Source organism: Zingiber officinale, chromosome 10B, assembly GCF_018446385.1.
Source record: "Zingiber officinale cultivar Zhangliang chromosome 10B, Zo_v1.1, whole genome shotgun sequence".
Taxonomy (NCBI): domain Eukaryota; kingdom Viridiplantae; phylum Streptophyta; class Magnoliopsida; order Zingiberales; family Zingiberaceae; genus Zingiber; species Zingiber officinale.
The window spans coordinates 77,925,114-78,069,292 of record NC_056005.1 but is presented as its reverse complement, the minus strand read 5'-3'; the positions used below and the strand labels follow the sequence as shown (position 1 = coordinate 78,069,292).

At 40.2% G+C, this 144,179-nt stretch overlaps 4 protein-coding genes, 2 non-coding genes and 2 pseudogenes across 7 annotated transcripts; 4 read left to right on the top strand and 4 right to left on the bottom strand.

Moving 5' to 3' along the window:
- Positions 1-23,583: 23,583 nt before the first annotated feature.
- On the top strand, positions 23,584-27,554 carry LOC122029623 (FT-interacting protein 7-like). Of its 2 annotated transcripts, none has more exons than XM_042588693.1 (2): positions 23,584-23,875; positions 24,948-27,554. In XM_042588693.1, exon 2 carries the CDS (start codon positions 24,951-24,953, stop codon positions 27,282-27,284), a length of 2,334 nt encoding a protein of 777 aa, XP_042444627.1. In that variant the 5' UTR covers positions 23,584-23,875; positions 24,948-24,950; the 3' UTR covers positions 27,285-27,554. The 2 variants fall into 2 exon arrangements, with proteins under 2 accessions (XP_042444627.1, XP_042444626.1); XM_042588692.1 differs by having other exon boundaries at positions 24,943-27,554.
- A 41,332-nt stretch (positions 27,555-68,886) lies between these two features.
- LOC122029204 lies at positions 68,887-71,598 on the top strand (annotated as a pseudogene).
- LOC122029203 lies at positions 71,570-73,348 on the top strand. Its single transcript, XM_042588143.1, has 6 exons — positions 71,570-71,670; positions 71,741-71,869; positions 72,076-72,191; positions 72,539-72,605; positions 73,059-73,235; positions 73,343-73,348. Exons 1-6 carry the CDS (start codon positions 71,602-71,604, stop codon positions 73,346-73,348), a joined length of 564 nt encoding a protein of 187 aa, XP_042444077.1. The 5' UTR covers positions 71,570-71,601.
- Positions 73,349-85,952: 12,604 nt separating this feature from the next.
- Positions 85,953-94,950, top strand: LOC122030210 (annotated as a pseudogene).
- A 327-nt stretch (positions 94,951-95,277) lies between these two features.
- On the bottom strand, positions 95,278-98,022 carry LOC122030211 (60S ribosomal protein L31-like). The gene is made up of 2 exons (XM_042589385.1): positions 97,883-98,022; positions 95,278-96,148 (listed from the first exon to the last, which is right to left on the bottom strand). Exons 1-2 carry the CDS (start codon positions 97,966-97,968, stop codon positions 95,869-95,871), a joined length of 366 nt encoding a protein of 121 aa, XP_042445319.1. The 5' UTR covers positions 97,969-98,022; the 3' UTR covers positions 95,278-95,868.
- Positions 98,023-100,013: 1,991 nt separating this feature from the next.
- On the bottom strand, positions 100,014-108,247 carry LOC122029202 (glycerophosphodiester phosphodiesterase GDPDL4-like). The gene is made up of 5 exons (XM_042588142.1): positions 108,161-108,247; positions 107,187-107,265; positions 101,296-101,435; positions 100,651-101,131; positions 100,014-100,297 (listed from the first exon to the last, which is right to left on the bottom strand). Exons 1-5 carry the CDS (start codon positions 108,245-108,247, stop codon positions 100,014-100,016), a joined length of 1,071 nt encoding a protein of 356 aa, XP_042444076.1.
- On the bottom strand, positions 106,605-106,676 carry TRNAP-CGG. Its single transcript has one exon. It is a non-coding gene; the product is annotated as a tRNA-Pro (tRNA).
- A 1,484-nt stretch (positions 108,248-109,731) lies between the features above and the next one.
- On the bottom strand, positions 109,732-109,803 carry TRNAP-CGG. The gene has a single exon. It is a non-coding gene; the product is annotated as a tRNA-Pro (tRNA).
- Between the last annotated feature and the right edge of the window lie 34,376 nt (positions 109,804-144,179).

Below are 144,179 nucleotides of genomic sequence, written 5' to 3'. Positions count from 1 at the left end.
GTCTTAGTCAAATCTAACTGGATCACTAACTTAACTTGACTAACCAAGTGAAAGTTGTTGCCCTCTAGGTAAACAGCTAGTAGCTAATAGTTAGACATGTACCTGAGGAAATAAGTATTCGGTTTCAATTTTTTTTTTCATGCTTGGACTTTAGGATTTTATAACTAACCTGTTCTTTAAAAAAAATTGAATTATTTTTTATAATTCTAAGTGAATGTGGTCTTAGTTGAAGGTGATACTATTTAAAGTATTTTTCAAATTTAACTAAGTAAAATTAATTTTTTTATCAACTAAGTCTTTCACTATTTTTAAACTAACAAAATGAGCTAAGTTTTATCAAATATTTTTTGATCGCTCTTTCTAAATTAAAATCTTCTAACACAAAATATTTTCACATTTTCCCTTAGCTTCCAATCTTAATCTCTAAAATGCCTTTTTAGAAAAAGGTTTTCTTTCTCAAAATATTAGATTATGTGGTTATAAGAAAATTTGTACTTAATTTTTTATGTCACTTAGCTAAAAGTTTTTACAGGAAAGTCTATTCAAAAAAGCTAAGTGTTTATCAAAGTATTTTAGAATAAAAGCTTTTTTAGGTTTTCATAATATTTCTAAAACTAAGTTTTTGAATGCTAAGTTCTCTTTAAAATTATCTAAAAAGCTAAACTTTCAAAAGCAACAACTTTCTCAGCTAAACCTATAATTAATTTCTCAATTTTTCTTTACCTTCTTTTTGCTATTTTTGATATATGGCAAAGGGGGAGAGTAGAAAATTCAAAGAAGAAGTAGAAAATTCAAAGAAGAAGATTCAAAAAAGTAGGAGAAAAAAAAATCGAAAATTCGATTATTAAGGGGGGGTTTTTCACTTAAGCTTCTATTAAGGGGGAGATTTGCACTAAATTTATGGTTGTTATTTGATCATTTAGTTATGCTTGCACTGTTACTAAAAGACTTTATAGCATTTCCTTATTATGTTTTTTTACTTAACTTTGAATTTCAGTTGTCATAATCAAAAAGGCGGAGATTGTTGGTGCGGAAAGCACCCGACGATCGAACCCAAGTTTTGATAATGGCAAAGGATTCAAAGTTAAGGTTAATTGTTATCTGATATGTGTGAATGAGTTTACATAAAAGTCCTAACTACGATTAGGCAAGTGGAAAACTCTAGGGGGTGGTAACCCTAGCTCTTAGGGGGTGGTAACCTTAGGTACTAGGAGTGGTAACCCTAGGTGGTGGAAAACCCTAAGGGGCGGTAACCTTAGGTCCTAGGGGGTGGTAACCCGAGGTGATGGAAAACCCTAAGGGGCGGTAACCTTAGGTCCTAAGGGATGGTAATCCTAGGTGGCGGAAAACCCCTAGGGGGTGGTAACCATAGGTCCTAGGGGGTGGTAACCCTAGGTAGGAAGTCCAGTCAGTCTAGAAGACCGGACTGGTAGTAGGTATGCTCTCCTGAGTGGAGTAGGTGAGGATGCGTTCCCCGCGAAGGGAACAGTAGGCGTCGATTCGACCTAGGGTTTCCGGTAGGAAATCCGAAGTCAGAATCGGACAGTCCATTGACTATCAAACATTTATATTTATGGTATTATTATGTGCTAACTTTGTTTTGCAGGATATATTGTTGTATTGTAGACTAACATATCTTGCAGAGACAAAATAACAAGGTTTACCTCGGATGAACAGTACCCGAGGCGCCCTCCATGGAGCTTAGAGGCGCCTCGGGTGCAAGGCAAAAGCTGCGCAGGAAGCCAGGCTGGAGGCACCCTCATGGAGGCTTGAGGCGCCTCGGACGGCATTGAAGGCTCCCTCCAAGGGATTGGAGGTGCCCTCAAGTGGATAGGGGAAGACTTCTTCTGAGTTGATCCACGCTGCGGATCCGGAGGTGATGGAGGCACCCTCAAGGGGCTTGGAGGCGCCTTCAACAGACCTTATATGAAGATCTCGACCAGCAGCTCTAACAATCACTTGAAAAGCCATCTTTCTTCAGTGCGCTGCTAACAAGACGTTCCAGCTAAGCTACGACAAGTTCCCGACGACCTGGAGTTGCAATTTTACGATTTCTTGTTGTCGGTATAAGTTTCCAGTGCACTTAATTGTAATAATTTCTTGTAATCCTATTTACGCGATTATAGTTGTTGCCCAAAGTAAACGCTCAACAAGCGTAAGCCTTGGAGTAGGAGTCACCCTAGGCTCCGAACCAAGTAAAAACTTGTGTCTTTCTGTGTTATGTTCTTTATTATTCCGCTATTTTATTCGATAGTTTTCCGATACGAAAAGTGAAAGTCACAAGCGCTATTCACCACCCCCCCTTCCAGCGCGTCTCGATCCAACAGTGCCCCTGACACAGTATCTTAACGGGCCGAGCATATCTCTAAAGTGACAGTGGAACCTTCCGCCATACGATATTCTGGCAGCCCACGTCCGGTGTCGACGGCACCAATTCCCAAAAGGATGTTGAGGGATACCAACGTACTGCACCACCAGGCCGAGCGGGTTGGCCGCTCGGTCGTCTATTCGCCGCTCTGGTGCCCTGGTCGGCCAGAACCTTGACACTCCTTGTCTACTTGAACGAAGTTTCACCCTACCACTATCGAGTCCTACTATCAGGCCGAGCGGGGTAGCCGCTCGACCGAAGTTGAATTTTGTCGATGTCAGCCTTTGCTGTCTGGCCGAGCGGGGTAGCCGCTCGGCTCGGCTTCTGCGTGTTGTTCTCCCTTGAACATTGGTTGTTGGATGCTCCCCGTGTCGAAGTTGACGGTGGGTTGGAGCCCTCTCTCCGGTCAGGGCATGCTTCGCCCACCAGCCGATGCCATCTGAACGTTGACCGCCTTGACTTTGACTTCCTTTGACCTTCACCGTGGCAACGGCGTGGGGCCCTTCATCATCACCGCATCAGATTATATCTTTGTTATTCAGATTAAAATACTTTATTACCTACTTGTAATTTAGATTACATTAATATCTTTGTTATTCAGATTAAAATACTTTATTACCTACTTGTAATTTAGATTACATTATATTATAGTTTTAAAATTGTACCAAATAAAATAATCAATCTTGTAATGTAATCTTGATTACATTACAAGGCTGATTACTCCTCATCAAACATAGCCTTAATTTGAAGTGTTTATGAGGTTCCTAATTAAGGTCATCAATGAGTTTTGATAAAAACTCATTAATGGACCTATAATGTCTTAAATTTCAAAAGTTTGGTATAGTCTAACCTAGGAAAGTCCTAAAAACCTTTGTGTTGGTGAGAGAGTATGACACACCTAGGTCCTCTAATGAACTTGTGTCAAATTGTCTCAAGGTTATAAAATTTCAAAAACTCATAGTTCTCAATTTAGGCTATGGAATCTAACGTCGAGGATATGATTACACTCAGAAAGATGCAATGAGTATAATAAATTTGGTTTGGTTTTGTGTGAGGTGCCTAAGGTCATCAATGAGTTTTGACCAAAAATTCATTAATAAACCAACAATGTTTAGAAGTTCAAAAGCTTGACATAGTTTGAAATTGAGGAGTCTTAGGAGCTCTCTAGTGATGTTGGTAAGTGAGTATCACAAACTCATACCTTTAATAACCTTATACCAAATTGTATGATCTTGGTAAGTGAGTATCACAAACTCATACCTTTAATAACCTTATACCAAATTGTCTCAAGGCTATGAAGATTTTAAAAATCTATAGCTTTGAATCTAGATTGTGAAATTCAGACTAATGACATAGTTACACTCAAGAGCTTTCAAGAATGTAATGATCTTAGTTTAAAATGATTATAAAATTCTTAAGACAGTCCTCTCAAAAATATTTCAAACTAAACTCATTACACTTCTTATAGTTTCCTGAGTCCCCTCGGGGTGGTATGATGGTTGAGGTATGGGTTGTTGGCACATGAGATCTTAGGGTCAAAACTTAGCATGTCTGAGCATGTCCTCCCCCATACCTTGGCCACTTGTATTAATGGCTAGTAGTCTCCCATGATTTACCTCCTCCTTGTTGGCCTAGGGATAAATTGACAGAAGTGCTAGGGTAAGCGAATCACCTTTTGCCACACTTAAGTATAGTCATACCATCATATATAGATTAAGATATTAAGATTGAAATATTAAGTTATAACAGTCATTGTTGATAAAGGAGAGATTTGTTGATAAAGGAGGGATATATATATATATATATATATATATATATATATATATATATATATATATATATATATATATATATATATATATATATATATATATATATATATATATTCTCTAATAATATGGTCCCGGGAGATATCTGGGCCAGATATTCAGCCGACCCGATGTACATATAAAAGCATAGTACTAAGTATGGTAGGACGTTCAACCTTTAGGACTATCCTAATATGTGTAATAATAGAGACTTGATTATGAAGTAATGGAAAACCAAGCCCCCTAGGTTCAAACAGTTTTTATGATCGGCCGACCATATGCAGAAATACTTATTTATGAAAAATGATGAACTGAGCCCCGAAAGACCCGATCGATACTTTCAGCCAATCATCCTTGTATTGAGAGATTTGTCCTTAAAGTGGTATCTAAGCTCTAGAAATCTGGTCGAGTTTCTTTTGAGATTTACCTCATATGATTGCTCAGGAAGATAAAGATATTGAGCCTTGTAATTCTAATCAGCTGTATATCCAACCTTCCATGTACAAAAGGACGAGGGAGTGAACAGTGAAAATCCATATGTTTAACCGATTGTATGTTAGATTGATAGATCACTGAGACCCAGATGAATGTATTCCCTAATATCCTTATGGCAGACCCGCCCTTTATTAAACCCGAGCGGCACGGGAGCAATCATTTATATGCTAAGTATCTTAGCATAAAAGTGACACACTAGGTCTCTCAGGTACATCCGACTGTAGAATTAGTCATCCTTGTATTGGGACCTTTAGTGCTGGGTGAGGAGCCGGACTTTATTAACAATGACCCTTCGATTGTTTTTTTTTTTTTTTTTTTTTTTTTTTAAAGACTGTGATCCATTTTGACTTCGAATGGCCTATTGCCCTGATTTTAACTGCTGAGTCTGTTTGTAATTATCCATATCAATATACTCGAAGAACAGCTGGATCCCACGAAAATTTAAGATTGAGGAAGATAATTGAACGTACTGCGAGTCTGTGGTAACGCATGGACTCTCAGGTTCTGCTTGTCCCTCCACGGAGCCACCACCGACACTACCTCATCATCCATGTGATTACGATGAACTTACAAACATTCATTTTCCTAATAAATCACACTGACAGATAAAAAAGACAAATATTCTATAAGCAAATGACATTATAAAATGACAATTTTAAAAGATTAAGCCGTATCATATCATGTTTGAGAGTGTACCTTGTTATGCAGAGTTGATATTCAGGAAGTTACAGACACATATATCCGACGTTGGAAACCTAATCGAATCTGACACTTATTCTTCGTCCAGTATAAAGGGACAATTTTAGAAGATTAATGTGGACTAATCACAAATCAATGGATTTTATAAGCAAGCAACATTCTTCGTCCAGTATAAATGGACAACAACATTATAAAGTAATAATTTTAATTAATGCATAATTTGGTCAATTTAAGTCGTGTGAGATCCGATTAGATCGTTCAAACTCAACATTACAAATTCACTTATTCAACCTATTTAGGTTTACTTAACTCATACCACATGCTTACCTGACCCACTTATTTTATTTTTCAAATTGTTTTACTTTAAAAAGATAACAAAAAATGCATGTTTATAATTTTTAAAAATAATTTAAAATTTTAAAAGTGAAAACTGATTTACCCCATTGATATGGCGTGCAATAGGGGACCCTAATAATATGACAAGATCAATAGTCAGGAGACGTGAAGGTCAAAATTCAAGAAGAGGTGGTAATCTAGACCAGAAAGTTCTTCAAGGGTCGCGTCAAAGATCCACAAAAGCGGTTCTCAATACTAACTCCTGGCTGGCTTCTCCGTCGGTCAAATCCTCAGGGCCTAGTCACCCCATCCACTCCTAGGCACCGTCCTAGTCAAAATTTCCAACCGGCTTCTCAACCGGTCTGGTCTTTAGGGCTTAGTCCCCTCATCCACTCCTGGACATCGTCCCAATCAAAATTCCTGGCCGGCTTCTCAGCCGGTCAGGTCTTCAAGGCTTAATCCCCTTATCCACTCCTGAGCACAGTCTCAATCAACTCTCGACTGGCTTGTCAGCCGGTCATGTCTCCAGGGTGCAATCCCCTCACCTTGCTCCTGGGTGTGGCTCTAATCAGTACCCGGCTGATCTCTCAGTCGGTCAAGTTCTCAAGGATGTGCTTTGCTCCCATATGACGCTCCCTACACTCGCAGGCGGCTCCAACGCTGGTCTGACCATAGGTCGGCGACAATTTTGTTAGAGAATTACAACCGTTCGTCATAGAATAACGGCTATGCATCATGTAATATTTTGATGCCCTACCACCTCTGCCACACAGAACCTTCCTCTATCCAATGGGAGTTCTTCATACTTCATCCACCACCGAGCATAATCTGACACCCAACATTCTCTGATCCCTCATCATTGCAGAGGTTATGAAAGGGAGTATAAAAAGAGAAGTCCTCCCCATTGGCCAAGCACGTGCACACATATGCATCTACTTCATTCCTACAATTCATTGGGCTCTCGGTCTTACTTGACTGTCAGAGAGCCTTCGCCAGAGACCTCTTCCCTAATTTTGGACACCAACGCTCCTATGTGATTGGTCTGTGGTGTGCACAGGTCCTCCCACCGTCAATGTTATTGCCTCATCATCGGCACCTCCCATTTGTCTTAGCTTCTTGATAGGATCAAATTTGACGTCGTCTCTGGAAATTTCTTCTCAACCTGTTCCAGAACATGACAATGGAGGAACTGTAGATCCCTTATGACCGACAAGAGGGGGTGAATTTCCCTGCACAATTAAATAACAAATACCTTTCTTAAACAATCGAGCTTTAAACGATTACACACTTAAAGAAATATTTTACAATTAAAAGGAGTATGAGACAAATAGTTTACTTGGTTGGCAATCAGAGGATTGCTACTACAAGGCAAATAGGCTCACTATGAAGATCTCCTTCTCGAACAAAATGTCGGAGGTGGAGAAGCCTCATATACGAAAATTAAGCTTGGAAGTGAAAAATAAAAAGAGATTCGAAGTACAGAGTGTGTTGTTCGGAATAGAGAAAATCATAACTCTATTTATAGACCACTAGCCGAAACTGACCGTTTGCTGATGTGGCACGGTCTGGGCGCTCAAACCCTCTTCGGGCACTCCCAGTGTGAAAAATCTCATCTTCTCACAAACAGCTACGCAATGGACACGGGATAAAATTTTATCCCTCTCTGAGCACCCGAACCTGCTACAGGTGCCCGGACCCTTGCTGATCTTGATCCACAACGTCAAGGAGTCGAGGCGCCCCAGCTCGCACCTAAGTGGTTCGGACACCCGGAGTAGCTCTTGGCGCTTGGACTCTAGGCGCTTGAAATAGCTCTAGGCCTCCGGATAAGAGTCAACTTCTAGTTGACTTTTTATTCAAGCTTCCGCCCCCGGCTCCATTGGCTTGGGTGATTTCGATCATCCGAAATTAGGCTCACCCGAACCCATCTTCCGACCTTCTCAAGTAATCTTCCACTCCGGCTTCTCGTCTCTTAGAAACGTTACGCGCTTCCTTCTCATCCGCCAATGTACCCTTCCGCAACACCTCGTCCCTCAGACGCACCAAGCCCTTCGACTCCTTCCCGTGTCATCCTTCTCGCAGTTGCGTCTCTAGCTCAACTTCTTATGCTCCTAAGTTCCTGCACACTTAGACACAAGGATCAAAATATAACATGACCTAACTTGACTTGGTTGATCATATTAAAACTACTATGGGGTACTTACAATCTCTTTCTTTTTTATATAAACAATCCAAGTTAAGTTAGGATAAAACAAAGACAAATAACAATAAAATATCAACTACATAATTTGAAATTAATAACATTTAATACAAAATAAAAAAAATGTACCCTCCCCCTAGACTTAATCTCTAATTCTCCCCCTTTGATCACATTAAAAATATGAAAAATCTTAGAAAATAATGTTGATATAAACCTGAAGTACTCTCTAAGGAAAAATAGATTGACTATCATTCAAAAAAAAAATGATGAAGTTTAAACTTTGAAAATATAAATTTTTACAATTTATAAAGTAGTTTTGAAAAAATAATTTAAAAATTATTTTATTTGTTAAAAAAATCTAAAAAAATTTAAAATAGTTAAATAAACATATTCAAGGTAGTGATAAAATTTTCAGAAAAAATAAAATTAATTTAATAAGTAATAAATCTTTTTCTAAAAAAAATGTATCTTCTTTAAAAAATGCTTAAAAATAATTTCTAAGCTCTAAAAATCTTGAAATATTTTCTAACAATATAATAGAGTAAGTATTTTTTTCAGAAAAATAAATTTCCAAAAATTGGATATTATAATTTTTAATATTAAAAATTATTATTTTTATAAAAAAAATCATAGAAAATTCGATAATGGTCTAAAAATTTTGAAAATATTTTTGTGGATATAAAACATGATAGATTTTCACAAAAAAAATAAAGGTTATAAAAAATAACTCTACTAAATATTTTTAAATTAAAAAATATAATTTTTGCTAAAAAAATTCATAAATAATAATTCAATAGTTAAACAATTTTAAAAATTTTTCTACAGATAAGTGATGAAATTCTCTTTCTTAAAAAAATTAAGATCAACTTAATTTCAAGCAAAAATTATACAAAATAATTTATTTAGACAATTTTAAGCAAAAAAATATTAAACAAATTTAAAAATAAGACATGCATAAAAATTTAATCTGAGCATGATTTTGAAACCCAATATAGGTTCCTTCCTACTAAATTAATCAAAAAATTTCTAGGAATATATTTTCATGATAATTTTCTAATTTGACCCTTATGATATTTAAAATGTCAATTTAGTCCTTACAAATTTTTAAAATTTGAAATAGCAATATTCAAATGTGTAGAATTCTTTAAATTTTATATTTGTTCTTTTAAAAGGGTTGTCAAACATCAAAAAGGGAGAAATTTTTAGGGCAATCGGTATGACACTAGGTCTTGATATTTGAGCAAATGTTTAATTTAGGTTTATTGTTGTATTTAATATACGCTTATGAGTATGCAGGATGTAAGTACAACAAGGAAAGTCCAAGTGAGATCTTGTAAAATGCAAAGTCCAAGGGGGAATCTTAGTGGTGTAAGTAAAAGTATGTAGTATTGGCAATGTAAATTCAAGTGTGACTTAGCAAGGTTGAAGTCTCGGAGCAAGGAACTCTTGGCAATGAAAGACTCGACAATAAAGGATAAGGCCAAAGGAAGCTCTTGAAGATGAGGCATGAAGGATGGGGAAGCATCCAAGGGGCGCAAGGCTGATAGAGGAGGCTAGAAGGCAAGGTTGAGATTGTGCGGGCCAGGACGAGTGTATGAGAGATTGTACTTAGGGTAAAATCCTAGGTTTAGGGTTTTACCAGTTGACTTACAACTGGACCAGTCGACTGTGGTAAGACACAGAATGTTTTCTGTGCTCGACTGTTGGTGCAACATCCCTCAGGTCAAGGTTGACCTGGGTGACCAAGCTGAGTCTTGGTTTGAGTTTAGATGTTTGACAATAAGAAATTGATTGAAGAAGAGTCAAGTAGGTCAAGGTTGACCGGATACTTGACAGGGAAGTCCTGGTGAGTGAAGTCAGGCAGAAGGAAAACCCTAGTGAGTGAAGCTAGGTGAAAGTCCTGGTAAGTGAAGCCAGGCAGAAGGAAAATCCTAGTGAGTGAAACTAGGTGAAAGTCCTGGTGAGTGAAACCAGGTGAAAATCCTAGTGAGTGAAGCTAGGTGAAAGTCCTGGTGAGTGAAACCAGGTGAAAACCCTAGTGAGTGAAGCTAGGTGAAAGTCCTGGTGAGTGAAGCCAGGTAGAAGGAAAACCCTAGTGAGTGAAGCTAGGTGAAAGTCCTGGTGAGTGAAGCCAGGTGAAAGCCCTAGTGAGTGAAGCTAGGCAGATGGAAAACCCTAGTGAGTGAAGCTAGGTGAAAGTCCTGGTGAGTGAAGCCAGGCAAGGGAAAATCCAGATGGATCAAGGATGATCGGACATCTGGTGTTGGGAAGTCCAAGTAGGTCAAGGGAGTGACCAGATACTTGGCATGAATAGAAAAGTCTAAGTGGGTCAAAGGAATTGACCAGACACTTGGTGGGAAGTCCTAGCAGGTCAAAGGAGTGACCAGATGCTAGGCATGATGTACCAACAGGTCAAGGTTGACCGGATGTTGGTTTGAGAGGCTTGGAACTTGGTTTTGGGCAAAAACCAAGTGTTGGATCGATCAGTGGATCGATCCAGGAGCTGGATCGATCAGTGGATCGATCCAGGAGCTGGATCGATCAGTGGATCGATCCAGGCTTCTCCTAAGCGAACAGAGAGCCTCTGGATCGATCCGTGGATCGATCCAGATGTTCCAATCGATCAGTGGATCGATTGGGACGCGGCTGCTTCGCGCGATAAGCGCTGGATCGATCCGTGGATCGAGCGAGCACAGAGGCGCTCTGGATCGATCCGTGGATCGATCCAAAGCCTCCCCGATCGATTGGGAACATTCGAATCGATCGGGATCCGACCGTTGGCGTCGATAAAGGTCGCAGGCGTTCATTTCCTTCGGCATCTCTTCACGGTTTCATCTCAGATCTTCGCCAGCTCCTCCACAGCACTCTCAAAGCTCGTGATCGCCAGTTCTTGAAGGTTCTTGGAAGCTCTCCGAGTCAAGAGGCGGATCAAAGGCAAGAAGAGAAGCTAGGGTTAGGGTTTTCTGCATTCATTGTAAGCTTTGTGCTTGTATTTTGTTTCCCTTTCCTTCTTCTTGTACCGAGAGTCTTGTAGGGCTTCTCCGCCCTCAGTAGTTACCAAAAAGGAGTGTTTCATAGTGGAGGGTGCGTGCGTGGTGTGGATCCTTGGATTAGTCACCTCCTTTGGAAGTGGATACCAAGTAAAATCCTAGTGTTAGCGTGGGTGTATTTGTTTCTGTATTTTCCGCTGCATATTCTTGAAGAAACAATCAACGCCAAGAAACGCCGAGCAACGCCAAGCACCGAGCGAACGCGACGAGCTATTCACCCCCCCCCCCTCTAGCTACTTTTGGTCCTAACAAGTGGTATCAGAGCAAGGCCGCTCTTCACCAGAATCATCGCCGGAAGGGTCAAGCATAACAAGAAAAGCTAGAGGGGTGAAAAAGTTGGAGCAAATTCTTCAAGTTCAAGATTTTATCAAGCTCAACTTCAAGATGCAATTCCAAGATGGACTTGGATTTGACACAAGGGTGGCTCCACCATATTCATCTACAAGTTTCGATTCTTGGAAATCAAGAATCGAAAATTTTCTTATGATGGAGATAGAGCAATGGTTTGCCCTCATGGAAGGTTTTGAAGCTCCCACAAATTCCAAGGGCAAAGTACTCAAAAGGAGCAAGTGGAGCAAAGACCAAATCCAAAGATGTGAGGTCAATGACAAAGTGACCAAGCTTTTGGTCAATTTATTGCCAAGCAACATCTTGGAACAAATTGGAGAGTTTGAAGATGCCAAGGAGCTTTGGAGCAAATTGGCAAGAATTCATGAGATCCCCTCCACTGTACCAAATCAAGGAGAATCCAAAGAGGAGGACTCCGAGGTTGAGAGATGCTCAACCTCCGAAGAAGAAGTTCAAGAAGAAGCTTCATCTTCAAGGGAATGCAACGAAGGGAACAAGGAGGGAGCATACTCCTTGTTTCATATTCAAGATGATGAAGCCTCCACCTCTAGGATTGAGGGGGAGCAATCCTTGGTGACACCGGATCAAGAAGAAGGAGAAGCTTCTACATCCGGGTCAAGAGATGAAGAGATTGAAGAAGCTTCTACCTCCATGAGTCAAGAAAAATCAAATGGAGGAGAATCAAGATCGGATCAAGAGGAAGCTTCTATCTCCGGATCCAAAGGAAAAGATGCCACCCCTACAAGCAAAGGTATAAATATTTCAATTAAAAATAAAAATCATATTATATGCTTTGAGTGTAGGGAACATGGGCACTACAAGAGCAAGTGCCCTAAATTGGCCAAGAAGAAGGGCCAAGTGGCACAAAAGGGCAAGGCGAAGCCCAAGGAGACCATCCCCGGAACAAAGAAGAGCAAGGAGCACATTGTGTGCTTCTCTTGCAATCAAAAAGGGCATTACCGAAGTCAATGCCCCAAGGGGAAGAAGATGGTCAAGGCTCAAGGAGGCATTCGTCAAGGGGGAGCCTCCAAGGTAAAGAAGAAGGTAACATTTATTGAGCCTACCCCTTTACATTATGGTAAAAAGCATGATAGTTCTAACTTTTATCATTTTAATGCAATTTACCATAAGAATAGAAAGCATGAGGGCTTTAAGGAAAAACATGTGGCCCTACATGCCAAAACTACCCAACCTAAGGTTAGGAAGGTAGATAGACACTTGGGCAATAACTCTAAAGATTTTAGATACAAGCCCAAGAACAAATATGCTCATGAATCAAATGAAAAATCTAAAACTGAGGACTTAGTGTTAGAAAATCAAGTCTTGAGATCAAGGCTTGATAAAATGGAAAAGACCCTAAAAAGGATGGAAAATATCCTATTAGGGCAAAATGAGCATAACCTAGGGTTAGGGGTACAAAAGCCATCCAATGGCCATAGAGGTTTGGGATACAAACCAAAGGCTAAGAAGGATGTGCCCTCTTACCATAGAATTCCATATAATTATGGAACAAACCCTAGGTCTAGTGGTCAAGCCAAAAATACTAGGGAAGTCATCCCTAAGAGTATTTTTGCAATAAATGTGACTAAAACTTCTAAGAAGTCTAAGAAAGTCACAAACAAGGTCACAAGGGAGGTTATCCCTAGAGTTGACCTAGAAAATGTGACCAAGGCTTCTAAGAAGCCCAACAAGGTCACTAGGAAGGTATCTAGGGAAGTTATCCCTAGTGAGTACCTAGAGCATCCAAGGAGCACCAATAGGTGTTGGGTTCCTAGGAGCATCTTCTCTACCCCATAGATGGGTTAGAGAGTGTCAACTCCGATTAGAAGGGTAGTTAACCCAACTTTGAGGAAATTGACACTCAAGGAGCATTTTCAAGGTTTTAGTTAACCTTTGAAAATGAAATGGAATTATTGATTACTCCTTGAAAGAGTAAAATGTGTCTAATGGTGAAAAATTGATTTTATCTTAAAATGGCACAAATTGGGAAAACTTTGAGAAATACCAAGTTGGGATTTTGGTATTCTCTTGGAAATTTAAGGCAATCCGGGCCTTGATTTATGTAATCACTCTTGAGGAAAAATAGAATATGCCAACATTTGAGGACATGTTTATTTTCAATTGGCATACATTAAATCAAGGAAATTAGAAATGCCAATTTAGGCTTTGGCATTCTCTTGTAGCACTTTAGGGCAATCTAGGTTTAAGGTGTAAGTTTAGCTAAGACTTTAAGGATACTTAGATAGTTAATCTAGGTATATTTTATTTATGCTAAATCTTGCCATGATTGTTTGCCCATCATATGCCATGACATCATGTCTAGTTTTGCATTCATGTTTTATTATGAAAAATCCAAAAATACCATGTCATGACATTCATACATCATGTAGTAATAGGATATTTTCTTTTGAAAATTATTTTCTTTTGATGTATGCCATAACATAATCATGCATTAAGTTTAATTCCTTGTAATTAAGGACGAATGACATTTAACAACAATTATTGACAAGTGACATCCTAGGTGGATGTCTAATATCTCTAGAATGCCTAGATAGATATGTATGATCCCTAGATTAGGGCAAAAACCAAAATCTACATCTCACAAAGACCATAAGGTGACTTGTATGTGATTAGTGCACATTAGATACAAGTGAGATGTTAGGAAGATGAACAAAACTCAAGATGTTGATTTAGTGCATTCTTTTGAGTTTTAGGTTCATCAAAACACATAGTTATGTGTTTTCCCATCATTCGGAAAGCTAATGTACAAGTAATGTGCATTATGCCCAAGGAACATGATGGGATATTGGTTTTGAAAATATTTTTAAAATGTTTTTGGAAAACCTTGGTGAAGGCTATCTTTTGATAGTAATCACCATTGAATAGTTAGACACAAACTTGAAGAAAAACACTAAAGTTTTTGTAAGTTTTCAAGTTTATGTCAATCTTTGAAAATATGATGTATTTTCATAGAAAGCTATTTTTCCATGATTAAGTATGCCCTAAATAATGTCTACACGAAATTTCATGATTTTTGGATTTTTGTAGAATTTTCTAGGGGTTTCTGAAGTTGACTGAAATGGAATTTCAGCAACTATTAGAGCTCCGATCGATCCATGGATCGATTGGAGTGCCCGAATCGATCCGTGGATCGATTCAGAAGGCAAGTCTCCCGCGAGCAGAAGCTCGCTGGATCGATCAGCCGATCGATCCAGGTAGTCTGAATCGATCAGTGGATCGATTCAGAAAGGTTCAATCGATTGGAACCCAACTCCAATCGATCCAAGTTGCTGATTTTGGCTGGGAAGGCTTGATTTCAGCATCTTTGAACCTCCTTGAGTCTAGGTAACCATTCCAAACCCCTAAAATACATTTGTATACATACAAAGGGTGTTTTCATGTGAAAACAAGGATGGATTGGTTAAGGAAGGTTTCATTGAAGTTTAGGTTGAGGTTTGTTTCAAATTTTGAGTATTTGAACCTCAAAACTTCTAAATTTGGGTTTCCTAAAGGTTTAGGGATTCCAAGTCATTGTTGGTGCAATGACAGAAGTCATCACCATGTCTTTAGGGGGAGGAACTCTTTAAAGACATGAAAAATTACTTTTCATGAACCTTGGAAGGTGGTTAACCTTCTGTAAAGAAAATGCTCATGTATGAGCTTTTGAACTTGAAATGGGGAGTGGATATCCTCATTATTTCAAGTGGGAACTCAAGTGGTTAGATAATGCTCAAGGTTGGGTATTTGTCTACATTGAGGGAGAAGTTAAGGATAAATGAAGGGTATGGGACCTTCATTATCGTGTTGATCACAACGAGTGATGTTGTGAACAACGATGAGCAACTCTTCAGGGGGAGAGTTTTCAACAAATGGATTTGTTGATGTGTACCCAAAATTGGGGCATGGGTTGATGTGTGCCTAAAGATGGGTTGATGTGTGCCAATAGGGGGAGAATGAAAGGACCTATGAATGGGTGTAAGTTAGGCTTTCATTACCTAGAGGGAGTGTGCCCTCGTAGGGGGAGAATGAAGAGCTTAATTTATACGTTCATTACCTAGTGGCATGAAGATTGAGGCTATAGGATTAGCCTAACTTACATGTGGTATTGTAAGTGTTATTGTGGTATTGTCAAACATCAAAAAGGGAGAGATTGTTGGTGCAACATCCCTCAGGTCAAGGTTGACCTGGGTGACCAAGCTGAGTCTTGGTTTGAGTTTAGATGTTTGACAATAAGAAATTGATTGAAGAAGAGTCAAGTAGGTCAAGGTTGACCGGATACTTGACAGGGAAGTCCTGGTGAGTGAAGCCAGGCAGAAGGAAAACCCTAGTGAGTGAAGCTAGGTGAAAGTCCTGGTAAGTGAAGCCAGGCAGAAGGAAAATCCTAGTGAGTGAAACTAGGTGAAAGTCCTGGTGAGTGAAACCAGGTGAAAATCCTAGTGAGTGAAGCTAGGTGAAAGTCCTGGTGAGTGAAACCAGGTGAAAACCCTAGTGAGTGAAGCTAGGTGAAAGTCCTGGTGAGTGAAGCCAGGCAGAAGGAAAACCCTAGTGAGTGAAGCTAGGTGAAAGTCCTGGTGAGTGAAGCCAGGTGAAAGCCCTAGTGAGTGAAGCTAGGCAGATGGAAAACCCTAGTGAGTGAAGCTAGGTGAAAGTCCTGGTGAGTGAAGCCAGGCAAGGGAAAATCCAGATGGATCAAGGATGATCGGACATCTGGTGTTGGGAAGTCCAAGTAGGTCAAGGGAGTGACCAGATACTTGGCATGAATAGAAAAGTCTAAGTGGGTCAAAGGAATTGACCAGACACTTGGTGGGAAGTCCTAGCAGGTCAAAGGAGTGACCAGATGCTAGGCATGATGTACCAACAGGTCAAGGTTGACCGGATGTTGGTTTGAGAGGCTTGGAACTTGGTTTTGGGCAAAAACCAAGTGTTGGATCGATCAGTGGATCGATCCAGGAGCTGGATCGATCAGTGGATCGATCCAAGCTTCTCCTAAGCGAACAGAGAGCATCTGGATCGATCCGTGGATCTATCCAGATGTTCCAATCGATCAGTGGATCGATTGGGACGTGGCTGCTTCGCGCGATAAGCGCTGGATCGATCCGTGGATCGATCCAGAGCACAGAGGCGCTCTGGATCGATCCGTGGATCGATCCAAAGCCTCCCCGATCGATTGGGAACATTCGAATCGATCGGGATCCGACCGTTGGCGTCGATAAAGGCCGCAGGCGTTCATTTCCTTCGGCATCTCTTCACGGTTTCATCTCAGATCTTCGCCAGCTCCTCCACAGCACTCTCAAAGCTCGTGATCGCCAGTTCTTGAAGGTTCTTGGAAGCTCTCCGAGTCAAGAGGCGGATCAAAGGCAAGAAGAGAAGCTAGGGTTAGGGTTTTCTGCATTCATTGTAAGCTTTGTGCTTGTATTTTGTTTCCCTTTCCTTCTTCTTGTACCGAGAGTCTTGTAGGGCTTCTCCGCCCTCGGTAGTTACCGAAAAGGAGTGTTTCATAGTGGAGGGTGCGTGCGTGGTGTGGATCCTTGGATTAGTCACCTCCTTTGGAGGTGGATACCAAGTAAAATCCTAGTGTTAGCGTGGGTGTATTTGTTTCTGTATTTTCCGCTGCATATTCTTGAAGAAACAATCAACGCCAAGCAACGCCAAGCACCGAGCGAACGCGATGAGCTATTCCCCCCCCCCCCCCCCCTCCAAAGGAAGCTCTTGAAGATGAGGCATGAAGGATGGGGAAGCATCCAAGGGACGCAAGGCTGATAGAGGAGGCTAGAAGGCAAGGTTGAGATTGTGCGGGCCAAGACGAGTGTATGAGAGATTGTACTTAGGGTAAAATCCTAGGTTTAGGGTTTTACCAGTTGACTTACAACTGGACCAGTCGACTGTGGTAAGACACAAAATGTTTTCTGTGCTCGACAACTATGAAAACTAGTCTACCGATATTGTAGCCAGCTGACTGACACTTATCTAGCTAACTTGTATTGTAGCCAATCGACTGGTACACTATAACGTCAACTAGTACACTATAGTAGTCGAGTGGTAAAGAGTCATTGACAGAATCATGGATTCTATGGAGTGTCGTTGGTCAACACCAGTCGACTAGTGCAAGGACCAATCGACTGGTAATGATAAAATCAGCTTGTTGATTTTTCCAAGCTCTATATAATGAAGCTTGGGGTGGCAATTCTTGGTGACGAAATTAGAGGTGGTTAACCCTTAATTAGAGTCTCCCAAGCTCTCAAGTGCAATCCAAGTGTGATCAGGTTTATGACGAGGTTTCTCCACCAAGAAAGAGGATTGCGCTAGCCTGAGTTTGTTAGAAAATTATCCACCGACAGATAGAGATCATCCACCTTACGGACAACCGTGGAGTAGGGGCATTATCTCCGAACTACATTAAATGAAACGTGTTATCAGATTTTGTTCTTCTTGTTTATTGTCTTCTACGGTTAGCTTTTGTTTTATACTTGTTATTTTGTATTTCCATTGCGCTAATAAGTGTAGGAAGTGAATGTAGAGGGTGACCGTCTATTCCCCCCCCCCCCCCCCCACCCCACTCTAGCTAGTGTCAAAGGTCCCAATAGTTTTCTCCTTCAAAGTGATCTCAACCTAGCATTTAGACTCGATCGCTTGCAGAAGGCTTTCTAGCCTTTTGTTACTTAGTCGGTCAAGATCTGCAGCTCGTAGTGCTTCTTTCAGAGTATGCTCCTTTGCATCAGCCAATTTTTATAGGGTTTCCACCTCCCATTGTAAACGTCGCACGGATCACATTGGTAGAATGAGATTCCAGATCAGCTATACAATCTTTCAGGATTTTGTTCTGGCAATACATATCTAGCATTAGCTGGCTTTGGTGTAGCCTAAAAGCAAAGAACTAGTAAAGGAAAGTGTTAGAAGCATGTTAAAACAACCAACTAAAATAAGAAAACAAAGGGTTTACTATAGAGGCAGCCTGGGCATACACATCTACCTGATCAGGAATGGATAGTGCGTCTGTGTGTTCCATCAAGTCCATCCAAGTGTTTGCCATTAGCTCTTGCAACACTCTAATCTCGATAAGGGGTCAGTAGATGCACCTTGTCGAGAAGGCACATCAACAAAGGAGATGAATCGACGATGAGCAGCAATACCAGAAGCTGATGCTCTAGCAATAGACCAGGTAGAACTAGATTACGTAGAAGGGGGAGTGGAGGGGTTGGGCGGTGGGGAAGAGGACACCTTCGGAATGGGCCCTGTTGTCTCCATTGGGGCTTTCCCTCGAATAGTAGGAGACGACATGGATGCCCTCTCTATCTCTGTTTGTCAAGTTGAACGAACGTTAGCCAAAGCCATTGGGACTAGGGAGGCAAGCAAGGGCCCTCGCCTAGGCAAATTGGAAACTGGATCAGCTTCAACAGGCGAGGGGGGTCTCTTATGTCGGAAGATCAGCAGGGCACTCCCATCAGGTGACTCGGGGATGGCTAGAGGTGAAGGGCGATCGGACTGAGAAGCTAACAAAGCTCGTGGAACATAATGATGGACGGGTGGATCTTGGGGATCTGCCGAGGTGGGAGGCGAGCCTCTCCGCTCTGCTAGAATAGCTCTCTCCCTTCAATTTATTTCTATTTTATTCAACCGAAGAGGCCCAGATATTGAAGCCCGAGAGAGCACATCCGTTATAAGAAAAGGGGAACAAAAGGGAGGTGTTAATGAGAGAGACATAGGGGAAGGGACATAACAAGAACAAAGTCACTTACCTAGGGAGAGTGGCATTTCCATTGGAAGAGAACTCAGACCGAACGTGACCAAGATTCCCTCTTGAAGTGGCTCAGAAATATCAAACTTCAAGTCTCTTAATCGGGCCTCAATCTCGATAAACACTGAATCCATCCAGAAGTCCCCTAGTCTGGGCACGGGGGAGAGGTATGATAAACATCTGATAGGCCAATCTACTAAAGAGGGAAAAGGAGCAAAAAAGTACTTATTCTTCGAGTCCCTTCCCTGTAGAGACATCCGACTAAAGAGGGTCACCTTAGGGTAGGCTTGAAAGCAAAAGATACCATCAGTGTGATGTTGAGGAACAAAAAAGCAGTGGAACAAGCATGGAGTCAAGGGAATTTCATATAAGAAGAAGAGAATGATGACATCACATAGAATACAGATAGAGTTAAGGACAAAATATGACTAACTCTGACAATAGCAGCCCAACTTCTTGAAGTTGCATGAGGGCTCCTTCGGTGCCATAGCAAAGCATTTGGTTTATAGCCTCGCCTACTTGGGATCCAAAATCATCGGAGGCCAAGTAAGCTTCCTTCTGGGCAACAAAGCGGTCATCTTCCCCTTCCCGATAAGTCGCTAGCTCGCTCTGGGACTTAAGTAATTTGGCCTTTCCCTAGTCAATTTCAACTTAGAGGAAGGAGCATCAGACTTCATCACCTCCAGCTTAGCCCATAAAGACTCAAGGGCCACCCTTTGGGAGTCCAGTTGTCATTGGAGGTTGGTCTCCCGGGAGGTACCAGTGGCTAGGGCAGCATCCTTAGCAGACAAAGTGCCCAGGAGAGAAGTGTCTATAGCGTCCAACTCCCTTAGCTTGACTGAATGATCCTGGGATTCAAGAGTTTTTGTGTCCATATCAGCCACTACTTGTAGCCTCCTTGCTTTTTCTGAATGAAGCTTATCTTCGCTTGTCTTCACGGTGGTTCCTAGACACCATGCTTTCTTGGCCTTGGCATGGGCCAGTGCCTTAGCCTCCTATATCCTTTTCTCAAGTTCGCTTAACAAGGCAGTGTGCATTAAGGACCCCAAGGAAGAGATTAGGTCATAAATCGGATCAACAATCGGGGGAAGCTCCAACCCACCAACTTGAGCCTGTAGGACTTCATTCTCTTGTTACAACTTTGCAACAGCTTGGGATACACCCATCTTGATTACACAAGCCTGTCAACAAATATAATTAGCAAGCACCCTATAAGTGAAAGTAAAGCTACCAAATCTTACCGCAAACAGTTGTTGAGAAAACCTGTCCGCCAAATCTAGCATAGGGAAGTCTAGCACCTTGTCTGCTGCATCCCTCCAAGCCTTTGATAAAAGGCCCTTTAGTCGCACCTGCCCACAAACCGGTGGGGGATCGGGGACTAGGGGAGGTAGCAATACTTGAAGGGAAGGCACGTTGAAAGCAGAAAAAAAAACAAAAAATGATTTTTAGCAGGATGAGACGAAGGGGAGGAAGACTCTGCGCATGGCATGGTTGGGGGAAGGCTTGAGGGGCGTAAAAGAGGTGGGTAGGACGCTCGCTCGGGAAGTCACTCTATGGAACTAGCCTGAGGAACCAAGAAGCGAAATAGCATGGCCCGGCGAGGCAGAAGTACTAGCGGTAGCAGAAGTAGATACTTGAGCGAGATGGCGGGTTGAAGAGGACCGCTTAAGTGATGATTGAACGACCAGAGTGACACGACGCCTTTTGCATTGAAGCCACAATGACTTCTTGGGGGCCACGAAAGGAGCCTCCCCTGGAGGAGCAAGAGGCTCGGCAATTTCCTTATCTGCATGGGCAACCACCTCACTACCGCTTGGAGGACAAGGCACTTCTCCTGAAAGACTGACCGGTTTCTCCCCTCGGTCAGCCAAAATGGCCTGCCCCCGCTGACGAATTATATCTTTTTTCAACTTCGAGGAGGAGAGGGCGTGAACTCTGAACATGACGTCCTCTACAAGGAAAGAGAAAATATCAGCTAGTGGGGAGATAAAAGTTTAGCTATTTGAGCTTACCAAAGGGAGCCAATAGGAAGGTGTGGATGGGACTCAGCCCAAATACATAAAGAAGGCTTTCACGAAGCAAGATGGGCAAGATGAAGTGCACGTCTATTAACTTCTGCGAGGCAACAACACAGGTGGCCTTATGATGATGGTCTCCTAACTCAGAAGAAGAAGGGTAATCCGATCGCCACTCAGTTGGCCAAATTACAGGCCCAGGTACTCGAATAAAGAAAAAGTAAGATTTTAGCCCTTATTGGAAGAAGACATGTTCTTAAAGAACGTGGACTTGGGTCGAGACTGAACCATGAAAACACCAGGCTATGATTTTTTAAGGTAGTAGAAGTGATGAAAGAGATGAGGAGATAAAGGGATATCATATAGCGGCAGATGATCACCATTCTGCACATAACATGAAAGGCATTAGGCATAAACTAAGAAAGGGGAACATGAAAATACCGGCTTAGGTCAGAAAAAAATGAGGGAATGGGAAACTAAAGGCTAGCATGAAGCTGATCCTTAAAGAAAGTGACGAAGCCGGGGAGGGCGATAAGGATAATTTTGAGGGCCAGGAACCTAGAGACAGTAGGTTTCAAGGATCTCTAAGTTTGACTTGGCTGATGCAAGGTCACTGCTATTAAAATCAAAATAAAAGGTGGCATACCAGGGGCAAGAGTCTCCTGCGCCATCTTCGAGAAGTAAATAAAAAGGGAGAGGTGAGAATGAGCACTTACAAAGTAGGTAACAAACTTGGAAGTGCACATAGTCGAAAGAGCCAAGGAGAGAAGAAGACAAAGCAACGACGGGTTGTTCTCCATCATGCTTAGGGTTTTAAACTAGGAATGTGAGAACGCTCCGGAACATTAATCGTCTGATCAAAATGACCCTACTCAAGACAATTATTAGATCAAAGATAATGAATCAACATTAAAGCTCGTGCAAAAAAGCATACGCTAGCCATCATATCATAATAAAGTTGGTAAGACACGTAACACTCACCTATGAAGCGACATTTATGATGAAAGAGATGGGTCAGTCACTATCTAGACACACTATCACCGTAGCCCTACTTTACATTTAAAACAACAAACGAATATCGCTCCAAAAAAAGGTGTCAGGAGAAATGGCTTGGGGTAGAAGAAATGAGAGTAGAACTTAGGTCTAGTCAGTCGGTGATTGCCTCATTCGATTAGATTTGAAGGAGATCCTTGTGGTGTGACGTTCAATAGGGAGTCTCAATAATATGGCAAGGTTAATAGTCAGGGGACGTGGAGGTCAAAAGTCAAGAAGAGGTGGCAACCTAGACTAAAAAGTTCTTCAAGGGTCGCGTCAAAGATCCACAAAAGTGTTTCCCGATACCAACTCCCAACCGGCTTCTCCGCTGGTCAGGTCCTCAGGGCCTAGTCCCCCCATCCACCGTCCTAGTCAAAATTCCTGGCCGGCTTCTTAGCTGGTTGGGTCTTCAGGGCTTAGTCCTCTCATCCACTCCTGGGCACCATCCTAGTCACAATTCACTACCGGCTTCTCAGTTGGTCGGGTCTTTAGGGCTTAGTTCCCTTATTCACTCCTGACCACCATCCTAATCAACTCCTGGTTGGCTTGTCAGTCGATCATGTCTCCAGGGCACAACCCCCTTAGTTTGCTCGTGGGTGTGGCCCTAATCATTGCCCGACCGGTCGCTCGGGCGGTTAAGTTCTTGGGGTTATCCTTTGCTCCCATATGATGCTCCCTACACTGCCGAGCGGCCCCAACTCCGATCTGACCATAGGCCGATAGTAATATTGTCAGAGAATCGTAATCATTTGTCAGAAAATTACAGTTATACGTCAGAAAATATTCTGATGCTCTGTCACTTGCACCACACGGAATCTTCTTCTACCCAATGGGAGTTCTTCGTACTTCATTCACCACCTAGAATAATCTGACACCCGACATTCTCTGATCTCTTATCATTACGAAGATTATGAAAGATATTATTAAAAGGGAGCCCCTTCCCGTTAGCCAAATATACATACACATACGCATCTACTTCATTCCAACAATTTGGTGGACTCTCAGTTTGACTTGAACGTCAGAGAATCTTCGTAAGGGACCTCTTCCCTAGTTTTAGGCGCTAACGCTCCGATGTAATTGGTATGTGATGTGCGCAAGCTCTCTCGCTATCAACATTATCATCTTGTCATCCACACCCTATCTGACTCGGCTTCCAAAAAAGTTACTCATCATCCCAAGTTACTCTAAACCCTGGCAAATCTGTATTTTGTAAAAAATAATCGTTATTTGTTTTAAAAATAAAATAAAAGGATGAACTTAATCTCGTAACATGGTTGGGTTTTTGGATCCATTCACGACGCCAGCGTGGGGTCATCACGTGACAAGCAACCTCCCGACCAGGGTCACTCCACACCACGTTCGCCTTCCATGTTTTGTTTTTAAATTCCCACTTGTAATAATTTCCTACTGTTTTTGGAAAAAAAATTAATTAAAAAATGTTATTTTTCTCCCAATACGACACATTCACCTCGCTTCTTATTCCTTTTTAATACTACAGCTTGCAACCACAGCAGCAGCGGCCGCTTTCCTTCGCTGCGTGCTCTTCTTTTGCGTGCTGTCTTTTTCTCGCTCGCTCGTTCGCTGTCGCTCTCTGCCTCGTTCCCCCCGTCAACCTCGCTTCAGATCTCTCCTTTGTTCCCATCCGCTGAGAGAGATCAGACACCGGAAGTGCTGCTGTATGCAAGCGGGAGGGCAGAGGCGCAGAGCCATTCCATCTCCGTCACCTGCGCCTTCCTTGGAGGTCCATCGACCTCCCATTCTCCCTTGATCGCCATTGTGTTCGTCTGAGGTATCCCCTATCGCTTCAAGGCTGAACCTTTTCGGTTTTCTTGTTCATTTCTAGTTTTTTTTTTTTTTCAATTTTTTACCGCTCCGTTAAGCGTGTAGAATTACTTTGTGCCATCTTTTTTTTTTTTGGGGTTTTGTGTTCTCATTTTTCGCAGTTTGTGCGATAAAGCTTTCCTTTCTTTCTTTTTTGTTTTTAGGGTAAAAAAAAAAACTTGCGATTTAGGGCTTTTGTATTTCATACATGAGTTCGATGCGGATGGGGTGGTAAATCATCCGAGTTTGGAAGATGAAGTTGGTTTTGTTTATCTCAACGTCAGGCTAACCCTACACGAGTTCAGCCTGATATCTTCACCTATAATTTAGTCTCAATGCAGTAATCTTCTCTCAGCTCGGAAGTTAGAACATTAGTTGTTTTTCAACCCTACCCTTTTACCTTGAGATACATGTCAGTTTTACTAGAAAGCACACACTTTACCTTTCAAAGGCGTAAGATCTAGGCTTTGAGCTCAACAATCTTTGGGTTTTAACGTGGAATAGTTACATTTCTTCTGATCATCCTCATGCCTGTTCTTCTGTAAAAAGAATTTTTGAAGTATTTATTTCATTGATATATCTAAAAAATTACAGATGTGGTTGGTTTTTAGCTCTGTTTACATGAGAAGAGGTGAAAGAGGATTAGAATGTAACAGGATAAGAATGGAAGATAGTAAGGATGGAAGAGGGTCAATAATTTCATTCTCTTGTTTTTTTTCCTTTTTTGTAAAGATGTAAATTATGATAAAGCTTTCTTTGTTGTTTTACTTCAAGAGATATCAGGATTGAAGATTTGAATTTATTTAAGATATATCCACTCTCCATTAGTTCATAATTTGTCCAAAGTTAAGGGCACAATGTTCTCTTGCATGGAAGCCCAGAGTTGGGCACAAGCAAATCTCATGCGGAAACATCTCTTTTCCCACCCTTCCATTTCCATTTCCATCCTTTTGCATGTTCACTAAAGTAATATTGAAAGTTCTCCATCCTTATTGATTAATCCTGTGATATTAACTCTTCTCCTTTTGCCACTAGCCCAGAAGATGCAGAGGCCTTTCCCTCTACCTCAGGAGGACTTCACCTTGAAGGAGACTGCTCCTCGCCTTGGAGGAGGCGGACTTGGCGGTGGTGACAAGCTCACCAACACTTATGACCTTGTTGAACAAATGCAGTACCTCTATGTGCGTGTTGTGAAAGCCAAGGATCTGCCGGCTAAGGATGTCACTGGGAGCTGTGATCCCTATGTGGAGGTAAAGCTCGGTAATTACAAAGGCACAACTCGGTATTTTGAGAAGAAGAGTAACCCTGAATGGAACCAAGTGTTTGCCTTTTCAAAAGAGCGGATCCAAGCTTCTGTGGTTGAGGTTTTTGTTAAGGACAAGGACTTAGTAAAGGATGATTTCATCGGAATGGTTTTGTTTGATCTTAATGAGGTTCCAAAAAGAGTTCCACCGGATAGCCCATTGGCACCACAGTGGTATCGTTTGGCAGACCGCAAAGGTGAGAAGGTAAAGGGAGAATTGATGCTGGCTGTTTGGATGGGTACACAAGCAGATGAAGCATTCCCAGAAGCTTGGCACTCTGATGCTGCAACCGTTCCTGGTGATGGCCTTGCCAGTATTAGGTCAAAGGTCTACCTATCTCCTAAGCTTTGGTATTTGAGAGTTAATGTCATTGAGGCTCAAGATTTGTTGCTCAATCCAAAACCAGGCTTCCCTGATGTCTTTGTTAAAGTTAACCTTGGTGGTCAAATTCTTAGGACTAGGATTTCATCAAGCAGGTCTGCCAATCCTCTGTGGAATGAAGATTTGATGCTTGTTGCTGCAGAACCTTTTGAGGAACATTTGATCTTAAGTGTGGAAGAACGAACTGGACCAAACAAGGATGAGGTGCTAGGGAAGGTTGTTATTTCTCTACAGAATGTTGAGAGGAGATTGGACTGTCGGGTTGTTAGTTCAAGGTGGTACCACCTAGAGAAGCATCTGGTAGCTGATGGCGAGCAGAAGAAGGAAGTGAAATTTGCTAGTCGCATTCATCTAAGGTTAAGTCTGGATGGAGGGTACCATGTATTGGATGAATCCACACACTATAGCAGTGATCTTAGGCCTACTGCAAAACAGTTGTGGAAACCAAGCATTGGTATTCTAGAGCTTGGCATACTAACTGCTCAGGCATTATTGCCAATGAAGACTAAGGATGGGCGTGGCACCACTGATGCTTATTGTGTGGCTAAGTATGGGCATAAATGGGTTCGGACAAGAACAATCATTGACAGTTCCAACCCCAAATGGAATGAGCAATACACCTGGGAAATTTTCGACCCTTGTACTGTTATCACCATTGGTGTATTTGATAACTGCCACTTGCAGGGTGGAGAGAAGGCTAATGGTGTTACTGATAACAGAATTGGCAAAGTTCGGATTCGACTTTCTACACTAGAGACTGATAAAGTTTACACTCACTCATATCCTCTCTTGGTTTTGCATACATCCGGGGTTAAGAAGATGGGGGAAGTTCAGTTGGCTGTTCGATTCTCCTCTTCCTCTTTGCTTAATATGCTACATACTTATTCCAGGCCATTACTGCCGAAGATGCATTACCTTCATCCTTTGACTCCTAGCCAACTTGACTACCTGAGGCATCAATCCACGCAGATAGTCTCAATGAGGTTGAGCCGGGCAGAGCCACCACTAAGAAAGGAGGTGGTAGAATACATGTTGGATGTGGGTTACCATATGTGGAGCATGAGAAGGAGCAAAGCTAATTTCTTTAGAATCATGGGCGTCTTCAGTGGTTTGATTGCTACAGGAAAATGGTTCAGCCAAATTTGCCTTTGGAAGAACCCTATCACAACTGTACTCATCCATGTTCTCTTTGTCATACTGGTTCTCTACCCTGAATTGATACTTCCAACAATGTTCCTCTACTTGTTCTTGATTGGAGTATGGTACTATCGATGGCGGCCAAGGAAGCCTCCTCACATGGATACTCGGCTCTCTCATGCAGACACTGCAAATCCAGATGAGCTGGATGAGGAATTTGACAGATTTCCTTCAACAAGACCTCCAGAAATCATAAGGGTGAGGTACGATCGATTAAGGAGTGTTGCTGGAAAGGTGCAAACTGTGGTTGGAGACCTCGCCACACAGGGAGAGAGGTTTCAATCACTATTAAGCTGGAGAGATCCTAGAGCAACTGCTCTATTTTTGATCTTTTGCCTTGCATCTGCCATAGTGCTCTATGTAACGCCATTCCAAGTCGTCGCCCTCCTAACTGGATTTTATGTGCTGAGGCACCCTAGGTTCAGGCATAAACTACCATCAGTCCCACTCAACTTCTTCAGGAGGTTGCCGGCTAGGACAGATAGCATGCTTTGAGAAATCAATGCTAGTTTGTGTTGTGATTTAGGGTGCTCCTGAGCTAGTGCATTAGCAAATCTATCAAGATTTGAAGTCTTTTCTTTTTAGCATATCAGTGTTGTGGTCAATCATGAACTTGTTTGTGATGCCCCTGAACATTATCTGTCCTTCATTTTGTGCATTTTCAATTACTCCGTCGTATCTAGCTGTCGCATGAACTGGTCATGGTCGAGTGTATTTAGTTCCTCAAATCAAGTATCATTCTAGTCATTTGGAAGCTTTTCTAAAGTTGCTGATGACAACTTGAGTTGATTGAAGCAGTTGTGTTTCTCATATGAATCTTACTGGAGAAAGTGTTTGCCTTTCTTTTCAGTAAGGTGTATTTAGTCATTGTTTACAATCTATGGAGTGATGCAAATATTTAATCCAATGTTCGCCACAATGTTGTGGTATAAGTAAGCGATTAGCTAAGAAGAAAATGTGTGTTTATAGAGAATAGTTTCGCAAGGGAAAACAGAGATTGAGAGTCTTTTATGGAAGAAATCTAAAAGCCAGTAGACTTTATCAAATAGTTCTTTTCAATTAACTAACTAGATAACTCCTTAGGTTTGTTAATCCACCATTGCACTAGAATGAGAAAGAGAGAAACTAGTTATTCAAGATTAAATTGGCTGTTGCTTCAAATATGAAAATTTAAGAGCATGGGCTCAGAAGCACCATGTCTTTTGAAATGGTCGTCCAAAATTTTTTTGTTTTTTTTAAGATTATCTTGATTTGAACTTGACTTGTGCTCAATTCATCTAGATGTCATGGAGTCCTGATTTAAGTTTATTTGATTGTTTAAAAATCGTTAACAAATTTATTCCAAACTTGTTTGTTTGAAGATCTTATTTATTTATTTATTTATTTATAGTTTTATTTATAAGCTCGATAAAGTTTTGTTGATGGATATAATTTATAAATTTTCTTCATCAATATTATTTATGTACAATTGATAATAATATTCATAAAAATGATCGTCTATTCGAGTTTCTCCTTTATCACAACAAGAGCATCCAATAATAAACCTGGTTCTATGCTTCCTCCTTTATGGAGTTTCTTCTCTTAGCTTTTGTGCTTCTGTGATAATGTTCATCTATTCTTCCTCCCTTATCCTGTTTCTTTCATCTATTCTTCCTCCCTTATCCTGTTTCTTATCTTAGCTTTTGTGCTTCTATTAGCCATATACCCATTTGTGCTAGATAACTAAAAGTGATTTAGCCATTGTATCCTAACAAACGATGGTCCATTCAAACCTTAGGGCATCTCTGATTTCTACAGAGATTTATGAAAAAAAAAAAAATTGGATGAGGTTTTTATTTCAAGAGCATGAAATTTCAAAGCTATTTTTTTTTCTCAAATTGAGAATGTGGGACGGGGCCATAAAAAATATATTAAATAAATATTATATATAACTTTATTAATTTTTTCGGAACGGTCTAGGAAAGGACTTTCGACGATTCTTAAGGGTCAACTTTTAATTTTAATGGTCTAAGATGATTACAATTTACGGTTCGGAATGGTCGATTCACGATTCATGAACGGTTCGTCACAGTTCAAGATTATTATATTATTTTTTTTAAAATTATAAATTTATAAAATTATGAGTAAATTAAAGAAAAATTCCTAAATATAACTTCAACTTTGCATGAGTCCTCATCTTAAAAAAAACTTTTTTTCCACTCTCTGTATTTAAAGTTTTGCTTACTTCAACTTCCTCATACAAATATTGTTATCTGATTGTCTTTCATATTTTTTAGATACAAAAAGTTCAAAAATGAGTATAATTCCTATTAAATTCAGCACTTAAATTAGAATTGAGTATATTGTCCATCAAATTGACCATGATTTTTTTCCAGTTTAATATAATTTTTTCTAAATTCAACACAATTTTAAGATAATATATTATATTTTTTTATAAACTTGGTCCCAAAATTTTGATACAGGTTTATAAAAAAAATTATAAACCCAACCTATGTAGTACGGGAGGAGTTTATATTGAAAGATTTATAGTATAAATTGCATGCTATAAATCTCCCACTGCATATGCTCTTAGTATTAATGAATTAATTTTTAACATATATAGAAATAAAAATAATAATAATAATCCGTTGGGTGATTAATTAGTGTCGGGTTAGTTAAGATTCCCGTCCGAATACTTATTGATCAAGTTACAAGATCGGGCTAGATCTAGATCCAGATCCAAATCTGGACCTGGACCCCGGACCCGGGTCGGGTTTACATAGAAGAAGATTTATTGTTCGATATATATTTTTGTTAGGATTAGGGAAGGAACCTCTATTTATAGATATTATACTCTGATAGCGGCTCGAGATCCACTCAAAACATTTTCATATGTTTTTATGATTTTTTATAGGATTAGACTATTCATAATTAGTTGAAAAAATATGCATCGCTTTCATGCTGTCAAAAAATTATAGTGCGATGGTAAATACCTTGAATAATCAGAATTCGATATATTTGCCATTGAACCATCATATTAAATGGACGGCGACGTAATTTTTTACCTTAGTGTTCAAAGCGCGCATGCAAAAGAAAGGATTTCATTCAATAATATTTACGTTATTTTAATAGTACTTTTTAATATAAATCAATTTATTTATTTTAATTTTTCTAACTTAGAACTATTCTATGTTTCACCGACACTGTTTTTTTTTTTTTTAAAAAAAAATCCAATATCTTAATTTCACGGATTAATCAACCAGATAAGACTGTCGTCCTTCTATTTCACCTATCATGTAAATTACCACACTTAGACATGTTTATCCTTATTGAAATTTAAATTTTCTTCCTTGTAGTTATTTATTTTCTTAAATATTTTACCACACAACCCTAGAAAAAAAAGGAGAAATATTGTGTTCGTGTTGTATGTATGGATGGATTCATATACAAAATATTTATATATAAATGTATATTACTTAGATATTTAATTTAAATTAAATTAAATTAAACAAAATTAATCAAAATTAAATAAACTATTTTTTTTAATTAATCGGACGATATGATGTTTTTCAATAAAAACAGAAGAAACTGAACCCATAATTAATTGGGTAAAAATAAAATTAATCATAATTTTTTAATAATGATAAAATCATAAAAGATTTAACCGAAATTGAAATCAATTTTGTTTATACTTGGAGATTTACCGGTTTGATTTTTTGTTTTATTTTATCACAAATTTAGCATTTTTTCTTTCAGTAAATTATTTTAAATTCTCATGCAAACTTAAACATGTATATGCAGTCCCCATATCAATATAAATTTATTTCTAATACCAAATTAGTTTATTTGTTTAAGTTCCCTAACCCTAGCAAAATTATCATATTGCCCTCATTTGTATTTAAAACGCACAACTGCTCCTCTCTCTCTCAACGTCTGACGTATCATTTGGTGACTCCAAACCTTGGCAACACACTCCTCCTCCATGACTCCAAACCATCAACAACGTACTCTCCAACTTCGTCCCTAAATCATCTCTATTGACGTTGAAGGCAAAAATCAAAGAGGCGGTAGAACCCGACTAAACCATCTTAAACCCTTGAATCATGGGTAAGTAAAATTTGTGTATCCTAGATTTCGACTCATTTGTTATTCCTCTCTGAAAAATCAAAGGTTTAGTTCATGGGTGTTTTAGTTCATGAGTGTTTTCGATTGTGTGAGGTTAAGGTTCAATAAAATTAGATTTAGGTGTCTGCATTGCAATTTTATGAATGAGTTTATATTGCATCTTCTTCAATTCAATGAATATAAAATATGTGCAAATTTTGTAGTGATTATCAATAAACTAAGTAATATACTCAATTTAAGCACTTTGATGCCCAAAATCTGTAGGGTTATACTTTAGGATATGAATGGGTAAATTATTATAATTATTAGTGTTGTCCATTCTGCTGGCTCGAATAAAATTAGTTTTGATGTATGAATTGCATTTTATGAGTGTGTTTGTGTTTTATCTTCTCCAATTGAAGAATTGAAAGATATATGTTAGTTTTGGGTATTGATTATCAACAAACTAAATACTATACTCAATTTAAGTGCTTTGATGTCCAAAATATTTAGGATTTGTACTTTAGGATATGAATGGATAAATAGTTCAAATTTTTGACGTTGTCCAATTTGCTAGCTAGAATAAAATTAGTTTTGATATTCGAATTAAAATTTTATGACTGTGTTTGTGTTTTATCTTCTTCAATTAAAGAATTGAAGATATATGTTACTTTTGTGTATTGATTAGCAAAAAATCGAATAATATACTTAATTTAAGCACTTTGATGCCCATATTTTTCATGACTTGTACTTTATGGTATGAATTATAAATTGTTCTTGTTGTTTGAGTGTGATTGATTTTGTTAGTTTGAATAAAAATGGGTTCTTGATTGTTCTAATTGCAACCTATTTTATGAATATATTTGTGTTTTATCTTCTTCAATTGAATGATTGAATGAGATATATTGTTATTGTGTAGTAATTATCAATAAACTGAATAATATACTTAATTTAAGTGCTTTGATGCTCATATTTTCCATGGATTATAGTTGATGGTATGAATTGTTAAGTAATTTATTTTTATGCAGAATGGGAAAGAAAACCATAGCTATAAAATTAAGGGAGATTAAGGGGAAATCTGTGAAGAAGAGTAAGAGCTAAAGTAGCAGACAATCATGTTTGCATTGTTCACCAACATATTTCAAAACTTTGTTGGATAAAGTATTACCCTATTTGTATAATAAGAAAAAAGAGAGGATCAAAAGCACTCCACTTAGCCCATGGCTCGAGATTCCTGAGATGCCAATTAGTAGCACTGGAATAGATTTAGTATTAAATAGATTCTAGCAGTTTTCACGTTCTTTCTTGTTTGGTGACAACATTGTAGTTCCATTCACATCAACTGAGTTTTACATCATCCTTGGTTTGACCCATGTGGGGCAACCTATTGATTTGGATGCCAACATGGAGTCCAAATTTGTGGCTCGGTTATTTAGAGGAAAAATCGACAACATAAATAGGACTACAATTCATGATAAAATACTTGTATTAGTTGAATCAGAGAAGGATTCTAAAGTGGATGATTTTGTTAGGATGTTTATTTGTTTTCTATTTAACTATGTTATTTTTCCTGTTGATAACTATTCCACTCCTCGATTTATTATTTCCTACATTGATAACTGATAAGCCTAAAAATTAGAGTGTGTCACGAATGGACTTATCAAATTAACAAATGTATATTCACTGAACCCCTTAACTACACAATAATGTTGTAATAACGAGCCCAAGATCGAACCTCGAGGAACAAACGGTAGGATGTAATATAGGATTGTCAGTTATTCCTATTTTTGAGGTTTTTAATATAAAAATGGGGGGGGGGGGGTTTAAGCTTTGAATCTAAATCTAACAATTGACAAGTAAGTAAATAAGAAACTGATCTAATGCATAAATGAAACCTAACTAGGTGTCAACAATTAAACCATAACGCATTGTCACTCTACGTTGTGATTAAATCATTAACACACTCAATCTAAAAATGAAATAATGAGACACAATTGAATCTAATCTTAAGCATAAAAATAAGCAGCAAGACATCAGAAAAAATCTAATCTAAAGCACCAATTAAAACCCTAATTTAAAACCTATCCACTTAACAATTAACAAAGCACAAATTAAACACGAATTAAACTTAAACAAGGGAATGAAATGCTAGATTACATGCTAAAACATAATAAACATTAAAAGAAATCTGTTCTAAGCTATAAAACAGTAGCAAAATGAAATAAAATGGTAAACCAATCCATCCTCACAATCAATCTACACAATCTTCATGCTCTTGCCGTCACACAAGAGGCCGGAGTTCAGAACACCCAACTCCGGATGTCAGTGGATAATCTCTACAGCATATCAGTTTCAGGATTACTCAGCAACACCGATGGACCGCCCTCGACACGCTGGAAACAACCCAGAACCCCATAAATAACCAAAAATCTGGAAATCTGTAATCCAGAATCTCTGGATCTGGTATGAAGTTGCGGATGATGGTTTGCTGTCGAATGGAGCTCAGGAACACCGGAGGACCGCTTCCAAATGTCGCTGATGGGAATCAGAGTCGTCGATTGGAGGAACGCCTCCCAATCTGTGTTGGAACAGAGAAATGCCGAAAGAAGAATTTCGCTGGAGGAAACACCAAACGACAGTTCTAGTTGAACGGGATGAAGCTGCCGAGAATCTCTCTACCGAGGTTGAAGCTCGAGAGGTTGATCGGAGAAAGGAAAGGGGTCAGAATTTGGAAGGAAAACGCCACGGGACGAAGCTGCGCGGAGGAGTCGACGAAGAGAAAACACTGTAGCTTCTCTGTTTTGAATCAGATCCAGATCTGAACGGATGGCTGAAATTGATTTGGAGCTTGATCAACGGTGGAAGTCACTTAAAATCCGATCCGAAGGTGCTGATCTTGATCTAGGGTTTGGATCTACTCTCCCTTAGGTCGGATGGACCAGATCTGAACCATCCAGTGAAGATCTTCACTGGATGGTGTTGGTGCAACCTTAGGTCAAGGTTGACCTAGGTGACCCGACTCGAGTTGACCTGACTCGAGGTATATTTTGATGTTTGACAAGAATGGAGAAGTTATATTTTGATGTTTGACAAGAATAGGAACTTGGGGGATTGTGGGTGCAACCTTTGGTCAAGGTTGACCTGGTTGACCCGACTTGAGTTGACCTGATACGGGAAAAGTCCAAGTATGGAGACTTGGTTCGGAAAAGTCCAAGCAGGGAGCTTGGCACGGGAAAAGTCCAAGCAGGGAGCTTGGCATGGGAAAAGTCCAAGTATGGAGACTTGGCACGAAAAAGTCCAAGCAGGGAGCTTGGCACGGGGAAAAGTCCAAGTATGGAAGCTTGGCATGGGAGGTCGGAGAGGGCTCGGTAGCTCGTTCTCCGGACTAGGTCAGAGAGGGCTCGGTAGCTCGTTCTCTGGACCGGACGAAGTCAGAGAGGGCTTGGTAGCTCGTTCTCCGGACTAGGTCAGAGAGGGCTCGGTAGCTCATTCTCTGGACCGGACGTGGAAGTCGGAGAGGGCTCGATAGCTCGTTCTCTGGACTAGATGGAGTCGGAGAGGGCTCGGTTGCTCGTTCTCCGGACTAGGTCAGAGAGGGCTCGGTAGCTCGTTCTCTAGACTAGGAAGACGTTAGGGTTTAGGGCTGGGAGCTCTAAAACCAACAGAGGCATTGGATCGGTCTGTTGACCGATCCAGTGATTCTTTGGCTGTCTGGATCGGTCTGTCGACCGATCCAGTGATACCTTAGTTATCTGATCGGTCTCGTGACCGATCAGTAACCACACAGTAGCTCTCTGTGGGTTATCTGATCGGTCTGGTGACCGATCAGTTAGAAGCGATGGGATTCAGAAAATAATAGGGGGATCAGTCTGTGGACCGATCCATCTATAGGCTGATCGGTCCATAGACCGATCAGGGATCGCAACCAACTCTCTGTGAGAGTTGGGATCGGTCTGGGGACCGATCAGCGTAGGGTCTGATCGGTCCCCTGACCGATCAGGGTGGAGCCTGATCGGTCCAGGCCTAGCCGTTGAGTCACAACGGCTAGATTTCTGTGTCTTCTTTGTCTTCTTCGCAGGTTCATATAAATCACGAGGTCGAGGGCCTCTGCAACAAGATCTCAAGAATACAAATAAGAGAGACTTCTTCTTCCTGCGATCTGAGCTTTGTTGAGCTCTCCACTGCTGAAGCTTCGTGTGAGCTTCCCTCGGCTGGACTCCAACTGATCAGTTGCTGCTGTGGTTGGCATCCGTGAAGTTGCTGCTTCATCAATAGTCGACGAGAAGGCAAGCAAACTAGTGTTTTTACATTCATACTGTTCTTGGCTTCTTGCTGTATTTCGTGTACTCTGATCTTGCTGTTGCAAGAGATTGTGGCGAGGTTTCTCCACCCAGAAGGAGTTTTTATTAGCCAGTTTTCCGGGGTCTCATCCACCGACGGATTGATAGGATTCGTCCACCTTACGGACATGTCGAGGAGTAGGAGTATCATCTCCGAACCTCGTTATATCGTCGCGTTTGAGGTTTGATATTCTCCTATTTCGTTTCTATCTTTTATTTCCGCTGCGCTAACTAAAATTGTAGGAAGAAACGTGAATTTGGGGTCGGCTATTCACACCCCCCCCTCTTTAGCCGCGTCCGAAGGTCCTAACAGGTAGCTCGTTCTCCGGACTAGGTTAGAGAGGGTTCGGTAGCTCGTTCTCTAGATCAGGAAGGCTTTAGGGTTTAAGGCTGGGAAATTGGATCGGTCTGCTGACCGATCCAGTGATACTATGGGTATCTGGATCGGTCTGCTGACCGATCCAGTGATGCACTGATTCTCACTGTGGGTCATGTGATCGGTCTGGTGACCGATTAGTAACCAAACAGATTGGGAGAAGGAATAGGAGGGATCGGTCTGTGGATCGATCCACCTATGGCCTGATCGGTCCACAGGCCGATCAGGGTTCTGCAACCAACTCTCTGTGAGAGTTGGGATCGGTCTGGGGACCGATCAACCTAGGGCCTGATCGGTCCCCTAACCGATCAGATCCGTCCTGGATCGATCAGGGTGGTGCCTGATCGGTCTAGGTCTAGCCGTTGAGTCACAACGGTTAGATTTCTGTGTCTGTGTCTTCTTCTTCGCAGGTTCATATAAATCAAGAGGTGGAGGGCCTCTATAGGTAGGTTGACTTCTTCTTGCTCCTGCGATCTGAGCTTTGTTGAGCTCTCCACTGCTGAAGCTTCGTGTGAGCTTCCCTCGGTTGGACTCCAACTGATCAGTTGCTGCTGTTGTTGGCATCTGTGAAGTGGTTGCTTCATCACCAGTCGACGAGAAGGCAAGCAAACCAGTGTTTTTACATTCATATTGTTCTTGGCTTCTTGCTGTATTTCTTGTACTATGATCTTGCAGTTGCAAGAGAAATTGTGGCGAGGTTTCTCCACCCAGAAGGAGTTTTTATTAGTCGATTTTTCGGGGTCTCATCCACCGACGGATTGATAGGATTCGTCCACCTTACAGACACGCTGAGGAGTAGGAGTATCATCTCCGAACCTCGTTATATCGTCGCGTTTGAGGTTTGATATTCTCCTGTTTCGTTTCTATCTTTTATTTCCGCTGCGCTAACTAAAATTGTAAGAAGAAACGTGAATTTGGGGTCGGCTATTCACACCCCCCCTCTCTAGTCGCGATCCGAAGATCCTAACAAGTGGTATCAGAGCGAGGTTGCTCTTCGTCGGATTAACACCCGGGGGAGCACAAGCTAAAGAATGGATCGAGTTGGAGAAGACGTCACGATTCCACCCTTCTATGATCGCGACGACTTCGCGTATTGGAAGGTAAGAATGAAGTATTTTCTTATGACTAACCTAGTAAATTGGAATTGTGTACAAGTAGGTTTTATTCCTCTGGTGGATAAAGAAGGAGAACCTCTCGAGAAGAAGAAGTGGACGAAGGAACAAATCCACCAATCCATAATCAACGACGAGGTAATGAAAATCTTTGAATTTTCATTACCTAATGATATCTTGTGTAAGATAGGTGGATACAACAATGCCAAGGAGTTGTGGAACAACTTGGCTAAGTTCCATGAGGAGAGCTCCAATTCAAGTCATGAAGAGGAGTCAAGTGAGCCAAGTAGCTCACATCATGGAGGTATGGAATTAGAAGTTGAGGGCTACTCAACATCTAAGGAAGAAGAGGAGGAGAGTTCTTCTTCAAGACTAGAGCAAGAAGAAGAAGCCTCTACCTCCGGAAGGGATGAAGGAGAGAGCTTATATCCATCCTCAACCCTAGGTAACTCAAGCAACTTAATTTTAAGTAAATTACATATAATGTGCTTTGAGTGTAGGGAATATGGGCATTACAAAAGTAAATGTCCAAAGAGGATTAGGAAGACTCCACCGGCACCAAAAGTCAAGGAAGCCGGAGTCCCGATACGCAAGGGCAAGGAGCACGTGGTGTGCTTCCAATGCAAGCAAAGGGGACATTATAGGAGTCAATGTCCAAGGGGTAGGCAACCTCACAAGGACAAGAGACCAAGCACATCTATGGGGGGAGCTAAGGCAAACCCTAAGGTATCCTTTAAGGCGCATTCTTGCAATTCTAATAAGACACATGCTAGTAGTTTTATTGCAATTGTCAATAATGATAAGCATGATAACCATAGAAACCGATACATGTGCTTAGGTGCCAAACATGTTAGTCTAGATAAGGACAATGCTAGAAATGCCAACCCTAGAGTTAACTCATCTAAGGTTAGGGAAAACCTAGATAGGAATCCCAAAACAACTAGACATATGCCTAGGAATACCTCAAAGAAAAATGAAAAATTAAAGCTTGAGGTATTAAAGAAGGAAAATCAAGTCTTGAGGTCAAGACTTGACACTTTAGAAAAGGCTCTTAAGAATTTGGAGAAGTCAACTCTAGGGTCTAAGGGTCAAAAATCAAAGTCCAAGGACATGAGAGGTTTGGGTCACAAACCTAAGTCTCAAGTGGTCAAGCCCACTTATCATAATGTTCCATTCGATTATGGAACAAGACCTAAGGCTAAGAAGACCATCACCAAGGTCACAAGGGGAGTCACCCCTAGAGTTGATCTTGATGAGTCACAAATGACCAAGGCTTTAAAGCCTAGGAGGGTCATTAGGAGGGTTGCTAGGGAAGTCATCCCTAGTGAATATTTAGTGAACCCAATGAGCTCAAATAGGTATTGGGTTCCTAGGAGCGTGATTCCTTCACGCTAGATGGTTTAGGGTGTGCCAACCTTAATTGGATAGGTAGTTAACCTACTCATGGCAAAAGGTGGTGTTTTAGGAATTTTCAAGGTGTAATCAAGCCCTGAAAATGAAATTAAAAATTATTCCAAAGGTGATTAGGATGTGCCAACCACATTTGAGGAGTTTTCTATGGTCAATCTAATTGGCACATAGTGATCTAAAAATATTTAGTATATGATTTTAGGTCTATTACACTTAAGAATATAGAATTTATGGTAAAATGATCAAAATTATCAAAAATGACAACTAAGGCTAGAATTAGGTATTTTCTATACCTTTATATGTTATTTGCCATACATTGTTTGTCATATGTCATGTCATGACATCATATTTATTTTATTATCATTTGAAATGTCATGATAATGCTTAGGTTAGTTATATGTCATGCCTTATTTAAGTTTCATACTTGATGACATAACATCATGACATTGGCACATGTTTCCACTTATGATATTATTTTATGCCATGTCATCATCTCTTGCATTTATGATCAATTAATTTGATTTAAGGATAGAAACACAATTTGATATGGAGATCAAATTGTTGTTTAGAAAATGCATGAGAACTTAGCTTAAGATGACCTAAACCCATATCTCACATCAAAATTGACTTGGATGTGTTTGATACACTTTAGATGTGTGTGAGATATTATGATTATGAGTTAGGATCAAGGTGCATAGTTCTTGTACCTAGATGAGCCTAATTTGAATTTGAGGATCATAGGGAAAACTTGTGTACAAGGTATGTACATTTAGCCCTAAGATTGTGGTCCTAAATTGAATGGTTTAAGATCATTTCAAAATTGATTTGAAAAACCTTGATGAAGCTTTTCTAGTGATAGCATTCATCATTGAGCAAGTTGATACAAAGATGGATTAACCTTGAGATATTTCAAAGTCTTTCGAACTTTGTATCAAGATTAAAAAATAGGGAGTTATTTTCATAGAAAACTATTTTTCCATGATAATATATGTTATGAGGAATGTATCCTCAAAATTTTACAATTTTTGGAATTTTCTGTAATTTTTTAGGGGTTTCTGAATTTCGGGAGAAAAATTAGAAATTCTTATCAGAGAATTATCGACCGATCAGAGAAGATTCTGATCGGTCTGTTGACTGATCAGAGCGTGCCAAAATACTGGTTTTCGACTGTTGTCTGAAATTTCAGCTATGGAAGTTGGTGCTTTAGATTTCTAAAGGGTTGAAACTCTCCAAGACATTGTTGGTGCAATGATCAAGGAGGAGTTGACCTTTAGGGGGAGTTTTACCTAATGGTCAAGGGGGAGTTGACTTTTAGGGGGAATTTTTGCTCGTCAAGTTTTTTTAAATAAGTGATTATCACTAAGTTGATTGTTGATTTTAGTATCAAGGGGGAAATTAAGGATTTCAATGAAAGGTATGGGACTTTCATTAGGAAGAAACTCTTGACCTTGATTCACTCCTTTTGATGTGTGTCAAAAAGGGGGAGAATGTCCAGAGAATGTTCAAGGAAGAACATTGGAGTTTGGGGAGAATGTTCAGAGAATGTTCAAGAAAGAACATTGGAGAACTATTGGAAAACCTAAGTTAGGTTATCGGGTTAACCTAACTTGATTATGGTTTTTGTCAAACATCAAAAAGGGGGAGATTGTTGGTGCAACCTTAGGTCAAGGTTGACGTGGGTGACCCGACTCGAGTTGACCTGACTCGAGGTATATTTTGATGTTTGACAAGAATGGAGAAGTTATATTTTGATGTTTGACAAGAATAGGAACTTGGGGGATTGTGGGTGCAACCTTTGGTCAAGGTTGACCTGGTTGACCCGACTTGAGTTGACCTGATTCGGGAAAAGTCCAAGTATGGAGACTTGGCACGGAAAGGTCCAAGCAGGGAGCTTGGCACAGGAAAAGTCCAAGTATGGAGACTTAGCACGGAAAAGTCCAAGCAGGGAGCTTGGCACGGGAAAAGTCCAAGCAGGGAGCTGGGCACGGGGAAAAGTCCAAGTATGGAAGCTTGGCATGGGAGGTCGGAGAGGGCTCGGTAGCTCGTTCTCTGGGCTGGATGGAGTCAGAGAGGGCTCGGTAGCTCGTTCTCCGGACTAGGTCAGAGAGGGCTCGGTAGCTCATTCTCTAGACTGGATGGAGTCGGAGAGGGCTCGGTAGCTCGTTCTCTGGACTAGGTCAGAGAGGGCTCGGTAGCTCGTTCTCTGGACTGGACGTGAAAGTCGGAGAGGGCTCGGTAGCTCGTTCTCCGGACTAGGTTAGAGAGGGCTCGGTAGCTCGTTCTCTAGATCAGGAAGGCTTTAGGGTTTAAGATTGGGAAATTGGATCGGTCTACTGACCGATCCAGTGATACTATGGGTATCTGGATCGGTCTGCTGACCGATCCAGTGATGCACTGATTCTCACTGTGGGTCATCTGATCGGTCTGGTGACCGATCAGTAACCAAACAGATTGGGAGAAGGAATAGGAGGGATCGGTCTGTGGACCGATCCACCTATGGCCTGATCTGTCCACAGACCGATCAGGGCTCTACAACCAACTCTCTGTGAGAGTTGGGATCGGTCTGGGGACCGATCAGCCTAGGGCCTGATCGGTCCCCTGACCGATCAGATCCGTCCTGGATTGATCAGGGTGGAGCCTGATCGGTCTAGGTCTAGCCGTTGAGTCACAACGGCTAGATTTCTGTGTCTGTGTCTTCTTCTTCGCAGGTTCATATAAATCAAGAGGTGGAGGGCCTCTATAGGTAGGTTGACTTCTTCTTGCTCCTGCGATCTGAGCTTTGTTGAGCTCTCCACTGCTGAAGCTTCGTGTGAGCTTCCCTCGGCTGGACTCCAACTGATCAGTTGCTGCTGTTGTTGGCATCCGTGAAGTGGTTGCTTCATCACCAATCGACGAGAAGGCAAGCAAACCAGTGTTTTTACATTCATATTGTTCTTGGCTTCTTGCTGTATTTCTTGTACTCTGATCTTGCTGTTGCAAGAGAAATTATGACGAGGTTTCTCCACCCAGAAGGAGTTTTTATTAGCCGGTTTTCCGGGGTCTCATCCACCGAAGGATTGATAGGATTCGTCCACCTTACGGACACGCCGAGGAGTAGGAGTATCATCTCCGAACCTCGTTATATCGTCGCGTTTGAGGTTTGATATTCTCCTGTTTCGTTTCTATCTTTTATTTCCGCTGCGCTAACTAAAATTGTAGGAAGAAACGTGAATTTGGGGTCGGCTATTCACACCCCCCCTCTCTCTAGCCGCGATCCGAAGATCCTACCAGATGGTTCAGATCTATCCAATCTTTGATGAACGGTCCATAATGCTCCGCAGCTTGATCGTCTCGTTTATACTCCGATTCAAGCACAAATTCGGTTCAAATAAATCCAAATCCAAGATCCTTTGACGCCTACAAAATAAGAATCAAATATTAGCATCAAATAACACGAAAATAAAATAATTTATAATTAAGTCCAAAATCGATAAATGCATAAAATGTGATGTAACCATAATTTAAACCTATGAAATCAATATCAAACCATGCATGTATGAATCAAAATAATACAGTAAAATCATGGTTATCAAATCCCCCACACTTAATCTTGAACGCCCCGTGCAAGTCAAGAAAATCTAAATATCATTTCCACAAAAAATTCCCTAGTAATACCTAGAAGATAGTAAAAGGGATTTAACTAAGACCATCTAAAGATCATAAACAATCATGAATACAATCCAAACAATAATCAGTAGGTATAGTAGTTTCAATCTAATTGAAAAATTAAGCAAGTTGCAATCTCACAAGGGATTTACCTATTCTAGCTCTCACACTCAAAACATGCATATAAGTGAAGCTCACTCAATGTCACTCACAACATTTCACTACCATAAGCTAACTTATTTTCTAATTCTCCACCACTATAAACATAGCATACATGAATCAAAATGATTTATCATCAAGAATTGAAATGGAATCAAAAAGAACAATGAAAGTGAATGAAATAGGCAAAAGAAAAGAATTCAATGAAAAATTGAGAAAATAAGAGTATTGGAAGAATATACTTGATGAGTTGACCATTTTGATGTAAAAAGAGATGAATACCATTTGTTTTTATCAATTCAAAGTATCAAGCTAACCTCTCCTTCAATTTGATGACAAATAAAAAATCTTGATACTCTATCTCCACATTTGATACACTCTCGATTTGCCCATTTTTTTTTCTTCACTATTTTTTTCCATTTCAATTTCAGCATTTTGAAAGCTCAAACAATCTCAACTCAACTTATTAAGAAGAGCTTCCTCCCCCACACTTAAAATCTTGGCCGTCTCGGGCAATGAAACACCTAATAATATCAAACAAAACAATCACATTTGCAAGGTTCAGCTAAAATATGTAAATGGACTCTGATTTCTGCAATCTGCCGCTACAGATTCTAACATCACAAAATTTCAACTCCATGAAGTACCAATTCAAACTCTATGCACTAGTAACAGCAGAGTAGAACCTGCTGTTATGTTAATGGCAGAATTTCAGCTCAAATATTAGCAACTCAGAAATATAGCTTGATCCGGTGGTAAGGACGGGGGATCACTCGTTGGCGGGAGGTCAACGACACGTGGAAGTCAATGGTCAAGAGGGCCAAGCCAGAGGTCGTGCCGAGCGACCAGAGGTCCTGTCGAGCGGAGTGACGGGGCTGACCAAGCATCCGGCCGACCGGACATCTGGCCAAGGGTCTCCCGGACCGGACGAAAGACAGTCCGACCAGGGGTCGGGTTTCCGATGCTCAAGGTAAAAAGGTCTATGGGCCGAGCGGACAGGGCGCTCGGCCGAGACGCAGGGCAATAAGGCGCAATCATAGCCGAGCACATGAACAGGGCTTCCCGGAGGCCATTGAGCACCGAGCGGCTGGTCCGCTCGGCCCGGGAACAGATAAGAACGCTAGAAGACAAAAAGGACAACTGGTAGCTTCGTCCTCGAGACACCTACCGCCGACAAACAGCATGGTCGGCGGCCGGATCGGACAAAATATCGTACGGTGGAAGCTTCCACCGTCACATATGGGATATGCTTGGACGATTGCGGAATGACGTCAGGCGTACTTTTTTTACACAACCCTATTGAGGTATGTTTAGGGAAGCGTGCACGCATCGAGAAGCGTGCCCGCGCCTCCCCAGGGTCCTACATAAGGACCCCCATACTTCGACAGAGGTATGCAATCTTTATCACTGTAGCCACAGTAACATTACTCTACTTCTTCGTTGGCTGACTTGAGCGTCGGAGGGTCATCGCCGGGAAACCCCTCCCGGTTCTGCTTCTTTGCAGGTTCGTTGGAGGTCTACTTCAACACCAAAGGACAGCGGAGAGTGCCACGTCCCCAGCGTCCGTCGACTCAACGCTCGAACAGGATCAAATTGGCGCCATCTGTGGGAGCGCACCTGAATCCGAGCCTAGAAGATGGAAGAAGCTGGACGTCAACTCCTGGTAACGCTCTCTCCTGAGGAGCTCGAAGCACTCATTCAAGCGCGAGCCGCAAAGATGGTTGAGCAACAGTAGAAGGCTCAAGCAGAAAGGATAACGCAGCAGGCCGCATCCGTCTCTGGAGGCTGAGCGGCAATGGAGGACCGACCGGAACAATATTCTACGTGGGCTCAGAACAAGGGGCAGACCGGCACACCAGGAGACGCGCCGGCCGCCCCTATTCCATTCCATCGAGCACTATTCCAGACGCCGTCAGAATTGGCCCTAGCCAACCAGGGATCGTCCGACGAGGCGCCTATCCGTGACGATAGGAAGGGCAAGGCGCCCTGGATGGATTCATCCCCCGAGCGGATCAATCGGCAGTTCTCCGACGCCATCCTGAGAGACCACTACCAAAGCATTATGCGCCTTCGGCGATCGGGGAATACAACGGGACCACCGATCCGGATGACCATCTGGGTAAGTTCAACAACACCGCCACTTTACATCGATATACAAATGGGGTGAAGTGCCGAGTGTTCCTCACCACCCTTTCTGGGTCGGCACAACGGTGGTTCCGGAGGCTGTCGGACGGATCAATAACAAGCTTCAAGGAGTTCCGTACGACTTTTCTCCACCACTTCGCGAGTAGCAGACGCTATCAGAAAACCAGCGTCAGCCTATTCGCCATTAAACAAGGACCGAGGGAGTCGCTCCGGGCCTACATCCAACACTTTAACCAGGTGGCCATGGACATCCCGACGGCCACCTCGGAAACTATGATGAAATCATTTATACAGGGGCTTGCGGACGGGGATTTCTTCCGTGCGCTCGTCAGAAAGCCGCCTCGCAGCTACGACCATATGTTGAACAAGGCCAATGAGTACATCAACGTGGAGGAAGCTCAGATGGTGAGGAAAAAGGAAGCACCAGCCGAGCCACCAGTCCCCACCGAGCGGAAGCCGCCTTCCAATTATCAACCGCCAAGAGGACCCCGCGCAGAGATGGCTCGTCCCCATCAGCAAGCAAGGCCGCACGCCGTTCAACAAGTAGCGGTCGATCGACCTAAGCCAAAAGGGAAGGTGTGGACTCCCATGTTCAGCTCGCTCCACCAATCCGCCACACACAACACCTGGGATTGTCGGAGTCTCCCTCCGATCGCTCATCCCGCTCCCAGGAGTTATCATCGCCGATCCCCATCGCCTGATAGGCGACATCGGCACCAAGAGGCCGGGCGGCGGGCAGCCAGAGAATCACCCGAGCGGCATCTTCACCAGCCGCATAGAGCTAATCCCCGGGCGTCGCATGAATGACCTAAGCCGTCCGCTCGGAAGGAAGAGAACAGAGGAAATGCCTCGAGGGGCAAAATCAACATCATCGCCGGAGGGCCGACCGGAGGAGATTCCAATAAGGCACGGAAGGCGCATGCAAGGCAGCTCACGATCCATGTAGTTGGCTGTAGTCAGGAGGGGCGAACGGGCCCGAGATCAGCTTTGGGCATAGGGACCTCGAAGGAGTCGAAGTCCCGCATGATGACGCCCTCATTATTCGAGCGGTAATAGCTAACTACACTATTCACCACATTTTTATTGATACAGGCAGCTCGGTCAACATCATCTTCCGGAAGGCATTTGACCAATTGCAAATCGACCGAGCTGAGTTGCTACCGATGACAACCCCCCTCTATGGATTCACCGGTAACGAAGTTTTGCCGGTCGGACAAGTCCGGCTGGCTATCTCGCTGGGGGAGGAGCCACTCAGAAGAACGCGGACCGCCAACTTCATCGTGGTCGACACTCCCTCCGCGTACAATGTTATCTTGGGGCGACCGGCTCTCAACGAGTTCCGAGCGGTCGTCTCCACCTTCTGCCAGAAGATCAAGTTCCCAGTGGAAGATCAAGTTGGGGAGGTCCGAGGAGATCAGTTTGCAGCCCGGCGATGCTACATAGAGATGGTCCAAGCCGAAGCTAAATCCGCTCGGAAAGTGCCACGAGTCGAGGTAAACGATATAACCGAAAAGTCACCTTCTCTAGTTTATGAAGAAAAGGAGGAGGTACAGATCCACCCTGCCTGACCGGAGGCCACGACTTTTATAGCAGCCGACCTGGAAGCAAGTCAGAAAGAGAAGCTAATCGGATGCCTCCAGAAAAATTACGACGTTTTCGCTTGGTCGACCCATGAGCTGCCAGGAGTCTCGCCGAGCATAGCGCAACACGAGCTTCACGTCCGACTGGATGCTCGGCCGGTAAAGCAAAGGAAGAGGGACTTCAGTGCCGAACAGAATATCATCATCCGGGCGGAGGTGGAGAAGCTCTTGGAGGCCGACCACATACGGGAGGTGCAGTTCCCGAGCTGGCTCGTAAACGTGGTGCTGGTCTCCAAACCAGGCAACAAGTGGGGAGTCTGCATCGACTTCCAGGATCTAAACAAGGCCTGCCCAAAGGATTTCTACCCCTTGCCCCGAATCGATCAACTGGTAGACTCCACGATCGGATGCGAACTGATATGCATGTTGGATGCATATCAGGGCTACCATCAAGTGCCGCTCGCCTGAGAAGACCAAGAGAAAGTCAGTTTCGTCACTGCAGATGACACTTACTGTTACAACGTAATGTCGTTCGGACTGAAGAACGCGGAAGCTTCCTATCAGTGGCTGATGAATAAGGTATTCCGAGAGCAGATCGGGTGCAACTTGGAAGTGTATGTAGACGATATACTTATCAAATCCTTCCGAGCGGCGGACCTTTATGCGGATTTGGAAGAAACCTTCCAGACACTGAGGAGATATGGGGTCAAGCTGAACCCCCAGAAGTGCTTGTTCGGAGCAAAGGGCGGGCATTTCTTGGGCTATATTATGACCAAGCGGGGCATAGAGGCGAACCTCAGCAAGGTAAAAGCATTGCAAGATATGCCTCCTCCCAGAAATCTTCGAGAAGTACAGCGCCTCACCGGTTGGATAACGACGCTATCACGATTCATCTCCCGAACCGCCGACCGAAGCTTCCCTTTTTTTAAGATCCTGCGCAAGGCTACCAAGTTTCAATGGGACGAGGAATGCGATCGGGCGTTCGAGGAGCTGAAGACTTATCTCAATTCTTTGGCCATGCTGGACAAACCGGTTGTAGGAGAGCCGCTCCGGATTTACTTGTCTTCGACCGAGCATACTATGGGCTCGGCATTAGTAAGGCCGAACGGTGAAGAGCAGCCCATGTACATTTTAAGCCACATTCTAAAGGATGCTGAATCTCGCTACACTGATCTCAATAAATTGGCTTTTCCCTTGATCCTCGCCGTGGGGAGATTGCGCCCTTATTTTTTGGCGTATACAATCATCATTATGACGAATAGCCCGCTGGGAAGGGTGCTCCTGAATCCAGAAGCATCCGACTGGCTCATCAAGTGGACAACCGAGCTGAGTGAGTTCAACATTCAATATCAACCCCGCTCGGCAATTAAGGCGCAGTCCTTGGCGGATTTTGTGGCCGAGGTGCAAAATCCTGAGCCCGAAGCTATGTAGAAAGTATTTGTGGACGGATCGTCCACTCGGCTCGGAAGCGGAATTGGTATCCTGTTACTTTCCCCTCAGGAAGAGCGGATGCATCTGTCCATCTGGCTGGACTACCGAGCAACCAATAATGAAGCGGAGTATGAGGCCCTCATAGCCGGCCTGCAGGCCGCACGACACGTGGGAGCTAGCCGGGTGACGCTATTCTCAGACTCCCAGTTGGCCGCTCAGCAACTCTCAGGGTCCTTCGAGATAAACAACGCAAGGCTCAGGCTCTATGCGGAGGCCTTCGAAAAGCTCAGGGCCAACATCGTCGAGGTTGTCATCCAGAAGATCCCCCGAGCTGAGAACCAGTCTGCGGACGAGCTAGCCAAGCTCGCTAGTTCGATATCGCCGGTCGTCATCCAGCAACCAATCGAGTAAGTGTCCCTGGTAGCGCACATCAACCGGATGGAAGGCCTCACATTCCCGAGCGATTGGAGGACATCCATAATAGAATTTTTGCGATCGGAAGCCACGCCGTCCGATCGGGAGGAGGCCCAGCTATTGAGGAGGAGAGTCGGCCTGTTCACGCTCATCGGGGATCAACTTTACAAGAAGGCATTCTCCCGACCGCTGCTAAAGTGTGTCAGCTCGGAGGACGCAGAGTACATTCCCCAAGAGGTACACCAAGGATCTTGCGGAGGTCATCCGGGCGACCGATCTTTGGCTAAGAAGATCCTGCTGGCTGGATACTTCTGGCCAACTCTACAGAAAGACGCCACTCGGACCGTCGCTACCTGCCTTTCTTGTCAGAAGTTCCACAACTTCTCCCATAGGCCAACGAATAAGATGAAGGCGTCTGTTGTGTCCTGCCCGTTCGACCAGTGGGGTATGGATATAGTGGGACCCTTCCCTATGGCAACCGGGCAACGGAAGTTTTTGTTGGTGGCGGTCGACTATTTCTCCAAGTGGGTCGAAGCTGAACCACTGGCCAAATAACCGTGAAGATGGTCAAAAAGTTCATCTGGCAGCATATAATCTGTCGGTTCGGCATCCCTCGTTGGCTCATCTCGAATAACGGTCGACAATTCGTTGGTCAGGAGCTCGGAGAGTGGTGCAAAGGATACGACATCGAATAACACTTCACTTCCGTGGCGTATCCTCAGAGCAACGGTCAAGCCGAAGTGGCCAATCGGGAGATCCTGCGAATACTTCAGGTTCAGCTTGATCACATGGGAGGAAGCTGGGTGGACAAGCTGCCGGGCGTATTATGGGCCATCCGCACAACCCCAAAGGAGGGAACGGGGGTAACACCGTTCCACTTGGTGTACGGAGGCGAGGCGGTCATCCCAGTCGAGGTCGGAGTGGAGTCCGATCGGATCCAAAACTACGATGGGGACAATGCAGAGCGGAGGCAGTTGGAGTTGGACTTGGTGGACGAAGCAAGAGCTAAAGCAGCCGTCTGGCTGATGGCGTACAGGCAGAGAATGAAGCAGAATTACAACAGGCGTGTAATTCCCAGAGCATTCCAGGTCAGTGATCTTGTGTGGAAGAAGGTGAAGTCGGTTGGCGAAGTGGGCAAGATGGTAGCGCCTTGGGCGGGCCCCTTCAGAGTCGTCGAGAAGCTCCGGTCGGGTGCATACTACCTGGAAGACGAGGATGGACGGCGGCTAGATCGACCATGAAGTACAAACCACCTCCAGCCATATCGTGCTGGATAAAAGGTGCACCAGTGTAATTCATTTCATGTATGTTCCGTTTGTCTGTATCATTTGGCTGCAGGATTGAAGATAAGAAAAATTGCGAAGAGTTTGAGCGTTATTCGCCGAACAGAAAACTACCTGAATACCGTCGAGCGGTGACATTAAACTCTAGAGTCGGACCGGCGACTATAAACCCCCCGGCTTGAAGACCGTCGAGCGGCGACGTTAAACTCTAGAGTCGGACCGGCGACTATAAACCCCCCTGCTTGAAGACCGTCGAGTGACGACATTAAACTCTAGAGTCGGACCAACGACTATAAACCCCCCGTCTTGAAGACCGTCGAGCGGCGACGTTAAACTCTAGAGTCGGACTAGAGACTATAAACCCCCCGGCTTGAAAACCGTCGAGCGGAGACGTTAAACTCTAGAGTCGGACCGGCGACTATAAACCCCTCGGCTTGAAGACCGTCGAGCGACAACGTTAAACTCTAGAGTCGGACCGGCGACTATAAACCCCCCGACTTGAAGACCGTCGAGCGGCGACGTTAAACTCTAGAGTCGGACTGGCGACTATAAACCCCCCAGACGAGGCAGCGTCGTGTTGAAGAACTTCAGCGAGACACTAGCAGAAAGTCCATGTAAAATGGAAAGTCGTTTGACCAGTCGTCACAGTTACAAGGAACACTCAAAATGAAAGGCTAACGTAGCAAAAGTTGGCATTCATTTAAAAATTACTTTTAAAAGTCCGCCGACCGGGGATAAAGTTACAGATGCCAATCATTAAATTTAAAGTCTAGTCGATCGGTAGAATTACAGAAAATACTTCATTCAAGGTAGTTGAAAATATGTTTCGGGATTGTAGCGAGAAGCGCCGCATGCTCTGTAGCAGGGATGACCATGGAGTTGGGGAGCTGGCCCTTGGACTTCAGATAGTCCGCAATGGCGGTGATGGCCAACTCGAAGGCGATGACCAGCCGGTCGCAAACCTTCTCCATAAACTCTGCCGAGTGGATGTATTTTTGCCTCAGAGTTGTGACACGGCCTGGCTCCGCTTCTTGGTACTCCTTGAAGGTGGCACGGGAAGCATCTAGAGCCTCCTGCAGGGCCTTCACATCGTCCTTGAGTTTGGTCACCTCCTCCGAGCAGCCTTTCTACTCTCCTTCTAGCAGCTCGGCCAGCTCTTTCACACGCTGCTCCAGTGCTCGGGCTTCCACATTCTTCTTATCCAGATCGGCGATGGCGGTGTTCTTCCGAGTGGTGGCGAGCTCGATCTTGTGGTCATAAGTCTTGACCTGCTTGTTGAGCTAGTCCAGCATGTATGCCTGGTCGGCCGTCTTCCTCCGCTCGGCTTCTAACAAGTCCTTGGTTTTTTCGAGCTCCTTCTGCAGCTCAGCATAAGAAGGGCCTCGAGAAGAAGACGGGCCGCCCGGACTCTTCAGCCATTTCAGCTCCTCCTCCACCATTGTTAAGCGGTTGTCAACAGCAATTTCTTCCACCCATCTCTTTTATACAAAGGCATGTTAAAAGGCCGACCGGGAAGCCTATATAAAAGGGCATAAATGAACCTTACCCCTGTGGACTGCTGCATATGACTGTCAGCCAGCTTGTCGAGCGGTATCATGGCTACACGGGCCCGGGCGTCCACCCACATCTCAGCGAGGGGCCCCTTGATGGTGATCATATGTTCGAGAGCTGTCTGTCGATCGGACTCAGCCATAAACGCCTTAGTGGGGAGGTGCAGGGTGGCCCTAACAGTGCGGCGCCGACCCGGAGTCGTAGGAGCGGACTCAAATGGATCGGAGGCCGGGCTGGACATGGTGGATAGAATGCCCGAGCGGCGAACTCGGCGCGGTACAGGAGGTAGAGAGCTAATCGACACCGCTTCGATGGGGGCCGCGAGTGCATCCAGTTGAGAAGGGGTCCGGTCGGAGGAGAGCGCCTCGACCGATGGTGCTTTGCCGCGTTGAGATGTGGTGCCCGTTCGCTCAGACGCTTGCACGACGGAGGTTGCCGAACGGAGATGCTTCTCAACACGCCGTCTTTTCATGTCGAGCGAAAGCTCGTCCTCCGGTTCGGAGTCTTCCTCCCAAACGGTCGGTTCCTTGCTAGTAGTTGCACCGCCAGCCGCATCCACAGGCGAAGCCTGAGCGGCGACTCCCCTGCTTGCGCTTCACTCTCATCCTCGTGAGAGCCGATCGGAGCGATGCCCAACTGCTCCCCTTGGCCGCTGCCGCTTCGAGCGCGGCCGCTTTCTTCTTCAAGATTTCGAACAGCACGGACTCCATTACGATATTCATTGCAAAGAAAAGAGAAGGAAATCAGTTAGAACTCAAGGCAAATGTATAAGTGAAGTTCTTACCAAAGTTGCTCGGGAGGGGGGTCCGGCTCGGACTCAAACCAAATATGTACATCACTCATTCAGGTAGGAGCTTGTTGATGTCGAGCTTCAGACCGGCTAGCAGATTCGCTGCTTGAAGATAGTCCGGTCAGGTCTTAAACTTCTTCAGCTCGGGAGAGGTAGGCGGTCCGCCTGCCATTTAGTGCGGAAAGGGAGCTGCCGAGCATACAAAGAAAGAAGAAGTTTTCTTTCCAGTGTTTGTTGGAAGAGGGTAGTTTATCAAAAAAGACTAAGCCGGGCCGAGCCTGAAATAGATAAGTGCCCGGCTCGGACTGCTTAGGATAGTAGAAATAATAGAAGACTTTCGGGCAGAGGGGAATGTTGTGTATCTTAAATAATACCACAACTCCGTACAGAAGGCGAAAAGTGTTGGGAACCAACTGGGTGAGCGGAATGCCAAAGAAGTTACAAATTTCGACGATGAAGGGGTGGAGAGGAAACCGCAGACCGACTGTAAACTGTTCGCGGAAAAAACAGATAGTGTCGCGCGAAGGGTTATGTGGCCGAGCGAAAGAGAAGGTAAGATCAATTCAAAATCAGAAGGGATGTCGAAAGCATTAATCAAGCTCTTGGCATCGCGCCGATCGAACCGCGACTCCATGGTGGTATACCATGGGCCGAGAGCGGGGTCCGCGGGCTGAGAGGAACTTGCCATCGCCGGAACAGTAGTGGAGAAGGCGGAAATTGGGAGGAAATACAAAGGCTTGAGGGAGATGAACAGAACAGTAACCAAAAGACGAGAACTTGGCAAAGAACGCAAAGAAAACACGGAAAGAAAGAGGAATAGACAAAGAACCTTACAGAAAAGATGAGAAGCGAAGGAAGAAGGTGAGGGATCGTCGCCGGAATGCCGAGGAACAGGGTCGCCAGGGCACTGAGCAGGAGGAGGCTTCTGGACGCGAGGGCGAAGGTGCGGCGAAGGAGAAGGGCGAAGACTTTATAGGGTTATGGCTGATCGTCCTGAGCCGTCGGATCCAGGTCACAGGAACCTAGGCCCACATCGCGCCGTCCATTTCAAACCAACGGACGTCGCATCAGGCATAAGGCGGCGGTCGTACGATGAGGTCAGCCGCACCACGTGGCACTCGGTCAGAGGAAGGCATTTAATGAGCCCCATCACGAGGCAGAACCCACGTGCTCAACCATAATGGCGGAGATTTGCACGCATTCCAAGAAGACCCCGAGGACATCATCACAGGCCATTGGGGCATCCCTCGGCGATTAGCCGACCGGCTCTATTAGACCCATAGTGGCCGAGCGGATGTATACTTTCGGTAGTGCCGGGTCGGCTGTCGATTGGCCAGACTCATAGTCCAGTCAGTCAGACTTAGTGCCTCCTTCGACTAGACTTGAGGGGGAAGCATGTGATCCGGTGGTAAGGACGAGGGATCACTCGTTGGCGGGAGGTCAACGACACGTGGAGGTCAATGGTCAAGAGGGTCAAGTCAGAGGTCGTGTCGAGCGGCCAGAGGTCGTGCCGAGCGGAGTGACGGGCCGACCAAGCATCCGGCTGACCGGACATCTGGCCAAGGGTCTCCTGGACCGGACGAAAGATAGCCCGACCAGGGGTCGGGTTTCCGATGCTCAAGGTAAAAAGGTCTATGGGCCGGGCGGACAGGGCGCTCGACCAAGACGCAGGGCAATAAGGAGCAATCCTAGCCGAGCACATGAACAGGGCTTCCCGAAGGCCATTGAGCGCCGAGCGGCTGGTCCGCTCGACCCGGGAACAGATAAAAACGCTAGAAGACAAAAAGGACAACTGGTAGCTTCGTCCTCGAGACACCTGCCGCCGACAAACAACATGGTCGGCGGCCGGATCGGACAGAATATCGTACAGTGGAAGCTTCCACCGTCACATACGGGATATGCTCGGACGATTGCGGAATGGCGTCAGGCGTACTTTTCTGACACAACCCTATTGAGGTATGTTTAGGGAAGCGTGCATGCATCGAGAAGAGTGCCCGCGCCTCCCCGGGGTCCTATATAAGGACCCCCAGACTTCGACGTAGGTATGCAATCTTTATCACTGTAGCCACAGTAACATTACTCTGCTTCTTCGTTGCCTGATTTGAGCGTCGGAGGGTCATCGCCGGGAAACCCCTCCCGGCTCGACTTCTTTGCAGGTTCGCCGGAGGTCTACTTCAACACCAAAGGATAGCGGAGAGCACCACGTCCCCAGCGTCCGCCGACTCAGCGCTCGGACAGGATCATAGCTGATTGTACTTTGCTTATAAAGTATCCTTCATTAGAAGAAAAGTTTCTATCTTATCCTAGCTTTCACATGTTTGCAACAATCCAGAAGTAGAATACAGTTCAGCAACATTCTGCTTCTTGCATTTCTCCTTGGTCCTGATCAGCAAATGGTTGAAAGGTTGACTAACTTCTGAATCCTGGGGCAGTGACAACAGCATAGATAGCCTTGGTTTCTGAAATTGCAGTTGTTGCAAAAACTGAATGCTGAAGTGTTTGTATCAAGCTATTGATCAGTGAAGGTCCAAACTCAGTCGTGCTGGAAGTTGCGGAGATTAAACCCACTTTAGAACTTAGTAGTTGTTGCTGCAATTCCATAAGTGGATCCTGAAATTAATTTCCATCAACCATCATCTCAGAACCTCAGAACTCAACTTCTACAAATTTATGCAAATACAAGTTTAAAACCAAATGAAGCCAGTTCTGAATTCTGTAACTCTAGTTATCAATTTTAGAAATGAAATTCTACTGTAACTTCAGTCCAATGCATTACAACTTCATTTAGAAGGTGAACTTTAGTTGGCACAAAAAAAATTTTCTTCTGTCATAGCTCAGAAATTTTTTTTCTTCTATTCTGTGGTGCCCTTCAAATATCACTTGTTTCCTAAACTCTTTGAAAGTTGCATCAACTGCACATAGATTAAAAACTCTGTAAAATCAGATGATGTAGAAATTTCCAGTTAGAATTCTGGATTCTGGAAATCAACAACGATAAAATTCATTGGAAAACTTGAAAAGGATAAGTTTTAGTTCCGACTTGTGTTTCTTATTTGTAATCAACTTTCAGCTGATCTTCATAAGTTTCACACATGCAGCAACTCAGAAACTCTACCTTAAATTTCTTCCAGCAAATTTGGTTTTACTTCAATGACATTACAGCCAAAATTTTCTAGCTAGTAAGCCTTAAAAGATAGCTTATTTGACACTGCATCAACATGGCTTAACTTCCATTCATACTTAACCTCTTCTCTTACAATAACATACAATTTTCAGCTCGAATTTTAACTTTCACCTATTGAAATAGCAGCCCAAAACCCAAGCTGCAAAACTGTTTCAAGTTCCAGTTTCCAGCTCTGTGTATTTGTTTTCATTCAATTCTTAGTCTTAAATCTTGTAAACTCTAGTGAAGCAAGATCAGCATCTATCAACACCAAAACAACAATTGAGTTTCAATTTTCTCCATGAACAAATAGCTTTAAACTCCTTTCCACACAGCAAGGTACAGATTTCAGCATTTTCCACATAACTTTGTATCAACTTTGCATTGTTTAGCCAACAAAAATCTCAATTCTTCTTCGTCTTGTTTCTTATGACCCCCATCAATGCATACTCAAAAACTTTGCAGGTCCTAGCAGTTCTAGCTCATTCAAATTCAATTCCCAAATTGGCACAGAAATGTCACATTCATTATTTTGCAGAATTCTGCATTTTCTGAATTCCTGCATTCTGCTTTCAGAACTGAGTTGAGGAAGACAATCTCTATACATCAATGAGAAAGCAATGTGTTCCTCTTAGACAACCACTGAACATATACTTGCAATGGATACTTGGCACACAATTTGTAATAATTGACATATCAATTTTTAGTTTTTCCATTCTGCCAACTTGTTCTTTCAGCAACTACACAGCAGCAAGATAAAGTATTGTGTTCAGCTGCAACTTCCGAGATCAGATTCAAATCCAATTCTCAAGGAACTCCTTCAGCAGCTACAATGCTTCTAGAATCCAATTAATTTCTGCAATTCGTGTACTCATGAATCATGCCAAATTCAGAAATACAACTGATTTCTCTAGTTTCTAGATTCCAGTTTCAACATTTCCAGATTCCAACTCACTGATTCCAGCTCCAAAAACATTGAAATTTAGATTGGCACAGCCCTCAAAATTCACATCTGCAATTCCTGCTTTATGGAGATTCTAGCTTCAAGCACAGATTCTCTGGACACAAACAGTAGCCCTCAAAGCAGCTCTGATTTAAGTCTTGAGTTCCAGGATTCAAGAGTTAAAGCAATTTCTGATAGATCGTTTGGAGCGATAGAGGGGGGGTGAATATCACGCGTTTAAAAAACTATTCTTTTAACCTTTTGAAACCAAAGTCGTGCAGCGGAAATAAGAAAAGAGACAAGGTTTTTTTACTTCGTTCGGAGTCTAGCTCGACTCCTACTCGAAGGCCCACGGTCCTTGACCGCACCGATGGGCAAAACACTATAATCCTTCTTTCCGAACTCCTCGGAAAGAAATGAATCATACAAGTACAGATATATAAGATAGTAACACTTCTACTATCTTGCAGAATTAAAATACAGTGCAAAAAGTAAAGCTTATACCAACAAAAGTAGTAGTAAATCGTAGCTCGGTCGACAATCATATGAAGTTGCTTGCAAAGTTGATTATGACTTGTCGCGTGAGTAGCTTGCAGAATTACACAGGAGTCGATCAGAAAGATTATTATTGCCTCTTACTTCGAGCCTTAATTTATAGGACTATGAAGGTTCAATCGACCGATCCTTCTTTTCGGTCGACCGAACCAGCTTTGATCCCCTCCAGCTGGAATCTGACGCTGGCTCGAATCTCTGGCATTAATTTGTCTTTAAGTATTCGGTTGACCGATCATGCCTTTCGGTCGACCGAACAGCTTCCTTCCCTGTTCGTCGTGATTCTGCCGAGATCATCCTTTAATGCTGAATAAATGCTGATTGGATCGGTCGACCGATCATCTTATTTCCTTTACTGCTGATCGATGCTGATGATCTGTCCTGTGCTGAGTCACTAAGGTTCGGTCGACCGATCTTACTGTTCGGTCGACCGATCAGTCTTTGATCGGACTCTGATCTGACCTATTCTGAGATGTTAGCTGCTTTGTATTGATCTTGTTTGGTCGACCAAACCACATGTTCGGTCGACTGATCCAGTCGGTCCTGCAACAGAAAGTTAAGTAAAAACTATTTCCTGCAAAACAGATGTTAAAACAGTAGTAATATAATGCAAGATTAATAATATGAAAGATAGTATAACTGTCTTGATCTAAACTTGGAAACCTTCCCCGTTTCTTCAGTTGGATCAGCGACCTAAGGTTATTCCCTTCGGCAAACCGACCTCACTGTCGCTCCTCCAGTTGTTTACCTCAACCTACCTGCCAAACTTAGATCCTCCAGATCGAGTTTGGACTTTTCACTTAGCTTTGATCGGCTCGCCAAGACTTTTCCCTTGATCTGAGGTCCTATAGACCTCTCGATCATACTGCCAAGCTTTAGGTCCTCTCGACCTCCTTGGACTTGCACCTGGGTTCCACGATCTGCTAAGATTTCTCCTGCCTAGCCTCCAACTAGGTCTTTCTTGGTTGAGTAAACATCCTGCACACTCAGTCAACTTGTTAGATCATAACAAGACTTAACTTGAACCTTTGACAACATCAAAACTCAGGTTTAATTCTGGATCGGCTTGTACCAACAATTTTCCCCTTTTTGATGTTTGGCAACCAAGGTTCAAAGTTAAGTTCAAATATGCAACAAGTAAATAAACAAGCAATTTTCCTCCCCCTGAGTTAAATAACTCCCCCTGAATTCACTATCTCTCCCCCTTTGGCACACATCAAAAATAGGGGCAGAACCAAAAATCAAGTAAGATTTAACCATAACGTTTTCTATATATAAATGATTAAAATATGAAAATATTAACTAAGTAAAGTAAATTTTGAATAGAATTATCAAAGAATTTAAACATAATACTAAGTTTGAATAATATTTTGAAAAACATTACAAAAAAAAATTACTAAGTCAAGAAATATTTTGAAAATATTGAAAAATTATATACTTTGAAAAATTATATATGTTGAAAAGAATAAAATTTGAAAGATACTTTGAAAATTAAAACATTTGAAATTTTATATTTTGAAAAGAATGAATTTTGAAAAATAATATTTTGAAAAATAATCTTTTGAAAAGAATGAATTTTGAAAAATAATATTTTGAAAAGAATTAATTTTAAAAAAATATTTTGAAAAGAATGAATTTTGAAAAATAATCTTTTAAAAAGAATGAATTTTGAAAAATAATATTTTGAAAAGAATTTGATCAATAATATAAGCTTAAAAAAATCTTGTTTTAAAGCTCCCCCTAAAATTGACAAATTCCTAAAAGTCCAAGCATGGGTAGGAAAACTAAGAAAAATTTATCCTTATGATGAAATGTCCAACCTTTGTTCAAGGCTAACTACCACAAGATAGTAGCAAATGACTCAGGTTGGTCAATTTGAGTATTTAGTACTAACTAGGTTTTTACTAGTTAGTTAACCCAAATTGATTCATGTATGTTGTTTAAAGCCCATATTTATATCGATGCACTAACATAAATATCTGAAATCTAGGGCTAAGACCTAAGCATCTCACTCATTCTAAGTTATCAAACAAGGGATCCTACTGTGCTTGTGAGATGCTGGCTTCTAGAACTATAGGATCATGCAATTCTACGGTAGATCCTAAGCTACTCCAGAAAATTTAAAGAAATTTTGAAAGATAAAAATTTGAAAGGAAATTTTTACAAAAATAAATTTGAAAAATAAACTAAGTAATAATTTCCAAAACAAACAAACCTATTCTATAAAATTTAGCAAAAGACATTACTAACTAGAAATTACTTAAGATTAAACATAGTCATAATCCAAGTAAACATATACAATAAGTCAAAACCCATAGATCCTAAATATCACTCATCCTCATCCTCATCCTCATCATCTCGATAATAGTCAAACATTCTCCGCTGCTCCTTCTCTAAAGCATCAGTACGATCCAGCATCTCTTGACGAAAATCTACAATTTGTCCCTGAAGAGAGCTGTACTGATCATCCATTTTTGTTTCCAAGGAGTCAAAGCGACTAAAAATATCATCTCGCAGACGGGTAAAGAAGTCACTAGTTGGAGGAGGAGAAGGAGCATATGAACTGCTTTGAGGAAAATCAAAGTAGGGTGTCATGGCAAATCCTGGATCAATATATAATGGAGGAGATGTAGTAACTGGGACCGGATCATCTTTAGCAATAGGATCATCGACAGCCGGTGGAATGTAGTGTGGATGAGTCTGTTTATACACAAGACCCTCATCGCTAGTCTTAATCCCAGCCAAGGACAATTGCCTAACCCCGACAAGATCAAAATCTGACAACTCAATCAACTCACCCCGATGAACACCCACTCCCAGAGAAGCAATATAGGAAATAAGAATATGACACTGGATCATATGAACTTTATTCGAGGTACTATACCCCGAATAATAGATGATGGACCGAAACACCCAGTATCCTAAGTCAAACTCTAGTCTATATCGTAAGGCGTACATCAGAAGAAGATGGACCGGTCGTAAAACACCCTGATCTCTAGATGACAGGGGATGAATGCAGGAGACAACCATCTTATAAAAAGCATTGTCTCTTGGACTAAGTGGTACAGTAGATATCTTTTTAGGACGTGGTCCCTCAAAGAAGTCAGCATACATAATATCAAGAGTAAGATGAGTAAATGGAGCAGGTAATGGATCTGGAATGGAAGCACTGAAAAAGATATGATTAACTGAGGGTCGTATCTGTAAAAACCTAAGATACATATCCAAATCAAAAAGCATTTCTCTAGTGGCGACCCTAGTCCTATAGTGATGAGGGTCAAACTCGCACAAGTTGTGGTAAAATTCCGAACAAAGAATAGGATTGTATGCATGTCTACAAAAGATGATGCTATCAAGTTGATAGTGCTGATTGATCTCTATGGCTTCAGGACAAAAGGTTTGGTAAAATTGGAGATCCAAACAACGAGTACCTATCACCTTAAATTTTTTATTAGGAAAAGATTGCCTTAACTCTTCAGTAAAAAACCTAGGGTCCTGACTGGGATTAAGAGAGCTAGCCTCTCGTTGCGCAATAGCTCTACTTTTTTCACTATATATAAAAAAAATAGCAATAAATAATTGTGCATAAATATTTAAAAAAATTAAAATAAAGAAATCGTTACCGAGGCATTATCGGGTTGCTAAACGAACTGAAACCTGCGAAAAAGCTCCGTATACAAGGAAGAAAGAAAGGAGAGGAATTTGGGGGATGAGGTTTTTGGTTTGCCAAAACCTGTATTTATAGAGGTTGATTGGTCGACCGATAGGGGGTTCGGTCGACCGATCCTTTAAATTTCTCGTCCTTTTGACCGATGAGCAGATGTTCGGTCGACCGATAAAACTGTTCGGTCGACCGATATATTTACTTTGGCACAGATACAGGGTGAGTGGTGTGTAGTTGAACGGATGAAATTTTATGTTTTCGTTCAACCGATAAACCGGTTCGGTCGACCAAATAATTGAATCAGTCTTTAAGTGGAATTAAAAGTTGTTACATTGTATCGGTCGACCGAACCATTCGTTCGGTCGACCGAACTTTTAATTTTTTTTTTTAATTAAAGTAATTCATAATAATGTTAAAATAATAAAATTTTAGTAATTTTTAATAAAGTTAAATAATTTTTAATAAGGTTTAAAATAATTTTAAAATAGTTTTAAATAATTAAGTTTTGAAATAATTTTAAAATAGGTTTAAATAATTTTAATTAAGTTTTAATAAATTTAAAAAAGTTTTAAATAATTAAGTTTTGAAATAATTTTAAAATAGTTTTAAATAATTTTAATTAAGTTTTGAATTAATTTTAAATAATATTAAATAATTTTAATTAAGTTTTGATATAACTTTAAATAATATTAAATAATTTTAATTAAGTTTTGAAATAATTTTAATTAAGTTTTGAAATAATTTTAAATAATATTAAATAAGTTTTAAAATAATTTTAAATAAGTTTAATTAAGTTTTAAAATAATTTTTAATAAGTATTAAATAAGTTTAATAAGTTTCTAAAATAAGTTTTAAAATAAGTTTAATAAGTTTTTAAAATAAGTTTAAAGTATTTTTTAATAAGTTTTTAAAATAAGTTTTTAAAATAAGTTTTAAAATAATTTTTAATAAGTTTTAAAATAATTTTTAATAAGTTTTAAAATAATTTTAATAAGTTTTAAAATAATTTTTAATAAGTTTTAAATAAGGTTTAAAATAATTTAAATAAGTTTTAAATAAGTTTTAAAATAATTTTTAATAAGTTTTAAATAAGTTTTAAAATAATTTTTAATAAGTTAAAAATAATTTTTAATAAGTTAAAAATAATTTTTAATAAGCTTTAAATAAGTTTTTTTAAAAATAATTTTTAATAAGTTTTAAATAAGTTTTTTTTAAAATAATTTTTAATAAGTTTTAAATAAGTTTTAAAATATTTTTTAATAAGTTTTAAATAAGTTTTTAAAATAACTTTTAATAAGTTTTAAAATAATTTTTTAATAAGTTTTAAATAAGTTTTTAAAATAATTTTAAAATAATTTTAAACTAAGTTTTAAATAATTTTTAATAAGTTTTAAAATAATTTTTAATAAGTTTTAAATAAGTTTTAAAATAATTTTTAATAATTTTTAAAATAAGTTTTAAATAATTTTGAATTAAAATTTAATAATTAATTTTGAATTTAAATTAAATTTTGATAATTAATTTTAAATTTAAATTAAAGTTTGATAATTAATTTTAAATATAAATTAAAGTTTGGTAATTAATTTTAAATTTAAATTAAAGTTTGATAATTAATTTTAAATTTAAATTAAAGTTTGATAATTAATTTTAAATATAAATTAAAGTTTTTAAATTTAAATTAAAGTTTTTAAATTTAAATTAAAGTTTGATACTTAATTTTAAATTTAAATTTGATAATTAATTTTAAATTTAAATTAAAGGTTGGTAATTAATTTTTAATATAAATTAAAGTTTGATAATTAATTTTAAATATAAATTAAAGTATGATAATTAATTTTAAATTAAAGTTTTTAAATTTAAATTAAAGTTTGATAATTAATTTTGAATTTAAATTAAAGTTTGATAATTAATTTTAAATTTAAATTCAAGTTTTGATTTAAGTAATTGAGAAAGGTTATTGAACGCATGTTAGATTCAAACTTAGCTTTGGGTTAATTAAGCAAGTGTCCTAAGGATAAGCTTTCAGTTCAGTGGCGAGGCATACGACCTACTTGGATATCATTAGACCACTTGCTGAAGGCTTTCCAAACTGTTCCTGTCCAAAGAACTTAATACTAAATTTTGGTCTAACTAGCCCATGTTTGACTGGGGTAGCTTCGGTCAGATCCACTAAGTCTAGTGCACCAGGTAGAATTTCATATTCAGCCTAGACATGTCTTCGACAAAGTTTTCTTGATGTACTATCATCCCAATCCATTTCAATGCTATCTTGTAGGGTTTGGTAAACATTTTTCATCTAACCATTCTAAGCAGAAAATAAACCTAATCCTAAGTATTGAATTTGGTTAGTCAAATTGGTTGAATTATTTTTCTACTTGCTCCCCCTGAGTCATAGCTTAGATAAGGTCTATCTAAGTAATGGATTTGAGTCTTAAGGACCAAATATAGATTTGGTTTAATTTGTTTGGTTAAAAATTTTGTTTAAACCCATGCTTGGACTTGCCTTCTAGTATTTTGACTGATTAAGGATAAGTATGATTTGTTTGTTTGTTTGGGTTTGTAACCGAGTACTGATTTATTGTACACGGCTCATTGTGATCCAAGTACCATATTTAGACACTTGGATCCCATTTCGAACCTTTCCAATGTTTTCTTGAGTCGCTCGACTTGACCTTTCAAATCGAAATTTTCTTCCTCAAGTTTTTTAGCTTGAGTTGAAGTTCCGACTTGAACTCGATTAGTCGAGTCACTCAAGTTAACTTGCTTCTTAAGGTGGTCTATTTCCTTAAGTAGCAAGTTATTTTATTTTTCAGATTTCGACAAATTTTTAAACAAACATTTAACTACTTTATGTAAATTAGACTTGGAATAAAATGTTACCATATTTGGATCTTCTGATCCGTTGCTTTCGTCGGACTCGATGTTGATCTCGGATTCGTACTCTTCGTTGGACTCGGACCCGGAATCTTCGTTTCTTTCCATAAATGCAAGGTGCCTTGAGTGCTTCGTTTGCTCCGCGTCGGATTCGTCGGAAGAGGTTTTGTTCCATGTCGCTTGAAGAGCCTTCTTTCGTTTTGTTAATTTGGGTCATTCTTCTTTCCGATTTGGACATTCATTTTTGAAATACCCCTTCTTGTTGCAGCCATAACAAATCACTTCTGATTTGTTTTGGATCTGATTTGGTGGGGTCTTTTTGGTGCTTCTTCTAAACTTCTTTTTAGTCAACAACCTTCGGACCATGTTGACTAATTCTTCTTCGTTTGTTGAGTCCGAGTCTGGTTCACTTTCTGACTAGATCTTCTTTTTTGATTTTGTTTCCTTGCTTGATCCTGTATACAAAGCTACACCTTTCTCGACATGGCTTGTGTTAGACTGTTCGTGTAATTCCAATTCACAAAATAATTCATCTAACTTAAGAATTGAAAGATCCTTAGAAACTTTGTACGCATCTACAATTGATGCCCACAAAGCATTCCTCGGAAAAGCGTTCAGAGCATACTTTATTGTGTCGCGATTTTCAAGACTATGCTCGATCAGGTGGAGGCCGTTTAAGATGTCCTTCAGTCGAGCGTGTAGTTGCGAGGCCGTCTGTCCGAGAAACATTTTTATATTCAATAAATTATTTAAAAGTAATCTCGTTTGTTTACCTTTGCGTCGTCAATTCCTTCGTGTAGCTTGACTAGCGAGTCCCACAATTCTTTGGCGTCGTCGTACTGACCGATTCGGTTCAACTCCTCCATAGTAAGCTCGCACTAAATGGTGTTGATCGCCTTGTAGTTCAATTATGCCTTCTTGATCATTTGGAGAGTCCATTCTTTTGGTTCTAGTGTTGTTCTGTCCTTTGTTGGGGGAGTATATCCTTTCAAAACAGTGAACCAGAGCTCGATATCGGACTTCAAGTAACACTCCATCCTATTCTTCCAATAACTAAAATTTTCTCCTTTGAATAGTGGAGGTCATACAGTACTATATCCTTCTTGATACGAGTTCGTCATTCTTGCAAGACAAAAATTAAAAAAAATATTTCCAAGACTTTCGTCTTGGGATTAGTAGTGCCTGAAGAATAAATAATAAAAATATTCTAAAGGAAAAGAAAAGAAAGATTTTTTTAAAAAGATGCTTTGAAAATCGTTTAAGAAATTTCAGAGCTAACCGGGCTCTGATACCAATTGATAGATCGTTTGGAGCGATAGAGGGGGGGTGGTGAATATCACGCATTTAAAAAACTATTCTTTTAACCTTTTGAAACCAAAGTCGTGTAGCGGAAATAAGAAAAGAGACAAGGTTTTTTTACTTCGTTCGCAGCCTAGCTCGACTCCTACTCGAAGGCCCGCGGTCCTTGACCGCACCGATGGGAAAAACACTATAATCCTTCTTTCCAAACTACTCGGAAAGAAGTGAATCGTACAAGTACAGATATATAAGATAGTAACACTTCTACTATCTTACAGAATTAAAATGTAGTGCAAAAGGTAAAGCTTATACCGACAAAAGTAGTAGTAAATCGTAGCTCGGTCGGCAATCGTATGAAGTTGCTTGCAAAGTTGATGATGACTTGTCGCGTGAGCAGCTTACAGAAGTACACAGGAGTCGATCAGAAAGATTCTTATTGCCTCTTACTTCGAGCCTTAATTTATAGGAGTATGAAGGTTCGGTCGACCGATCCTTCTTTTCAGTCGACCGAACCAGCTTCGATCCCCTCCAGCTGGAATTTGACGCTAGCTCGAATCTCTGGCATTAATTTGTCTTTAAGTATTCAGTCGACCGATCATGCCTTTCGGTCGACCGAACAGCTTCCATCCCTGTTCATCGTGATTCTGCCGAGATCATCCTTTAATGCTGAATAAATGCTGATTGGATCGGTCGACCGATCCCCAGGATCGGTCGACCGATCAGCTTATTTCCTTTACTGCTGATCGATGCTGATGATCTGTCCTGTGCTGAGTCACTAAGGTTCGGTTGACCGATCTTACTGTTCGGTCGACCGATCAGTCTTTGATCGGACTCTAATCTGACCTGTTTTGAGATGTTAGCTGCTTTGTATTGATCTTGTTCGGTCGACCGAACCACAGGTTCGGTCGACTAATCCAGTCAGTCCTGCAACAAAAAGTTAAGCAAAAACTATTTCCTGCAAAACATATGCTAAAACAGTTGTAATATAATGCAAGATTAATAATATGAAAGACAGTATAACTTTCTTGATCTCAACTTGGAAACCTTCCCGGTTTCTTCAGTTGGATCAGCGACCTGAGGTTGTTCCCTTCGGGAAACCAACCTCACTGTCGCTTCTCTAGTTGTTTACCTCAACCTACCCGCCAAACTTAGATCCTCCAGATCTAGTTTGGACTTTTCACTTAGCTTTGATCGGCTCGCCAGGACTTTTCCCTTGATCTTAGGTCCTACAGACCTCTCGATCATACTACCAAGCTTCAGGTCCTCTCGACCTCCTTGGACTTGCACCTGGGTTCCACGATCTGCTAAGATTTCTCCTGCCTAGCCTCCAACTAGGTCTTTCTTGGTTGAGTAAACATTCTACACACTCAGTCAACTTGTTAGATCATAACAAGACTTAACTTGAACCTTTGACAACATCAAAACTCTGGTTTGATTCTGGTGCGGCTTGCACCAACAATTTCAACTTGAAGTATGGAAATTTCAACTCCAACAGTGGTTTCATTTTACATTAAAATGATTGGAGCTTCAATTCAAAGCAATGTTAATCAGATAAACTTCATCAGATTTTGACACCAAAAATGTAATTTCTGATACATCAATGTCATCTTTGCAGAATCCACCTAGTTGCAGCAACAATTCTTATCATTCTCTCAGCAACACATAGTTTCAAAAATCAGAAATTACAATTAGTTTCTGCAACTCCCTAGATTTCTTATTCTCCTTGCAAACCACTTGAAAGATGCATTCATGTTGCACTACTAGAAAGCAAAAGAAGAAATTATTAAACACCACAACAGCCCATCATCCAGAATCCAATTCAAAGTTAAGTTCTGAATTCTGGTTCCTAGCATTTTGACCTCACTGTTTACAGTACCCATTGCTGCCCCTTTCTTCAAATTTTCAGAGTAAATGATGTAATGCTCAAGTGCTTCGTTTATGAAATGTTACTCACCAATTGAATTCCAAATTTTAGTCCATTGTGATTAGATTTCAATGGCTATATAAACTCCTTGTTCCTGCATTATTTGTTTCCAAATGGAGTTTCTGAATTTTACCCTTTCTTATTCTACAGAAGCCCAGGAAGGTGAAATACCATTTGGTTCAGCTCAATTCAAAGCTTAACTTGATTTCCACATTGGTTTTATTGTAGTCATATCCACCATCATTCCTTCCTTCTTCCATTGCTCATAATTGCAGTATCTATTTCTGCAGAATTCAGCACTGCAACATCTCCTTTGCACCATCCTCAGTAACCTACACTAACTCAACTTCCTTGCTTCAACTCTCCTATTCAGTTGAAGATTACTAATAACCACATTCTCCAAAGGCCATAGCAAAGCTCCTAATCAGCAACTCCAACAGAAAATTAAGATTTCAGCATTTCCAAAACCTTCTTACCACACATGTCCCTTACAATTTTAAATGTATCAACATAGTATCAAGTCTCACACTTCAAAGCAATTTGAGCTTACTCTTGACATGATAAAACTCAAGATATGGATACATTTAGCATGCAATCTGTCTTGCACAATTTTGTAAGCACAGTTTCATTTCCTTTGGTCACGCAAAAAATAGTAGTGACTCCGTTGGGGAAGATACTATTGAATGTGTCTAAGTGTATACCATTACTTGATACTTAGTCCATTAAATAGGATTATGTCCCTTCAGTTGGAGAAGATCACACACTCCTAAATAATTTCCTATAACCATCCATAAAGGAAGTATAATCTAGTGATCCGCAAACAAACTCATCCGTTGTGGAGGGAGACACTCAGAGCCAACACGCAAGTTTGTTGCATCACTTACAAATCAGTAATGGAGACCGTGGAATTTATTTACTAATCCCTCTCCCATTTAGTTATTTAAGGTGAGGAATTTTAACCATGCAAGCATACATCAACACATCACAATAAATAAAAGCAATAAATATGGAAATATAATTTTCCAACTATTATGGCTTCTTCCATCACTGTCCTCTGTGTGCTGCCAACCCTAGCTGCTGTCATCTTTAGCCACCACAATTGGGTCTAGTCGTCGCATCTATTTTGCTTCTTATTCCGCTGCGCCTCTGGTCCTCAAATAGTACCATGCCTCGCAAGGATATGATCCGCGACAAAAATAGAATTTTACATTTATCGATCCTATATTCCACTAGGGAATGCACATGTAATCTAGATCGAAACAAAAATGTAAAATCCTAAAACTAATACAACTCCTGCTGTATTTAATACATACAATCATGCACACATATAAAATACCCTTGACATGTCCAAAGGTCCAATGACACACAATCACTATAAGACATAATAGTTGGAGCCTGCAACCACAGAGTTAGCATATCCTATTATTATCCTGCCTAAATTATGTATGACATGTGAATAATTAAACTGAAAACCAAACATACAGAGGCAAACCCTAGCTCTGATACCAATTGTTCGTTGCTACTCGGAATATCGTACTAGTTCCCCTGTACAAAAATTTTGTACAAGTCCTGAACCTTTCCTAACAACTTATTGTGTTCTTTAGAAATTAAATTTGGAATCGCAAATAGAACTTAACATTATTGATTCCAAATTCAACTTATCTATTCTTAGAGGTTTAGACTTGGATCGCAAACGATGTTTAACATTATTAATCCAAATCCACTTATGTTACAAATTTGATTAAATATTTATTTCAGAGATCGATTTCCATGTTAAACATGACGAGGCACTAGGCCTTCTTAGGTATGGGATCATCCACCACTTCCTAGACAAACTCTTTCAACGAAATTCAATATTTAATCTCCTTATAGTAACCCTAGGTTTAACCAATAAGAGGAATCGAATCACAAGATCAAAAAAAACAAAAGAAACACAAGATTGAATCATAAATCCAAAACCTAAAATCATTAGCCTCTTGTGTTTGGTATTTCAAGATCTAAATAAAAGAATAAACTAGTTATGATGCGGAAACTAATTACTAATTATACCTTTTGTAGCTTATAGACCTCACAATCTTCTGTCATATTCCTCTTCTTATCTCGGACGTCGTGTGGGCGACGATCTACCAAGATGAGAATCCACCCAAGCCTCCTTATTCTCCTTGTAAGTTTCGGCTACCAACAATCTCCTAGAGATGAAGAACTTCGACCACCAACCAAGCTCCAAGGGATGCTGAGAAACAAAGTCTCCTTTCTCTACTTCTTCTCCAAGCTAAATATGGCCACCAAAATCTCCTTGAGAGTTGATGCCACCGGCCACCAAAGAAGAAGAAAAGGAGAAGAGGAAGAAGATGTGGGTCGGCCACCACCAAGGAATAGAGGAGAGGAATAATAGATGTGTTGTTCTAAGGTGAGGCACCTTTACCCTCTCTTTTATATTCCTTGGTCTTGGAAAATAAGGAAAGTTTGATAATTAAAATTTCCTTATTTTCTTTGCCAATGTCTAAGAAGGAAAATTTAATAAAAAACTTCCTTATAAACCTTTCAATGGCCGGCCACTACAAGTCCTCAAAATAAGGAAAGTTTTAAACACAAAATTAAAACTTCCTAATTTGTTTCCGGAAATTTTTAACATAAAAATTTCTCACTACAACAAAAACCCTCATAGACATCAGTGGAACAACAACGGTTTTAAGCAAAAATCGATGTCTTTGAGTATTTTACACCAGTTTTTCTAAAAACCGGTGTCTATAAGCCCAGATTTTCGCTCATAGACATCGGTTTTTTAGGCGATGTCTATGAGCACCTTTTTTTTCATTAATAGACACCGATTTTAACAGCGGTTTTTAAAACCCGGTGTTAATGAACCAAAATAAAATATTTTAATATTCCACCAGCCAAAATTTGCAACACTGTGAAGTTCCCTCCAAACCTAACCCTATATCGCGTCCCTTCCTCCGACCATCTGCCTCAGCCTAAACCTAAACCTCCAACCATCTTTCTCAACCTCATCTCCCTCTTCCCCTTCCTAGATCGACTCCCCTTCCTCTCCCGATCAGGATCAAGACACGACACTCTTTCTTTTCCATCCAACCACACCACATCTCCTCCAACTCCTCCCTTTTACAACGCCGCATCTCCTCCAACTCCTCCCTTTTACAACGGGCTGTCTTGTTGTTGTCGCTTTCTCCGCTCTTGCTCACGCCTCGGCGGCCGCCATCACCAATCGAGATTCTTGTGAGCTGTGATGCTTTGAATCTAGAAAGGGTGTGGTTGGAGAGAGGGAGTGTGGGTGTAGATAACGTGATCTGGCGACTATGGCGGATACGGCGAAGGTGTTCAACATGTCGTTGGCAATGATGTGCGGCATCGAGGCAGAGAAGGAGATCTCGCGGGACGGTAGCCATTACAGCCTCTCCACCGAGATTCTCCCCTCCCTCGGGGCCAGGAGCAACCGCAGGGTCAAGCTTCGGAGGTTCATCGTTTCCCCTTACGATCGGTGATACAGGTCTGGTGTTCTATTCCCTCTGCCGTTACTAGGGCGAACTCCTTTTTTTCCGTTGGAGATTGTGAGCTGTGGGATTTGCTCTGGATGGAAAGCTTGTGGGGTTTTTTCTCTTGTTCTTTGCCTTCTTTTTGTTCAGATTTTTTCCCTCTTGCATGTAAACCCTTTTTTTCTTGGTCATGAACCCTTGAAAAATTCGAACTTTCTTCTGGATCGATATTTCTTGTGGAACTTCGGTGATAGATTTGATGTGGGATTCTCTTTGAATAACTTTTTACCCTTTATTATTATTATGATTATTATTTTTTTGAAAAGAGTTGTATTCTCTCCTAACTCCTAATTTGTATAATTTAGTGAAGATATTGTGAGAAAGATTTAGGACTTCGAGCTAAGGATCCTAGTCTTCAAGGTGCAATTTTTCAGATGCGTAAATATTGATTTTCTACTCTTTCATTGCATATAAACTTCTTTAATCCCCATCTCTATTTTTTTTCTCGGTTCTAAAAGGCTTTTTTTTGTTTTTCATATATAAAAGCATCAGGGTTTACGTTGTCTAAATCTTTTGTTGGGGTAATTTTGCTTATACTTTTCTTTCTTTCGTGACAATTTATTATCCTTGTCTGGAAATAAGAAACCCTCAGCCGTCCTATTCATGAATACTACATCCAAGAGATAATTGATTGGAGATTTTTGTATTGCAGACATTTCTGATGTTTAAATTTCTGTCACAGGGCGTGGGAGATTTTCTTGATTGTTCTCATTGTCTATTCTGCTTGGGTTTCTCCATTCGAATTTGGATTCCTTGGGCATGCGAAGGGAACTCTTGCCCTAGTGGACAATATTGTCAACGCCTTCTTTGCCATTGACATCATTTTAACCTTCTTTTTAGCCTACCTTGATAGAACAACTTATCTGCTCGTTGACGATCCTAAGCTAATAGCATGGAAATATTTGACCAGTTGGTTTGTTCTTGATGTTTCTTCCACTATCCCTTCCGAACTTGCACACAAATTGTTGCCTCATAAGCTCCGCTCTTATGGATTCTTCAACATGCTCCGTCTCTGGCGTCTCAGAAGAGTTAGTGCACTATTTGCAAGGTATGCTTCTTAAATAACTATGTGAATGCTTTTTGTGTTCCCTGAGGGAAGATATTATTGCCTTCCAACTAATTCCACACACTTCATTTTTCATACCAGACTAGAGAAAGATAGGCACTTCAACTACTTTTGGGTTTGATGTGCAAAACTTATTTGTGTAAGGATCTTTATTCTTTACCATCAATTCGTGCATTCACTTACCTTTTGCAATTGATACTTCGACTGATACTGTCATTTCATAACAATCTCATAAGTGACTCTATTTGCTGTGCACTGTGCTGGGTGCTTCTATTATCTTCTCTACAAGGTATCATAATCCAAGCAGTACTTGGATCGGTGCTTCTATGCCAGATTTCCACAAGCGAGGCTTGTGGATTCGCTATGTGACCTCGATGTACTGGTCAATCACCACCCTTACAACCGTTGGTTATGGAGACTTGCATGCTGAAAATACAGGAGAGATGATTTTTGACATTTTCTACATGCTCTTTAACCTTGGACTAACAACCTATTTAATCAGAAATATGACCAATTTGGTAGTTCATGGAACTAGCAGAACTAGAAGATATGTAAGTTTCGCAATGCAAAACTTGATCAATCCATTCAGATGGCAGCAAGTTGTACTTGCAACCAATATTTACTCTTGTTTTACTTTTATAGCATTAAAGATATGTACTGATCATTGCAGAGGGATACAATCCAAGCAGCCACGGGGTTTGCACAAAGAAATTAGCTTCCAGAACGCTTACAAGAACAAATGATCTCACATCTCAGTTTGAAGTTCAGGACTGACTCAGAAGGCCTCCAACAGCAAGAGACACTGGATGCTCTTCCCAAAGCCATCAGATCCAGCATTACTCACTATCTATTTTACTCACTGGTTCAAAGTGTCTACTTGTTCCAGGGAATATCTAATGACCTGCTATTCCAACTGGTAATTATTAGAATTTTCTAACTCCAGATTTTGCCAGACAGAATATCACAACATAGTGCTCTCGCCTCAGTATCTCATCTTTTGTATATTTGAAGGTATCTGAGATGAAAGCCAAGTATTATCCACCCAGGGAAGATGTGATCTTGCAGAACAAAGCACCTACAGACCTTTACATACTAGTGACTGGCACAGCGGTAAAAGAGAGTTTCCACTCGAGAATTCTATTTTTTCACATAACCTAAAAAAATTACCAAGTTTTTCATCATCTCAATGAAAATCTGGATTTTTTTTTTGTTTGTTTGTTATATGAAATAAGAATACAATCCATGTAAATGTGTATTTACAAATTCTAGAAAAACTAACTAATTTAAAATTTGGGAATTAGACTAGCAGGTGACGTGATTCCCGATCCCTTCGCTCGATTCCTCTCCTCACGTGGTGTACCCGATCAGAGTTTGGACATTAACAGTTTGAGGGTTGATTTTAGGTGTTTCGCAGTGACAAAATTGGCAGGTTGTGCAACCAAGATATCTGAAAAATGATTCAGCAACAATGCTCTAGAGTTGCCAAACAAGTGTGGAAGCCACTGCCCTCTTTTATGCACAAGGTCATTTCTTCCTTCGCTTTGCCTTTGTTTTAACGCGCTGCATATGTTGATTTGCTATTTCGCCCTACAGAGAGGGATTCATAGTCGTAACAAAAAGGCAATGGAACTAGTGGCAAAAGGGTGGAGTGCTCTACAGGAAGTAGATAGGGTTATCGACTATGCCGATCGGAATGACACTCGCCTCATCCCGCAACTCAGAGTATGGACTCACAAACTAACTGAATAATCTTTTTTCTCTCTAATCGAATGTTTTTCTTGTATCCTTCACGAGCATACACTCACTTTCCTCTTATTTCCTATTGAATTTTCAAAAGAAAGCAGATTTTTTTAAAAAAAAAAATTTGAAGAGAACACCTGAACAACTAAGATAGGTTCATTTCAGTGGTATGTTCTTGTTGCCAATAGGGTGCAAAGGAGAACTTTGAATTGGCTCTTGAGATTGACAACATGAATACTCATGCACGATACTGGTTGGCCAGGATGCACTTTAAGTACCATGTTCCTGGGGCTTGTAAAGCAATGTGAGTTATTGACTTCCCTAGCTTCAAATTATAGTATATGTTGTTCATAGCTTGGTCTTTGTCCATACAACAGTGCAAATGTTTCTCTCTTTTATTACTTCAATAAATATGAAATCTAAAGCCAACTTTTTTTTCATCTAGAAATTAAGAATATTGGTGGATAAAACTATATGAAACTGCTCAATTCCATTTATCTTTTTATAGTTTGTCTATTGTAAAAACATAGATATACATGATATATATCACAGCCATGATATCCCAAGAGGGCTTCTAGCAACAACATTCCTCTTGGTTGTGTTTAACTACCTCAGCAGTTTTCAGATATACTCCATGCCTGTTTTTGACAGCTTTGAAGCAAGTTATACAAGCCGAACAAATCGACCCTGCTCGATTTGGGTTCGATCTGGCTTCCGAGTATTTTATTCTGATTAGGATATGAAGCGGAAGCAGTACTAGTTTCTTTGGAGCTGGTAGGGTAGAACTACCTAGTCAAGGGGATGACAATGTAATTGGCACTTTTTCTAGTCAATGCAACTAAATTCTTAGCCTTTGTTTTTCAAATTTCCTTTTACAGAACAATATTTGCTTAGTAGTAAACTTTCATGAAATACTTTTTCCAATGATTCCATCTAAGATTTCTAGTTTCCAAGATCCATCATGTTAAAACCCTTTGCTTCTTGTGATAGTTATGTCAAATGCAGTGCCATGATGCAAATATAGTGCAAACATTCAAATATATCCTACAAGGCAAAAAAATTGAAGATGTGCTAAATCTGTTTTGCTCTTTTACCCTGTCATCTGTATGCAATATATATGCCTCATAGTATCATGCCAATCCTTCTACCATAATAGTGGATGTTGAAACAGGTGGAGACAAGGACTTTGGAAGAGTTGGAAGAGTTATTGGAATTTTCTAGTCAGAATAGGACATCCTTGACTCGGATTATGCTGGATAATATGGTGGTTCCTCTTCCAAACGGAGATGTGGATGTCTCAATGCTGAAGGATGCAGTCCAGTTGGTTAATGGTAGATTTGAGACTGAGGTAATTGGTGTTTTTATGAAAATGGCGCATGCCCATCTAATCAGTATCTCTTTTGCCTGAATTTTCATAATTTCTCTTTCAACATCTTCTTACTTGGTTCATGGTAGATTTGAGACTGAGGTAAATGATGTTTTTATGAGAATGGTGCATGCCCATCTAATCAGTATCTCTTTTGCCTGAATTTTCATAATTTCTCTTTCAACATCTTCTTACTTGGTTCATGGTAGATTTGAGATTGAGGTGATTGATGTTTTTATGAGAATGGTGCATGCCCATCTAATCAGTATCTCTTTTGCCTTACTTTTCATAATATCTCTCTTTCAACATCTTCTTACTCGGTTCATGTTAAGGCGACTTGTGTGATCCCTGACATTGAGAATGCTCTTGAAAGCTCATGTACTAGATTGATGGTTCAGAAAGCATCCAAATTGAGCTATTACTAAGACATTTTTGACTTTTTGTGTGAATTCGCTTGCCCCACAAGCAATTATTGTTTTCTGCAATTAACTTGGCAAATACAGCAAACCATTTTCTCTATTTGTATTTAGTTTAGTTTGACTTGCATTTAACTCATTTGAAGTTAACAATAATTTATTGATGGCAGTCAACACTCTAATCATGTACCCATAGAATTTGCAGTTCCTTTCTCACTGTATGTACAAGTGTTGTGCATTTGCAAATTTAATGAGGCTAGTGTGTCTGCAAACTTGAACAAACGTTCTGATAATTTATAAGCTTTATGTGTTTTTTAAGAAATGTCTTAAGGTACTTCTTAATGAATTTTCCCATGTTGTCCAGGTACTTCTATAGATTCTTCCTCATGATATTTTTGTTTAGTAGTTCGTAAATCTTAAAATCTTGCTATATCTTGATTCATCAGAGCATGGGAATGAAATTTGAGGTTTACAATCTTCGACTACCTGTTATCAATATGGCCTCACTCAAAGTATTTTATTAAGATTTTTGAACTTACGCATCACCTTCATATTTAAGTTAGTTACTTGATTTTCATTGTCTTTGAAGGACTACTGTTATTATATATTTTCCTGGTTTCTTGTCAAAATAGTATTTTATTTTGATTTAAGTTAGTTACTATTTTGATGTTAAATTTCTTCTTACAGTTCTTCTGCTGCGCTGTATCTCTTTAAAGGCTTTTAAGCCCTCACACTATATGCAGTGAAGTCAACAACATGCGTGAAAAAGAAAAATGCTCGACTTAAGAATTCTGTTTCAACATTTGTTACGTAGAGCAGAGATAAGTTTGTGGATTATAGAGACTCCTTGAGCAACTTTGAGAAACAAACGCAGTAGTAGATTGCTGGTGCAAGCCACGCAAATCAATAAACTTCCATGGCCAAGCCACAGTTCTTTCTTTTCCTCTCGCTGGAAATCATATCAGCAACAGCTCTGGTTGTTCTTGGTCAGTCTTCATCTGGTATGTATCGGAAAGAAATCTTAATTATTCCATAATTAAACTATAGCAATGATAGGATATATCATTAGACTACTCATAGCCTAACCTTTTGTGCAAGAGATTCAATGACGCGGAACAACTCACTTATCGATGGCCAGACCTTGATATCAGCGGGAGGCGTATTCCAGCTTGGCTTCTTCAGTCCTGATCAAGATTCGGAGAATGGATATCTAGGAATTTGGTACTACAATCGCCCACCGGGACAAAGCATAGTATTGATGAATGTTTCTCTTTTTAAGCATTCCAATTAGTCATCTTGTTACCTGGTGCTCTTACTGCTTTTTCAACTATAATTTTTAGTCTTGGTTTACTAATATATTATTTATGTGTTTTTACAGTTTACAAATCTCAAGTACTCTAGAGTTGAAATTGATGAAGTGCGGTTCGAGTGGGTTGAATACATGCTAGATTACATTTGAAGTGCGGTTCTACCTTGATGTGTTGTTAAAAGAATGTTCTACCTTGATTCTGATATCTATTAGCTTTTGATGTAAAAAGAATGTTTGTGTATTTTATGGATACTGTTGTAAGAAGAATATTTATGTAATTTGTGAATATTTGTGTATTTTATATATACTGTTGAATGAAGAATATTTGTGTAATTTGTGAATATTTGTGTATTTTTTTTGTTACTGTTTCGGAAATCAAATTTGTACTGTTAAATAATACTGATATTACATCGGTTTTCCACCGCTGCAAAATCGGTGTTATTAACTACTATTACATCGGTCGTATACCGCTGCCAAAACTGGTGTTATTAACATACAATATTACATCGGTTTTACACCGTTGATGAAACGGTGTCGTTAAGTGATACTACACCGGTTAATAATCGATTCGAAGATCGGTGTCGTTAAGTGACACTACACCGGTTTTAACCCGATGTCTAAAATGGCAGACTTTTAACATCGACTTCATAGACATCGGTCGAAAATGAAATAGACACCGGTGGAAAACCGATGTCTATGAGGGTTTTTGTTGTAGTGTCTCTTTTTAAAAATTCCCTTCATGGTTGGTTATAAAAGGAAACTTTTATAAATTAAAATCTCTCTATTAAAACATATGGGTGATTACAAAAAGAAAAGTTTTCTCCAAAATAAAAATCTACCTTTTAACTACAAATAAGGAAAGATACCAAACTTTTCTCTTAATCCTTTGTAGAAACTCTAAAAGGAAAATTTTAATTTTAAAACTCTCTTTTAAATCATGGCTTCCACATAAGGAAAGATTTTAAAAAATTAAAATCCCTTTTATTTTATTGTGGTCGGGCATCCTTTCTTGGGCTCCAAGCTAGGGCTGGCCACAACTTGATCCATCCAAGGCTTGATTTGGCTGGCCCTTGCTTGGGCTCCAAGCAAGGCTTGGTCGGCCACCTAAGGATGGGTAAGAAGGTGGGTTTAGGTGGGTATAAGACTTTATAAATAAGAGGCTACGACAGGGACCGAGAGGAGGAATTGGTTTTGGTCTCCCGATGAACTTGAGCTTCCCATGTTGGCCCCGAACACCCAACTCAAGTTCATCAATAATAACTCATACCATTAAAGAGTTATTATTGAACTACCGCACCAATCCCATATTACTATATGTGCTCCTTTTTATCATGAGTGTGTTAATTTCCCTGTGTTTAAAATGTTTAAAATATAGAATGCCCACTAATTAAATGAGTTACTGACAACTCACTTAATTAATATCTAGCTCCAAGAGTAGTACCACTCAATTTCATCGTCATGTCAAACTAAGTCCACCTGCAGGGTTTACATGACAATCCTTATGAGCTCCTCTTGGGGACATCATCAACCTAGATTATAGGACACAGTTTTCTTCTATAATTAACAACACACACTATAAATAATATTATTTTCTAACTTATCGGGTCTATTGATTTATCGAACTAAATCTCACCCACTGATAAATTAAAGAAATAAATACTAAATATATGCGCTTGTTATTATATTAGAATTAAGAGCACACACTTCCATAATAACAAAGGTCTTATTCTTTTAATGCAGTCAGTATAAAAAGAAACTACCTTAAATGGTCCTGCTCAATACACTCAGAGTGTACTAGTATAATTTTATAGTCAAGATAAACTAATACCTAATTACACTACGACTATTCCATTGGTTTGTTCCTATCCATCTTAGTCGTGAGCTACTATTTATAATTTATAAGGAACTAATAACATGATCTTCTGTGTGTGACTGTAACGACCACCCTTCTTACTACTACTACTCTCTAAGGATGACCGTTACTTAACTACTAACTCTACTTAACCGGTATGATTAAAAATCACATGGAAACCCTACCGAAAAATTTCGGCAGAATCTCCCCTGTACCGGTGACCATATTCAACAATACATGCAATATATATACTCAGCCACAAGCGGCTGGAACACATAACAATCAACCACGCAGTATAATAATTTTAACTCAGCAACAATAAAGGAAAACTAATCCATAACCACAACTGAATAGCAAATACAGTATTAAGTGTCCTTATAAACAGTTATCAAATTTCCTTAACACATAAAGACTTAATTAACTCAAAGAAACAAATCATAATTTATTTTATTCGCAAGGATCCCTAGGACTTCCATAGTGTAGACATCACACACTCCTCTTGCATCTCCTTGTCGCCTTCCTTCATATTAGCTTTCCTTTTTCTTTATCTGCAGTAGGAGGAATGCAAACTATAAGCAAAATGCTTAGTGAGCACTATCTAACTCACAAAATCTCGATATGCATGTATATAAATAAAAACATGCTTAAACTGAATGCTAACATGCAAAGCTACTCATGCTCATACATAGCAAAGGAATCATACTAACTGAAATACTAAACATGTATAGCTAATCATGCTCATAAATAGCAAATAACAGTAAACTAACTCATGCTCTTCTATTAGTAAAGAAACATACTGAAAGGCTAAACATGTGAGACAAGTCTATACTATCATGCTTGCATAAAGAACTTAACTTACTGAATTCTAAACACCTTCTGTATCTCATTTCACTTGCTTAAAGACTTATTCTTTAATACTTAAGTGAAACTTATTTTTTTTTAATACTTTTATACTGATGTGCAATTTATTTTACTTGTTCAAAAACTTATACTTTTAATACTTAAAAATAATAATCAACTTCTCTTGGGCCCAGGCATAGTACCATCTTATGCGCGTTCCCTAATAGGTTGGGGTAGCGAGCCGCCAAACCTAAAAGAGCAGACCTCGGTCTACTAGGGCCAAGACCTCGGAATTGGACACCTGGATTTGTTTAACGACAACCTCGGAAGTCGGGTACTAGCCTCTTCTTAAAAGTAAAATACTTATAATCTTAATTACTTCTTCTTTAAATGTCTTGGCATTCTAATAAGCACCTTGTGTGCCAAAATTCCTAAAGTCTTGACTTTGGGATCTACTTAAGGCCTTGGCCTTTTTCTTACTTCTCTTTATCTTTCTTATACTTGTTCAAGTAAAATACTTGTTCTTATTAATATTTCCAATAAAGGAATGCTTCTACAAAACTAAAATGTTTAAACAAATTCTAAATCTGATATGCTTAAACAACTCTAAACTTAAAGAGCTTAACCAAAAAAAAACATGAATCTGCATATCTAAACCTCATGCGCAAATTTGACATAAGTAAATTCTGGAATTTGAACTACATTACTCAAACAATGACTTAAAACTACAATCCAAGATTTGCAAGGCTACACAACCAATTTAAACTGACTGGAAAACTAAAACAATACTAATATAAAACTTATTCACAGCTACACTTTTATAAGAAAAACGTAACCTTTAAGCCTGTTACAACTTGGTCAAAACTGGATTGCTAAGATACCGGCTGTTCTTATTCCTTTCCTACTGAATTAGAATTAACTTTAGAAGGAAGAACCACATGACTTTATATCTGCTACTAAGAGAACTAAAAGTGAGGTTGATGATTCTATTAAATTTGTTCCAAACTAAATCAAAGAAAAGTTTAAGCATGACATCTATATCACATGGTATTATTAACCCAAGTAGAGCATGAAATTCATTATTACCTACTTCTATTAACTACACCCAAAACCTTTATAGAGCATGGCTACAAACCAGAACCAAACTAGATGCTAAAGAAAAGATAAATCTATACTATCTCATGTTCCTTTCCTAGTAGTAAAAATCCCAAGAAACCTGTAAAACTCCACATGAACTAAACATGACCATTATGATCCCAACAGGAAGATCTACATCAAAAAGGAATCCGAATTCCTAACTATGAAGCCTGAAGAAACCAAACCACATGCTAAACAAACAAATCTATCTCCTTTCTTTAAGATTCTCGGCAGCTACTTCAACAGGAGGCAAAACTTCGGAAACAAAGAAATTAACAAGAAATAAACCTCGGAGCTATCCTACTGCAGGTGAGTAGCAACTCACCTTCGTTTTCTTGGACTTACAACCGAGAAAGAGAGGTTCTAGGGTTTCGGAAAGATGAGGATCTCCGGCGGACCCCTTGGCCGGCGCCGGAGACGAAATCCTAACCTCGCTGCGTTTCCGCCCGAGACCGTCGTGCGCCGTCGCGAGCGTGAGAGGAGAAGAGGAATTCGGGTCGAGAGAAAATAAACCTAAGTTCTCTTTTATCTCTAGGGTTCTTATTATCTAACTATTGCTTAAATATATTCATCTCTTTCCTTAATTAACAAAAATTCGCTGGCACAGCTAGTTATCTGCGTTTCCGCCAAAACCCTAGGTCGCCGGGTCGAGCTTCGGCTCGGTCATTTTTATGCAACCTTTTTAAACCTAAGATATTTCGGTTTTAATTATAGCTTAAATACTATTTGATTCAGGTTTTATTAAGAAACCCACGGCTGGTCTGTTGGCTAAACGAATCTCTGCTTAACCCGAGGTTTCCGGTTTAAATCTCGACTTGGACATATTTTTGTCAAAACTTCTTTCGTTTTGTAAAAATACCAAACGACCTCCAAAAATTACATAAAAATACTCTATAAATTCCTAAAAATCTCTAGAATTTTTCTAAAACATTTCTAGATTTTAATAAGGTCTTTTAGAACTCTAAATCATGAAATTTGGGGTGTTACAGTGACACCACACATCATGTTATCTATAATATAAATTAATTAAACAACTACACTTAGCATATAAATGTAGACATTTTACCAATATGATTCTTTATTTCAAAAATAAATGTTTATAAAAAGCTAGGCTTTTACTATACACTCTAACACCAACCTCTACCCGACCAACTATATATGTAGAGTCTCCTAAGGATAAGTATCTTTAAGCCCGCCCGGTCTTTGCCCGGCCAGGCATACACAAATATCCCTATTTTTGGCTGGCCTTTATCTGACTAATCATATATTAACAGATTTATGAAGCTAAGTGTCTTTAAGCCTGCCTGGTCTTTGCCCGATCGAGCATACACAGAGAGCCTTATATTTCACCAGCCTTTTGTTAGAGTGTATACTAAAAGCCTAGCTTTTTGTATAAACATTTATTTAGAAATAAGAATCACATTGATCAAGTGTCTACATTTATATATACTGAGTGTAGTCGTTCAATTAATTTATATTGTAGATAACACGGTGTGTGGTGTCACACACAGGAGATCGTGTTATCAGTTCTTTATAAATTATAAACAGTAGCTCACAACTAAGATGGAAATGAATAAACCATTGGAATAGTCGTAGTGTAATTAGGTATTAGTTTGTCTTGACTAATAAATTACACTAGTACACTCTAAGTGTATTGAGTAGGACCATTTTAGGTAAGTTCTTTTTATACTGACTTGATAAAAGAACTAGACCTTAGTTATTATGGAAGTACGTGCTCTTAATCCTAATATAATAACAAACACATATATTTAGTATTTATTTCTTTGACTTATCAATGGGTGAGATTTAGCTCGATAAATCAATAAGCCCGATAAGTTGGGAAATGATATTACTTATAGTGTGTGTTGTTGATTATAGAAGGAAATTGTGTCCTAGTAATCTAGGTTGATAATGTCCCCAAGAGGAGCTCATAAGGATTGTCATGTTAAACCCTGCAGGTGGACTTAGTCCGACATGACGATGAGGTTGACTGGTACTACTCTTGGACTAAGATATTAATTAAGTGAGTTGTCAGTAACTCATTTAATTAGTGGACATTCGACATCTTAAACACAGGGAGACTAACACACTCATAATAAGAAGGAGCCCAAAATGTAATTTGGAATTGGTGCGGTAGTTCAATAATAATTCTTTAGTGGTATGAATTATTATTGATGAAGTTAAGTTGTGTGTTCGGGGCGAACACGGGAAGTTTAATTTCATCGGGAGACCAAAACCAATTCCTCCTCTTGGTCCCTATCGTAGCCTCTTGTATATAGAGATTTATACCCACTACATACCCACTTCTTACCCAACTCAAGGGGGTCGGCCAACCTAGCTTGGAACCCAAGCTAGGGCCAGCCAAGACCCAAGGATGGAGCCAAGATTAGTGGTCGGCCCTAGCTTGGAGTCCAAGCTAAGTGTGGCCGGCCACATAGAAAATAAAAAGGGATTTTTATTAAAATTATTTCTTATGTGGATATCATGGTTTTAAGAGAGAGTTTAAAATTTAAATCTTTCCTTTTATAGCTTTCTACAAAAGATTAAGAAAAGATTTGAAATCTTTCCTTATTTGTAGATTGAAAGGAGGATTTTAATTTTAAGAAAACTTTCCTTTTTTAACCATGTTCATGATTTAAAAGAGAGTTTAAAAAAAATAAATATTCCCTTTTATAAGTTTCTACAAAAGATTAAGAAAAGATTTGATATTTTTCCTTATTTGTAGATTGAAAGGAGATTTTAATTTTTAAAGATAACTTTCCTTTTTGGAAATCATCCACATTTTTAAAAGAAAGATTTTAATTTATAAAATTTTCTTTTTACAAACCACCATGAAGGAAAAATTATTGGAGAAATTTTTTATAAATTTCCGGAAACAAATTAGGAAATTTTAATTCTTGTGAATAAAAGCTTTCCTTGATGGAAAATAAGAGGTGGCCGACCATTACAATTGAGAAGAGGAAATTATTTTTAATTAAATAAATTTTGCTTTTCACGGTAAAAGAATTAAGGAAGTTTTTATTCAAATTTCCTTATTTGCCAAGACTAAGGATTATAAAAGAGGCGGTAGAGATGCCTTCAATATAACAACTCTATTCTTTTTCTTCCTCTCTTTTCTTCCTTGGTGTGGCCGGCCCTAGAGGTTTTCCCTCTCCTCTTCTCTTCTTCTTTAGTGGTCGGTTTCATCTTCTCTTGGAGCTCTTGTTGATGGCCGGTTCAAGCTAGGAGAAGAAGGAGAGAATGGAGGTTTTGTTTCTAGTATCCCTTGGAGTTTGGTGGTAAAGGCCGGACCTCTACTTCTCTTGGAGAATTGTGGTGGCCGAATATTGCTTGGAGAAGAAGGTGGCTTAGGTGGATTCTCATCTCGGTAGATCGTTGCCCACACAACGTCCAGGATAAGAAAAGAAATACGGTAGAAGATCAAGAGGTTATTTGCTTACAAAGAAAGGTATAACTAATAATTGTTTTTCGCATCATACTAGTTTTTCTTTGTATAGTTATTTTTGGAAATACCAAACACAAGAGGCATATGATTCTAGAGTTTTCGGATTTGTTTCGAATTTGTGTTTCTTTTGTTTTATTTTTCGAATTTGTGATTCGATTATTCCTTTTGGTTAAACCTAGAGTTATATAAGGAAATTAAATATTAGCTTTCCTTAAAAGGCTTTGTCTAGGCGGTGGTGGATGCTCCCATACCCAAGAAGGCTATGTGCCTCGCCATGCAGTCCTGGAAGCCAATTTTGAAAATTAATATTTAATTGAATTTATAACATAGGTTGATTTAGATCAATAGTGTTAAGTTCCGCTTGGATCCAAGTCTAAACCATTAAGAACAGATAAGTTAAATTTGGAATCAATAATGTTAAGTTCCGTTTGCGATTCCTAATTTAATTTCTAAAGAACACAATAGGTTGTTTACGAAAAGATTTGACACTTGTACAAAATTCTTGTACAGTGGAACCGGTACGATCCTCCTAGGACCAACCAACACCTTTATCTAACCAATCATATATACTTTGTGAGGCTAAGTGTCTTTAAGCCCGCCCGGTCTTTGCCCGACCGGGCGTACACAGAGAGATTTATGTTTGATCGGTCTTTATATGTCCAATCATATATTAATAGCTTTGTGAGGCCAAGTGTCGTTAAACCCGCCTGGTCTTTGTCCGATCGCGAGTACACAAAGAGTCTTATGTTCGACTAGCCTTTACCTGGCTGATCGTATATTAAGAATTTTATGAGGCTAAGGGTGCTACACAGAAAACCTTATGTACCCGATCGTTCATATATTAAGAGTTTTATGAGATTAAGGGCACTAGGCCTTTCATCCGGCTGAGCTCTTTTAAACCCAGCCGGTCATTTACTGACCGAGCATATTATTTTTTTAATTTCAAAATAAAATCCTAAAATCCTTATATCTGATCGGGATTGTAATTAGTTGGCCTTATCTCAACGCCCTGCTTTAAGACCGTGGTGTAGTATCCGAAACTTTAAAATTAAGTGGTCAACAGAAGTATCATATCATGTTCTATATCTACTTGCTATAATCTGTATAAATCAATTAGTTTATTATTTCAGGATTAGTCCGTATAAATTAACGTAAAATATTGATAAATGTACCTATATTCATTTTTCTAATTATGACATTGGGAGGGAGAAAGACACATTCCGTAAGCAAATGACATTATAAAATGATAATTTTAGAAGATAACTAATCGTAATGAATAAATTTTATAAGCAAATAACCTTATAAAATATTAATTTTAGAAGATTAATACATAATTTGATCGACAATTGATTAAAGTAGGCATTTAAAGTTATGAAATTTTTAAAACACCCATCTAATTTTCAGTTTTTTTCAAAAAAAATATATATTTATGTTTTATTTTATCTCTTCGTCATCATCACTGTTATGTACATTCAAATAATATCATCATTAAATAGATATTGAAGTTTAAAAATCAATATTATTTTAATAATATATAAATCTTAAATTTAGTATCATTGTGGCATTATGATATTGATTTTTAAAATTTAACATCATAATAATAATATTATTATTTGAATGTAACATCATAATAATTAACAGAAGGGATAAAATGTGCTTTTAGAGAATCTAAAAGTTCATTGTTTTGATAATTCGGTACTTTTATATATGTCCTTTGGTAATGGTTGTAGTTTGGTCAATTTAAGTTAACTTAACACGCTCAAACGGATAGAGTTGTTTACATCCGGATAAGTTGGAGTTTAAATATTTCTATACGGATATAATATTATCTATTTTAGCCTATAATTTTATAATTTAATTTTTAGACTTTTACCTAAATACTCTCATACTCATAAATATATTTGCTATAATTTTTCCTATGTATTTTTAATGTAAAACTTTATTTGTAAAAAATCATAGGACTCTTCTCAAGCCGAAGTCTATCCACTTGACGTCCGTTTCTCGATTCATCAAGACTTCTTATCCCTCAGTTCAACCGATCTACTAAGTCTTCTTATCCCTTGGTCCACTCGACCTATTCTAAATTCTTTACTCCTCAGACCAACTAATTAGATTTTCCTTATTTAGTCACAACTATAGTTTATATGTTCTATTTCTGGTGCTCTTGATCTGGGCACAGAAGTCTCTATTTTTTTTTATTGAAGGTTAATATTCTACTTATATTACTCGATTAAATTATAATTCTTGTACCCAATTAACAATTCGATTTTTTTTTTTTTACTTACATTACTCGATTAAACTATAATTCTTGTCCACAATTAACAATTCAATTTTTTTTTTTTACTGTTTATTCTGATACTAATTATCCAGGATAGAAGAAATTTAAATATTTTTAGGATGATATGAAATATTTAGGATATGAAAGTTAAATTGACTTTGACCAAATAGTTTGCTCAACACGACAAACTCGTTTAACTCGACAAGTCCTTTAACTCATTCATTCACGATGTCAGCTGTATCTTCACGTAACGTGACGAGCAACCTCCAGACCAAGGTCTCCCCACATCACGTTAGCCTCCTTTTTATTTATTTATTTATTTATTTTAATTTCCCATTTATAATAATTTTTCACTGTTTTTTTAAAAAATTAATAAAAATTAAAAATTATTATTATTCTCCCAATTCGACACATTTATGTGGCTTCCTATTCCCTTTTAACCCAACCACTGCCTGCTCTTCTCTGATTATCTCATCGGTCGCTCTCTGTTCTGCCTCCTTTCTCCTGTCAACATCACATTTCTCTCATTTCAGATATCTCCTTTGTTCCTATCAGACGTCAGTAGGGATGTAAATAAATCAAGTCAAACTAAATCAAGTCAAACGTGAATTATTCGAAATTTGATTCGATAAAAGCTCGTTTGAACTTATTTAATAAGACTCGTTAAGATAAATAAATCAAGCTCAAGCTTCACAATGTTCGACTCGTTAGCTCGTGAACACGTTCGTTAAGCTCATTAAGCAACTTTTAAATAAAAAAATAATAGTTTTGATATTGAATTTATAGATACTCTACTTATGAAAAATATAGACAAATATATTAAATTTATTTATTAGAATAAAATTATAAATTTTAATAATAATATTATAATTTTCTTTAAATATATAATTTAATTTTTAATGAATATTTAAATTTATGATTTATATTTATTAAGCTCATTTAGATTCAATAAAAGTTCGAATGAGCTCATGAGTTATGACTATATTCGTTAAATAAAGTCAAACATTCAAGAGTTCGACTCGGCTCGGCTCGGCTCGACTCGGCTCGATTATACCCCTAAACGCCAGAAGTGTTGCGGTATGCAAACATGACGAAGCGCGAGTCTCAAATTCTCAATAATATATCGGGTCTCAAATTTTAGATCATAACCTGGAGAATTTAATCAAAACACTTGTAAAGAATGTAAGATAATAAGAATGGAAGAGGGCTAATAAATTTTTTTTTCCTTTTTTTTTTTTTAAGATGCAAATTATAAGGAGAACTTCAAGAGATATCAAGACGGAAACTTTGAATTTATTTAAGATAAACTAATATTCCAGTTCCATCCTTATGCATGTTCACTAAAGTGATATTGAAAGTTCTCCATCCTTACTGATTAATCCTGTGATATTAACTCTTCTCCTTTTGCCACTAGCTCAGAAGATGGAGAGACTTTTCCCTCTATTTCAGGAGGACTACTCCTTGAAGGAGATTGCTTCTCGCCTTGGAGGAGGCAGACTTGGTGGTGGTGACATGCTCACCAACACTTATGACCTCGTTGAACAAATGCAGTACCTCTATGTGCATGTTTTGAAAGCCAAGGATCTGCCGGCTAAGGATGTCACCGGAATCTGTGATCCCTATGTGGAGGTAAAGCTCGGTAATTACAAAGGCACAACTCAGTATTTTGAGAAAAAGAGTAACCCTGAATGGAACCAAGTGTTTGCCTTTTCCAAAAAGCAGATCCAAGCTTCTGTGGTTGAGATTGTCGTTAAGGACAAGGACTTAGTAAAAGATGATTTCATCGGAATGGCTTTGTTTGATCTTAATGAGGTTCCAAAAAGAGTTCCACCAGATAGCCCATTGGCACCACAGTGGTATCGATTGGCAAACCGCAAAGGCGAGAAGGTAAAGGGAGAATTGATGCTGGCAGTTTGGATGGGTACACAAGCAGATGAGGCATTCCCAGATGCTTGGCACTCTGATGCTGCAACCGTTCCTGGTGATGGCCTTGCCAGTATTAGGTCAAAGGTCTACCTCTCTCCTAAGCTTTGGTATTTGAGAGTCAATGTCATTGAGGCTCAAGATTTGCTGCTCAATCCAAAACCAGGCTTTCCTGATGCCTTTGTTAAAGTTAACCTCTGTGGTCAAATTGACAGGACTAGGATTTCTTCAATCAGGTCTGCCAATCCTCTGTGGAATGAAAGATTTGATGCTTGTTGCTGCAGAACCTTCAGAGGAACATTTGATCTTAAGTGTGGAAGAACGAATTGGACCAAACAAGGATGAGGTGCTAGGGAAGGTTGTTATTGTTGGATATTGGGGTCTTAAATGTACCAAAACGATTTTGAGGAAGGAAGTCATCAATTGTTGAAAGTCGTAATTGACTTCAAAATTGAAATCTACGATTCGTGTAGATAAATTTAGACTATTAATTTGCTCAAAACCGATTAAGGGTGAATGAGAAACTAATGTTTAAAATCGGCCCAAAATAATATTTATTATTCATTAATAAAGTGCATGGGAGAATAGTCCCACATCGGAAATTCTCGATGTGTATTCTCTACTTATTAATGAAGATGTGTTAATGGAGTTAATACAAAAATAAAAGGACAAGTGCTCCCTTAGCCCAGGGCGAGTAGGTGCTCGCACCTGTGAGCCCGCTACCCGCCACGTGCGCACGTGCGCACGGGCGCAATGGGGCTTTGTAGGCGCACTTTGCACTTTGCACGTACGCATCGTCGCGAGAAGCTTAAATTTATGCTCCAGGTGACATTGCAGTGCCTACGTGGCACTCGGGTGACGTGTCAGGCTCGTACCTGACGTGGCAGTACCTATGCGGCATCCTCGTGGGCAAAGGGTGGGTGACGTGTCATGCTCGTACCTGACGTGGCAGTACCTATGCGGCATCCTCGTGGGAAAAGGGAGATGACTGGACAGTTGACTTAGGGAATGGATGACTACCATTGATCAACGTTGATCAAATAGGTATGATGGATCGCTTGTGATGCGATCTAGAGCGTTGGATCGCAAAGAGTAACGATCTGATGGCTTGGGATGAGACTTGATCTGAAGCATCGAATCAATGGATCCAGATCCGATGGCCGATGACAATAGGCGGGATCTGAGGGTCACAACTCCTCAGATCTGATGGATGAGATTGAAGTGGGCTTGGTGAAGGGTTACAACCCTTCAGAATGGATGATCTAGATCGATCCAGCCCAAGGAACACATCCACTCACCCAAAGGACACTCAACCTCTTCTTTCAGTATAAATAGAACCCTCCAGATGATGGAATATTCACTCAATCCTCTCTTCTCTTCCTCAAACATTCATCTCATCTTGTGCATTCAAGAGTCCAAGAAGTCTACTAGAAGGTTCGCTGGTCTCGGAAGTCGGAGTGCTACGATTCCGAGACGTTCGTCGTCGTTGTATCTTGAAAACGAATTGCAACAATCCGTTAAGCACCGTAGCGGAGCAATATCGTTTACGGAGATAGTGTCGAACACTAGCCTCGACGATCAGTTTGCATACTCCAGAAGCTACCCGGGAATAACAGTCGTAAACGATATTTCGTGCAAACTGATATGGCTACCAACGACATTCCGACGCCCATTCCGACCGTCGTTCCGACGACCATTCCGACAACCATTCCGCACGGAGAAAAGCCGGAGAAATTCACCGGAAACGACTTCAAAAGATGGCAGCAGAAGATGCTATTTTATCTAACAACGCTAAACCTTGTACGGTTTTTGCACGAAGACACGCCAGCCACTACGGAAGGTAGTAAGGCTACTAGCGATGCGTGGTCTCACGGAGATTTTCTGTGCCGTAATTATATACTCAACGCCTTGGACAACACGTTATATAACGTATATTGTTCTCTGGAGACGGCGAAATATTTGTGGGAATCCCTTGAGAAGAAATACAAGACCGAAAATGCTGGATTGAAGAAATTCATCGTCGGTCGGTTTCTGGATTTCAAGATGGTGGATTCAAAAAGCGTCTCATCTCAAGTCCAAGATATGCAATTAATACTGCATGATCTGGACGCCGAAGGCATGAAGCTGAATGAGACATTCGCAGTTGCTGCGGTAATTGAGAAACTCCCTCCGTCATGGAAGGATTTCAAGAATTACCTAAAGCACAAGCAAAAGGAGATAGGGTTGCAAGACCTGATCCTGAGGCTACGAATAGAGGAGGATAATCGAAAGTTATCCGACTCCAGAGGAACCAAGCGGACTATAGACGAAATGTCCAACCTGGTCGAGCCGAACGCTAAAAAGCCGAAGCAGTTCAAAAAGAAGACTCAAGCAAAGAAGTTCAAAGGCTCCTGCTACAACTGTGGAAAGGCAGGACACCTGTCCAAGGACTGCAGACACCCAAAGAAGCCAACCAAGGGGCCAAAGGATGCTGCGAATCATGTCGCAACCTCTCTTGAGGACTTGGATCTCACTGCGGTTGTATTTGAAGCCAACTTGGTGGATACCAACCCGAAGCAGTGGTTCATTGATACTGGAGCAACTCGTCATATCTGTTCCGATAAGGCGATGTTCTCCAAGTATACTCCGATAAATGGCAGGAAGCTCTATATGGGTAATTCCACGACGTCGCCAATTGTTGGACTCGGAAAGGTTGTTCTGAAGATGACGTCCGGAAAGGAGCTAACACTCATTGATGTACTCCATGTTCCTGACATCAATAAGAACCTAGTTTCTGGAGCGGCATTGGTCAAGGACGGATTTAGGCTAGTGTTCCAGTCAGACAACTTTGTACTTACGAAGAATGGTGTCTTCGTAGGAAAGGGGTACCTAGAAAAGGGTCTATTCAAAATGGTTGTAATGCCTGTACTCCGAAATTTTGATGGTAATAAAATAAATGCTTCCAGCTATGTTGTTGAGTATTTTAATTTATGGCATGATCGACTCGGACATGTGCATAATAATACTCTCAAACGTCTCGTCAAATTAAATTTATTACCAAACGTCAATGTTGACGGAACACACAAATGTGAAGTGTGCGTGGAAGCGAAAATGATGAAACTACCTTTTCATTCGGTGGAAAGGACAACAACTCCTCTAGAGTTGATACATAGTGATCTATGTGACTTGAAATTTGTGCAAACTAGAGGAGGTAAAAAATATTTTATTACTTTTATCGATGACTGCACAAAGTTCTGTTATGTCTTTCTTTTAAGAAGTAAAAGACGAAGCCCTAGAGGCATTCAGAACCTATAAAATAGAAGTTGAAAACTAACTTGACAAACGAATTAAAATAATTCGAAGCGATAGAGGTGGAGAATATGGTGCACCGTTTGATGAATTTTGTACAGAATCTGGCATTATCCATCAAACAACGGCGCCTTACTCACCTCAATCAAACGGTGTTGCCGAATGTAAAAATCGGACACTAAAAGAAATGATGAATGCCTTGTTAATAAATTCAGGCTTACCTCAAAACTTGTGGGTGGTAACAATATTATCGGCAAATCACATTCTCAACAGAATCCCTCATAAGAAAAATGATAAAACTCCATATGAACTATGGAAAGGCCGCGAGCCATCGTACAAATACCTGAAAGTGTGGGGGTGCTTGGCAAAGGTCGAAGTACCTAAACCAAAGCAAGTAAAGATCGAACCTAAAACGTTCGATGCGGTATTTGTCGGATATGCCCATAATAGTAGAGCATATCGTTTCCTAGTTCACAAATCAGACATTCCTGATATACATGTGGGAACAACCATAGAATCTCGAAATGCGATATTCTTTGAAAACGTATTCCCAAATAAAAAGGGAAACGTTGAAAGTGATAACAACGGAAGTTCAAACAAAAATGACGTTACCGAACTTAGCTGTTATAAAAGGACTATTGACGATCAAAGTGAAGAGCCACGTCGTAGCAAACGGGCTAGAGTTGAGAAATCGTTCGGGCCAAATTTCATGACTTTCATGTCAGAAATGGAACCAAGAACATTAAGTGAAGCTCTCTCTAGACCCGATGCTCCAATGTGGAAAGAAGCTGTCAATAGTGAAATTGAGTCTATCATGAATAATCATACTTGGGAATTAGTAGACCTTCTTTCTGGTAATAAACCATTAGGTTGTAAGTGGATACTAAAACGTAAGTATAAAGCTGATGGATCAATTGACAAGTATAAGGCTAGACTTGTAGCCAAGGGGTACAAGCAAGAGGAAGGCCTTAATTACTTCGATACATACTCACCGGTGACAAGGATTACGTCCATACGAGTGCTAAGAGCCATTGCAGCACTGTATGACCTTGAAATACATCAAATGGATGTTAAAACTGCGTTTTTAAATGGTGAGTTGGAAGAAGAAATTTATATGGAGCAACCCGAAGGGTTCATGGCTCCTGAAAATGAGAAAAAGGTGTGTCAACTTGTTAAGTCGTTATACGGACTTAAGCAAGCACCTAAACAATAGCACGAAAAATTTGACAAAGTAATGCTGTCAAACGAATTCAGAATAAATGAATGTGACAAATGCATTTATGTCAAAAACACACCTGAAGGTTATGTAATTGTCTGTCTATACGTAGACGACATGCTAATAATGGGCAGTAATCATGATGTAATCATGACTACAAAGAAAATGTTGACCAGAAATTTTGATATGAAATATATGGGTCAAGCAGATGTTATATTGGAAATTAAAATTCTCAGGACATCAGAAGGGATAGTTTTAACACAATCCCATTATGTAGAATCTGTATTGAAAAAATTTAATGCATACGATCTCTCTACAGTGAAAACACCTATAGATCTAAGTCAACACTTAGCAAAAAACCATGGTGAGACCATATCGCAGTTGGAATATTCTCGGATAATAGGCAGTTTGATGTATCTCACAAACTGCACACGTCCAGATATTGCCTGTACGGTCAACAAACTGAGTCGTTTTACGAGTAATCCAAACGACATCCATCGGAAAGCATTGATGCGAGTTCTCAGATATTTGAAATATACTATGAACTATGGATTACATTATGGAAAATATCCCGCTGTGTTGGAAGGATATTGTGATGCTAATTGGATATCAGATACAAAAGACTCCAAATCCACTAGTGGATATGTATTCACGATCGGTGGGGGAGCAGTATCTTGGAAATCCACTAAGAAGACTTGCATTGCTCGGTCAACTATGGAATCCGAGTTTATAGCACTAGACAAAGCAGCTGAGGAAGCTGAATGGCTGCGGAATTTCTTGGAAGATATTCCGAGCTGGATGAAACCTGTGTCTGCCGTACTAATCCACTGTGATAGTCAATCGGCGATTGGAAGGGCACAGAGTAATATATATAATGGGAAGTCACGACATATACGTCGTAGACATAATACCATTAGGCAGTTGATCTCGAATGGAGTGATTGCAATCGACTATGTTAAGTCCAAAGATAATTTGGCAGATCCTCTAACGAAGGGATTGAGTCGAGATCAAGTATACTGCTCATCAAGAGGAATGGGATTAAAAATCTACAACTGAAAACGACTGTAGCGGTAACCCAACCTTGTTGATTGGATATCCCAAGATCTTGGTTCAATGGGACAACGAAGTTACAGAAGTTGTGGTCCAGCACATTAGATAGTTTATCTCTATCCCAATCCTAGGATGAATTTGTGCTGTCCTACCTCATGTAGTGAGGTTAAGCTTATGCTTTTAGTGACTTCTATACCTGATAAGGTGGAGTATGGTAGGATACTCTTGATAGAAGTGTCACCTATGTGAGTGTGAAGACAGGCCGCTTCAATGAAACACTCATGAATCCAAGATGGTATCCATGGTCGAAACGGAACCAACCATGAGAACCTAAAGTAGGTGAGATAGATCTCTGTGTGGGTGTTATTGTCTAAGTATACACCAACAGCTGAGCAGTTCAAGACATCACGTTCACTGCACAGCCTAGTATACTCGATAGCATTTCACTACGGAAGGTTCAAAGCCACAAGCTACCTCTCCCGATGCAGTGACTTATCGATTGGACTCTTGTAAAGTGTCAGCATACATACACGCATTGCATTAATTTCCATTCATGTGGGGTATTGTTGGATATTGGGGCCTTAAATGGACCAAAACGATTTTGAGGAAGGAAGCCATCAATTGTTGAAAGTCGTAATTGACTTCAAAATTGAAATCTACGATTCGCGTAGATAGATTTAGACTATTAATTTGCTCAAAACCGATTAAGGGTGAATGAGAAATTAATGTTTAAAATCGGCCCAAAATAATATTTATTATTCATAAATAAAGTGCATGGGAGAATAGTCCCACATCGGAAATTCTCGATGTGTATTCTCTATTTATTAATGAAGATATGTTAATGGAGTTAACACAAAAATAAAAGGACAGGTGCTCCCTTAGCCCAGGGCGAGCAGGTGCTCGCACCTGTGAGCCCGCCACCCGCCACGTGCCCACGTGCGCAATGGGACTTTGTAGGCGCACTTTGCACTTTGCACTTTGCACTTTGCACTTCGCATCGTCGCGAGGAGCATTGAGGAGCTTAAATTTATGCTCCAGGTGACATTGCAGTGCCTACGTGGCACTCGGGTGACGTGTCAGGCTCGCAGCTGACGTGGCAGTACCTATGCGGCATCCTCGTGGGCAAAGGGAGATGACTGGACAGTTGACTTAGGGAATGGATGGCTACCATTGATCAACGTTGATCAAATATGTATGATGGATCGCTTGTGATGCGATCTAGAGCGTTGGATCGCAAAGAGTAATGATCTGACGGCTTGATGATGGAATATTCACTCAATCCTCTCTTCTCTTCCTCAAGCATTCATCTCATCTTGTGCATTCAAGAGTCCAAGAAGTCTACTAGAAGGTTCGCTGGTCTCGGAAGTCGGAGTGCTACGATTCCGAAACGTTCGTCGTCGTTGTATCTTTGGAACGAATTGCAACAATCCGTTAAGCACCGTAGCGGAGCAATATCGTTTACAGAGATAGTGTCGAACACTAGCCTCGACGATCAGTTTGCATATTCCAGAAGCTACCCGGGATTAAGAGTTATTTCTCTACAGAAGGTTGAGATGCGATTGGACTGTCGGGTTGTTAGTTCAAAGTGGTACCACCTGGTGAAGCATGTGGTAGCTGATGGCGAGCAGAAGAAGGAAGTGAGATTAGCAAGTCACATTCATCTAAGGTTAAGTCTGGATGGAGGGTACCATGTATTGGATGAATCCACACATTATAGCAGTGATCTTAGGCCTACTGCAAAACGGTTGTGGAAACCAAGCATCGGTATTCTAAAGCTTGGCATACTAACTGCTCAGGCATCACTGCCAATGAAGACTAAGGATGGGTGTGACCAATCATTGACAGTTCCAACCCCAAATGGAATGAGCAATACACTTGGGAAGTTTTCGACCCTTGTACTGTCATCACCATTGGTGTATTTGATAACTGCCACTTACAGGGTGGAGAGAAGGCTAATGGTGTTACTGATAACAGAATTGGCAAAGTTCGGATTCGACTTTCTACACTAGAGACTGATAAAGTTTACACTCACTCGTATCCTCTCTTGGTTTTGCATACATCCGGGGTTAAGAAGATGGGGGAATTTCAGTTGGCTGTTCGATTCTCCTCTTCCTCTTTGTTTAATATGCTACATATTTATTCCAGGCCATTACTGCCGAAGATGCATTACCTTCATCCTTTGACTCATCGCCAGCTTATCTCCCTGAGGCATCAATCCACGCAAATAGTCTCAATGAGGTTGAACCGGGCAGAGCCGCCACTAAGAAAGGAGGTGGTGGAATACATGTTGGATGTGGATGTGGGTTACCATATGTGGAGCATGAGAAGGAGCAAAGCTAATTTCTTTAGAATCATGGGTGTCTTCAGTGGTTTGATTGCTACAGGAAAATGGTTCAGCCAAATTTGCCTTTGGAAGAACCCTATCACAACTGTACTCATCCATGTTCTCTTTGTCATACTGGTTCTCTACCCTGAATTGATACTTCCAACAATGTTCCTCTACTTGTTCTTGATTGGAGTATGGTACTATGGATGGCGGCCAAGGAAGCCTCCTCACATGGATACTCGGCTCTCTCATGCAGACACTGCAAATCCAGATGAGCTGGATGAGGAATTTGACAGATTTCCTTCAACAAGACCTCCAGAAATCATAAGGGTGAGGTACGATCGATTAAGGAGTGTTGCTGGAAAGGTGCAAACTGTGGTTGGAGACCTCGCCACACAAGGAGAGAGGTATTAAGCTGGAGAGATCCTAGAGCAACTGCTCTAATTTTGATCTTTTGCCTTGCATCTGCCATAGTGCTCTATGTAACGCCATTCCAAGTCGTCGCCCTCCTAACTGGATTTTATGTGCTGTGGCACCCTAGGTTCAGGCAAAAACTACCATCAGTCCCATTCAACTTCTTCAGGAGGTTGCCGGCTAAGACAGATAGCATGCTTTGAGAAATCAATGCTAGTTTGTGCTGTGATTTAGGGTGCTCCTGAGCTAGTGCATTAGCAAATCTATCAAGATTTGAAGTCTTTCTTTTTAGCATGTCAGTGTTGTGGTCAATCATGAACTCGTACGCGATGCCACTTGTACAACATTTGTCCTTCATTTTGTATCTAGCTGTCGCGAGTGTATTTAGTTCCTGTAATCAAGTATCATTCTAGTCATTTGTAAGCTTTTCTAAAGTTGCTGATGAGCAGTTGTGTCTCTTATGCATCTTACTGGAGAATGTGTTTGCCTTTCTTTCAAGTAAGGTGCATTTATTAGTAGAGTGATGCAAATATTTAATCCAATGTTGGCTGCAATGTTGAATAGAAGAAAATTTGTGTTTCTAGCGAGAGAATTCTAAGGGAAAACAGAGATACTAAGAATTCAGAGGACCACCAAAACCTTTTCAGATGCAGATGCCTCAATCGCTACTCCAAGTTCACCAATATGCTTTCCACCTCAAAGCAAGGCTGAAGAATGTGTCGGAGGCATGACCACAGGCTTTCAGGTGGCCGCTCTGAAGTACTTCAACGAGTTGTGGCACCACCCGAGACTTCACAATGCAAACCCAATCCTTTGGCTCCAAGGAAGGGTTCGCAATTGCCTCATTGACCACCAAACAGAGATACCAAGTTAAGAAGGAATGTTCGCGGCCAATAGATCCTCTCTGCTTCATCCAAGGAGAATGAGAATTGCCTGAAGAAATCTCCTCTTGGATTGCATCTTGCACCAGCAACAAAATTGAGGATACAAACAGAGGATAGAAGAAATGAACAATGTTTCAAGTCAAAACTGGATTCTCAAACACCAACTTCTTGTCTTCCGGAGATCGAATGGGGCATAAAAAATTGGCTAAAAGTTGTACTACACCAAGATGAAGCAAATTAGTCTGCTTCATCCACCACCTTGGTGCCTAATCCCTTTAATCCTTCAGGCGGAATCTCAGCCACTGTGACCAACGAGTAGAGCTCTTCCTTGGCATCTTCCTCGTCATTCCTCTTCCGAGCAATCCTCACTCTTACTCGCCTTGGCACGCTCCGAATGCCCCTGCTCCAAATGTGCTTGTTGAGCTTCACATCGACTCTGATATCAGTGGTACCCATGGTTTTCTGAGCAAACTTTCTGATCTCCTTAATTGCCTTTGGTGCCATCTTCTTGAAGGTGCTGCACAATACAGTATCGGAAAGGTAACACATACATATAAGCGCTTATTGTATGATAATGCAAGTTGCCTTTGACTGGAGTCATGCTTCCACTGGATTGTCAGTTTTGATGAAATCCTTAACGATGTTAATGAGATAGTCTTTTGGGGAAGAAATCCAAAAGCAAGTAGACTATCAAAAAAACAAATTTACGATTAACTAATTAGATAACTACTTAGGTTTGTGCCATTAAAAAATCAGTGTTAATTCACCACTACACTAGAATGAAAAAGATAGAATCTAGTTATTTAAGGATTAAATTGTGGTTGAAACAAAAATAAATCATATAAAACCAACCTACTGTTGCTTCAATAAAATACAAAAACTTAGGAGCACTGGCTCAGAAGCGCATATCCATGTTTAGTATGAGTTTATAAATAATGAAGCCATTGAAATGGAAGTTCAAATTTGGCTTGATTTTTTTTTTTTTTTTGAGTTTTAGTTTGATTCAAATTTGGCTTGATCTTGATTCATTTAGATGTTACATAGCTCTTAATTTGAGCTTGTTTGATTGTTTAATGCTATTACATTTTTAATCTTGCTTAGTTAGTTAATAAGCTTCATATTCCAAGCTTGCTTGCTTTAAGAGCTTCTGTGTTTATTTGCATTTTTATTTATAAGCTTAATGATTTCGTTGATGAATATAGTTCACAAACTTGTTTGTGAACATTATTTATAAATAGTTGACAATATTTGTATATAAAAATAAACGAGTTGAACATATATGTGTTCAAGTTTATTTTTAAATGAGTTGTTCAAACTTGTTCATTTAATTGACTTATACATGTTAAATGAACACTAAATACTAAACTCGTGAGTGCTTGATTCATTTGTTGTAAATATAAATGAAAAATAATTCCAATGGAAATGTGGACTATTTCCAAAACGACAGGAACTATAACCAAACCTTATCCTACAAGGCGACATTAGCACTCTTACATACTGTGTTTGAGTTATATGTACGAATGGATTCATATACAAAATATTTATATATAAAAGTAGATTAGCTAGAACGATCAATTTAACTATTGAGTAATAGATGAAATTTTGTTTACAATAATTGCTTAGGTTCATTAGTTTGATATATTTTAACATACTATTTTATTTCTAAGAAAATGTAGACTCCATAATGTTATGTTATTTAAGTCCAACTCAGACATACATAGTACTGAATCCTCGATTGTGTTGACATTAACCACAGAGGATTATCAGGTCTAAATATGCTTTTTACAAATAAATTTAGTGTCATCAGTAGCACTATCTTAGCATTTTGAATAAACAATCAAACCAGTTTTGCCCCAAAAAAAAAAAAAGAGTTTCAACTTCTTAAGAATATGTCCTGTCCAATTCCTGTAGATTTTATCAAATGAAATCTCTCATATGCGTTGCAGTACACTATTGACGAAATAAATTAATGTGGGTGTACAAAAATTCAAAGCAACTCGGAGCACAGAGGACAGAGAAGCCAAACAAAAGTAGAAAACCGGAGGTAAACAAAACGATGATCCAAGCTCCCTACGGCAAGGCTGTAGCCACTTTGGACGAACAATGAGGTACTTGGAACGATTTCATACAAATTTAACATTTTGAAAGAAAATTCAAGCGCATTAACCAGAAACAAAACAGAGGGAACTGCCGTCTCGAAAGATGAAGAGAAACAAAATTGAGAAAAAAGAGAGAAACGGAGAGAGGTTACCATCCATGTAAACGCTTGTGGAGGTTGATTGTGTACTCCCTTGTCACCACCTCCTCCTTCCTCCCTTTGTTTCCCTTCTCTACCATATTCGCTGCCGCCGGTGCCGCCGGTGAAGCGCCAAGCAACTACTGCAGTTGAAACCCTAGCGATGCAGATCCGAGAGCTTATATCCAAGAAGTTGATTAGAGCTAAATTACGAAATCACCCTCATCTGGACCCGTGCCGATTGTTCAGTCCGGTTCTTTTGGGTTGGCTCAGGCTCAACCCACCCAACGTACTTTCGAAACTCTTATTTAAAATTTGTTTTTTATTACTTTCAAAGTGATCGAAATTATCCGTCTATTCGATATAATTTCGTTTGAGCCCCAACTGTTAAGCAGTTGGTATTTACTTGGATGACTGGTTCAAGTGATTTTAAGATTAATTTTTAATAAGTGTAAAATATTTTATTGGATATTTAGCTCCCCAACAGGTTGCTATGTTAAAGTAAATATCTCGTGTCATACTGATAGGACAGCTAAGATGACGGTTTTATTTTGACGACTCCTCCATGAGTCTAGCACAAAGAAATCAAATACTTAATAAGATATTTTATATTTTTTATCATTAATTTAAAATTTTATAGAGTAATCATTCAGGGGACGTTTGGTTAAATGATAGGAATGACTATGGGTATGAATTTGATAGTAGGTTGGAATGAAAATAGTAATGGAAATGAAACCTATTAAATTATATGATTTTGATTAATTCCTATAAATCTAGTAATCATTTCTAAAATATCATTCCCAAACCCACAATCTAAATACTATCTTTTATTATCATTTCATTCCCTCATTTCCAAATTCATCAACCAAACACCCCCTCAATATAATTACCAACTGATTTATAAACCTTATATTAGTTATAAGCTTTCATCAGAGGATAACTTATGTCGGCTCGAAAATGTTTTACTATTACCGGGATGAATTAGAAAGTATGCCGCCTATTAATCCAGCCGTCTATTAAAAAAGTTTTTTATTGGTTAATCAGTTGTGAGTCGATCTTAAAAAAGTTTTTTATTGGTTAATCAGTTGGTTAATCAGTTGTGAGCCGCCTATTATGGCTCGCGGCAAAAATTTTGTGTCTTATGTGATAGAAATCCGATGCCAAACTAGTCCGGTAGTTTAAATGACCTTTTTATATAAATTTATAATTTACTTTTTCATTTCTAAAATAAAAATAAAAGCTCATGTTTTCTATTTTACAATAATTTTAACAAATTAAAAAAGATTTTATATTTCTAAAATTTTAAACACTGCCCAGCAGTTATTAAGAAACCCCAAATAATTTTTATTGTACCACTTAATCTAAATTGAGAATAGTCCTCGAGATGATTTAATGGCTAATATACATGTGGTACTATTAATTTGAGGTCTGAAATTCAAATTTCTACATAATCAAGATAAATAGTTTCCTCATATGTGAGTCATATTCTAAAATTATTAGTCACTCATGATTGACGGGTTTCTTTGTCTCTTCGGATGGGTTTAGTGGCTAACGCATGAGTTGTTACCACAACGAGGTTTAGGTTCGAATCTCGACAAAGTCGAGATAAATACCTCTGTTATGTGCTAGTCACTATTCCAAATACTAGTAGTCGTCCGTGATTTACCTCTTCCGTGTTGGCCGGACGGATTGACGGAGGCACTGAGAGCGAACGTATTCACCTTTTTACCACAATAGAACATATTGACGGGGATACTAGGACAAGCATAATCATCTTTATGCCAACATGATAGCTTAAAAGATTATTCAGTGATATTAATATAGCTAAAATTTAACAAGAGATTTAGAAACATAAATCAATCATATTAATCCAACAAAACAAAAGGATGGTGTACACTGGATTCCAATTATTGAAATGTTTCTAGTTCCTACTAATCCACTAGATGTGAAAACTGATGGCAAATAACAAAAGAGTCGATACAAATATATCGCATGGTGAATCTACATGATGCAGAATGCTTACACTGAATCTGATTGCTCACAGGAAGACGATGAATCCAAAAAGAACATATTCATACCGAAAAGAATAGGAAGAGAAACGAAATGATCGTATCGGTAGCATGCTTTCTGGGCTCGAACAAACTTATTAGACGAGAAGCAGAAATCCACAGGCTGTCACCAGTGAAACAAGCAATGGTATGGCATCACGCTGCCCGCTCGAAGGCTGAAGAGATGGAGGCGCCGCACGAGGAGATACAGATCTCGACACAGAAGGCAAAGGCGGTTCTACCACATCAGAGACTGTCAATGGTGGAATTGGCGACAATGCTGGAGGCAACGAGTTTGGAGTCATTAGCGATAACAGTTGGCCAGCTTCAATAGGTTGCATGTAGATTGGAACATCACTTCCCAAGTTCCTGCATGAACTCCCTGCAGAATGTGCCACCATCAGTATCAAATTGAAGCTACAAATTCAATCCTCAAGAATATCAGTCAGTTTAGATATGTTATCCAAGTTAGAATATTCGATAAATAAGCGGCAAGAAACCATCTTTGGATTGCCCCTCAATTTCCTTCCATTTGTTTCCAAGTTCAGAGGCCATTACAGACAATTTCAACTGCCTTTACCATATGCCATTAGGTGATAGTGATGGTGATTAGTGAAGTAAAAGGTCTAACTTGAGACGACATCGTGCAAAGAGATATTACACACAGCTATGATTATGTCGTTCTATATGTAACAATCAGATAATGGCAGAGACCAGAGATCACAGGGACCATACTCTTATAACGACGAGTTGTTCCTGGGAAGTCAGTGATTATCCCATCCACTCCAGCGCCAGCAACATATGCATTGATCTCGACAGTTGGATCTGAGAGGAAGTCCCATGGTTGTGATACAAACTCATTGCGAAGCACATAAGCATACACATCAAGGCCTGCAGCACGCAACTGAGAAACCCGACCAGTTTCACCTGTGGTGAACAGCTGGGTTGAAGGATAAATAGATAGCTTGTCAAGGGCCACAGCATTGGCAAATGTCTTGATGTCGGCCACCGAGGAATTGATAGCGTCACGAATGGACTTATCAATTTGATAGACAAGCTTATATTTTGTCAGCTGCTTGAACCTCAGTAGAACAGCGCTGTCGGATGACTGAATCATGACTTCTAAAGTAGTCTTGTTATAACCCGCATCATTCAGGGAAGAAATGACTGAATCAACTACACCGAAACCTAATTGCTGATCCATAAAAGCAGCATGCTGTACAAAGAAAGCAAGTATCCAGTTAATGCTTGGTGTTAGAAATCATACTTTTTCCGAATTATTATTGTGGGAAACCTGAAGCATACTGCAACAATGTGCCATATGCTCTGATACTGGCAAAAGAATACTCTGATTAACAGTCTGTGATTTTCATTACTCACCTCTATTGAGATTAAGACCCCAGACAAAGGCTTGTCTTTAGCAAATGTTAGAAAATCAGACAACGCCAAGAAAGCTCCACTATTTTTGTATCTGGGATTCCGAACGATACCGAATGATGCAAATGGCTGTGAAATTTGTGCTGCAACGTGCAAAAGTAAATATTATTTACATTATACTGCTGGGAGAAAAGGAGTAGAGTGTGCTATTGTTGCATGTTGCTTAAATTAGTGATAAGAGCAGTCAAAGAACAATTTTAATCGGATCAAAGGAACCATATTAACTATGCGGCAATCAAAACTAAACATTGAAAGAAAAAAATAAAGACTAACAAGGAATTTGGAAACACTTTTGAGGGCCCATGCACCTTTGATTATGGTAAACATTAACAACCATAGAAATACAAACCAAATTCCTAGTTTTAACAGGAAAAATATTTGTGCCTGAATAGCAAGGCATATCATTTCAATGGAGCTATGCCTATTTCCATTAAGTATTCGGTCACTATATATAGTACAATAATGATGAAGTAGTGTTTTGATTTTTTTTTTTTTTTTTTTCTCATATGAAAGTCTATGAAAAGTTGCACGGCAACCTAGTTTTTTAAAACTTGAGAGTCAAGGTAGGAGGCTCAACGCCCATTTATCCCACATGGACAAACAGGTGATCCATTATATTATAATTGGTCTCTTTTCTCTTAGGTTGACTTTTAGGATAAGTGATTATCCTTCGTCGGGAGCATCTGACAAACTAGGTTTTCCCCTTAACACCATCCTTCATCGCTGCTATCGCCATCCTTCGTCAGGAGCACCTGGCAAATTGGGTTTTCCACTTGACGCTATCCTTCATCGAGAGCACCTGCCAAACTAGGTTTTCCTCTCGACGCCATCCTTCGTTGCTGCCCAACTCTCCAATCCTCTATGTGAGACCCGACAAATTAGGTTATGAGGTACAACAGCTAAGCGAAAATGAGCTGAGTGTCTTGAAGGGTTTTGGGGACCTAGGTATAGATAAAATTTTATCCACGATGCATTAGATCGCGACAGCTTGGCAAGTGATAATTTTTGTGGTCCAAGTGCTTGGACTAGGTCTGGGCGCGGGGACCGGGCTAAACTAGCCCTTGACCAGGGTGCAAGCTCGTGGCGTCCTAGCGGCGTCCTAGCTATCCTCGAGGGTTCGGGCGCTCGGACCAGGTCCGGGAGACTAAAGTCAACAAACTTGTTCACTTTTTTGTCCAGGCTCTCACTCCGGCTTCACTCGCTTGGGTGATTTCAACCATCCGGAATAAGGCTCACCTGAATCCATTTTCCAGCCTTCTCAAGTAACCTTCTGCTTTAGCTTCTCATCCCTCAGAAATGTCTCGTGCCTCTTTCTCGTCCGCCAGCATACTCTTTCGTAGCGTCTCGTCCCTCAGATGCACCGAGCCCGTCGACTCTCTCCCATGTCGTCCTTTTCATTAGCTACATTTTTTGTTTGACTTCTTATGCTCCTAAGTTCTTGCACACTTAGGGCACAAGGCATCAAACCATAACATGACCTAACTTAACTTGGTTGATCATATTAAAACCTCCACGGAATACTTATAGAAAGTCCTAGCTGTGGTTAGATAATGAAATCCTGGCCCATAGGATTGGACAAAGACTTGGCAGGTCGAAGACGTCGGGTGAAAGCCTAAGGTCGAGGACATTAGGTGAAAGTTCTGGGAGTCATGTGTTGAAACCCCCAAGGTTTTTTTTGTGTAATCAACAAGGTTAGGTTAGGTCCTGTTATGTTTTGATTCATGTGTCTAAGTGTGCAAGAGCTTAGGAGCATAGGAAGTCGAGCGGAAGACGCAGCTAGTGAGAAGGACGACACGGGAGAGAGCGACGGGCTCGGTGCATCTAAGGGACGAGGTGTTGCGAAAGAGTACACCGATGGATGAGAAGGACGCGTGCAATCGTCCGAGGGATAAGAAGCCGGAGAGGAAGGTTGCCCAAGGAGAAGGCCAAAAATTGGGTTCAAGTGAGCCCTATTCCATTGGCTGAAATCACCTAGGAGATCGTTGTAACAAAGGAGTGAAATGGGGTTGCAAGTGTTGCTAGAGGCGCCTTTAAAGGCTATTGAAGGGGCTTCCGCGCCTTCTGTGGAAGGCGCCTTCCATGGCTGGAAGACACCTTTTATGAACAGTGCTAAAGCGCCTTCCATAGCTATAGAAGGCGCCTTCGACCAGACAATTTTGGCCATTATGGAAAGGATAAAGTTTTATCCTTTGGCCTCGCTAGAGGCGCCTTCCAGCCCTATGGAAGGCGCCTTCAGCTTGCAGATAAGTTTTTCCAGGGTTTATAAAAAAACCCCTGGACCTAGGAAAGAGGTAACTACTTCAGTATTCAGTTTCCTAGTCATTTATGAGCTTTCACTATGTGTAAAAGGCTTCTCTGCCTTCAGCTAAGGAGATTCTTAGTAAGCTTTCATCTGCCTTAGATTAACAACCATTTAGGTTGTAACCAAGTAAATAATAGTCTTTTACTTAGTTCTTTTAAGTTGTTAATTCTGTTTTTAATTGCTTTATTAATTTGAGTTGAAAGTCGAGAAAGGTGCTTGTTTTAGTATTTGGTATCAGAGCCTAACAACTTCAGGAGGATTAACCGCCGAACGAAGCACACGAGATGGTCGGATCAAGCATCCACCCACCAAAGTTTGAGGGGGATTTCGCCAATTGGAAAAAGAAGATGGAGGTATTTTTCAAAACTGATTTCAATTTGCTTTTAATAATGGAATTTGGTTTTGTAGCACCCGAAGGCAAAGAAAAATACCACTGGACCAAAATGGAGCAGGCTAATTTCGTGGCAAATGGTAAAGCAGAGTTTCATCTACTAAGCGTTCTACCGCTATAAGAAGTCAACCAGATTGGAGCCTACAAGTCTGCGAAGGAGCTCTGGGAGAAATTCCTGGAACTACACAAAGGAACCTCGGAGGCAGAACTCGCAAGATGGGATCTGCTCAGAAACCAGATTAGCAACATCAAACTGGAACAAGGTGAAACCGTTGCACACCTTCATTCAAGGATCAAGGAGCTTATCACTAGACTCATGAATCTCGGAAAAAGGTAAGTAATCGAGATTCACTATGGTACGCGCTTAACGCATTCCCTAGAAATACTGAATGGGTATCATTAGTAGATGCTTATTACATATCTAAGGATTTAGATTCAATTACTTTAGAAGAATTATTTTTTACTTTTGAAGTCCATGAAACGAGACGTACAGATCCGAAGAAGGAGCCAAAGCCTAACATTGCCTTTAAGGCAACGATGGACGTACAAGATTCAGAATCCTCTCTTGTTGACAATGAAATGGAAATGATGGCAAAATAATTTAAAAAATTTTAGATTTCCTAAATGTTTAGGAACTCTAAATCATTGTTGGTGCAATGATAGAAGTTTTGTGCATGCATGTTTTGAGGGGGAGGTCTTCCTTAAAGACATGATTTAAATTTTTTTAGAGAAGGAGATAATGAAAAGTTGGGAACCTTCATTATTTTGGATAAAAGCTCAAGGGTGAGCATACGATAAATGTTCAAGGTTGAGTATAGGATACAATGAAAGGTATGAGACTTTCATTGGGGTTCCTTTGATAAAATTGACTCTTAAGATAAAGAATTTTTTATGTGTGTTAATGGGGTAGAAAATGTAGGGTTTAAATTAGAAATCCACATTCACGCGACATGGGAATTGGGTAAATATGGATTAGCCTAACTTAAACATATTGTCAAACATCAAAAAGGATGAGATTGTTGGGAGATTGTTGAAGCAATCATCCTCGGGTCAAAGTAGACCAGTTTGACTAACCTCGAGTGGGTTTGAGCTTGAGTTTTGATGTTTGGACAATATATTTAGAAAATATCTGAAAGAGGTCAAGTAGGTCAAGATTGACCAGATACTTGACAACATGTGAGAGAAAAGTCAAGTCATGGAGGACCGAATACTTGACTAGTAAAGTCCTAACACGAGGGTTAGGCAATTGTAAAGTCCTAACTTGATGGTTAGGCAAAAGACAGTCCAAGTGGGTCTAGGAGAACTGCACGTTGGCAAAGAACAGTCCTAACTCAAGGGTTAGGTAAAGGAAAATCCAAATGGGTCAAGGAGAACTGCACGTTGGCAAAGGAAAGTCCTAATTGTCGTTAAACAAAGAAAAGTCTAAGTCGACCAAGGAGGACCGCACATTGGTAAAGGAAAATCCAAGTAGGTCAAGGAGGACCGTACGTTAGCAAGAGAAAAGTCTTAACTATGGTTAGACAAAATAAAAACCTAAGTGGGTTAAGGAGGACCATACTTGGTGATCGAAAGTCCAATTAAAAGTTGGCAAAGTTGAAGTGGTCAAAAAGTTGACCGGACACTTGGAAAGGAAGTCTGAATAGGTCATGGTTGATCGAAATATTGGCCAAGAGAACCTTAGACTCAGATTAAGTGAGTTAGGATTAGAGCAATTGATTGTCCTAAGTTCAATCGATCAGTGGATCAATTGAGAGTGTTGTCGCGAAGAGGCGTGGTGAATCGATTTGGTAATCTATTCAATTGGAAGCCAATCTATTGGGTAATCGATTAAGGTGAATTTCATGAGAATAGAGAGGTGCTGAATCGATTTGCTAATCGATTCAACCCTCTTCAATCAATTAGGTAATCGATTGAAGTGGAGTTTTTTTTGCGAAGCACAGTAGCTTCCTTGCAAGGAGTTTAATCAATTAGGTAATCTATTGGGAGAAATTCATGAACACATAGTGGGCCTCATAATCGAATAGGTGATCGATTAAAGTCTCTTAATCGATTAGATAATCAATTGAAAGAAGAAGAAAAGAGTAGTTGTGAGGTTTAAATGGCTGGATGTGCTCGGATTTGATATGATAATTGATTGGGGGTAAGACCAATTGATTGGGAATCCTAATCCGCGGGATATAAGGTGTTCGAAGGATTTAAATCAACATCTCTTCTTCTCCACTCTTCACTGCCGATTCTTGGAAGATTCGAGAGAAGTGTTGCTGCATTTTCGAGTCTACAAGAGGCATCTACAAGCAACAAGAGATCAAAAAAATAAGGTTTTCATTTGTATTGTGTATTTACATCTTTTTTTCGTTGTATTCTTGTATGTGAACTTGTTTTCTCTACCTTTAGATTGTTTTCGAGGAGTGTTTTTTTTCGTTGCAACAAATCATCATCAATTGGAGTTAATCACCTCCCCTCTAGCTCTCGGAATGTCTTAACAAATTAATTAACAAATTGATAAGTTGAAATCTAAAAAATAATTTTATTTCAATAAATAAAAAATAAAATAAAATTGGGGTGTTGCGAGAATCGAACTCACGACCTCTCGCACCCGAAGCGAGAATCATACCACTAGACCAAACACCCTATACATTAAATAAGTGAATGCTATAATTTTGATTAGTATTCCATAACTTGAAGAATTAATAGCAACACCAATTGCTATTAAAATCATTAGATCATTAATATAATGTTTTCTTTTTAATTCATGTGTCTAATTTTTCATACCAACTAATTATATAGATGGCCGGTCCGGTCCGATAAAATTTTTTCATAGGTCACCAAGATAAATTGGGAAACACTTATGGACAATGGCGGAGGTAGGTGTAAGCTTCCCCGGGCTGTAGGCTGGGTGGACTAGCTAAAATGGGCTATATTTTGATGCTATTAATTTTTTATTGCTAAATACCAATATGGTCTTTAGCCCGGAGAACTATCTGGAGAACATTTATAGCCCGGACATGCTGGAAATCCTGGCTCCGCCATTGCTCATGGAGGCCCATTTAGATGACCAACATTCTTAGGTCCACTTCTCACTAGAGAAAAAAATTTCCAATAATACACCACAATTAAGAATAAAATGTATCCCTTCGTTACCGATCCTATCTGGAATCTGAGTCAGACGGAGGCTGGCAGAGATGACGTTGGTGTTGACGGAGAGACAACTTTGACGCACCTTATGTATGCGCATCAAAAAAGCAAACCCCCACATAGAACCCCCAAGTCTGTAGTACGAGAACTGGTGGTACTTAGACTCTGCACACACTTAGACAAGCACCCGGAGCGTTATAGACCAGAAACTAGAGAAAAAGTCCCCGGCACATGCCTTTCGATACTGAAGTCATGTCTTTTTTTCCCCTGGAAAAGCAATGTACGATGGAAAAAAGAATTGTTGAAGACGAATCCGGATGTGTGCATACCTGGCCAAGGAAGAGGACCTCCCTTTTTATATAACTCTGCATACCTTTTGAGCCTGACCGCTGTCAGAGAATGTCGAGTATTAGGGTTTGTCGGGTGAGAGAGGATGTATGCCGACCTCTTATTGGTAGAAGGAAGGTTCCACTCTCAAGGAGTGACAGACTACTAGAATATTCCCTGACATATGACAGTTATTTTCTGAAAGGAGGTTAGGATTCTCTGACATTGTTGTCTCTTAATGCTTTCTGTCCTGCCCAGGTTCAGCTATAGAAAGCTCAAGATGACTGCTCAGCTGTGCCCAAGACTGAGCCTTGTTGAAGAGGTTGAGTTGTGGTGAACCGATCGGGTTTTATCTGAGACTGTGGCGAGGGATCTATCTTTCATGATTTGACCGTTGAAGAGATAGTCGAGAGTTGTCTTAGTAAAAGTACCAGGGCAATCTATAATGTTTTGTTTACCTGGGAGGATGGATATAAAAAGTGAGGGAAACAATTCTGCAGGATAAGTTTCTACAGTTTACTTCACGAGGAAAGATGGATTCCATTTCTTTTCCTCTGTTTACTCACTATCAAAAAATAAACGGATGGATTCGTAGATCTATTCATGGATCATTTTTGGCGCTGTTTTTCATCCGCCCAAATCGGGTGGAATGCCTTTCTCTTCTCTTCCTCTATCGCATCACCATTCCCACCAGTCACGAACCAAGCGAGGCAGCCACCAAGGCATCTCCTCCACCCCATTGTTGCATTGCCGGCCTACAACCTACAACTCTTCTTTTTCTTCATCGTCGTCCTCCCCGCCTTCCCCCTCCGTAGCCTTGCCGCCACCCAAGAAGTGGCAACGCCTTGATTGCAACTTCACCAACACCATCACAGCCCTCCGTAGCTCCCTCTCCCTCAACCTAGACTCCATATGTGACCCCTCACCTTCGTGCTTCGTGCCGCAGCTATGCACAAGCAGAATTCGACATGAAAGATATTCTTTTGCATGTACAATTGGCGGACGACCACCCAACGATCAACCTTCAAGAGATTCACAACGACAACAATGATAGCAATGGAGTGGTTTTCAAGAACAATAACGTCAAGCTCTCCTTTGGGCGTTCATGGAAAATGGAACTCTCGAGAACATCATACACTATCGAGAAATCGATCGATCGTGCTGGACCATCTACGAATAGTTGTGGCTTTGCATCTCGGTGGCTCAAGGACTTGTCTATCTACACTCCGACTATGACTTCTCAATCGTCCACTGCGATCTCAAGCCATCAAACATTCTCCTCAATAAGGACTTGAAGGCATGTGAGAGATTTTGGTAATGTACGCATGTTGGGTGTTCATTTGCAGTTGCATGATGGAAACAAGCAAGTAGACCTCCTCTTCCTCAACATTCCAAGGCATCATTGGCTACATGGCACTAGGTGATTATCTCTTTAGATTAACTATATCGCGAGTCCATTTTGTGTGACCAGAAGGAGGGCGATGGAAGAAGGCGACAACTGTCGGTGGGGAAAAAAAAAGAGAGCTCGTAGTTGTGCTTGAGGTGGCACTATCAGCCTCCTCTTTGTTGCCATCGACACTGCACAGATGCCATACTCAGCAGCACTATGTGACCCCCTCGCGAAGGGACCTGCGACGCTCGTCCCTTTTCCCTCTAATATTCCTTGGTTCTTTTCCCAAGGATTCCTTTCTCTTCCCTCTTCTTTCATGTCTTTTCTTTTCCTTGGTGTGAAAGGATCTTTTTCCATAAAGAATCCTTTCCTTTCTCAATTTTGTCCCTAGAAGTAAATAGGACATAAAGTCCGAGCTTAGGAAATCTGATCAATTAGGGGCAACCAAGAATTAGTCCAAGGTTCATCTTATTCCTCAGATCTAGAGGCCTGCCCTCTTATAACCGACTAGGAATTATATATGTCACTGATGATGCGCGGCGGTCTATCGGACTAGGAACTTTTGACTGTCACGTCTCCTTGACTTTTGACCTCCTGACCTTATCAGACCTCTCTTTTATGCACCATATCAATTACGTATTAGATCGATTGGAACTAATCACCTCCGGATTGTTTTCGATGAATGATTTTTTTCTGTTGGAACAAATTATCATCAACAAAACGAATGGAGATAATCATTTCTCCTCTAGCTCTCAGAGTTCTTAACAAATTGATAAGTTGAAATCCAGAAAATATTTTTATTTCAATAAATAAAAAATAAAATAAATTAAAATTGGGGTGTTGCGAGAATCGAACTCACGACCTCTCGCACCCGAAGCGAGAATCATACCACTAGACCAAACACCTTATACATTAAATAAGTGGATGCTATAATTTTGATTAGTATCATGAAGAATTAATAGCAACGCCAATTGTTAGTAAAATCATTAGATCATTAATGCAATATTTTCTTTTTAATTCAGGTGTCTAATTTTTCATGCCAACTAATTATATAGATGGCCGGTCCGGTCCGTAATTAAGAATGTCCCTTCGTTACGTATTAAATCCCTTCGTTATGTATCAGAGCATGCAACTTTGACAACAAGACAAATGTTATCAGCATTTATCCCTAACAATGATAGTAAATTAACTATCAAAACAATGCAAAATGAAGTCATTAATTACTAATATATCATATCGCGCCAAGGTAAATAAAATGAGTTTATCCATTAGTAGATCTCGCTTCACTATGAGATATGATTAGTTATACCTCTGCGTGACTGAGTTTGTCCTACAGTCATGCACTTGAGAATGGTCGAGTCCATCCATGGAGACTGTGCATTGTAGTTGACATTTTTTTTTAATTATGATACTTCATTTGTTGTATTGGCAAAATCAAGAGGGATCGTGAAAATTAGAGTTGGGAGGGACTTTACTGGGTTGGACTTTAGTGCTTTGTTTATTCGTAGGTGCGGATAAAAAAAAGGAAAGGAATTTAGCATGAAAATAGGGAAATGAAAGGAAAGACGAAGGATAAAAGTAAACGAGCAGAAGGGAAATAGGGAAATGAAAGGATATAGCGATGGCAGTGACGTCTGCACTGTTGCAGTGAGGTCATGCCTCGCCTTGAGAGCTCGCCGAGAGGCCATGCCCTCACACCTCGTCCACGACCCTCGAGACTTCATGCCCTCGCCCAGCGACCGCAAAGGAAGCGCTCGCAACCTCTCGGTGAGGTCATGGGCGCTGCGGTTACGACCTCACAGTGAGGTCGCGCCTCGCCTTGAGAGTTCGCCATGAGATCGCGACCTCACACCTCATCCACGACCCTCGCAACCTCACGCCTCGCCCCACGACCTCGCCGCCGGTTGTCGAGTAACCGGGAAGCAGCTAAGCGAGGACTGATGGAAGTCAGTTCCGTCCCATTTTGGATGGACAAACTCAGACCTTTCCCCCTTCAGCAAAAGATGAAATCCTCGTCCCCAGGATCCCCATCGACTGGACCTCACACGTTGAAGCAGCTACCTCGACTAATAACTTGTTACACCTGTTTGTAGTTGTATATCATCTTGCTTAAAAAATGATAAAATGTTATTTGCGATGCTGCAGCGCCTTTGCTTTGGTTTGCTGCCACGCGTTGTAGGAGCTAATTAGACTAATAACTGCTACACATTGTAGCAGTTACCTCTACATATAGCTGCCACAACTTGTTGCAGCTAAATCGGTAAATCCTTTTTTTAGTAGCTGTATTTTTGTAAAAAGATTAACCCTAAAAATATTTAATTGTCGTCTCCCTATTTAAACTTGCTAAAAAAATGATTATAAATTATTTCCGCTATTGCAGCGCCTTTGCTTTGGTTTGTTGTAAATCCCTAAATATAATGATAGTCTCATAAGATTTATGTAGAGAGTCTCATATTTAAACAATTTTTATTGTATTGCAGGTCTGGATATGTGAACATGTTAGAATAATGAATCCTTACAAACAGCATGCCCTTCCAAGAATATGCAGATGGAAGTGGTCAGACTCCTGCATTGAGACAATAAAGTCTAGGATTTAAGTGTCCTTCCTTTTGACAGTGGTAGCAACACATTCTTCTTCTATTTCTTGGATTCTTTTTATTCTGCATTTCTTTAAATTTATTAGATCTAAAAACCTTTTTAAAATTTCTTACCATATATGCTTCCTGATCCTCTTCTGAATCTGACTCTAGTTCATCCTTCTTAGTTACGTTTAGTGCGATCATCTGGCTTGACTCCTTTGTTGTCCATGCACACTTGGTTTCATGTAATTCAAGAGTAGAGTGTTAGGATCGATGGATTGCGGCTAGAGAGGGGGGGGTGTGAATAGCCGACCCCAAATCTTCGTTTCTTTCTACAAGTTGACGTTAGCGCAGCGGAAAATAAAACAAAGAAACAAAGACAAGAAGATCAAACCTCAACACGCAGCGATGTAACGAGGTTCGGAGATATACTCCTACTCCTCGGCGTGTCCGTAAGGTGGACGAAGCCTATCAATCCGTCGGTGGATGAGACCCCGGAAACCCGGCTAATAATCACTCCTTCTGGGTGGAGAAACCTCGCCACAATAGCTTGCAACAACAATATGGAAATACAAAGAAGAGCAAGAACAAAATACACAATGAATGTACAAATACTCGCTTGCCTTCTCGTCGACTGAAGTCCCGGATGAAGCACCAACTTCACGGACGAATGCCAACAAGCAACTCAGTCAAAGAAGCTCACCCGAAGTTTCGGAGCTCAGCAAAGCTCAAGAGCACAACTTTCAGAAGAACAACAACTCAGTTCAGAGGAGGAAGAAGAAGAAGGAAGTAGCAGCCCTCGATCTCCTTTTATAACCTCTGATATCGTGAGCCAACCTGCGAACCTTCAAGCAAAAAGGCCAGAACACAGAAGCCCAAAATAACCTAGCCGTTGAGTCACAACGGCTAGTCCTGGACCGATCAGGCTCCACCCTGATTGGTCCAGGGTTCTTCTGATCGGTCATGGAGATCGATCAGGCTCTATGCTGATCGATCCCCAGACCGATCAGAATGCTTTCACAGAGAGTTGCCCAACTCTCTGTGCGTACCCTGATCGGTCCCCGGGACCGATCAGGCTTCCTGCTGATCGGTCCCCAGACCGATCAGTAAGCTCACAGAGGCACACTGATCGCTTTCTGATCGGTCTCCAGACCGATCAGGAAACCACAGTATCAGTGGATCGGTCACCAGACCAATCCAGGTCTTGGTTTTTGCCCAAACCAAGTTCAAACCAATATCCGGTCAACCTTGACCTCTTGGTACATCATACTTAGCATCCGGTCACTCCCTTGACCTGCTAAGACTCCCCACCAAGTGTCCGGTCAATCCCTTTGACCCACTTGGACTTTTCTCTTCGTGTCAAGTATCCGGTCACTCCCTTGACCTACTTGACCTTCTCAACACCAGATGTCCGATCACCCTTGATCCATCTGGATTTTCCCTTGCCCGACTTCACTTACCAGGACTTTCACCTAGCTTCACTCACTAGGATTTTCACCTGGCTTCACTCACCAGGATTTCCAATCTGCCCGGCTTCACTCACCAGGACTTTCCAACTGCATGACTTCACTCACCAGAACTTTCCCATTGCCTGGCTTCACTCACCAGGACTTTCCCACTGCCTGGCTTCACTCACCAGGACTTTCACCTAGCTTCACTCACTAGGGTTTTCTCAACTGCCTGTCTTCACTCACCAGGACTTTCCCACTGCCTGGCTTCACTCACCAAGACTTTCCCACTGCCTGGCTTCACTCACCATGACTTATCCGTCTGCTTGGCTTCACTCACCAGGACTTTCCACATCCGGTCCAGAGAACGAGCTACCGAGCCCTCTCTGACCACAGTTCGGGGAACGAGCTACCGAGCCCTCTCCGACTTCCCATGTGCCAAGCTTCCATACTTGGACTTCTTCGTGCCAAGTCTCCATACTTGGACTTTTCCCGTGCCAAGCTCCCTGCTTGGACTTTTCACCATGCCAAACTCCCTGCTTAGACTTTTCACCATGCCAAACTCCTTACTTGGACTTTTCCCATGCCAAGCTCTCTGCTTGGACTTTTCCCGTGCCAAGCTCCCTGCTTGGACTTTTCCGAGTCAGGTCAACTCACCTCGGGTCAACCAGGTCAACCTTGACCACGGGTTGCACCCACAATCTCCCAAGCTTGTATCCTTGTAAAACATCAAGATACAACTTTTCTGTTCACGTCAAACATTGTCAAACATAACTCGTCAAACATCAAAACACAACTCGAGTCAAGTCAACTCGAGTCTGGTCAACCAGGTCAACCTTGACCTAAGGTTGCACCAACAATCTCCCCTTTTTTGATGTTTGACAAAACTCATAATCATGTTAGGTTAACCCGATAACCTAACTTAGGTTTTCCAATATTCTTCCCTGAATATTCTCTAGACATTCTCCATTCTCCTCAAACTCCAATGAGACATTCTCCCCCTTTTTGACACACATCAAAAAGAGTGAATCAAGGTCAAGAGTTTCTTCCTAATGAAAGTCCCATACCTTTCATTGAAACCCTTAATTTCCCCCTTGACACTAGAGTCAACAATTAACTTAGTGATAATCCCATATCACATAAGTCTTTTAGGAGTAAAAACTCCCCCTAAAAGTCAACTCCCCCTTGACTAATAGGTAACACTCCCCCTAAAGGTCAACTCCCCCTTGACCATTGCACCAACAATGTCTTGGAGAGTTCCAACCCTTTAGAAATCCAAAACACCAACTTCATTGCTGAAATTTCAGAAATTTCAGACAGCATAGTCGAAACTGGCACGCCCTGATCGGTCACCAGACCGATCAGGTCTTCCCTGGATCGGTCACAGTGACCGATCCACAACTGCCTGGACCGATCAGACTCCCTTCTGATCGGTCCACAACCTCTGATATCAGTTTCTGAATTTCCTTCCGAAATTCAGAAACCCCTACAAAATTCCAAAAAATTCCAGAAATTATAAAACTTTGAGGATACATTCCTCATAACATATACTATCAAGGAAAAATAGTTTTCTATGAAAATATCTTCCATTTTTCAATCTTGATACAAAGTTCAAAAGTCTTTGAAATAGCTCAAAGTTAACTCATCTTTGTATCACTTTGCTCAATGATGAGAGCTATCACTAGAAAAGCTTCATCAAGGTTTTTCAAATCAATTTAAAAATGATTTTAAACCCTTTAATTTGGGACCACAATCTTAGGGCTAAATGTACATGACTTGTACACAATCTTTCCCTATGATCCCCAATTAGAATTAGGCTCATCTAGGTACAAGAACTATGCACCTTGATCCTAACTCACAATCCTAATATCTCACACACATCTAAGGTGTATCAAACACATCCAAGTCAATTTTGATGTGAGATATGAGTTTAGGTTAGCTTAATCTAAGTTCTCATGCATTTTTCTAAATAACAATTTGATCTCCATATCAAATTGTGTTTTAGTCCTTAAATCAATTTCATTGATCATTAATGCACAAGATGATGACATGACATATAATTGTATCATAAATGGAAACATGTGCCAATGTCATGATGTCATGACATAAAGTATGAAACTTAAATAAAGCATGACATTTAACTAACCTAAGCATTATCATGACATTTTAAATGATCATAAAATAAATATGATGTCATGACATGGAATATGGCAAACAATATATGACAAATAGCACATAAAGGTATAGAAAATACCTAATTCTAGCCTTAGTTGCCATTTTTGATAATTTTGATCATTTTGCCATAGGTTCTATATTCCTAAGTGTAATAGACCTAACATCTTATACCAAAGATTTTTAGATCACTATGTGCCAATTAGATTGACTCTAGAAAACTCCTCAAATTTGATTGGCACATTCTAATCACCTTAGGAATAATTCTTAATTTCATTTTCAAGGCTTGATTATACCTTGAAAAATCCTAAAGTGCCACCTTTTGCCATGATTAGGTTAACTACCTATTCAAGTAAGGTTGGCACACCCTAACTAATCTAGCGTGATGAAATCACGCTCCTAGGAACCCAATACCTATTGGAGCTCATTGGGTTCACTAAGTATTCACTAGGGATGACTTCCCTAGCAACCCTTCTAATGACCCTCCTAGGCTTTGAAGCCTTGGTCATTTGGGACTCATCAAGATCAACTCTAGGGGTGACTCCCCTTGTGACCTTGGTGATGGTCTTCCTTGCCCTAGATTTTGTTCCATAATCTAATGGAACATTGTGATAAGTGGGCTTGACCACTTGGGACTTAGGTTTGTGACCCAAACCTTTCATGTCCTTGGGCTTTGGTTTTTGCCCCTTAGACCCTATATTTGACTTTTCCAAATTTTTAAGGGTCTTTTCTAACATGTCAAGTCTTGACCTCAAGACTTGATTTTCCTTCTTTAATACCTCAAGACTTGATTTGTCATTTTTCTTTGAGGCATTCCTAGGCATGTGTCTAGTTGATTTGGGATTCCTACCTAGGTTTTCCTTAGCCTTAGATGGGTTAATTCTAGGGTTGGCTTTCCTAGTGTTATCCTTATCTAGGCTCACATGTTTGGCACCTAAGCATGTGTATCGATTTCTAATGTTATCATGCTTACCATTATTAACAATAGCAATAAGGCTACTAGCATGTGTCTTATTATTATTGCAATAATGTGCCTTAGAGATTACCTTAGGATTTGCCTTAGCTCCCCCTATCGATGTGCTCGTCTTCTTGTCCTTGTGAGGTTGCCTCCCCCTCGGACATTGGCTCCGATAATGTCCCCTTCGCTTGCATTAGAAGCACACCACGTGCTCCTTGCTCTTGCGTATCGGGACTCCGGCTTCCTTGATCTTTGGCGCCGGTGGAGTCTTCCTAACCCTCTTTGGACATTTACTCTTGTAATGTCCAAGTTCCCTACACTCAAAGCATAATATATGCAATTTACTAGAACTTAAATTGCTTGAGTTACCTAGGGTTGAGGTGGGATGTAAGCTCTCTCTTTCATCCCTTCCGGAGGTAGAAGCTTCTTCTCCTTGCTCCGAATTTGAAGAGGAACTCTCCTCCTCTTCTTCTTTAGATGTTGAGTAGCCCTCAACTTCTAAATCCATCCCTCCATGATGTGAACTCCTTGGCTCACTTGACTCCTCTTCATGGCTTGAAGTGGAGTTCCCCTCATGGAACTTAGCCAAGTTGTTCCACAATTCCTTGGCATTGTTGTATCCACCTATCTTACATAGAATGTCATTAGGTAATGAGAAATCAAATACTTTCATTACCTCATCGTTGATTGTGGAATGGTGGATTTGTTCCCTTGTCCACTTCTTCTTCTCGAGTGGTTTTCCTTCCTTATCCATTGGAGGCTTGAAACCTAATTGAACACAACTCCAATTTTCAAGGTTAGTCATAATAAAATACCTCATTCTTACCTTCCAATACGCGAAGTCGTCGCGGTCATAGAAAGGTGGAATGGTGATGTCTTCTCCGAGTTGATCCATCTCAAGCTTGTGCTCCCTCGGGTGTTAATCCGTCGAAGAGCAACCTCGCTCTGATACCACTTGTTAGGATCGATGGATTGCGGCTAGAGAGGGGGGGGTGTGAATAGCCGACCCCAAATCTTCATTTCTTTCTACAAGTTGACGTTAGCGCAGCGGAAAATAAAACAAAGAAACAAAGACAAGAAGATCAAACCTTAACACGCAGCGATGTAACGAGGTTCGGAGATATACTCCTACTCCTCGGCGTGTCCGTAAGGTGGACGAAGCCTATCAATCCGTCGGTGGATGAGACCCCGGAAACCCGGCTAATAATCACTCCTTCTGGGTGGAGAAACCTCGCCACAATAGCTTGCAACAGCAATATGGAAATACAAAGAAGAGCAAGAACAAAATACACAATGAATGTACAAATACTCGCTTGCCTTCTCGTCGACTGAAGTCCCGGATGAAGCACCAACTTCACGGACGAATGCCAACAAGCAACTCAGTCAAAGAAGCTCACCCGAAGCTTCGGAGCTCAGCAAAGCTCAAGAGCACAGCTTTCAGAAGAACAGCAGCTCAGTTCAGAGGAGGAAGAAGAAGAAAGAAGTAGCAGCCCTCGATCTCCTTTTATAACCTCTGATATCCTGAGCCAACCTGCGAACCTGCAAGCAAAAAGGCCAGAACACAGAAGCCCGAAATAACCTAGCCATTGAGTCACAACAGCTAGTCCTGGACCGATCAGGCTCCACCCTGATCGGTCCAGGGTTCTTCTGATCGGTCATGGAGACCGATCAGGCTCTATGCTGATCGGTCCCCAGACCGATCAGAATGCTTTCACAGAGAGTTGCCCAACTCTCTGTGCGTACCCTGATCGGTCCCCAGACCGATCAGTAAGCTCACAGAGGCACACTGATCGCTTTCTGATCGGTCTCCAGACCGATCAGGAAACCACAGTATCAGTGGATCGGTCACCAGACCGATCCAGGTCTTGGTTTTTGCCCAAACCAAGTTCAAACCAATATCCGGTCAACCTTGACCTCTTGGTACATCATGCTTAGCATCCGGTCACTCCCTTGACCTGCTAAGACTCCCCACCAAGTGTCCGGTCAATCCCTTTGACCCACTTGGACTTTTCTCTTCGTGTCAAGTATCCGGTCACTCCCTTGACCTACTTGACCTTCTCAACACCAGATGTCCTATCACCCTTGATCCATCTGGATTTTCCCTTGCCCGGCTTCACTCACCAGGACTTTCATCTAGCTTCACTCACTAGGATTTTCACCTGGCTTCACTCACCAGGATTTCCAATCTGCCCGGCTTCACTCACCAGGACTTTCCAACTGCCTGGCTTCACTCACCAGGACTTTCCCACTGCCTGGCTTCACTCACTAGGGTTTTCTCAACTGCCTGGCTTCACTCACCAGGACTTTCCCACTGCCTGGCTTCACTCACCAAGACTTTCCCACTACCTGGCTTCACTCACCAGGACTTATTCGTCTGCCTGGCTTCACTCACCAGGACTTTCCACATCCGGTTCAGAGAACGAGCTACCGAGCCCTCTCTGACCACAGTTCGGGGAACGAGCTACCGAGCCCTCTCCGACTTCCCATGTGCCAAGCTTCCATACTTGGACTTCTCCGTGCCAAGTCTCCATACTTGGACTTTTCCCGTGCCAAGCTCCCTGCTTGGACTTTTCACCATGCCAAACTCCCTGCTTGGACTTTTCACCATGCCAGGCTCCCTGCTTGGACTTTTCCGAGTCAGGTCAACTCACCTCGGGTCAACCAGGTCAACCTTGACCACGGGTTGCACCCACAATCTCCCAAGCTTGTATCCTTGTAAAACATCAAGATACAACTTTTCTGTTCATGTCAAACATTGTCAAACATAACTCGTCAAACATCAAAACACAACTCGAGTCAAGTCAACTCGAGTCTGGTCAACCAGGTCAACCTTGACCTAAGGTTGCACCAATATAGAGAATAATTTTTCTAAAGTACTTACCTCCAGGTCTTTTATAATATAGTAGGCATTGACGATTGATGTCCATTTTGGAGTTCTAGGAAATGCATTGAGTGCGTAGTGTATGGTGTCCCGGTTTGTTACCATTTCACTGAGATTCTCGAGACCAGTAATCAATTCCTTTACCTTCGCATGTAGATCGACTACCTTCTCACCTTTTTCCAGACGGATGTTCGTTAGTCTGTTCCGAAGGATATCTCTTCTTGCTAGCTTGGCTTCGGATGTTCCTTCATGGAGTTCCAGGAACTTCTCCCAGAGTTCTTTGGCCGACGAGTAGCTTCCGATGCGGTTGACTTCTTGAGGAGGCAACACGCTCAGCAGATGATATTTCGCACAATTGTTCACTACGGAATCACTCTGCTCATTCTTTGTCCACTGGCTCTCTTCTTTTTCTTCTCCATTCTGATTCATCAGAGCTACAAAGGCATACTTTATAATTAACTGAATTTCGAAATCAGTTTTCAGGAATACCTCCATACGACGCTTCCAATGTGCGAAGTCCTCTCAAATTTTGGTGGAACAATGCTTGGTCCGGCCATCTCGTTGCTTCGATCGACGGTTAATCCTCCTGAAGCACCTTGCTCTGATACCACTTGTTGGTCCCTCTGGAGGCCGACAAGAGGGGAGGGGTGAATTACCCTACAAATATAAATTACACCTTTCTCAGATTTTCAACTTAAAAATAAAACTTGTAACTTTAAATAAAAGAGACTAATTAACAGAAATCAGACACAAAGGGTTTACTTGGTTTGCAATCAGAGGATTGCAATCCAAGGAAAAGACGACGCACTATCTGATGATCTCCTCTGGGCGGAGTAGCCTCTTACAGCGTTGACAGCACAAAAGAATAGTAAAGCACAGAGAAAATGGATTACAAGTTGATTGAAAAGACTGTGCAGATAAGTGCTATATTTATAGCACTGTTCGGGGTGCCCTGAAGGGTCCGAGCGCCCTAGGGGGATAAAATTTTATCTCCCAACGTTCAGATCGAGTCAAAACTCGATCTGGTCAAAATCTTCGGTCTGGGCGCCCCGGTCAGCTCCGGGCGCCCGAACCCAAAAGTAAACTCTGGTTGACTTTTTCCATCTGGTAGCTCTACTTCGGTTCAGCTCATCTTGGTCCGGGTCTTCAACTCCAACTCCGCTAGCTTGGGTGATCTCGGCCATCCGGAATAGGGCTCACCCGAACTCAAGTTCCGGCCTTCTCCTCGAGCAGCCTTCCTTCTCGATTTCTCATCCCTCAAACGTCGTGTACGTTCTTCTCGTCCACCGGTGTACTCTTCCGCGGTCACCTCGTCCCTCGGACACACCAAGCCCGTCGGTTTTCTCCCCGTGCCATCCTTCTCGTTAGTCGCATCTTCCGCTCGACTTCCTGTGTTCCTAAGCACTTGCACACTTAGACACAAGGGTTAGACAAAACAAGACCTAACTTAACTTGTTTGATCACATCAAAACATCTTGGGGTTCCAACAATTATGATGAGTTTGGGCAGTGTAATCTCATATTAGCCCACATAGACATCACCACTGAGGGGATCCTAGCTTGGAAAGGTAGACCACAGCCAGTCGTTGCTCCAAGAGGGCCCGAGGCAGACGACGAGTTTATTGTCTTCTTTACTCCAGCTGAGGGAGAGGACTGGTTAGAGTTCACAGCCGAGGATTTTCATGGACAACCCTCCACTTCGACAGGGCCATCGACCTCGACATGACTATCCACTTCCTTATCGATCGAGGACCGACTTACATGTCTCGAGGTTCAGTCCACACAGTCACGATGGCTTATCCTGGACGAACTTCGCTTACTTCCCGCAGAGATAGCCTCCGGCTTTTCCTCTCTTCATCAGGGACAGCCTGCACCCGAGCAACTCCCACCACCAGCTGACGATCCTTCTGCCTGACTCTATCCTTCTATGCATTTTATTTAATCCTAGACACTCATACATTGTATATTGGATCTGGACATCTCCTTAGTACGTTGGTTGCTTAGATGTTTGATTAGTTGTACTTTCATCTATGTTAGCACTTATTTGATCTTCTTTACTCTCAAATTGGGTTTCAAAATTTTAGGAAAAATAATGTCTTCAAAATCCCAATTTTGTTAGACTTTCAAAATTTAGACTTAGCCTAGACACTAACCCTAGAAATCATGTTCCTCGAGTTGCAGCCAGAGCATCTCACAAACACCCTAGGCTTAACTTGCTTGTGTTTGAAAGAACTTAGAACGGTGTGAGATGCATAGGGTACAACCTAGACTTCAGAATGCTTATTTCTGTGCATCACAGTAAGTCTGGGCGTTAAAAACCATCATTACATTAATCAAGTTAAGTCATCCAGACCTAGTCAAATCTAACTGGATCAATTGACTTAACTTGACTAATCAAGTGAAAGTTATTGCCCTCTAGGTAATCAACTAATAGCTAAATGATTAGACATGCAGTCAAGAGGATTAACTGGATCAATTTTAATATTTTTTAGTTACTCATGCTTGGTTTTTAGGACTTTTTGAACTTATGTGAAAATGGCCTTAGTTGCAACTTTAATAGCTTATTTTTTTTCTCAAAAGCTTCTTAAAAACTTATTCTGGTTCAAATTATTTTACCAAATATTGTTTCAAATTACCCTTAGCTAGATATCTCTCAAAAGTAATTTTTTGGATAAGTATTTTTTAGCTTTTTCAAAAATTGATTACAAGGTTTCCAAATTTAACTAAATGTGTTAAAGTGTTTTCTTTGCTAAGTATTTTCAAACTTCAATTCGTTGTACAAAAAGCTTTCTACAATAAGTAATCTTTTAACCTCTTTCATAATTTAGCTAAATATTTTAGATTCTTTCAAAATTAAGCTAAGTATTTTTTCAAAAGGTTTTTTAATTTTAACTTATGATTGTTCAAAAAGTTTTTTGAAATAAAGACAATATCTTGTAAGGCTTTCAGAATTTAAGGAAATATTTTTTCAAATTAAGTATTTTATAAGCTTACCTAGTTTTTTAAAAATATCTCTTCGAATTTAGCTGAGTTACTTTTCAAAGACAAAATAATTTAGCTATTAATATTTACAAAACGAGCTAAGGCCATTTGATCACTGTTCCTTGTAACTCCCTTGTTTATTTTGATATATGACAAAGGGGGAGAGTAGGGAAAGATTCAAAATTCAATTCGTAAAATTTAAAAAAGAGATCTTATTAAGGGGAAGCCTTACATCGTTAAAAGTTTTATCTTAAGTTATGCTTATTTACTTAAGCTTGTTTATGTTTCTAACTTAAACTTTGAAGATCGTTTATGCATCTATTTTACTTAACTTTGAATTTCAGTTATCATAATAAAAAAGGAGGAGATTGTTGGTGTGGGAAGCATCCGACGATCGAACCCAAGTTTTGATAATGACAAAGGAATCAAAGTTAAGCTCATATATGATCTAACATGTCTGATGGAGATTGCAAGAAAGTCCTAAGTATTTTTAGGTAAAAGTCCTAGCTACAGTTAGGTAAGGTGAAACCCCTAGGGGGTGGTAACCCTAGGTGGAGGAAAATCCTAAGGGGGGTAACCTTAGGTCGTAAGGGGAGGTAACCCTAGGTGGAGGAAAATCCTAAAGGGGGGGTAACCTTAGGTCCTAGGGGGCGGTTGTAACGCCCGCCCTCCCACTGCTCAAGGAGGGGCGGGGTTACTTACTTACATACGTGCATACATATAAATTCATGACAGCGGAAACAATTACTATTTTTTTTTCTTTATATTTTCTACACTAACTGCAGTAAACATTAGGCTTATCATACTGAACATGTAAACATACTAGTATTCATGCATACTACATAATTAATGCCAACAACTTGAAACATAATTCATGATATCATAAGCATACTAGTATGAAACATGAAGGATATAAGTGCAGAACTATCCATACTAGTTAAAGTACTATCAAGGCATAAAAACAACACATGATTCATATGCAAAACTTAGAACATAAAACATATAGCAGTTTTGTTTTCTTCCACCATGCCACTGCCACACACACACTTGCCCTTCCTGCTGCTCCTCTTAATTCAGCCATTCCTTTACTTTTTCTGCAGTACAAGGAAACATAAAGAAAACTATAAGCCCATAGGCTTAGTAAGTTCCTTTCCTACTCACAAAAACCATAATTCATGCATGAACATAAAGTAATAGCATGTTCATTTGGTAAATCCTAACATAACATGTGAGAGCATAACAATAAGTCATATCATATCATGTGAGGCATACATAAAATCATATCATATCATGTGAACATAAACATAGAGTCATATCATATCATGTGAACATAAACGTAGAATCATATCATATCATGTGAACATACACATAAAATCATATCATATCATGCAAACATAAACATAGAGTCATATCATATCATGTGAACATAAACGTAGAATCATATCATATTATGTGAACATAAACATAAGATCATATCATATCATATGAACATCATGGACATATCTCAAGAGCATCTTAAAGAAGCATAAGAGAAAACATATATCATGAGCTCGTAGATGCAAGATGTTCTTTTGAAAATATGAATCGTGAATGAGTATATGCAAGATGTCATTTTGAAAACATATATCGTATACATACTTAAACATAATCTCAACATGAGGGCCCGACTTGTACCACATACATACATGAATGCGCGCAATCCCTAGGACAGGGTAGCTAGCCCCGAACCTACTAGGGAACTAGGTCCGTACTACGACCGTCGACCTAGGGGCGTACTAAGGAGCCCGTCCCTTTTTACTAGACCCGTTCATAGTCCGTCGGCCTAGGGGCGCTTATGGAGCCCACCCTTGGTACAAGCCATACAAAGTAAAATAGCATGTCATATCATGTCATATCATAGCATATCATAGCATTTCATATTCTTGTTATTTCATGAAGAGAGCTCTTGATCCCAACTTAAGGGAAGCATCTCTTTGTCATATCATGAAAAGTGTTCTTGATCCCATCGCAAGGGAAGCATCTCTTAGGCTTTTCATGTTACATAAGCCTTTCATAAACATATCATAATAGTATGAGGTGCACATAGCATAAATTATATCATAAGGAATCATAACATGAGTGCACATAACATTAAGCATATCATAAGGAATCATATCATGATATCATAAGTGCACATAACATAAAACATATACTAAAGAATCATAACATGATATCATAAGTGCACATAACATAAAGCATATAACATGCAACATGGTGACCTAAATATCATAGCACATCATAAGAGTCATTATCATGCATGGTTGGGGGTTTTGATCTTCCTACAAACCCTAATTCATTGTTGGCTGAAACCTAAAGGCGAGGTTCCAACTTTTAATACCACATGTAGCATGAAACTAACAACATATAAGACATCATATTTCATAGGGACGCATAAATAGGCATAGTTATATTTCAAAACTTTGCCCTAAGTCACAATTTCAACCTTGGCCGAAACCTAAATGTGAGGCATTTAACTTTAAAATACAACATGAAGCATGAAACTTAAACCAACCATATAATAATGATCATACATCATAAGGAAGCATATACAAGCATGAATAGATTTCAACCCTTGCCCTAGACCTTATTTCCAACTTGGCCGAAACATCAAGGTAAGGGTTCTAAATTTTTAACACCACATGGAGCAGAAAACTCTTAACTAATAGCATATAAAAGATCATGTATCATGAAAAGAGCATAAACAACATGTTTTCATTTCCAAAACTTTGCCCTCGACCTTGTCTCTTAACTTGGCTGAAACTTTAAGATAGGGTTTCTAGGTTTTTTTTCATGTAACATAAGCTATAGATATTTAACCTAACATAGCATAAGAAAGCATACATCATGAGGAAGCATCAAACAATATAGTTAGGTCAACAACTTTTCTTTAAACCTTTAATTCAACCTTGGCCGAAACCTAAGGGTAGGGTTTCTAGGGGTTTCATGCAACATAAGACATGGAATTTCAATCTAACATTGCATAGAAAATCATATATCATGAGGAAGCATAAACAAATATAGTTAGGTCTCAAAATCTTGTCCTAGACCTCATGTTCATCTTTGGCCGAAACCTAAGGAAAGGTTCTAGGTTTTGTGTATACATCATGTAGCATGAGAACTTATCTAGCAACATGTAATAGATCATGTATCATGAAGGAGCATAAATAAGCATGTTTAGGCTTCAAAATTTTATTCTAATCCTTCTTGGCCGAAACTTTAAGTAAGGATCTAAGTTTCATTTATACAACATGTAGCATAAAAACTTAACTAACAACATGTAATATATCATATGTCATGAAGGAGCATAAACAATCATGTTTAGGTCTCAAAGTTTTACTCTAAGCCTTGTATCCTATCTTGGCCGAAACCTAAGTAAAGATCTAGGTTTCATTTATACAACATGTAGCATAAAAAAAACTTAACTAACAACATGTAATATATCATATGTCATGAAGGAGCATAAACAATCATGTTTAGGTCTCAAAGTTTTACTCTAAGCCTTGTATCCTATTTTGGCCGAAACCTAAAAGTAAAGATCTAGGTTTCATTTATACAACATGTAGCATAAAAAAAACTTAACTAACAACATGTAATATATCATATGTCATGAAGGAGCATAAACAATCATGTTTAGGTCTCAAAGTTTTACTCTAAGCCTTGTATCCTATTTTGGCCGAAACCTAAAAGTAAAGATCTAGGTTCCATTTATACAACATGTAGCATAATTTGTAACTTGACAACCCTAAGTGACCACAACTTCTTGTTTTAGCAAAAACTTGTAAGGAGATCCTTAAGTCCCTTTTTTACTTCTTCTTTTTTTTAAAAAAACGTAAAGCGTACGATAACTATTGTACTGCAGGTGAGAGGATACTTACATCCCTTGCTTAACTCTCTAAGAGAAGAAATCCTTGGTTATGAAGCTTTTCCTAGAAGCAACTCTTCTTGCTTGGTTTGGCAATGGTGAGGGAGAGGAGGTGATTTCGGTGGAGAGAAGAAGGAAGGAGAAAGAGAGCAACAAAAATGACAATTTTCATTCTTTCCTCCTTTTATTCCAATTGAATGAAAGAAGGAAACATGAATTTTTCCTTCCCTTTTTCCTTTACTCATCCTTAATGAAGGGAGAAAGTAAAAACTTTCTTTTCATTATGAGAAGAGGAAAGAAACTTGGACTTCTCCTCCTTAGTAAAGAGAGTCTCCACTTCCTTACCTTTAACAACAATTCCCCTCTTTTCATATCAGCACACCCCTGCTGGGGCTACTGGTTATGACATGAAACCATTTACCAAGAGGTTCAAGGTTCAATCCTTGGTCATGCCTCTTTTTGGTTCTTTTTATTTTATTTTCTAAAGAAGAATCCACATAAGACCCATATTATATCATGTATAAATCTATTTGAATTATTAAGGTTTATTTTAATCATGCATTAATCTATACTAATCATGCATAAATCTACATGAATTATTAGAGACCCTATGGGTGTTACAGCGGTAACCCTAGGTGGAGAAAAACCTTAGGGAGCGGTAACCCTAGGTCCTAGGGGGTGGTAATCCTAGGTGGAAAGTCCAGTCGGTCTGGAGGACCATATTAGCATCAGGTAATCTGTCCTGAGGGGAGTAGGTGAAGACGCGTTCCCCGGAAGAGGGAACAGTAGGCGTCGGGTCGACCTAGGGTTTTCGGTCGAAAATCCGAAGTCAAACGCGGACAGTCTGATGACTATCAGACTTTATATTTATGATATTATGTGCTAACTTTATATTGCAGGGTATCTTTTGGACTAACGTATCTTGCAGGTACAAAGAAGCAACCTTAAGCCTCGGATGAACAGTGTCTGAGGCGCCTCCATGGAGCTTGGAGGCGCCTCAGGTGTAAAGGATAGAGCTTGTGCGCGGCAGAGCGGGAGGCGCCTTGGATCGCAGATTAGAGGCGCATTGGACTGGCATGGAGGCGCCTTCAAGTGGATCAAAGGAGAAGTTTTCAATGCTGATCCACGCGACTGACTCAGCATGCTGGAGGAGCCTTGGATGGTGTTTGAGGCGCCTCAAGCAGTGTATAAAAGGAGGTTTCGAGCAGCAGGTTTAACAATCAATTCTAAAGTGTTCTTCCTTCCTGTGCTGCTCAAGAAACGACCCGACTAAGCTACGACAAGTTTTCGATGACCCAAAGCTACAGTTTTTCACTTAGTGTTATCGGTATAGTTTATTTTCAGTTCACTTAATTGTAATTTGTTATTGTACCAAAATTCTGATATTATAGTTGTTGTCCATCGAAAGCGATCAACGATCGCGGGCCTTGGAGTAGGAGTCGCCCAAGGCTCCGAACCAAGTAAATAACTTGTGTTCATGTGTTGCTTTCCTTTACTATTTCTGCTGCGTTATTCTGATACGTTTTAATCAGAAACGCGTGAAAGCCACGAGCGCTATTCACCCCCCTCCAGCGCTTCTCGATCCAACATTAAGTTGGGTTGATCACATAAAAAAGGGGGAGATTATTGAAACTCCAAGGTTATTTTTGGTGTGATTAACCAAGTTACGTTAGGTCCTGTTATATTTTAATCCTTGTGTCTAAGTGTGCAGGAGCTTAGGAGCACAGGAAGTCGAGCGAAAAACACCGCTAGCGAGAAGGACAGCACGGGAGAGATGTGACAGGCTAGGTGCGTCTGAGGGACGAGGTGCTGTAAAAGAGTACATCGGTGAATGAGAAGGACGTGCACGACAGTCTGAGGGATGAGAAGTCGGGGAGGAAGGCTGCTCGAGGAGAAGGTCAGAAATTAGATTTGGGTAAGCCCTATTCCGTTGGTCGAAATTACCCAGGAGATCGTAGCAGTAAAGGAGTGAAATGGGGATGCAAATGCTGCTAGAGGCGCCTTCAAAGGCTATTGAAGGGGCCTCCAGACCTTCTGTAAAAGGCGCCTTCCAAGGCTGGAAGGCGCCTTCTATGAACAGTGCGAAAGCACCTTCCATAGCCATAGAAGGTGTCTTCGACAAGGCAATTTTGGTCGTTGCGGAAAGGATAAAGTTTTATCCTTTGGCCTCGTTAGAGGCCCCTTCCAGCCCTATGGAAGACGCCTTCAGCCTGCGGATAAGTTTTTTCAGGGTCTATAAAAAGACCCCTGGACCTAGGAAAGAGGTAACAACTTCAGTATTCAGTTTCCTAGTCATTTCTGAGCTTTCATTGTGTGTAAAAAGCTTCTCCGCCTTCAGCGAAGGGGATTCTTAGTGAGCTTTCATATGTCTTGGATTAACAACCATCTAGATTGTAACTAAGTAAATAGTGGTCTTTTACTTATTTCTTTTAAGTTGTTAATTTTGTTTTGATTTCTTTATTAATCTGAGTTGAAAGTTGAGAAAGGTGCTTATTTTAGGCAACTCAACACTCTCCAGCCGACCTACCTAGACCAACATCGTGGACACCAGGCAGAAAATTGAATGGGCAGTGAATTGGACATCCAGCGAAAATTCTTGAGGTCTAGAACACTGAGCAAAAGTCCAGACGATCTAGAGGACCAGTCTGGCAAAAGGTAAACTCTCCTAAGAGGAGTAGGTGACATCGTGTTCCCCGAATAGGAAATAGTAGGCATTGGCCCGACCTAAACTTTCAACAAAACTCAAAGTTTGGACCGGATAGTTCAGAGGTTGTCAAAACTTATTTTACTTTATATACTGTTGTCAGGACTAACTCTTTTTTGCAGAAAGAGAAAGCTAGAAAAGGTGGTCCAGGCACTCGGAGTTGCTCTAAGCGCTTGGGTAAGCAGTGACGAGGAACGCCCTGGGAGGGTGCCTGGCTAGGCACCCGAGCGGTCCGGGCGCCCGGAGTTGCTCCAGGCACCCGGATAAGAAAAATCTTATCATCACGCTGAGTTGGAGCACAACGACTAGCCGACCCATGTTAGCGATCCAGACGCCCAGAGAGGGTATGGGCACCCAGACATGGATAAACTTTCAGAATAAAGTTTCAATGAGAACTCGCCATGTCAGCACACTGTAGGTGCACAGGAGGGGATCCAGGTGCCCGGGCAGGGATATAAAAGGAAAGCCTAACTAGCAGTTTTAACACATCATTCGAAACAACTTCCATTCCTGCATGTTGCTCTAAAAAGGTCTCTACAACGCTCAAAACCTGCTCCGATGACAACTATGCTGAAGTTATCTCTTTCTCCAAGTCATCAATATTCTTTATTGTTCAAATTACTTGTACTCAATTAATATTATATTGTATATTTCAATTAATTAGTTATTGTCCAATGAAAGTACACTCACATGCGAGCCTTAGAGTTGGAGTCACCACAGGCTCTGAAATAAGTAAATCTTGGTTATGTTAGCGCTGTGTTTTCTTTCTCTTTTATCTTTATTCCATTGCTTTTTTAGTCTCCGAGTTTTAAATAAACGTGAAAGCCACGAGCGCTATTCATCCCCTCTTTAGCGCAACGATCCTATAGAAGCATCAAAGAAAAGTCAAAGAAGAAAGCTCAAGTAGGGGGAGTTTCCAAGGGCAAGCCTAAGGTACCATTAGTTAATGGCATTCCTTTAAATAATGATAAAAAATATGCTATAAGTAAATTATATTATTTTAATAATATTTATCATGAAAATAGAAAATATGAAAAACCTAGAAAAAAATATAAATCTTTTCACGCTAGGACTATCTCCCCTAAAGCTAAGAAGACATATAACAATTTAGGCAATAACTATAAGGATTTTAGATATATGCTTAAAAATAAAAATATCCAAGGAAATCAAGAAAAATCTAAATTTAAGGATAGAAAATCAAGTCTTGAGATAAATACTTGATAAATTGGAGAAAACCCTTAAAAGAATGGAAAGCGTCTTTAAGGGGTAAAAAGAATAAAATCTAGGGATAGATAGGCAAACACCATTTAATGGCAAGAGAGGTTTGGGATACAAACCAACAGCCAAGAAGAATGTGCCATCATACCATAGAGTTCTATATAGCTATGGAACTAACCCTAGGTCTAGAAGCTAAGTCAAGGTAATAAGGGAAGTTATCCCTAGGAGTAACCTTGAGAAGACTAGTATAACTAAGTCTTTTGAGAAGTCTAAGAAAGTCATTAAAAAGGTCACAAGAAAAGATATCCTTAGAGTTGACCTAGAGAAAACTAGTGTGACTAAGGCTTTTAAGAAGCTTAGGAAGGTTATCAAGGAAAATTATCCCAAATGAGTACCTAGGATACCTAGGAATACCAATAGAATTTGAGTTTCTAAGAGTATATTCTATATATCCTAGATGGGTTTAGAGAGTATCAACTCAAATTGGAAGGGTAGTTAACCCTACCTTGGTAAAGTTGGCCCTTTGGGGCATTTTCAAGATATTATTACACTTGAAAATGAAAATTTGAGTTTTACTCTTTGAAAGAGTGAGAATGTGTCAATAAAATATTAAGAATTGAGTTTGATCAAATTGGCACAATTGGGAAAAAAGTTAAAAAAATATCAAGTTAGAATTTTAGCATTTTCTTAGGAGATAAGGGCGACTTACGATTACTTTTAAATTTAACAATTAGTTAGTGATACTTAGATAGAGAATTTAGGTATTTTCTTTATGCTAAAATTACCATTATTGTATGCACTATCATATGTCATGACATCATTATTTTGCATTCATATTTTTATGAAAAATATCATATATCATGTCAAACATGCATTGTCACGCCCCCAAAGGAGTCTCTGCCAGACAAAAATCCGGCAGCATCTCCCCTCTACCGGTGACAATATGAAGCATCACTACAAGCAAAATACATCAGCCACATGCGGCTGGAATATTTATATACACAACCACGCAGTTATAATAACAGCCCACGCGGCTGGAATGAAACAATCACAACCACGCAGTTATATATAAAACAACCCACACGGCTGTACTAAAACATAGCGGAAAAACGAAGGAAAGCCCACACAACACAAATAAATACAATGCATGCCGGCACGGCTTAAACACAGATACAACACCAAAACCATAAGATAGCCACATGGCTATACATAAATACAATGCCAAAAATAAGAAAAGAATATACAAAAGAAAACAAGCACGGTCTTCGGATGTGACGTAGGACCCGACAGACAGGATACTCCGAGCGACACCAACCATCTACAGGCTAACTGAAAACATAAATGTATACATGCGGTGGTGAGTATAGGTAACTCAGCGGGTAATAGAAAAGACAGTGCACGGTCTACAAATAAAATATGGAGATTAAAAGTATACAGTCTCAGTAGGGAATAAAGAACATGATCATACTATCATAATCAATGTACCTAAACATATCTGACATAATAACCTGATATATAAACTGTACAAACCACAACTAACATAATGACAGATACATACCCAATCTGGAATCAACACATGGTACAATGATCAGTAAACTCATCGGATCTGCAACAGACGTACCCATGACACCTGTGCAATATAAATACGACTGCATATACATGTAAAATAAATGACATGTATGCAACAACCATATCTCAATCAAATGCAACAAATCACAATTACATGCAACTAGTATCTACTAGGCATGTATGCAGATATATCCCCCCAGATGCACCGCGCATCATATGCAAAAGTGCATGCATGCTCCATGGTCACCCCCACCACCTCTCCAGACACCACGACCCCTGTATGGCTGAGAGGCTTGGGTCTGTGACGACTGTACTACCCTCCAACCCACTATATAGTGGTCGAGGCGGACAGTCTACTAGTAACTATCTAGCTACATAGTATCAAGGTCCCTGACTGCTCACAACGCGGGATCTCATAAAAACCTCGTGACCGGGTGGCACGACAGGACTAGCAACAACTGCTCCAGCTACCACTACCCATGAGTGGCCGAGTGTGCGGTGCTATTCCCAAACCAACTGATGACTCTCTCAACCACAAGGGAGATAATGGTCATCAGATGTAATGAATGATGAACATGATATATATATAAATATATATATATAATCATCATCCATGCAACAATCCCAAACCTCATAAATACCTCCAACATGAGTATAATCGTCGTGATACCTCCACGTATCCCACTAAACATATGTACCCAAAAATATAAGTACAATCAACATGTATCCTCCAATAAAAACACAACGGACATGTGTACATACTCCAAACATACAATCAACACAACTCCTCCAAAAGTACATGACAAATACGTGTGTACATACAACATGCAAATACACGGTCAACAAGATGACTCCTATAACACATACCCACCTATGTACAGTCCACATCATATACCCAATCAACATCGTAATACCAACATCTCGACAAACCCTACAAGACATACTCTACACGTGTAATCACAACAGAGTAGATATCAAGAGTTGAGGCTATATATGAATTAAATAGATCATCTCAAGGGTCAAACATAAGTATCATGCAAGAAAACAGCAACCGAACACGATATAAGGTAAAGTAACCTAATCCGTCAAATAACAACCATGCACTAAGGTCAAAGAAAATCTACATAGAGGCAAAGAAAGAAATACCCGCCTTTAAAAAGATAGATCGTGTCAAGTAATCCCGCGTCGAGACGCTCGTCCCGAATCCAAGTCCTGCATCAATCAATATATATATATTTTATTTAGCTAAATTCATATGAATTTAAATAGCTAAATAAAAGCCCTAACCCAATTAGGATTACTCCAAGCAAACCTGATCTCTGACAAATCCTCCAAATAATCCTCAATCCAACTCCTTCTAAATCTAAACATAATCCAAAATCTATTAATCAATCAATTGTATCATCTCTACTAAACATCCAACATCAATCTTACATAATCCATCTACTTCAATTAATCCAACCCAAAATTAATCACCACTGACCATCACACTAATCAAATCCAATCATCCATAATCATCTCATTATCTCTTGTCAATATGAATTAAATCAATACATCTACTCACCACAAATAAATCTAAACAAGAATAACAAAACCCTACAAGCCATAGAAAAACCTAATTTAGCGATATACTAATGAGAAAATCAAAAGTACATCATCAAAATACACTCACCTAGAGATAAGGCAGCTAATCCAATAGTTAGTAGCCTTTCTTTCACTGTCCGGAAGCTACAAAGAATACTACCACCAAATTCCTTCCAAGATCAAATCCAACACTTAGCTGTAGAGCCATTACTTACTAAAACCCTAACATAACAATACAACACTCACCTCAATCAATCTCAAATTCCCTAGCCGAGACCCCCACAGCTTCCAGAATTGGAAACAAGACAGTGATCAGCACAAGCACCATACCGACTAATGCCTCCTCTAATCTAGAATAAGAAGCTTATCATGATCAGAGTTAACTAAGCAAGATCTTTATAGTTTTACCATTCTGAACGAAGCCTACCTTGATCGATTGCCTCTGGATGGTGTCGTTCCGATCTGATCCAGCAAGTGTGGAGCTGCAGATCAAATTCCAACGAACAAATCACAGAGAAGAACAAGGAGAATAATCGGCTGGAAGCGATGCGATTCAAACCTCACTGTGCCCTAGATCGGATCCCACCGATCGAGCGCAAAAATGGCCGAGAAGGTGATCACTCCACCGGGGAAGGCTTGGACAGCGTCAGCACCTTCAAGATTCGGGCGACAATCCTCAGGCGACGCGGTGAGAATAGGATCGTCAGGGAAGAATCTCTCCATCGGTGTCGGGTTCATCCGCGCGAGAGAGGAAGGAAGAAGCGTCGGGGAGAAGCGGATCACAGCGGCACGAGAGAGAGACGGAGAGGAGGAAAGCTCAGTCGAGGCACGCTGGAGGAGGGGATCATCGCCGGTGGTGAGTCCATGGCGACCGGCGATCGTGCGAGAAGAAATCGCGAGAGAGGGCTTGGGAGAAAGGAAAATCGCGTGAAGGAGGAGGAAATCGGGGAATGAAAAGAGAATAGGAATTAGGGCTTAATTAAACACTTAGGTTTAATTTAATTAAACTCAAAGTTTTCTCCTTAATCAACTCCCACTTAAATGGTGTTCCAAACAGGCCTCCTCTGTACCCGGAATCCATCCTCTCAAAACGGATCATACGGAGCCCGTTTAAATCCCGAAAAATTTCTAAAAATTCTAGAAAAATCCAATACGATTTTTCGTCCAATAACATTTGTTATTTAAATTTTTGGTATCTTACATTCTCCCCCACTAATAGAAATTTGGTCCATAAATTTCCTGGTCAACTCAGGGATCCTCATCCAATGGTAACGTCCAAGCAACAACTCATATACCGCTCATTCCAAGTATAATGAACAAATCTCCAACCGTGATGATCCACCTCCAAGTGAATAACGATGACTCTGTGTGCTATGAACTCACCCTACTCCCGCTACTCCCACTCTGCAATCTAGCCAAGATGAATAAATCAACTACCTCTGAAATCCAAAATCCACTATCAATAGATTCTCTAACATCTGTATAGGGCGCTCAAACTATCCATTCGTCTGAGATGAAAATCTATACTAAAGTGAAACTCCTAATCCAAAGTCTGTTGTAACCATAATCAAAACCATGACATGAAATCACTGATCTCCATCCAAAACCATACTCAGATATACATCATAAGGTCTGGTAATCTCTCTACAATATAATCCTGCTACTCAAACCAATGAGTACATCCTGCAAATCAATAGCTAGGAAGCAACGTCGTCATCCAACAATGATTACCCAAACCATTATATCCTCTCCGAGTCTTGGGTAATCCCACAACAAAATTCGTCAAAACATACTCCCAACTCTACTCCAAAATACGAATCTACTAAAACAATCCTACTGATCCCCAATGTTCAACTTCCACTGGCTGACATACTAGACATCAAGCTACAAAATCCGTGATGTCTTTCCTCATGTCACTCTAATTATCGGAACACTCTAAGTCTCTATACATCAGGTGTCACCCGAATGTACCACCTATTCAGATCAAGGTATTTCCTGCAGTAACTTCTCCCGTGAAAATCAAATAATCTCATTCCCGTCACACGATAATTCATTATACTAGTATGAGACTGCTCCACTCATACTATATCAGAACTGTACCAAACTCCAAGTATAATACATCTGTGTAGAGTACAAATCCGTCTACACTAGAAAGTAATACTAAGGCGGGTGCGGTTATCAACTTTTCGTTTCAACTCCTGAAACTGAACTCGTAAGCGTCTATCCAGGAAAATTCCATACTCATCCTGAACAGTCCAGTCAACGACATAATGCTGAATAAACTCACAACCAATCTCCGGTAATATCCAACTAGACCAAGAAAACTGAGAGTCTCGTGTATAGACTACGACTACTCCGAACTGGTAATAACCTATATTTCCTGTACATCCACTAATATCCCTCTACTAAACACAATGTGTCCCAAAAACTCGTAAAAGACAATCACAATACGTATTACTAACTTCACATATAGATGTTTCCGTCGAAACATCTTTAGAACTATGCGAAGCTAATGTACGTGATCCAACTCGGATCGAAAATAGATCACAACATCATCAATGGAGACAATGAAAACTGATCTAAATACCCCAATAATACCAAATACATTGAGTCCATGAAAACATGATGTCTAGGGTACTGTAAGCCTAAACGATAAAACCATAGACTCATAATATCCGTACAACAAGTACACTCAACCGTAAGATCTCCAACAACACACCTATGATCGAATCACCAACCACAAATCGTCAAATCCATAACTATCACAGGCGTACTACACTTCATGTCACTATCAACATCCAACGCTAACTAATAGATCATCAAAACAAATATCCACTAAAAACTCATCAAAAGACAACCTATCACCACACATGATCTCACAATATCCATCAATCAAAATCGTCCTCAACATCAATCAATTATACCGGATAGTCTCCTACACAAAGATAGAGAAAAAGGAAAGCATCCAACCTTCAACACACACTTCCAACAACTAAATGTATCCAGAAAGTCTGTCAAATCTCATCATCTCATCCTTTCTCTGATAATCAAATATCTACAGTAGAGGAATGTCAATCCAAAGTCAAAGTGTCACACAACCTGCTGACTAAGAGTCTACCTATCAAGGAGATATCTCCACCACCCTCATCATCATCCTATATATGCCTCTCGACAAATATCGATAAAAGGTCAACCCTCTAATCTAAGATATAAACTACAAGATCTAGTAAAGTGATCATGTGGTTAAGATCTTGAACCACCTGATAGAGACAATGTTAGCTGAGTCGTCCAACCATTGTCTTGTACCCCATCATACTGTGATTGCTCCACCCTGAGGTTCAGCAACCTCCAGTATCGAGCAATGAACACAAAGATAAAGGAACACTACAACTAAATAGCTGATCAAAATATCTGTCAATCGACGCTCTATCCCTCGAAGATCATCCTCTGAAATCATACCTAGTTACGATCGGAACTCCTAGGTATTACTCAACTAACACCACTTCCTCCGCACCATTGCGGGGTATATATCACTAAGTACATCATGGATATCTAATCATATCCAATAGTTCCATGAGTCAGGATCTTCCATGGAACAACGTTAGGCGAGTCGACTGATCATCGCCTTAGAATCCATCATGCTAACGAAGAAGTAGAGAACTACTCTCTCTCTAAACACCTCAAGGAAATCACTAAGTGATGACCTGATCTCCAAAAACATTCTCTGCTTCTCACTTCACGTGGTACCAGGTCACGTAAAAGTTAAGCAGCTAACTTCAACACTCTCATATAAGTACAAATCATATATCCAAATGTACTCTCCAACTCATATACCCTAGTAACGGTTGTATCTCATAAGTGTTAAGTATGTAGCCTTACACTTTTCCACAGCAGTGGAGGTATCCCATCCGAATGTACCTTCTAAGTCATTCAACTAGGTACAGACAGTCCATGGTCAAAGTCCCCATGGAATAGGATACATCGATCCTCTATAGACTGACTAAGCCGATAATGGTATACGACCAATTCAGTCCTTTCTACACCGGTACAAGTCATGTACTCAAATATATCTCCCAAAATATCTAACCAAGCACAAGTAACCCCAAAGATCAGAATCTCTAAAAATAAAGTATGACGATACCCTAATGATCAAACTACTAACTAAATCGGTCGTCAACTAATTGATCTAATAAGGGTAAATCAATCATCCACTGATAAAACTAACTAAGGTAATTCAATACCCAACTACCCAAGTCAACCAGGGTAAAACAGTCCTCTACTAACCGAACTAACAGGTGTAGATCAATCCTCTACTAACCAAACTAACAAGAGCACAAAACCAACTAAAATCAATCAAACCCCAACTATACAATTAACCAGGTAAATCAATCATAACTAACCGAGCCAACAAGAGTAAATCAATACTCTACTAACTGAATCAATATGAGTACATAGATACCCTCCACTATCCAACTAATAATAACAGGGACTGGTATGTGACTCTAACTCTCAATCAACTAATAATAACAAACACCAAGACTACTAGTAGTATGATATAATGAATCCCCTGAGACTGTAATCCTTGATCTCCAGTAGGTCAACCGTGATCAGTGATTGACCCAACACATGCAATGCATGTTACAAATAATAAGACAGGTACTAGCAGAAGAGTACTAGCACATGTCATAACAACTATCATGGACAACAGTACATATACCAACAGAAATGTATGATAACAAAATGCATGCATACCTCCTATAGCCTGGAGATGTCCTGCGACTGCCTGGTCCCAAAACTCGAAAAGTCACATCAAGAGAAACCAAAATACGAAATCCGAAAACATGAATAACAGGCATCGTACCTGCTCTGATACCAAAAATTGGTATCAGCTAAATCTCAAAAATCCAAAAAAAAAACAAAACAGGCATCGTACCCACTCTGATACAACTAATTGTCACGCCCCCAAAGGAGTCTCTGCCAGACAAAAATCCGGCAGCATCTCCCCTATACCGGTGACAATCTGAAGCATCACTACAAGCAAAATACATCAGCCACATGCGGCTGGAATATTTATATACACAACCACGCAATTATAATAACAGCCCACACGGCTGGAATGAAACAATCACAACCACGCAGTTATATATAAAACAGTCCACACGGCTGTACTAAAACATAGCGAAAAAATGAAGGAAAGCCCACACAACACAAATAAATACAATGCATGCCGGCACGACTTAAACACAGATACAACACCAAAACCATAAGATAGCCACATGGCTATGCATAAATACAATGCCAAAAATAAGAAAAGAATATACAAAAGAAAACAAGCACGGTCTTCGGATGTGACGTAGGACCCGGCAGACAGGATACTCCGAGCGACACCAACCATCTACAGGCTAACTGAAAACATAAATGTATACATGAGGTGGTGAGTATAGGTAACTCAGCGGGTAATAGAAAAGACAGTGCACGGTCTACAAATAAAACATGGAGATCAAAAGTATACAGTCTCAGTAGGGAATAAAGAACATGATCATACTATCATAATCAATGTACCTAAACATATCTGACATAATAACCTGATATATAAACTGTACAAACCACAACTAACATAATGACAGATACATACTCAATCTGGAATCAACACATGGTACAATGATCAGTAAACTCACCGGATCTGCAACAGACATACCCATGAGACCTGTGCAATATAAATACGACTGCATATACATGTAAAATAAATGACATGTATGCAGCATGACAACCAAATGCAACAACCATATCTCAATCAAATGCAACAAATCACAATCACATGCAACTAGTATCTACTAGGCATGTATGCAGATATATCCCCCCAGATGCACCGCGCATCATATGCAAAAGTGTATGCATGTTCCATGGTCACCCCCGCCACCTCTCCAGACACCACGACCCCTGTATGGCCGAGAGGCTTGGGTTTGTGACGATTGTACTACCCTCCAACCCACTATATAGTGGTCGAGGCAGACAGTCCACTAGTAACTATCTAGCTACATAGTATCAGGGTCCCTGACTGCTCACAACGCCGGATCTCACAAAAACCTCGTGACCAGGTGGCACAACAGGACTAGCAGCAACTGCTCCAGCTACCACTACCCATGAGTAGCCGAGTGTGCGGTGCTATTCCCAAACCAACTGATGACTCTCTCAACCACAAGGGAGATAATGGTCATCAGATGCAATGAATGATGAACATGATATATATATATATATATAATCATCATCCATGCAACAACCCCAAACCTCATAAATACCTCCAACATGAGTATAATCATCGTGATACCTCCACGTATCCCACTAAACATATGTACCCAAAAATATAAGTACAATCAACATGTATCCTCCAATAAAAACACAACGGACATGTGTACATACTCCAAACATACAATCAACACAACTCCTCCAAAAGTACATGACAAATACGTGTGTACATACAACATGCAAATACACGGTCAACAAGATGACTCCTATAACACATACCCACCTATGTACAGTCCACATCATATACCCAATCAACATCGTAATACCAACATCTCGACAAACCCTACAAGACATAGTCTACACGTGTAATCACAACAGAGTAGATATCAAGAGTTGAGACTATATATGAATTAAATAGATCATCTCAAGGGTCAAACATAAGTATCATGCAAGAAAACAGCAACCGAACACGATATAAGGTAAAGTAACCTAATCCGTCAAATAACAACCATGCACTAAGGTCAAAGAAAATCTACATAGAGGCAAAGAAAGAAATACCCGCCTTTAAAAAGATAGATCGTGTCAAGTAATCCCGCGTCGAGACGCTCGTCCCGAATCCAAGTCCTGCATCAATCAATATATATATATTTTATTTAGCTAAATTCATATGAATTTAAATAGCTAAATAAAAGCCCTAACCCAATTAGGATTACTCCAAGCAAACCTGATCTCTGACAAATCCTCCAAATAATCCTCAATCCAACTCCTTCTAAATCTAAACATAATCCAAAATCTATTAATCAATCAATTGTATCATCTCTACTAAACATCCAACATCAATCTTACATAATCCATCTACTTCAATTAATCCAACCCAAAATTAATCACCACTGACCATCACACTAATCAAATCCAATCATCCATAATCATCTCATTATCTCTTATCAATATGAATTAAATCAATACATCTACTCACCACAAATAAATCTAAACAAGAATAACAAAACCCTACAAGCCATAGAAAAACCTAATTTAGCGATATACTAATGAGAAAATCAAAAGTACATCATCAAAATACACTCACCTAGAGATAAGGCAGCTAATCCAATAGTTAGCAGCCTTTCTTTCACTGTCCGGAAGCTACAAAGAATACTACCACCAAATTCCTTCCAAGATCAAATCCAACACTTAGCTGTAGAGCCATTACTTACTAAAACCCTAACATAACAATACAACACTCACCTCAATCGATCTCAAATTCCCCAGCCGAGACCCCCACATCTTCCAGAATTGGAAACAAGACAGTGATCAGCACAAGCACCATACCGACTAATGCCTCCTCTAATCTAGAATAAGAAGCTTATCATGATCAGAGTTAACTAAGCAAGATCTTTATAGTTTTACCATTCTGAACGAAGCCTACCTTGATCGATTGCCTCTGGATGGTGTCGTTCCGATCTGATCCAGCAAGTGTGGAGCTGCAGATCAAATTCCAACGAACAAATCACAGAGAAGAACAAGGAGAATAATCGGCTGAAAGCGATGCGATTCAAACCTCACTGTGCCCTAGATCGGATCCCACCGATCGAGCGCAAAAATGGCCGAGAAGGCGATCACTCCACCGGGGAAGGCTTGGACAGTGTCAGCACCTTCAAGATTCGGGCGACAATCCTCAGGCGACGCGGTGAGAATAGGATCGTCAGGGAAGAATCTCTCCGTCGGTGTCGGGTTCATCCGCGCGAGAGAGGAAGGAAGAAGCGTCGGGGAGAAGCGTATCACAACGGAACGAGAGAGAGACGGAGAGGAGGAAAGCTCAGCCGAGGCACGCTGGAGGAGGGGATCGTCGCCGGCGGTGAGTCCATGGCGACCGGCGATCGTGCGAGAAGAAATCGCGAGAGAGGGCTTGGGAGAAAGGAAAATCGCGTGAAGGAGGAGGAAATCGGGGAATGAAAAGAGAATAGGAATTAGGGCTTAATTAAACACTTAGGTTTAATTTAATTAAACTCAAAGTTTTCTCCTTAATCAACTCCCACTTAAATGGTGTTCCAAACAGGCCTCCTCTGTACCCGGAATCCATCCTCTCAAAACGGATCATACGGAGCCCGTTTAAATCCCGAAAAATTTCTAAAAATTCTAGAAAAATCCAATACGATTTTTCGTCCAATAACATTTATTATTTAAATTTGCGGTATCTTACATGCATTATTTAGATATGATAGATTTCTTTTTAGAAATACTCATTTTATTGTATTCCATAATCATTTTCATGTATCACTTTAAATCCTTGTAACTAAGAAATATGGCATAAATTGACATCTTAGATTGGATTATCAGACTTTAAATGTCTAGTTAGATATGCTTGCTCCCTTAGATATAGGGAAAACCTATTTACATATCACAAGACCATAGGGTTGACTTGTGTGTGTGTTTTTAAGACATATTAGATACACATGAGATGTTAGGAACATGAACAAAACTTAAGATGTTAATTCAATGCATCTTTTTGGAGTTTTAATATCATCAAAATAATATATTATGTGAAGTCCAATTATTGGAAAAGCAAGTGTACAAGTCATGTGCATTTAGCCCAAACAACATGGCTGGAAATTTATTTTAAAAATAATTTCAAAATCATTTTAGAAAACCTTAGTGAAGTCTATCTTTTGATAGAAATCACCATTGATTAGTTAGATACAAAGTAGAGTGAAACATTGAAGTTTTTAAATGATTTCCATTTTATATCAATATTTAAAAATGAGAGTTATTTTCATATAAAACTATTTTTCCTAATAGTATATGTCGTAAATAAGATCTACATCAATTTTTGTGATTTTTGAAAAATCATAGAATTATTTAGGATTTCTGAAATTCAGGTTGAAATCCAAAATAAAAAAAATCAAATACAGCAATCGATTGGTCAATCAATTGTTGTATGCCAATTAATTAAGCAATTGATTGGTGAAGAATTTCCATGAGCATAGAGGTTCACGAAAATCGATCAACTGATTGATTAAATGTCGGAATCGATTGGTTAATCAATTAAGATGTATTTCCGTGAGCATAGAGGCTCACAGAATCGATCAGATGATCGATTGAGGTGGCGTTAATCGATTGAAACCCAACTTTAATTGATTAAGACATGCTGGAATCGATTGATAGTTGAAACTAACTGATTAGGAAGACTGTTTTTGGTTTAAATGGTCTATTTTCAATCCATTAAGCAACATTTAGTCATGTTAACCATCTCTAACCTTAAGAAATGCATTGATAAATATTTAAGGGTAATTTTCTTAATGAAAACAAGAAAGGAATGGTTAAAAGGAACTAACTTGAAGTTTAGGAGGAGGTTTAATTTTAAAGTTAAATTTTGAACTTCAAACCTTCAATTTTAGATTTCGTAAAGGCTTAGGAACTCCAAATCATTGTTGCTGCAATGATAGAAGTTTTATGCATGCATGTTTTGAGGGGGAGGTCTTCCTTAAAGACATGATTTAAATTTTTTTAGATAAGGAGACAATGAAAAGTTGGGAACCTTCATTATTATGGATAAAAGCTCAAGGGTGAGCATACAATAAATGCTCAAGGATGAGCATAAGATACAATAAAAGGTATGAGATTTTTATTGGGGTTCCTTTGATAAAATTGACTCTTAAGATGAAGAATTTTTTATGTGTGTCAAATGGGGAGAAAATGTAGGGTTTAAACTAGAAATCCACATTCACACGACATGGGAATTGGGCAAATATGGGTTAACCTAACTTAAACATATTGTCAAATATCAAAAAAGATGAGATTGTTGAGAGATTGTTGATGCAATCATCCTTGTGTCAAAGTTGACCAGTTTGACTAAGCTCGAGTGAGTTTGAGTTTTAATGTTTGGACAATATATTTAGAAAATATCTAAAAGAGGTCAAGTAGGTCAAGATTGACCAGATACTTGATGACATGTGAGAGGAAAGGCAAGTAAGTCGTAGAGGACCGAATACTTGACTAGTAAAGTCCTAACACGAGGGTTAGGAAATTGTAAAATCCTAACTTGAGGGTCAGTCAAAAGACAGTCCAAGTGGGTCCAGGAGAACTGCACATTAGCAAAGGAAAGTCCCAACTCAAGTGCTAGGTAAAGGAAAGTCCAAATGGATCAAGGAGAACTGCACGTTTGCAAAAGAAAGTCCTAATTACGGTTAAACAAAGGAAAGTCTAAGTGGGCTAAGGAGGACCGCACATTGGAAAGGAAAATCCATGTGGGTCAAGGAGGACCGTACGTTAGCAAGAGAAAAGTCTTAACTACGATTAGGTAAGATAAAAATCTAAGTGGGTCAAGGAGGACCACACTTGGTGATCGGAAGTCCAACTAAAAGTTGGCAAAGTTGAAGTGGTCAAAAGGTTGACCGGATACTTGGAAAGGAAGTCTCAATAAGTCATAGTTGACTGAAATATTGGGCAAGGGAACCTTAGACTCAGATTAAGTGAGTTAGGATTAGAGCAATCGATTGTCCTAAGTTCAATCGATCAGCGGATCGATTGAGAGTGTTGTCACGAAAAGGCATGGTGAATCAATTTGGTAATCTATTCAGTTGGAAGACAATATATTGGTCGATTAAGGCGAATTTCATGAGAACAAAGAGGTGCTGAATTGATTGGCTAATCGATTCAGCCCTCTTCAATCAATTAGGTAATCGATTCAAGTGGAGTTTTTTTGCGAAGCACAGTAGCTTCCTTGCGAGGAGTTTAATCGATTAGGTAATCTATTGAGAGAAATTCACGAATGCATAGTGGGCTTCGTAATCTAATAGGTGATCGATTAAAGCCTCTTAGTCGATTAGGTAATCAATTGGGAGGAGAAGAAAAGAGTCGTTGTGAGCTTTAAATAGCTGGATGTGCTCGGATTTGATATGACAATTGATTGGGGGTAAGGCCAATCGATTGGGAATCCTAATCCGCGGGATATAAGGTGTTCAAAGGATTTAAATCAACATCTCTTCTTCTCCACTCTTCACTGCCGATTCTGGGAAGATTCGAGGGAAGTGCTGCTTCATTTTCA

What these genes read in the sequence shown, in the direction of transcription:
- LOC122029623 (XM_042588693.1), top strand. Translation starts at nt 24,951, where the DNA reads ATGCAGAGGCCTTTCCCTCTACCTCAGGAGGACTTCACCTTGAAGGAG.
- LOC122029203 (XM_042588143.1), top strand. Translation starts at nt 71,602, where the DNA reads ATGATTCAGCAACAATGCTCTAGAGTTGCCAAACAAGTGTGGAAGCCA. An exon ending in CCTGGGGCTTGTAAAGCAAT is followed by an intron (nt 72,192 to 72,538) that starts GTGAGTTATTGA and finishes TGTTTTTGACAG; the next exon opens with CTTTGAAGCAAGTTATACAA. An exon ending in GGGTTCGATCTGGCTTCCGA is followed by an intron (nt 72,606 to 73,058) that starts GTATTTTATTCT and finishes ATGTTGAAACAG; the next exon opens with GTGGAGACAAGGACTTTGGA.
- LOC122030211 (XM_042589385.1), bottom strand. Translation starts at nt 97,968, where the DNA reads ATGGTAGAGAAGGGAAACAAAGGGAGGAAGGAGGAGGTGGTGACAAGG. An exon ending in CACAAGCGTTTACATGGATG is followed by an intron (nt 96,149 to 97,882) that starts GTAACCTCTCTC and finishes TGTATTGTGCAG; the next exon opens with CACCTTCAAGAAGATGGCAC.
- LOC122029202 (XM_042588142.1), bottom strand. Translation starts at nt 108,247, where the DNA reads ATGGGGTGGAGGAGATGCCTTGGTGGCTGCCTCGCTTGGTTCGTGACT. An exon ending in TAGAGGAAGAGAAGAGAAAG is followed by an intron (nt 107,266 to 108,160) that starts GCATTCCACCCG and finishes CGCATACATAAG; the next exon opens with GTGCGTCAAAGTTGTCTCTC. An exon ending in AACAACTCGTCGTTATAAGA is followed by an intron (nt 100,298 to 100,650) that starts GTATGGTCCCTG and finishes CACATTCTGCAG; the next exon opens with GGAGTTCATGCAGGAACTTG.